The sequence below is a fragment of the Leptinotarsa decemlineata genome, unplaced genomic scaffold (assembly GCF_025532065.1).
Source record: "Leptinotarsa decemlineata unplaced genomic scaffold, Ldec_3_MD MMD2_tig00003335_RagTag_RagTag, whole genome shotgun sequence".
Lineage (NCBI taxonomy): Eukaryota > Metazoa > Arthropoda > Insecta > Coleoptera > Chrysomelidae > Leptinotarsa > Leptinotarsa decemlineata.
In genome coordinates, this window is record NW_027412587.1 from 250,791 (window position 1) to 394,969 (window position 144,179).

General features: G+C 35.0%; 1 protein-coding gene across 2 annotated transcripts; it reads left to right on the forward strand.

Annotated features, from left to right (window-relative positions):
• Positions 1-46,907: 46,907 nt before the first annotated feature.
• On the forward strand, positions 46,908-76,642 carry LOC111511762 (uncharacterized). Of its 2 annotated transcripts, none has more exons than XM_074177899.1 (2): positions 46,908-47,007; positions 75,456-76,642. In XM_074177899.1, the coding sequence occupies exons 1-2, from the start codon at positions 46,950-46,952 to the stop codon at positions 76,067-76,069; spliced, it is 672 nt and encodes a 223-aa protein (XP_074034000.1). In that variant the 5' UTR covers positions 46,908-46,949; the 3' UTR covers positions 76,070-76,642. The 2 variants fall into 2 exon arrangements, with proteins under 2 accessions (XP_074034000.1, XP_074033999.1); XM_074177898.1 differs by lacking the exon at positions 46,908-47,007 and adding an exon at positions 69,883-70,189.
• The last annotated feature ends 67,537 nt before the right edge of the window (positions 76,643-144,179 follow it).

Below are 144,179 nucleotides of genomic sequence, written 5' to 3' on the forward strand. Positions count from 1 at the left end.
AACAGTAGTGAAATAACGTTAGTTTGGATTATTGACATCTTTCATTTCCAAATATTAGTTTATTATTTTCTGTTTGTAATAAAACGGAAATAAAACTTTTTCAACGTTTCCAGTGGGTACTCACATCGGTAGAAATACAAACCTTTCGTGAATTGAACATTTTTATCAATCCAAAAATGGGCTTGTTTCTTGCTATGGAAAATGATACTGGTTTGCTTATAGACTGATCGAGATAGGGGTATATTATACTTATCAAGCCTATTCGGTCTCAAAATCTCTTGATATTTGCAGAAAAAAGATTAATTCGAAAAGCAAGAATTTAAATTTGCCGCGTGTCTGTAGAGCGAAGTTGCCAAGTGTATTGGTTTTTATTATCCAATCACAGATCTGATGATCAAATTTGACACGCCATTTTTGTTGTTATTGTTGTCGACTCGGTGTGAATACAACTGTTACAATTATCTAATTAAGGAACGTTTTTTTTGTAAAAGGTAGGTCTCGGCGGGAGCCTATTTTGCTGTATATTCTGTGTCATTAGTTTACATTCTGAAAAATATTTTTCCAGGTTATTTTTGGAATGATATGTTCTGGAGTAATTTTACATTTCACTGTACATTTTTTTTCTTCTCTTTTCAGTCTCCATACTGCTCCTTGATCGAGACAAATTAAAAATTGAATCTAAACTTTCAATTCTTCAATAAAAGACAGTCTGAAATGAATGTCATATAAACAGAAGGGACCTACTTAATATACCACCTACTGTTTCAATTTTTCATTCTTCATTTCGGTACCAAAGTATTGCAAATTTGTCAAGTAAAATTCATCGATCATTTCAAAATCGACTCTTGGTAAATTGTCGGGAGTCAGCTCCAACAAAACTAGGCTCAACATTCATTTTGAAATGATTTTAACAAAAATACGAAGTTTGTCATTGTCATTAGAAAGAGCACATTGTCGGACACACTACAAACAGAAGTCGCTGGCTGACTAGATGACAATATGGCTAATATACCAGTAACGTTGAATTTCTTATTTTTGGTGGGTGGCATGAATGCATAATTGATTTATTTTATTAGGGTTCATGAGCATTTGAAAATACAGCTCGTTTGATTCTATGCAGAATCATATTTAGATATAACTTATACTATATTAGTTATCAAGGCAAATATGGTCCATTTTCATGCTTAATTCGTGGATTCGAGCGATCTTTTTATTGTATATTTATTTGTTTGCTGTATTTGAAAAAAAATGAATGAATAATTATAGAAAATTTGATTTGATCGTTCATTTTCTCAGGAAAATGGAGTACCCATATCACAATTTATTGGTTTATTCGGCATTGAAAATGTATGTCATATCGGATCCATTCTGCTTGTTTTTGCAACATTGAGTTTCAACTTTTTCTTAGCTGACACCTCGCGTAGGAACAATTCGTTTTTTCAAGGAGTTTAGTTTGTGTATGTTCTGAAAGTGTTTTGATATATTTGAATATTAATATGGTGCATTCTTATGCTGATTTTAATTGTGCGGAAAGGCACAAGAACACAGAAAGTGCATTGGTTTATAAGTGAGTTATTTCATATGATGAGTTTAGGTTCCCAAAGGATAAAATGATGAGAAAAAAAAAACGGGTGGAAGTATTGAAAAGAAAGAACTACAATTTTTCTACTTCTCCAAGACTTTATAGAAATCATTTAAAAAGTGACTATAAATGAAAGGGGAACGAAAATATTGTATTTGATGGCACAGTTTTTTATTTCAACTTCAAGTATTCTCCACAGAAAGTATTATCTGGAGTTAATCCTGTAACTGAAAGTATGAAACAAAATTGATTAAATTTTATCATATGATTGATGGTATCATTACCTCAGAAGCTTCTGTTGGATCAGTTCGAGTACAATCAATTCTGCCTATACTTGACCTCATTCAACCTTCCTCTTTTGGAAGATTCAAAAGAATATCCAAACGAGCCTATAACGCTTAGTAGCTATATTAGAAAGAGGTATGTATGTCGGAATCGTTTATTTTTATATAATAAATTGCAGTTGTACAGATTGAGGATTGTAGAATAAATTGAATATTTGAAATGATTCATTAATTCAGTTTACTATATTTTTGATTTTCATTACGGTATATTATTAAATAATGCATAAAATCATAGTTTAGGTAACTATTTTGTTATCTATCGACTTTTTATACTGATTATACTGATTTTAGATATAGAACTTATTTCCAAACATGATTTTTCGTGTATATTTTATTCCATGTGGAGAATTTTTAATTAATTGAAATGTTAACGGGTTCATATGCACTTCCATAATTGAATTGATAATTATAGGCTTCGTAAATTTTACGATTTGGCAATGATGATTATTTCTATTGTTCCTATTGGTCAATTGAACAAGAAGCGGGCATAGGGGCGTGAGGTCACCACCCTATCACATTCGATTTTTAATAATTAATTACGGGAAAACTACGGTACTTAGAGAGAAGAAACAAAACGCACAGTTCTTCAATTTAAAATTTCTATTAAGTGAACTATATATTATTATTGGAATGATGTCAAAATAACTTCATTAAGGGTAAATATTGACTTTTTTCTTCGAATATTTATAATTTATTGTTTGTACTGATACAAAAATGGAACATCTATGAAGAGTTCTGATTTATATGCAGAAATATAGATTTTTATTGAATCAGAAAATGATATAATATGAGAAGTGGTCATCTTGGTAAATGTTTCACCAAGTATTTTACGTTATCAGTCCAGTAGGTAACTTATTACAGTACGAGTTTTTTTACATAAACGAGTACTGTAATAACACACAATGGATATGTATTTTATGTAATTTTATTTAATTCTGTCTTCATAACATTTCATGAAAGATTTAAAATACAAACTCCATTTGGCAGTTTGGGGTCTATTTCTAATATTTTTCTGATATTTTTCATTTACTGGTGAAACATATATTTCACCAGGAGGAAAATCGAAAGATTGGTGTCAAAAGATACAAGGCCAAATGAAATGAAATGGAAATTACCAATTTTACAAAAAATATAAAGAATTATAATCCAAAGTCTATTCCATAGTTTCCTTATATTTTCGACCTACTTGAGTTGGTAGAAACATATATTTCAAAAATAGAAACATCTATAGACTGATATCAATAGATATAAGTTCAAATGAAACGAAAATTACCATGCAATTTTAGTTAAGCAAAATGAATAAACAATTATTATAATTAGGGGTCTATTTCAGAGTTTTTCAATATTTTTTGTTCACTAAAGTTGGTGGAAAAATTTATATCGCGAGTAAAAGTTCCTAAGCTGCGTCAATAGATATAATTATAGATGGAATGAAAATTACCAATACCAGTTGAGATTAATAATACAAAAAACCTATTTTGGATTCGTTTTTACAGTAACAAGACTTTAATTAACTGGGGTTAGTTGAAAAGTATTTGAGAATGTGTATAACCCTGGGTGTTTGTGCCCAGTGAATATTGAAGACAGGGACGCACAGTATCTATTTTTTCTAGTTGGCTATCACTTTTATAATAATTGAATATGTTAATTATAATGATTGAATATATGAATACACATCAACCATTTATAATGAGACTGTCTGCGTTCACCACTTTTATTTGTAACTAACGTTTCTGCAGTTTCGTCCTATAAGGACATTTTCAAAGTTATACATTAAACTAATAATGATTGACTATATTAGCCCTTATGTAACAACACTTCAGGTAATATTAGACGTATTTAGCTTGATTGAGTATCTGAATTTTGTTTACTAGTGATAATGTGGATATGCTAATTTGAAAACCGGTGAGTAAACTGAAACGATTTGATCATTTAACAGGTTGCACCCGCAATGTTTATGTTTGTGAATTTCCAAGGATTCCAAATAATTGAGTTTGCAACCTTTCCTTTTATGTCCTACGTTACAGTTAGTTACAGTTAGTTACAAATAAAAGGGGTAAAAAACATAGAAAGTTTCAATTCTCTTTTGTTCATAATAATGAATTGTTTAGAAACTCCTCAAGCTATTCAATTTCTACGAACTGCTCGCAGAAATTTGTTTGTTAATGGATAATTTTTTCCACATTTTTTCCAATGGCCTACTTTCATAAATAATCTCAAAGTTTTTTCTCTACCAACTTGAGGTAAAAGTTTTGAGATTCATCCCGTCTTCATATTAGATAGCCGTTTACTGATTCATAATGAAACAAATGTAAAGCTATGTTATTATGACCGATCTGAAAAGTAACTCTGAAAATATATGAGAAAAAAAGTCTCAATCGTTTCATTACCATCAGTGATTGTTGAAAATGAAATGGGGATCAATGACAGTTGCATTTTTCGTTGCTAGAACAATTGAGTAATATTCGGTTCGAAATGAATTGAATCTGTATTTCGTTGTATAAACACTCAGAAAAAACTTCAACTGTGAAATAGCATTTTCAAGCTTCACAGTCATTACTGAGTTCATACGTGAAATGAATGCCTTGGAAATTGATTTTGACTTTTTATTTGTTCTCGCTAACCAAAATTGCATTCTCGATGAATAAATGCCTTTTACATGGTTCTATCAACGGAAGGTTTATCTATGGTAATGGCAAAACAATTAGTTCCCGATTATACATCAATTTGATATTAATACTGTAACAATGATTGGCAACTTAAGACAATTTGTAATTGTTTTGTTCCGACATGTACTTAATGGGGTTTCATACGAAGAAGATTGATTTCGTCTACCTTGAATCCTACGATATATCTGTTGGAGCAATTGAATAATCAGATCGTCTACCTGTATCATGGGAAATATCGATTATCATTTTTTTGAGATCTCATTCGTTACAAATAACTTTTTTTTCACATGTCATGCATGCAGTAACTGAACGTTGATTGAAAAACAATTTTGTTATTTATGAATATCATGTGTTGTATATCACATGTTATATCGATGAAGAAGACATTATCAACATCTTAAAATCACACCTACCCTCATCTCTACATAACTGTCAGAACCTTTTAGGTAAGAAAGATTCACATAGCATGGAGTAAACACAAAATTTCTGAATGAAATTCTCCTCCATATGTTATAACAGGCACTGAGTGATAATTTGTTAGGAATTGAAACCATAATAATATTAAAACTATTTAACAGAATTATTTTAGGAAAATTTCACTTTCAGAAATGTAGCCGGTGCAAAAGGCACACAAGACAACTTTCATTTGAAAATTTTTGCTTTTACTCCATGTTGTTAGAATTTATTCATATTTCTCATCAACAGCTTATTTCCAAAGATGATAGTAATAACTATCGAAATATTGGAAATATGGTGTTGTAAGGGTTCACGTTTTGTCGCTATTGGTCTAGCTCTCATAATAGGGTGGGCAAACACAGACACTTGTTTGGTTGCAAAAAAAGCTCAAAACGAATGGTTTCATTATCAACATCAACATTTGGGTTCGAAATGAAACAAAACTGAATGATGGATATTAGGTGAAGTGAAGAAAATTGATGGGAAAAAACTATTGAACCAACATTCAAAGGAAAGTGGATGAACTGCAAACACGTGTTCCTGGCTGACCAGCCTTCGTCAGTCCGGTATAGCCGTATGTAAAGGATAGGCAATGATGACAATCTATAAGTGTTTTTCGAAAGTTTCGTTCGTTTCAATGTCATGTGTTTTCATTACTCCATTTCTCAATGAATATTGATTATTTTGTGTCATGATATATAGTCAATAGAGAATTTTGTACTCTATAAACCGATGCTGCTCATTTTTCTCCAAGTTTCAATATTTTGCTTTTTCAAATCATTTAAAAGAACAATTCGTTCAGGCCAGTCTCAACTCCCTACACTGTAGGTTAATGGACTGACACCTATCAGAAAACAACTACTCCCCTGGCTAATACCACGAAGGGCGTTTAATTATATCCGACAGGTGTCAGTGCAGGATTCTTCACAGAAGTTATTCCTGCTATATGTCTTCAAAGTGATTTTCAGTTCCATTCCATGTTTTTTTAAATAATATTGAGCAGTTCATTCTGCACACAACTGGAAAAATGAGTTTCCCAAACATCTTTGGAAGTAACACCACGGGTAAACACATTCATTGGGTCAGGAAATACTTCTTCAGGTATATATTCCCTTTGGAAGGTAGTAGGAGATTTGAGCCGGTTCTAAGCCTCCCCCCACCACTATGACGTATTAATTGCTTTTTTATTGGTTGTTGTTTGGTGAAGTCACTGTGATGTGACCTTGAAGGGTGTGGTGTATGGATTGTTCAGAAATTTTTTCCCGGTTCTAATCCTCCCCCCACCAATATGACGTGTTATTTGCTTTTTTTTGTTGTGCAGTGAAGTCAAGGCGTTGTGACCTTGAAGTGTCTGGTGCATGGATCGTTCAGATTTTTTTTTCATATGAGATTTTGTGTGTGTATGTGTGTGTGTGTGTGTGTGTTAGAGAATGCACGGTACAGGGTTTCATCATGTGCTTGTTTGTCTATGTACAAACATACGTCTGCATACTTCGAAGATCCTCCAAGTAATGAATGCTCCATCGGTGTGAGGGCACCAAGTTAGTAGTGGAGTGACGTCACAGCAATAACCGTTCAACGGCTAGAGAGCGACATGTTCACTCCACGACGTGTGGCAGAGTAATGCGTATTCATCGGTCTGCTCTCACCTCCCTCGATGTAGTGAAGGATGTGACGTAACGCCCCAGACTCGCCATCAATGGTGACACGTAGGCGGGCGAGGACTGTGCTAACGTCTGTCCTCTCCGAGAGCGCAACGACAATTGCTTGTTCGGCTATCGCTCTCGAAGCAGTGAATGATGTGACGTAACGCATCACCCTACCCTCGCTATTGATGGTGACACGCAGGCGGGCGAGGACTGTGCAAACGTCTGCCCTCTCCGAGAGCGCAACGATCACTGCTTGCTCGTGCCGGCAACTCGCATCAAATTGGGAGATGGGCTTGGCTGTGACGTCAGGCATCTCTAGTGGATGCATCGATGTGTCCTTACCTACCCTCACTCTCTACGGTGATGCGCAGGCGACGTGGATTATGGTATTTAAGAAGCGGGCGAGTGTTGGTTATGTCAGTTTCCATCGAGTGAGTTAGTGAGAACATATCATAGAAAATGTATTCTTGTGAATGTGGTAAATCTTTTACCCGTAGTGACAACCTTCGTCGTCATCAGCTCCAGAGTTGCCAAGGAGGGCCATCAGTGAAACGAGTGAGATTAGATGACGCTGCAGCACCTATGTACACATGTAATTGTTGTAATGTGATGATTCCATTGACTCAAGTGAATTCTCACAATAGAACTCTACAACATAAGAATAATACATGTGTTCAATTCAGTGATGGTGTTCAAATTATAAAGAGCGCCTTCAAACGTCGGATTGCGACATACAGGGTGCAGAGTTCCATTGTTTCCACCGATTACATGTTATTCTTTAATGAAATCAGGCAGAAAGTTATAGAATTATTGGAATCGGCCATCAGGGTTCACAAAATCATCAAAGTGAATATGGAAGTATTTGGGAGTTATATTCTACAAACACAAGACCTGAAGGAAACCAAATCATTTAATTCACAGAATAGAACAGTTGATCAATCTACTGATTTGAATTCCTTATTTGATGGATTTCGAAATGGGATTATCGCTCAAACTACAGAATTCCAGGAACGTGATTCAGGTAAACATTTCTACCAAGTTTTAATTGGATGGATTAGTAATATTGTTCTGTATTTAAGGTTGGACTTGTGAAAAAATCATGTTTCTGGAGTTGAACATTAATAAATACAGCCCGCTCAGTGGATGTTCATATGTGAAGCTGCCTGAATGTATCGAGCGTAGGAAGGCCGTGGTTAATGTCCGTAATGAAGATCAGCATTGTTTTGCATGGGCTATCACTTCAGCACTACATCCTGCAATCGATAGAACATCAGAAGTTTCATCGTATCCACATTTCAGTACAGTCATAGATGTAACAGGTATGAATTTTCCGGTAAAGTTGAAAGATATTGTGAAATTTGAAGACAAGAATGATATTTCAGTTAATGTGTACGGTTTAGAAAGTAAATTCGAGAAGGGTAAAATAATGTATGAAATAATTGGACCATTACGTTACTCTCAGAGAAGACTTAGAAGACATGTCAATTTGTTACTTATCACAGATGATTTCGGTAATAATCATTATTGTTGGATTAAAGATCTTTCAAGATTAGTTTCAAGCCAATTATCGGCTCATGAACATAAGAAATATTTTTGTGATGGCTGTTTATTATATTTTTCTAATGAACAATTACTATTACGTCATAAGATAAATGATTGTAATCACTTGAGTACTACAACACCATCAACCAATTTCAAAGTCAATAAATATGGGAAAACGGTACCTGAAAATATACTAACTTTTGAAAACTTTGAGAAACAAATGAAGGTACCATTTGTAGTGTATGCCGATTTTGAATCAGTACTGAAGCCGATTCAAACCACTAAACCAAATCCTGAATACTCGTATTCGATCAAGACATTCAAACATGAGCCTTATTCATTTGCTTATTTGATTAAATGTTCATACAATGATGATTTATCAAAATTTGTTTCGTATAGGGGTATGGATGCAGCCCAGAAATTCGTTAGCAAAATCGAAGATGATTTGAAAAATATTTATGAAAATCATCTCAGGTTTCCTATTCCTATGGATGTACAAACTCCTGAGGAAGAGGAACAGTTTGCTTCTGCCACAAATTGTGGCATTTGTTCCAAACAATTTAATGATGGCGAAGTCAAAGTGAGGGATCATTGTCACCTCACAGGAAAAAAAAGGTCCCCTGCTGCTCATTCATCTTGTAATTTGAATTTTAAATTGCCAAATTTCATTCCTATAATTTTTCACAATCTCAGTGGATATGATTGTCATTTATTCATAAAGGAATTGTATAAAAACAAAGATAAAGTGGATGTCATCCCACAAACTAATGAGAAATATATATCTTTCACAAAACATCTCTTTACACACTCCTATACGGATAAAGATGGTAGGGTGAAGAAGAATTATTTGAAAATGAGATTCATTGATAGTTTCAGATTCATGCCTAGTTCTTTGGAGAATTTAGGTGCAAATTTAACATCTGATCAGTGTATCGAGATGCGCAAACATTTCCCACAAATTGAAAATTTCAATTTGATGAGAAAGAAAGGTGTATTTCCCTATAGTTTTGTTGATGACATCGAAAAACTGAATCATCCAAGACTTCCAACCAAAAATCAATTTTATGATAAACTCAATTGTGAACATGTATCAGATAATGATTATGGGAGAGCTCAACTTGTTTGGAATTTATTCGAATGTCAGGATTTGGGTGAATACTCTGATTTATATTTAAAGTCAGATGTGTTACTATTATGTGACATTTTTGAAAACTTTAGAAATATATCTGTTGATAAATATAAATTGGATCCGGCACAATACTTCACTGCACCCGGATTATCGTGGGATGCCATGTTGAAATATACTAATATTGAATTGGAATTACTAACTGATATTGATATGGTTCACTTCTTTCAAAAAGGTATTCGTGGTGGAATAAGTCAATGTAGTGAAAGGAAACATAAAGCAAACAATAAATTTTTACCGGATTATAATCCAAATGAACCATCTTCATTCATTTCATATTTGGATGCAACAAATCTATATGGTCATAGCATGTCGCAACCATTACCAACAGGTGAATTTTCATGGTTAGCACCTCATGAAATTCTCAATCTTGATATAATGAATGTGGATATTGATAGTCCTTATGGATATGTATTGGAAGTGGATATACATTATCCCCAAGAACTTCATGATAAACATTCCGATTTACCATTCTTAGTTGAACGTTTGATACCTCCATATGCAAAATCGAAAGTTCCCAAATTAATTCCAAATTTAAACGACAAAAGAAAATATATTGTTCACTATAGAAACTTACAGCAAGCTGTCAATCATGGTTTGATAGTGATGAACACACATAGAGTATTGAGGTTTAAGCAATCATGTTGGATGAAGCCTTATATAGATTTGAATACTGAAATGCGTAATAGGTCTAATAACAAATCTGAAAAAGATTTCTACAAACTAATGAATAATGCAGTCTATGGAAAAACAATGGAAAACGTAGACAATAGAATTGATGTTAGACTCATTACACATTGGGAAAATATAAAAAGAACTATAGGTGCTAGTTGTCTCATATCTCGACCAAATTTTAAAAAATGCTCTATTTTTACAGAAAATTTTGTTGCCATTCAATTGGCTAGAGTAAAAGTTCATTATGATAAACCACTATATTTAGGATTTTCCATTCTAGAATTATCTAAAACAGTTATGTATGATTTTTTCTATGGATGTATCAAACAACAGTTTGGAGAAGATGCGTCCTTACTCTACACTGATACCGACTCCCTTATTCTCAAAGTAAATACAGACAATTTCTATGAATTTATCAAAAATAATATAAATAAGTTCGATACATCTAATTATAAAATAGGAAACCAATTCAATATTCCAGTGACAAAGTCAGTTCTGGGTAATTTCAAAGATGAATTCCCAAATGATCCAATAATCAGCTTTTACGGTACAGGTGCTAAAGCGTATTACGTGAAATCTGTTGATGGTGAACTGAAGAAGGCCAAAGGTGTGAAACGATCTGTTATAAAGAATGAATTGACATGTGAAGACTATGAAAAAATCATTGAAGAGGGAGGTATGATATTCAGGAAGATGAACTCGTTCAGAAGCGTATTGCATGATATTTACACTGAATTGAAAAATAAAGTCGCTTTATCGTATCATGACGACAAGAGATTCATCATTCCGAATACCACTCGAACTCTTCCATGGGGTCATAGCGATATAGAATTTTATCGAAATGATCCTAATGATAACATTCGTTGGGTGTCTGAAATCGTTCATTCTTTTTCTCAAGAGAGCGCCTTAGACCAACTAATCAATTTGTTGACTGTAGAGATGAATAATTGAATTATAATTCGAAGTATTATTGCTTATTCCTTCAAACCGGAACATTCTTATTTGTGATTATTTGTGATTATTGTATTATGTATTGTATATGTATCACTTTTACCAAGTTACTCAGATGAATAAAAAATGATAAAAATATTATTTGTTTCATTTCTATTTTCCTAACCAATTACTGTAAAGTATATAACATAATGTAAATGAAAGAAATATCAGTTTGAAAAGAATCATCGTAGAGTGCACAATGTCTAAAACAATCGATAAGTTTGGTAGAAAAAGAAAATTGGGTGGTAATGTCATTCGAGGTCCTCCCGGGATTGGTTTTAAATTAACAAAAGATGGTCATTATGACATGCAAAGAAAAATATTGAAAAATATAAGCGAACCAATTGACAAGAGTGATTGTGTAACTGTATCATATCTTGAGGGGGAAATTAACGGAACAAAGGAGGTTATACTTCTAGCCCTACAAGCTGCAATACAATCCACAATAGGTAATATTGCTCGCGATGCCCGTCAAGCATTTGACGATAAAATTGCAGAGGCTCGGATAACTTTCACTCGTAAATTTGACAAACTTACAAATGATGTGGACATAAAAATGTCTGACATAACAGCGTCTACAAATAAAAAATTTGATGCTATGTCAAACATAACAGGGACTACAATGAAAAAGTATGATGTACTAGAAGAGAGAGTTGAAGTTTTGGAGAAAAGCCATAAAGTCAGGCCATCAGGTGGACTGGGATATCCAGGACTGGACATTGATCCAAATGTTAGAATAATAGAACCAAAACCAAAACCAACAGATGACGTATTAATTGAACCAACATGGTGAATTTACTCCCGCGTTAGGTTAGATTAGATTAATACATACTGTAGGTTAGGGTCATAGGTGTTAGGTTAGGTTAGGTTTCACGGCGCGCGAAGCGCGCGGGTGGGGGTGGGGGGCGGCGGGGCCGCGCTACGCGCGGCCCCGCCGCCCCCCACCCCCACCCCCACCCCCACCCCCACCCCCCACCCCCACCCCCCACCCCCACCCCCCACCCCCCACCCCCACCCCCACCCCCCACCCCCACCCCCCACTCCCACCCCCCACCCCCCCCCCCACCCCCACCCCCCACCCCCACCCCCCACCCCCACCCCCCACCCCCCACCCCCACCCCCCACCCCCACCCCCCACCCCCCACCCCATATGCATAGATATTCAATGACTATCAAATTCCAAATATCGACTTTTCAGTCAAAGTAGTAATTTATTTGTCATATAATGTATAGATATTCAAAGACTAACAAATTACTTAGACTTTTATTAGTCAAAGTATTCATTTGTCATATAATCTATGAATACTAATACAACTAACTACTGTTTGTGTGAATAATGTAGCCCTGAAAAGGGCTGTTGTTTTTTTGACCAGTAGGTCCACGGTTATTGTGCCACAGGTTGGACATTATTACATATAATACATGTAGATACTCGGGTGAAGTTTGTTAGTGGCCTCTCGCAAGCTTCACACCAATTCTGTCCCATTTCCATAATTGAGACAGTGTTGTGGGTGTTGACATGGGCATACCACCCTCCATTATTGTTTCTATGCGAATAAAACCGAAAGCAGCACCAACATAGTTTTTTGTTCTCTCCATCTATTGTGCTGATCAATACGTATGCATCCATTGCACAATACAAATCCAAGGGATCTTCCAGTGTCTCACTGACATTGAGCGTTCGCATACCGATCCTCAAAGCACCATCGCCTTCAGTTGTGTCAGCTTCTATCCCTTCATCATCTCCTTCTTCATCCATGACCCTCTCAAACTCCATCACGTCATCATCTTCGTCGCTTTGGTTGGCCTCGTTTTCAACTTCGTCTATCTCATCTTCATCGACTCCAACATCTTCTGCTTCAACTATCACTTCCTCTAGCGGAACATTGACATCCTCATCATCTGATTCGTCTATCCAATTGTTTTCATCAACAGCAGATATTCTATTTAATGCAGCATTTATTTTTGCAGAATTCATCTTGTTGTTGTTTGCTCACAGTTGTAGAGAGTGAATGAATGAACTCTAGGTTTGCAAGTCGACTTATATAGGAGGTGATGCGACTCCCACTTGACTCGTTTAGAGTGGAATAGTAGGAGAAGTTATCCCACTATACTTTCACATGATGTTGATTTGTATAAATAGAGATCGTAGGTGTAGGAGAGAGCATTCAGAGTTTCTGTAAGTCATCTCTTAATATTTCTAATCGAATTAGTAAAATGCCGTTTCCAAAAGAGTGGAATGAAAAACCAAAAGTGTGTGTCTACCCAATGATGATTGCAGGGGCTATTGTGTGCTACTTTTGTCAAATAAGTAGACCTAAGGATTCAATCAATCCATGTACTGGTATGTGTAGTGATTGCGTGTTGCGGATTCAACTATCGCCTCCTTCTCATCCACCGAAGCGAACAAAATCGGATTATCGTCAACAACAGTTACAGTGTCTGAAGTGTTCCGAACCTATAATATTTAACAATATAGGTATCTGTAGAAATATTTGCGGTACCTGTGCTGCCGTTCCAACTCCACTGCAACGTTGTTTGCGTTGTGATACATATTCCATGAATTGTTGGAATCATGTATGCAATGCATGTAGAAGTACTTGGGATCTGTGTGAGAAGGTTGGTCAACTCTACCCCAATAGGAGAATCCATTTTTTTCAATGTTGGTGTTTGACGCACGAGCAACAACTATTGAGGAATAGAGTCAAAGAACGTTCCACATCCACAGAGACATATTAACATTTTTCATTCTATATTTTTTATTATCGTTATTGTCCTCTATTATTAATAAATATATATATATATATATATATATATATATATTGAATTTATTTGTATTATTTTCTAACATTTAAAAATACATGCATGCAACACAAAGTTTTCCTCTTAAATGACAAAGATTGTTACATGCGTGAATAGTTCAGTGAGAGAGCGCATGTGCCAGTTGATGAAAGAGCGCATGCGCTAGTTTATTTTCTTCTATAAATGGTGAGGTCTCAGTAACATCATCACCTTTCCTATCCACATTCTATTGCTATCACATATCATTCCTCAGACCTTAATAATCATGAGCTCTATGCCGCTATTGATTGCTGAAGATGGTTCACCACTTGTTGATATCGATCAGACTGATTTTGAAAATATTCCAGTATTACATTTATCGAGTCAAGATTCGATAAATGATTTTGATATTAACGACTTCGTTAACTTTGCAGATGTGCCAGAACCAAATGAGCAAATTATTATTGAAAATCCGATCGTTTCGCAATTATCATCACTCAAACACTCTTCATCTACCCTTCCTCTTGGTGTTGATAAGAAATCTAGAACAATCAAGAGGAAGGTTACTAAGGCATCTTCATCGATTGTCACTGACTTTAAAGAAAAGAAAGAATCCAAAAGTGTTGTGCGACAGAAAAAACCCGCAACGAAAAGTGACAGATCGAAGAGGAAGCCAAAAGGTACTCCTAAAGAAATGAAGAGTGATTTGAAAGCTGAACCGCTATCTTCTTTCAGTCCCCTCCATCGGTTTGGGGAAATGAAAAGGAAAGCAAAATACCGTCTTGTAAAGGCACAGATGACTATTGCTGAACTTGAAAAGAGTGAGCGAGCTATTAATGCTAATAATGAAACTCTTGAAGCATTAGATGCCAAGATTGCATTAGCGAAGGTTGAATTGGCTAGAATGTCTAAAGATGCTGATGAACTCCGTTCAAAAATAGGTAAAGATAAGCAATTCCATCAACGTTCGAGAATGCAAGCTCAGGCTGAGCTTGAGGAGTCGACTAAGCTTTATGAGACGGCATTATCAGTGAGAGATAATTGGCAAAAAGAGTTGGATACTGCATTTCAAAGTGACGGCGATTAGTTTTGGGAATGATAATGTGTTTTCAATATCGTGAGTTGAAAAATATAAGCGGGAATGGAGTATACAATTAATTTGGTTTGGTATACACAGAACATTGCGAATGGCTGGGGCAATGTTTACCGCTGCAATATTTTTCAATTCACATACTTATAATTGAAATGAAAACAATAATGAACTTTAATATTACTTTATTCATAAAAGTCACTATTAGATACATTTAAACCATATTTGATTCATCAATCCAAGAATTTTGTTCGCTAGGAAGACCTAACCACTTTACATATACTTTATTTTTTCTTCTCTTCAACACCTTCTCAATCAGATATACGTCAGGATTCTCGGTTCGTAATAACTCTTCTTCGTAAAAACATCCTCTAATCGGCTGTTCATTCATATCTTCAAGATTATAAGTCGTTGGGATGGTTTTATTAATTTTAACAATCTTGAATAGCTCCGTGGTAAAATTCGCAGTGTAAGACTTTTCAAAAATATTTTTGTATTTACTTATACGTACAATATCATTCAATTGGAATTTGGGTTTACTTTGTCTTCCTCCAATTCCATTGATACCCTTGAATTTCAATTTTGTTGTTGAATCAACATTGATGGGTGCCATACCTATTGTACGATGAACTTTATTATTATATCTACTAGTTATAATTGGAAGAATATCAAGCCATTTGTGGTGACCTCTCATCGAAAATTCCTTGTAGAGCCATGCCTTTATTGTACGAATCACTCTTTCTGCTATAGCTGCCTTCTTTGTGCTGAATGTTGAATAATGATTGATATTATATTCTCGCATGAGAGATGAGAAGCTTCTATTAAAAAATTCTTTCCCTTGATCGCTTTGTATATGTTTAGGGGAAAATTTGGCTTTCTTCAGTACATATTTCATTGCATTAGTTATTGTACTACCTGTTTTATCTTTAACTGGCACAGTCCATAGATATTTTGAGTAACAATCAATTACTATAAGTATATATCGGTATCCTTCATTACTTTTTGCATAAGGTTGTAGTTCAGCTAGATCTATTTGCCATAGATCTGCAAAACCTTTGATGGTAGTTATTCTTCTACGAAAATTACGTCTTGCAGGTCTATGTAATTCATTAACAACTTGTCGTTTGATATCACTTACTTCATTAGTCATTCTATTTCAATATGATTAAAGAGAAAAAAAGTGATAATGTTACTGCATTGAATGATGATGTGACAGTGATCATTACTTGTGGATATATATTAATATATTATACCTTCTTCACGTAATTCTTCAATTATTGAAATTATTTCATTATCATGTCCGGTATGTCCAGCTGACTTTGATGCTACCAATAGTCGTAGGCGAGCAACTAACTCTTTCGGTGAATTCCAGTACACATAATTCGCAGGTTTAGAATTATATGTTTTCTCCATTTTCACTCGTTTGAGTGCTCCACCAATTTTACTTCTACTCCTAATTGGATATTGTCGTGAGTCTAATAGTGGTTTGATGACTTCACGAAATTTTTTAGAATTTGTATTTTTAAAACCATTCTTCAGATGATATTGTTTATATGGAGCATTCGTTATTTTCAATATTTTGGAATATACTTGACGAGTTTCTTCATTATCAACATCTTGTGGATTCTTCAAAAAGATCATATCATATAATTCTGGACTACCTGCGCATTCATATTTTTTCACTTTATTAGCATCCCAAAATGAAATGTTTCCATCTTTGAAATGTACCACTAGACTTCCCATTTTCAGCTTTTGTGTAATTGGATCCATACGTACGCCAAATGTTCCATCATATGCTGGATTTCTAGATTTTACATTATTCAAATGTTTCATCAAAACATCTTCACCACTTTCATTCATAACAGGTGAGATGTCAGGATCCGAGGAATCGATGTGGGACGATGATGGTGTTTCGAATAGAGTTGTTCTCATATCGTCTTGAAGTGTGCTCGTGTCACTATTCACAGATGATACACCATCAAAAGATTGTTTTCTTCTTATTGGAGTACTCATGGGATAATTTGAAGTAGATTGAACAGATCCACGATTTGGTGATAACACTGCTGATTTAGAAGTAGCGTTTGATGATAAAACATTCAATGGTTTCATTATGGGCTCATACAATCTTTCAAGTGTCGAACGATTTTCAATATTATCATTCTTGATAGAGTTGAATTTCTGTCTGACAGCTTCTGTTGTCTCTACTAGTTGACGTTTCAAATTCATTTCATTGTTTTTATGTTCAGAATCGTTTTTTGTATTCATAATGCCCTTTTTAAATTATAGCTCAATTCGTTGATGAAGTGACCTCTACAATATTCAGTGATCGAATAAGTTTCAAAAACAAGATCATGGGTATATAAAACTATCGAATCCTTTGCGATATCTACCTTCATCTATTTTTCTATCCTTATCAATTACTAGAAATCCATATTGATCCTCCCAGCATTTAACACACATCAATTGGAATTGTTTGAATGTTACATCGGGTGAAACATGATCTGAATAAATGTGATGTAAATTCGTCTCATCTTGTTTGAACATTATAATGAAATTGGTATTGTCACGCACTAACTGTTTGGGTACCCGTGAATATGTCTGTGCTAGATAAAAACAATCAACATCCTTATGACGTCCCATACAGAAATATGATCTAATAATATCTTGCTTTTCACATATCACATCATCGAAAATGAAAACAGAATTAGGCTTAGCGTCGGAGGGTTCCACTATTTCTGCATTATTGCTGAATGTATAAAAACCTAATCCTTTTATAGGTTCCAAAACACTTCGCAAGTACTGATATTTAGGTTGATTGAGTGACTTCGAATAGAGATACACATTTCTAAATCTCAATCCTTGTGGATGTGTTAATAGTGATATCATTGCATTCGTCTTTTCACAATTTGAAGGTCCTATAATGAGTCCTCGAACTGATGATGGAAGTAGTGGACCATGTCTGAATACTCTTTGTCCATTCAATCCACACCCAAATTTCTCATCTAGATTATCTACAGCAAACTTTTCTTTCTGTTTTACAATGCGCATCGTGCCGTGGTTGGAGACTATATAAATGTTATTAGCTTATTCATTTCAATGTGTACCATCAAACGATACGGACGTATTGAAAGTGATCGTAAAATTAAAAGAGGTTGTGGTTTTGTTAATGATTTAATAAACAAACTTCCTTTCGAATTACATCTACCTGGAGAATATCAATACTGTGGACCGGGTACAAAATTGAAACAACGTTTAGCTCGTAACGATCCTGGAATCAATAAATTAGATATTGAATGCAAAAAACACGATATTCAATATTCTAAGCATCCATCTGATCTTGCAGCAAGACATTTAGCCGACAAAGAACTTGAATACAGCGCTTGGGATAGGGTTAAATCAAAGGACGCGAGTATTGGGGAAAGAGCAGCTGCATTACTTGTCACCAACATTATGAAAGCGAAAAGACATATGGGCATGGGTTGTAGTACCAATAAGAAAAAATGTAAGAGGAAACAATCGAAGAAAAATAATATTAAAAAAGTTGCATTTGGTGCTGGGATAGTCCATAAAGTGCGAAATGTATTGAAGAAAGCTGGTGGGAATCAATTTGTGACGAATAATAGCAAAAAAGCTATCACTGTGGCATTGCAGGCGGCACGTAAATACCTTAAAGCTGCCGGTGGAAAGAAGAAAATCCGCACACCACGCATAATTCCTGTTCCCAAGATCGGTGGACTTTTACCATTGATACCAATTTTTGCTGGACTATCCGCACTAGGAAGTTTGGCGGGAGCCGCTGCTGGTATTACCAAGGCCGTGAATTCGGCAAAAGCCAGCAGAGCGGCTTTAATGGAAGCCAATCGTCACAATAAAACCATGGAGGCTGTAGCATTAGGCAAACGCGGAAGTGGAATATATCTCAAACCATACCGTAAAGGTTTAGGACTATATTTAAAACCATACAAAGCCACAAACAAAACAAAAAACTGATTGAACCCCTACCTCAGAGGCCTCTTACTGATCTCGATCTCAGTTATTATGCACAAAAAATGAAAATTCCACATTTTCGTGGTGTTTTTATGCGTGATAGATTACCATCTTCAGGTCCAAAACAAAACGAGACAGCTATTGTTAATTTAGATGGAATAAGTGGACCAGGAACACATTGGGTGGCATATAAAAAATGTGGGAAAGAAGTCACATATTTCGATAGTTTTGGAGATCTACCCCCACCATTGGAATTGACTCGATTCTTTCGAAAATGTTCGAATGTAAAAATCAAATATAACTATGATCGACAACAGAAATTTAATACAGTTCTCTGTGGTCACTTGTGCTTGCAGTTTCTCTCTAAATAATTTTCCAAATAAAAATGGATTCAACACCAAAACTGGATCGGGAGGCTATCAAGGGAATGGGGTTTTCACTTAGAATGTTTTCAAAATATGGTACCTTGAAAAAAATGGATAAAGTGATGCTTGCAAATATGCCTAAGGAAGTGATACTTGCATGTGTTGCACATGAGATTGCATATGTTTGGGAAAAGTTGCCTAAGCATCTGCAAGATGACATCGATATAATGAAACATAGATATTGTTATGAGCACCACCACGATCAAAATTCAGATTCGGATGTTAATGATGGTCCTATACCTCGAAAATCAATGTGTTGTATTTGTAATATAGAGGATGTGAATATTGGTATCAATAAAAATGATACTTATTACAATACAACACCTTCCAAAAAGTGTAAATTGTCTCAAATGTGCTGTTGCTGTGTACAATAATAAATTGAAATGTGTTTCAAAATATTCATCAGTCATGTCACGAAAGTTCGAGCTACAAGCTGTCGGGACAAGTGTCTTGAGTGCGGATTTTTTTCCACCAATTGAATTGGATAGGAACAGTCGTTATGGATTAGGACTTTTGGGATTCTATGGATGCAATACAATCAATAATATAACTGAAGCTAATAACTTAGTTAGTTTTAGAATCAGTAATGACAACTCATCGATATCCCAAAAGTTGACAATTGAAATTCCATGTGGTGCTTACGAAATAGAAGAGATCAATGCCGTCATACAGAAACATATCATGTTCAGATTGTTTCATGATAAAAAACCAAATGATGTCGTTGCAGATGATATTTTCTATCTACACGCCAATAATAATACATTCAAATGTGAAATGCGATCCAAATATGAAATTGATCTGACACATCCAAATTCTATAGCAGAAATGATGGGGTTCGCTCATGGAATATTTCCACCAAATCAGATACATGAATCATCATTACCAATAAACATTACAACTGTGAGACTTATCCGCTTAGATTGCAATATAATATCTGGTTCATATATAAATGGTGAAGAATCTCACATTCTTTTCTCATTCGATATTGATGTTGAACCTGGCTACAATCTTACTAAAGAACCACACAGTATTATATATATGCCTGTCAGTCCAGAAGGTCGTCAATTGATTCACAACATTACAGTGCGTATTTTGGATGAAAAAAATAACCTTATCGATTTTGGAAGTGAAGAAGAGATTTTCATTATTTTGGAATTGAAGAAAATCGAATAACTGTTGTTATGGGTTTCATTTACAATAGACAAAATCGCATTGAACAATCCCAAACGAGTTGTACTATTAAAAAGAAAGGTGTGCATAAAAAGAAAAGTGTGCATAAAAAGAAGCTCATTCCACAAGTGTATGCTAAACAGTTAGCACATAACGCTCTGTCTGTGAGTGATCTTAAATTTTTGAAATCGATTGGATTGAAAGTGAGAAAATAACAATGGTGCTCGAAACAAACAGTGAAAAGTTGAATATATTCAATGAACCAGTGCTCGATCATTCTCTCATAAGTTTACATGAGCACACATATAAGCCCTATGGATCACCGCTATTCAGGAATTCGGATGAAATCAGAATTGCAATCAATAATCAAGATGTTATACTAGATATTGCCGACAGCTTCATTTACATAGAAGGTAAATTCACCCCCAAAGATGTAGCGAAAACATGCTATCTCTCGAATAATGCAATTGCATTTCTCTTTGACGAAATTCGTTATGAAATGGGTGGTGAACAAGTGGCTGTTGTTAGAAAACCTGGGATAACATCTACAATGAAAACCATGATATCATTTGGACAATCTCATGCTAACACATTATTGACATCTGGTTGGGGACTTTCACAATTGAAGCAAGATATCTTGGATACAAGCAGTCATGTTTTTAGTGGAAAACTACCACTGAAATATTTGATGGGTTTTGCTGAAGATTACAACAAAAGTATCTTGAATGCCAAACAGGAATTGATTTTGATTATCGCTCGATCATTCAAAAACTCGTATATAGGTGAGGTTGATGCTGATTTGGAAATAAATAAAATCGAATGGAAAATAAGACATATTGTACCAGATGATAAACACAAGCTCAAACTTTTGAGTAGAATAAACAAAAGCGGTCTGAATGCCAAAATCAAATTGGCATATCGTATGTGGGACCTCTATGAACTACCATCATTACGTGGGACTTCTTCAGACATATGGGCCATCAAAACAACTAATGCATTGGAAACTCCTCGTTTTGTCATCATCGCATTCCAAAGTACTACCACATCTGAAGATAGAACACAGGATATTACAAAATTCACAACTGCTGATATCAATAGTATTCGAGTATACTTGAATTCTGAAGTTTATCCATATGAGCGTTGGAATTTGAATTTCGATAAAAAACTTGATGCTCCTGCTTATTATGCTTTTGAGAGTTTCCAGCGAAGTTATTATGATAAAGATATGAGTGAACCTCTGATGGACATTGGGCAATTTAGAGAGAATCCACTATTCGTCATCGATTGTTCCCATCAACCGAATGCAACAAAATCATCAACTATTGATATAAAGATTGAGTTTGAGACGAGGAAGACCAAGTTTCCAGACAACACTAAAGTATATGCATTAATTTTGCATGATACAGTTTTAACATACAATGCATTGGATGGTTCAGTTCATAGCAGATATTGACACTTTTTTTCACTCTATCATATACTGTTTTATGATCTTTTTTTTATTTGTAACTGACTTATATCACGTATTGTATTTTATATCATATTTATTGTTTTGTAATCATTTTCTATTGTATTTCATGAGATTTAAATAAATAAAACATGAAAATAATACAAAGTTTTTTATTTGACATCATTTATGATTTACAGGAACATACAGACTATCTAAAATAACTTCTTCCTCATAATCATCATTTTCGCGACCATCTTCAATTTCCTCTCGATTTTCATCATTCAATTCAAAGTGATGAATAATCCATTCTGGCAAGTATGGTTGGAGGCTATACAGGAATCTTCTTAGGTTCAGTTCAATCATAACCTCACAAAGTTGCCACAATTCCAATTCATTATCCAAAAATTTGTTACAAACTTCTGCACCACTCCAATAGTTCTCAGCATCACGAAGGCATAATTCGATTTGTTTTTCATCATAGCATACACTCATATCATAATTGCTTGCATGTTCGGCTCCATCACCCAACACCTTCAATTTAGACGACAAATGTTGAACCGATGATTTGAGATCTACAACATCGACCCAATCTTGACTTGCGTACTGCATCCACATCTTTAAATGGTGGAACTGAAATCGAATAAAAAAAAACAATAAGCAACCTCCAATTTTTCAGTGATATAATACTCACATTCCCATTTTACTTGTAGTTACAAAGTGGGTGTATTCAACTAAGTTAGTAATGTTTATATTTCCATATAATTATCATCTAATATATGAATATTAATGAAGCAATAAGAAATTCATTATAATTACTATTATTATTCAATCATATTGAATTTGACTAGAGTTAGCGTTTTCACACCAAAAAACTTTGTAAGCTATGACCTAAAGAAATTCGCTATAAATTATTACAATTATTATTCAATCATATTGAATTTAACTAGAGATCGCGTTTTCATGCCAGCAAAACTTTGTTGGCTCTGTCCTAAATACACCATCGTATATTTACCACCTGATGAGTTGATACAAGATATATCGTCATCACTGAATTGCAACGAAATACGTTTTGGTAGCCATGTTTTAAATAATTTATCATTGCTCACATCTTGCAAAGTTAATAAAATTGATTTACCAAATCGTGTAGAATAAGTTGACATATTTTTAATTATGTACACTTCATCAATTGGCAATGATGATAAGGCCTTTTGCTCTAGTATTTCAACCTCCTGTACAATCAAATTATTAATTTTATTCAAGTCTACTTTTGAAACGGACATGATGATAATATATATGAAAATATAAACAATTTCCAACAGACAAATACACTCACCGTCTTCCTTCTATTACGAACTGAATAACACTCTACCAATTGCTAACTGCTGCAGATATATTCGTCTACTGATTTCATAGTGTGCCAAGCATTTCTTTTATATTAAACAGTGCGAGTCACCCCCACCATGAAACCGTGAAAGGTTCACATTGCTAGTTGCTATCCACTAGAGATGCTTGACGTCACAGCCAAGCCCATCTCCCAATTTGATGCGATAACAGTTGCCGGCACGAGCAAGCAGTGATCGTTGCGCTCTCGGAGAGGGCAGACGTTTGCACAGTCCTCGCCCGCCTGCGTGTCACCATCAATAGCGAGGGTAGGGTGATGCGTTACGTCACATCATTCACTGCTTCGAGAGCGATAGCCGAACAAGCAATTGTCGTTGCGCTCTCGGAGAAGACAGACGTTAGCACAGTCCTCGCCCGCCTGCGTGTCACCATTGATGGCGAGTCTGGGGCGTTACGTCACATCCTTCACTACATCGAGGGAGGTGAGAGCAGACCGATGAATACGCATTACTCTGCCACACGTCGTGGAGTGAACATGTCGCTCTCTAGCCGTTGAACGGTTATTGCTGTGACGTCACTCCACTACTAACTTGGTGCCCTCACACCGATGGAGCATTCATTACTTGGAGGATCTTCGAAGTATGCAGACGTATGTTTGTACATAGACAAACAAGCACATGATGAAACCCTGTACCGTGCATTCTCTTACACACACACACACACACACACATACACACACAAAATCTCATATGAAAAAAAAAAAAAATCTGAACGATCCATGCACCAGACACTTCAAGGTCACAACGCCTTGACTTCACTGCACAACAAAAAAAAGCAAATAACACGTCATATTGGTGGGGGGAGGATTAGAACCGGGAAAAAATTTCTGAACAATCCATACACCACACCCTTCAAGGTCACATCACAGTGACTTCACCAAACAACAACCAATAAAAAAGCAATTAATACGTCATAGTGGTGGGGGGAGGCTTAGAACCGGCTCAAATCTCCTACTGAAGGTAATATTTTTGCTCCGTCTTGGTAGTGATAGTGGTTTGTGTAAGGTAATAGTGCCTGCACAATCATTTTTTTTACCTCCACTTTCTTCAAATTTCTCTTCTAAAGGCGGGCTTTCTCCAAAAGTTACCTAATTGTCGTCATCCCCTCTTGCAAACTCCAAATCAATATTATCCAAAAGTTCATAGAGATCTCCTGGATCAGCGGCAAGTCTATTAGTATCGCTTTCACGAGTTAATCCGAAAAAAGAAAACGCAATTTCAGCAAGATTTGTTTTACTTTCCATACTTTTATACTATATTCACTCCTGACTATCACAGACGTGATGTTCTTCAAAATATTGGTGTAAAATTCTCAATTCCAACTGAAATTGGATAATTTCATCAAACATGTCAACATGATGTACTATTTTAAACAAGTAGTCAATCATTAATTTATTCAAAAATAAATATAAGTAAGTACTTACTTCGAGATGCCACCTGCTGAAATATTGTACACGTGCAACCACTATTATCATTTGTTTCAAACTGATTTTAAGGGTATCCGCACCAATAACGCAAATGTAACAAACTCTTTTGAACATTAATTCTTTGATAATTAGAACACTCACAATTGTTAGTATACGTAGCGTAAGGGATACAAAGATGTGTAGATCATGCGAAGAAGTAACTTTCTGACATAAACTGAAAAAACCCTCTCGAAACATCCACTTTCATATAAACATTGGATTGCATAAAAAGAAAATACCTCCGATACAAATAATTTTATATAAACATTGAATTATATATAAAACACTTTTCTCTATTCAGCTTCTATCTCAAATATTCGTTATAGAATCAAATCAGATATCACTCACAGGATTGCTACACAATAAAATAGGTGGAAGAGGTGAAATTTCACTTACATGGAACACTGCCATCCTCACTAGTAGACATCCGATGTTTTACTGCTAGACACTTGCCTTATCAGCTATTCAGTACCAAAATCTGCGTAAGATTATGAGAAAAACCACTCGATTCAGTCATAAATTTACGACTTTATGCTACGGAATTAATTGAATCTACGCATGTCATCGATGACAGTACATAATGATATTCATCCGCTTATTTGACTCAATCTCAGCCATAGAAATTTTGTTCAAATTGAAAGGGGTATATTTTTAGAAGAGATTCGTCTTTGCGGCTTCCTACTCCTCCATCTGCATACAAAAAAATCTAGGAATGTTAAAAAAAAAGAAGCAATCGATTTAAAAAAATGAACTCTACAAACATGTGTAGATCATGCAATGAAGTAACTTTCAGACACAAACTATAAGAAAACCCCTTTAGAAAAAGCTACTTCCATATAAAAATTGAATTTAACGGAAAAAGAAAACTTTTGAAACAAATATTTTTACATGAACTCTGAAAAGTATTTGTAGATGGCTGGTCTATGAAACATTTGCTCTATTTCGAGCACTTTGACTTCAGTGTTGTCGTGTGTTTCACAGATTACAACACTTTTTTGCATAAAGATGGAGTAGTGAAGGGTCAAAACCTACATGTATGGATGCCATGAGAAAGATAGCAGAAAAACTCCGGCTGCAGTGTTTTCCGGAGAATTGGAAAGAATAAGCGGCTTCCAAGTGGAAAAAAAAGTTATTTTTTCTCTAAAACAACGATAAAAACAATAAAAATTAATTGGCGCTCCGGGGCGACTTCATTGATTCCAGCGCATTTGCTTTTTCAGCTGCAGGAAAACCCGAAAAAACCTGCAGTTTTCATCGTATTCTTTCTACATAACCAACTTCCGATTTTTTTAGTATCAACCACTTATTTTTGAGCAATATACTACCAGTTTACAACAATGGCGACAACAATCCATGATAGATGACACATTTATTTGCAAATTTCGAAAAATATTTTTAGATAACTGGTTTTTGAAATAGTCTATTTCAAGTACTTCGACTGCACCGTCTTCGTGTGTTTTGAAGATTTTAATTTCTATTCATATTTCAATATATGTATTTCAGGCTGTGTAATATTCAACTTAATTTTTCTTACATTTCTGTTCAAATCAAATGAATGAATAAACTAAATAAACTAAGACCCCTAGCTTGGCGACTAAAAATTGCCGTTAGCATTGTGCCTTACCTTTCATTCAGAAACAACAAAATTGAATTTCAAATTATGAAGAGTTCAGTCACACGCCCTTTCTGTTTACAGTTGATGCAAATGTATGAAATAAATTCGATATTTGAAAAATTGGGGTCCTTTGGGGAAGAAATCCAATTCAACTTCAATGAGCATATGGTTAATGCATTTGATGGTAAATTCCATATTTGCGGATTGTTCATAGACTTCTCCAGAGCTTTCGATTGCGTTAATCATGACCTGCTATTAGGGAAATTGGAAAGATATGGTGTAAGAGGAGTTGCCCTAGATTTAATGAAATCCTATCTGGAAAATAGAGGGCAACGTGTCAGTGTTGGAAACACTCTCAGTCAGTTGGCAACCATTAGGCAGGGTGTCCCACAGGGATCAATCCTTGGAACTATACTATTTTTGATATATGCAAATGACCTGATGAAATATTTTCAAGGATTGTCAACTATTCACACAGTAGCGTATGCAGATGACACAAATTTCATACAATTAGTAAGTGGCCCGAACATTTTGTTATCCATGAAAATGGGGATCTGCCAATTGAATCTTGTACTTCTACAAAAATGTTAGGCGTCACCTTGGACTACAAACTCACATGGACTCCTCATATTGAGACCCTCTGTATTAAATTGAGAAAAAACTGCTATGCTCTGAGATTCATGGCTAATTTTTGTAGTAAAGAGATTTTACTGAGCTTATACTATGCGACCATAAACTGCCACTTGAGATATGGAATTTTGAATTTGGGTACCGGATCTGCTGCTGAAAGAATATTCATTTTGCAAAAATATGCAGTAAGAATCATTGCCGGTATTGGTTGGAGAGAATCATGTAGAAATGCTTTTAAAAATTTCAAGATACTAACTGTTGCTGGTCTCTATATTTAAGAATTGTGTATATACGTTTATAGAAACAAGCATAATACACCTTTCCAGCAACATAATTATCCAACTCGTTCTAGAGGCAAACTGATGCCCAATATTCATAGAACAACTCTTTATCAGAAAAGTTTTCTTTATCTTGGACCAAAAATGTTCAATAAATTAGAAGAATCAATTAAAATATCACCAAATCTTAACATTTTCAAATCAAGACTGAAAAAGGCACTTATTGAAAAAAATTGCTACACACTTGACGAATTTTAAACTGTTTTTTTATATTTTAGTGACAAAATATCACAACTATGTGATAAAATTGACTTTCATTTATTTATAGTTATTTTTTTACATAATCTAAGCCAAACGAATAATTATATGTATATACCTATATGTATCATATTTTTAGATTATTGATTACTACAAACATTATACTCTGTAACGTGTCCTGCCCTCAGACGTTTTCCTTGTCACTGTACGTATAACATAACGCCAACACTGTACGGTGTTGGCGTTATGACGTAATCGGCATTTCGGCATTTTTTAAATACAAACAGGAATGTGGCACCTCATTCAAAATGTCCACTAATCGTCTATTCAACGATATAATTATTCCAATATTTTTTCATACATGTGAACCAGAACTATTTATTAAAATACATGAATATTTGGAAAAGATCGTTTTTGGCTTACCACTACTCCATATTGATACAGAAAAATGTGGGAGTCTTCCAAAGAAAGGAAGGAAGTAATAAATTTTAAAAGAAGTAACTTTATACATAGATGTGTAGGTTATGCAAAGAAGTAGCTTTCAGAAACAAACTGGAAAAAAAGCCTTCCTCAAACAGCTACTTCCATATAAACACGAAAGAAAAATTCTTTCGAAAAAAATACTTTCATATGAACACTGAATTATACAGAAAACAATATTATCTACTTAGCTTGTATTCCAAACATTCGTTATGGTATTTAATCAGATATAATTCAAAGGATTTCGACACAATATACTCAATGAAGGGTAAAAATTTTACTGACATGGAACACTGTCATGCTCACTGGTAGATATCGATGTTTCGCCGTAAGACACTTGCCTTAGGGCTCTTCAGTACCAATCGGGATAACATTATAAGAATAAACACACAATTTATTCATAAATTACGATATTCATGTCACGGAATAAGTTTGATCTACTTATGTAATCGATGACATAAATATCGTAATTTAGTAGAAAGCCAAAAACTTACTTTCGCAAAAATTAGTCACTTTTAAAAATATAACCCTTTCAAATTGAACAAAATCATTTTACTGAATGTTCAAATTGATAACTTTCACCAATGATGCAATGTAACAACTGGCTTTTCTAACGTTTTCGAGAACTTCGTGGGTTATTTGTGCAATCTCCGTTCTGATGCTTTCCTTCAACTCTTATAAATCATTCGGTCGTTTTCGGTTACCTTTGCTTCTCAAGTACTCACATGAAAAAAGTCTAACGGGGTCAAATCCAAAGAACTTGGTGGCCATTCGATCGGTCCTCTTCTTCCCATCCACTTACCTCGGAAAACAGGATTCAGGTAGGTTCGTATATCAACGGAGTAGTGTGGGGGAGTCCCATCCTGCTGGAACTATGAATCAATAACATTTGGAAACAGCTGATTCAGTTGTGGTATCAGATAATCCCAAAGAAAGTGTAGATACCGAGCACCAGTTATACGCTTTCCTAAAAAAGTATGGCCTCATTATTTGGTAGCTTCATCTAGAAATAATCTATTTTGTATGAAACTCCGATCTCTGTTAGAGCGTTCCATCATGATTTCGCAAATTCGACTTTTCTGTCAAAGTTATCTTTCAACAGTTCTGGGACCAGATGAACTTTATATAGATGCCAGTTTTTTTTTTCAACACTCTTAACAACAGTCGATGCGACTTGCCTCGAGCTGATAGGGGGGTTTCTATGGAACGCAAGTACCATGTCAAGTTTTTGGGCTTCTGAAATTGATTTTCTACCATTTTCAGAAAGATATTTAACTTGGCTCATTTCTCGAAACTTTCTCTGAATTTTACTAATTGTTGATTGAGAAACGGGTTCTCGGTTGGGGTATTTAAATTAAATATCACCACAGCCAATCATAATTGAAATTTCCATTCGTTCGGTTTCTGTGATTCTCATTGCCAGATTATAAGTGATTTAAATATTTTGATAGAAATAATGTCAAGCGCTTCAATGACACTTCACTTAAATGAAATCGACTAATTTCAAGCAGAGTGTAGAACTTTTATCATTCACGTTCATTGACTTTATCTGCAAAAAACTCAGTAGCCAGTGCTTTGCGATTAAGCAACTGAAGAGATCCTTGAACATGAAATCTCTACTAAATGTATACTATGCATTAGTTCAACTCTGAACTACAACATTATGTCATGGGGAAATAGCGCAGAGATGGAAAGACCTTTTGTGATACAAAAAAGGATAATTCGTGTAATATTTGATCTTTCCTATAACGAATCATGACGAGATACTTTCATACGGAACAACATTCCTACTTTAACTAGTATATATCTCATGAAAATCTTAATGTATGTCAAAACAAACATCAATTACTTTGAGAAAGTCGGAAATATTTCAAAGTATGCCACTAGAAATTCCAAAAATTTGCGACTGGGCAGGGTTAATCACGCATTCTTTAAAAAAACTGGAATCTACAGAGTATGTTCTTATTTCAACTTGCTTCCTCACAATATCAAATGTTCGTCCGTAATAATCTTCAAACAAGAACTGAGAAAGATTATGAACAAAGGTTGCTACTACAATATACAAAAATTTGAAAATTATTTAAAAACTATAAATAGTAGTACATAACCAATAAATAAACCTTGTTAGCATAATTTTGTGTGAGGTCAGTTGGTATATTGTAATGTTATCTGGACCTGTACCTAAATTGCGATTTTCAGTTATACATAACTCACATCTGTGTATACGAACACACAAATAGTGTATCGGTGTACACAGTGTATTAGTATATACATGGATTTTATCTCCAGTATACTAAGTTTGTATCTGTTGTATGCTATTTAATTGTACACAATTCATATTTTATGTAATTTCCATAAGCTTACCTTGGTTTATATCTTACTTGACGTTCACAATCCATTTCTATGGAAGATGTGTTTAGTATATATACTTTATACATTTAACATTTCATTTTATGTATTTCTGACTTACCTAATCCATATAATAGTGGCAATGAAGGAGAAAATAAATATCTATCTATCTATCTATCTATTACTCCGAATCAACAAAAACAATAGAAGACACTACGATGTTTTATTCTCAGTGGCGATACTTTTCAGTACAAAGAATGAGTATTGTAATTTCATTCTTCTAAATACATAATTTCGATTGACGCTGTATTAATATATATTGGAATAATCACACCCTTGAATATACGATTAGTAGACCTTCTGAATGGGATGGCACCCTATTTGCATTTGGGTTTCTGAAATCTAAAAGTTCTCACAGCGTTTCCCAATAGAGTTACAGCCAAAGTAGGCTGTTTTCAAAACTGCCAGGTTAGCAAATCTGCTCAGTTTCCGTAATATGAAGAGAGTTGAGTTTAATTTTTTACTCAGGTGCTCAATATGCGCTGACCATTTCAATTTGTCATCCATAACAATTCCAAGTAGTTCAACTTCTGAATTATTGGCAATCGTATTGTTGTTTGAAAAGACAATGTTTTGAGTTTTGTTTTCATTGAGTTTCAAACAATTAGGAACGAACTATATATCAGTTTTTCTCAAAAAATCATGTGCATTAAAAATATATTTGATTGGACATATGTAATGAAATATGTCATTGATATAGACAATGAATAAAAGTGGGCAAAGGATAGAACGTTAAAGTATCCCAAAATGAATGTTCTCGATTTCAGAATAGCTGTTGTTTATAAGAACAGCTTGTCTCCTACCATTCAGAACGATTCGAATAATTTCCATGTAGTACCGCGTATACCGTGAAATTGAAGTTTGACTAATAGTACTGTGTGAGAAACACAGTCGAAGGGTCTTGTTCAAGTCACACATAGACACCACTGTATGTTGACCCGCCTCAAAATCCTCGACTATATCAGCCACAAGTCTTTGTATGGCTTGGACAGTGAAACAGTTCTGTCTGAAGCCGAACTGTCCATCATGTAGCGTTTTGTAGTAAAGAACGTTATTGAACGGCTTTATAGACTAATTTCAAAAATTTTACCAAAATTTGGTATTATTGACATTGGATGGTAGTTGTCAATAGTATTTTTGACACTTTTTTTAAATATAGGTATCACTGTAGTTAGCTTGAATTCATCAGAGAATTCTCCGTTGGAAATACAATGATTAAAGAGACTAGTCAAAGGTTCTAGAAGAAAGAAACAAGTACTTTTTATTATTTTGCTCATCATTTCGTACATATCAGGGCAATATGAATTTTTCAGTTTTAGAATGACCTCAAGAACTTCACTTTCGGTTATTGAATGGAAAAAAAAGTCCCTCGGTGATTTCCGTGGGTCAAGAAAATTGATTACATTCTAATCGCAGTCAGGTAGTCCACTTATTCACTTGAAATATTGATAAGAAATCATTAAACTCGTTAACACGCCAACACCGGTGACGAAACGTCTCTCATATGTTTATCATGAGATGGGCTGTCAAAAATCAAAGTTTACGTGTTTTTGTATTTTTCCCAAAAGACGCCTGTTTTTTAAATATCGAATTTATTCCCTACATTTTCATCGTACTCTGTATATATGCCAATTGTTGGTTTAAACTTGATTAAACTGAATCACGTTTTGTAATTTCAGATCCAGGAAACCTACACTCCAAAATAAGATATTTTTTTGCAAAGTCCCAAATAATTCTGTTCGTGTAATGTATTTTTCGCTGTAGGTATATCAGATGGTGAGTAGCTACCGCGTTGTATGCGCGGTAAATGTGACATAGGAACGGTTGCCGTTTGAGAATCGAATAATCCATCACAAATTCACTTGACATTTTACATGGAAGCGTCACGTACAACGTGTATGTGTATGTATACGGACCAGAACATGCATTATTCATCAAGCTATGATGTGTGTCCTTTGCACACAGCATGAGGATGCATTTCTATTAATATATGTGTCTCCCGAATCCGTATTAAAAGCTCATGTTCGATATTATCCTAGCATTTTCCGTAAATGCGAAAGACCGTCGACTCCCATGTTCCCACTTCTTTCCTTTTGATTCGAACGTCCGAGTTCAGTTCAGCAAAAAAAATATATCTATTGTTTTACTCTCAAAAATATGTTATGGAACATCTCAATATTTTTTCACTTTCTGGAAAATTGTATTCCGAATATCCCAGATATTGTATCCATGAAATATTCTTTTTTGTAGTTGTTTGAATTTAATTCGTTATTCAATCGAATCGTTGAAGTGAGATGAATCAATTGCTAATTCTTTTATACTTCATTCTATTCTTTCAGAATGTTCTACTATACTCCATGCAGTATTGCTTATAATTTTGGAGGAGTGCAAATCGTTGAGGAAATACTATTTCATCAGTTTTTTATCCATTATTATGAGAATGGTTGCCATGAAACATCCACTCAGTTCATCAAAACTCAACTCACAGTATGTCAACGATCATAAAAAATTTAAATTATCTTCATGTAAATTTCCTCTGAAATGTGTTCATTCTCTCTTATTTAGCCATTCTTTTCTATATTGGTTCGTACATTGTAGTAGAATAAAACCAAGAATCCAATATATTGCTTTGCTGACGACAGCACACTTGGCTCGTCATTACATTTGGATTCCAAGTTCAATTCAATGCCACAAAAACCCAAGCATCGGTTTTCTCCAAAAAGATAAATGTCTCCGAACCGGATATAATAATGTCAAGTCAGAAAATGTCACTTTCTGCTTCGATAAGTTTGTTGAGGGTTAAAATGGACACATGTTATGGCACAATCATGTCGTTGGAATTGCAAAGGCTGCTTTTTAAAAGCTTGGAACACTGTTCCGAACCAGTAAACTGTACACACATCAGAAAATTTTGATGCTCTAATATAAAGCTCAGATCAGGCCTTCTTCGGAGTATTGTTCTCACGTATGCAGGTCCGCTCCCAAACATCCTTTGAAGCTGCTGGATTCCATCCAGAAAAGAGTCATCCACTTGATTGGAGACGCGAACATCACTTGCAACCTTGATAATAATAATAATAATAATTTTTTCTCCTATTATTTTACATTTTTGTACATACAAGTGACCAAGTGCAGAAGATGAGCGGGAAAGGGGAGTAAATGGGCAAACCCACAGAAGATCAAGTCGGTGCGTAGGGGATTAGACGGGGAGATTCAATTAAATCAGAAGTTGCTGATGATAAAATAACATAGTACATATAAAGAATACAAAATACAAAATATCCCAATAAACAATACCTATAGTCTATAGTTGATAAAAGTAATATATATATATATATATATATATATATATATATATATAATAATATAACATTAATTATTTGAAGAAATATAAGATAATGATAACATAACATAACGTAGTAAATACAAGGAATATAAAAATATATAATATAAACAATAAGTATATAGTTGATAAAATTATAATTTAAAATTTCAAATAAGCTCAACCATGTTATCTAAATATATTAAAAATAGTCAACGGTTAAAACGTATGAATTTATAAATAAATATAATATGGACAGATGAGCAATGAGGGTTTCTATAAATTATTTTCTACAATTCTATGGATTTCATTTCTTAGCGTGTTTTTAATAAAGTTTTTCAGTTCTCTTTTGAATGAGATCTTTGGCGATATTTGCTTCAGTTTTTGTGGAAGGGAGTTGAAACATTTCGGTCCAAGATACATGTACGCTCGCTGCATGATATTCTTTTCAGGTTTGATGAGGAAAAAATTATTTGCGTTTCTATTCCTAGTGTTGTGGTGGTGTTCTATGGCTAGGATCTCATATTTTCTAGAGTGTTGATAAATGGTAACCTTTAGGAAATACAGTTGACGTATATTTAACATTTTGGAAAAGTTTGAAATGTTCTTCTGTTGGGTATCTTTTGGGTTTTCGGTAGATGGTTTTTAATATATATTTTTGGGTAGTTTCGAGTGCTGATATATGAGTTCTCAAAGCTGCACCCCATGCTATAATACCGTAGGTTAAATGGCTATCTATTAGTGTGGAGTATATTATACGCATTTGTTCGGTGTTACAAATGGAGGTAAGAATTCTCATTTCATATAATATAGTTCTTAATTTTTTTATCACGAAGTTTATATGAAAATCCCATTTCAGGTTGTTATCAATATATACTCCAAGATATTTGATGTTTATAACCGAGGATATAGTGATTGTCTGTTCTTTTTTTTTGTTATGATCAATATATTGTAGATAGTCTGGAACATCGAAGAAAGGTTGGAGATTTGTCTCTCGTCTATAGATATTTCCACGGGAAGTATTCAAGTGACTTGGCACATTTGCGGTACATATCAGAAATATGCGATGGACTGTGGCTGCTCATCGTTTCTAGGTTCAACTCAGTACACCTCGAACTTCACTGTTTGGTAACTCTTTTATTCGGAGAACGGCGTTTATGACAACGTTTTCCCAAATGGATTTATTCTCCAGCGATTCAAATCCAATGTGAGTCATATATTTTGCACAAGCACCGCTCTGAGAGCGCCTCAACGATTTTCCTGTAGTGCTTAAGTTTTTTCCTTGAAAATGAACATTTATTTCATTCTATATTCGTCATAATATTCAATGTCCATAAATTGTCCTCTCACTTTTTCAAGTGCCTGAAATTTGCATACAACATGATTAGCAGTCTTTATCCTTTTGCTGGACTATCCGCACCTGAGTTTTTCATCAAACAGCCCTATCATTCTGAGATCTGAATGAACAGTGCACTATGAGTAATTCTGTGATTATTCTTAGCCAATACTGAGCAGTTTTTCAGATCTTTCCACAGACGGTCCTTTCATAAAACTTTTTTGTGTTTATTCTTCAGTGCGTATATTTTTCCAGTACTCCTTATGTTTCCTATTGCCTGATCTGCTCCATCATCAATGCTTCGAGTGCAATGTCTACCTGTCAAAATATAAACTGACATTTTGTTTAGGACTCTAATAATTATTTTATAGTTGTATAAACTTCCTCTGAAGAAAAGAATGTAATGAGCGGGTAGCTCAATATATTCCAGCTTCCATTATATTTTTGGTTTCCAATTCGTGTTTAAACCAGCAAGTTCTGCCAATTAGGTTTTGAGATGTCTGCGTTCATCAATCAATCTTTATGATTTATAACTTCAACCGAGAATTTTGTCCACACTTTGTTGTGATTTGGTTTTTGTTTCCAGGTGGATGATATGAGAGTTTCTCTGTTGCAGCATATGATCAGAATAAAATCAACTATTGGTATTCTTTCCACCTGCAGTAAATTACTTACTGATTGATTGATTGGCATTTCCAATAGCAGCAAGGAGTTTTTATGTGTCCATTTTTGAAACCTATCGAAATGTTCACCAATTCTAACTGAAAGAGCCTATAAAATTACACTCAATGATTTCCTTTTTTTCAAATTCCTTACCATTGATGAATCAGGATTAAGTTCCTCAATATTTGACTATCTGGATGAATTCGATTTGCTGTAATACCAGCATTTGTCGGTAAACAACCATATTCTCCTGAAAAGGACTTCAGTCAAACAAATTATCTAAAGGTCAGAGCGAAATAGCTAGAAATAAAGTACAATGAATTAAAGTATAATGTTTCATGATCTCTAACTATATTTTTGCCAATATTTTATTGACAACAAACTGATGACAAAAATAAAGTATCTTGAATTGATCTTGGTGAAGCACTCTTCAGAATAATTCTTTGTGACTCACCATTTTTTGTCAGGTGAGCTCCAAATACCATTATTATCAGTAAATTGCTAACCTTATACCACTCTAGCAGGATGTAAGTCACAATGAATAATTTTTAAAAATGTTACCGCAAATATTACGTAAAAGAGCTAACCGTTATTGTGCACCACTACTTTCCGTGAAATTTTTGTGCGTTGCTCCAGATCAGGCATTACTGAGGTGTCATAAAGGCATTTGAGGCCTCAACCAGAAATAGATACGCCTTCATGATGTTCCTGATGGGTGAGGGTAAAAAACAGTATCTTAAAGTTTCTCAGAATAGCATAACTGCCGGCCTTCCCTATGATGCCATTCGATACGAAATTGTTCGATTGGTATATCTATCTACTTTAGATATTTTGCAAATGATCGCCCCAGGTATTCATGAACATACGAGTACAATACAACCAACCGTCAACCATACCTATAATTTTTTAGTATAAATGGTTCTCAACTCTGAAAAATCCTTTCAAACAATATCTGGTTGGTGAGCCAGTCTGGAGTATGAACTGTATTTGCTTTTGAATTGAAATAGATGTAATACAAAAAATATACTCATTTTTGGAATATTTACAACCCTTGTACAAGACACCTGGCGCATTCACCAATAATAGAGTTTATCAAGTGGATAGTCAAAGAGGAGATTTTTGAGCTGACTAGTTGACCTAACTAGAATTTTTTTCAGCTTCATAATTGTGTTATGCTGTTCTTGATATATGTTTCATTAACCGTATTGGAAGTACTATTATATCTTCAAATTTTTCACAACTTCAGAAAAAGAAGTCCAATCTAAATTGGATATATTTCATGATATATGAAATGTTTATACAAAAGTGCACATGAGCTTTTAATATTGAAAAAGGATATTTTTTTTATTTCAAGATTAGCGCATCAACCACTAGATTTATTAGCGCTACGTTACATTTCACATTACATGCTTATTGCATTCAAATTAAATAATGCATATTGATATTTGTCAAGAATGACATGAGATTTTCAATATTACAAGTGTTACTGAGAGTTTCTCGTAGTTCTTTCGGTATTTCGAATTCTATTCTTACTTCCTGATACTTGGGACAAATTTGAAGAACGTGTTTCACAGCTACTGATGTAGCTGAAAAAAATTATAAAAACAGCTATATATAAAAAAGTGCCAAAAAATAGAAAGTATTATAATAAATAAAAAAAATTATATATGGCAAGTCAACTTGCCAAATAGTGTACAATAGTACCAAGTCCAAGAACAATAGGCTGAAACAGCTGTCTACCGGTGGCTCTTGAATTGAAATCAATATGGGAATGATCAGAATGGTACTTATTTATTCATCTTTTGATTTTCATGAAATTATTTACCAGCAGCTTGACTGCATCAACCTTTCTTGATTTCATAACACTTCTAGAAACATGTGGATTCGTTTTTTGATGGCATTCCAGGTTAGCTTTTCAAATTTCTGCCACCGCAGTTGTCGGTTGATTGGTCAAACCACCAACACTGCCATAAAAACTTGGCAAGTTGACTTGGGTGTCACACCAATAGGTGGTTCCACGTATGTCTCGCTTGCGTTTACGCAGTTATTTCTATTAAGTACTTTTCTTGGTTTTTCACATTTTGTCTTCAATCGGTACTGACGATGCCCAATAGGCTGAAACAGCTGTCTACCGGTGGTAGACCGGTATATATATATATATATATATATATATATATATATATATATATATATATATATATATATATATATATATATATATATATATATATTATATATATATATATATATATATATATATATATATATATATATTATATATATATATTATATATATATATATATATATATATATATATTATATATATATATTATATATATATATATATATATATATATTATAAACAAATACTTGGTACTCCAATGGGATCAACTTTATCACCTATTTTATCCCAGTATGTGATGGATGATTTATTACACGAATGTATTCCAAAATTTACATTTCAGGTTCCTTTTTTAAAAAAGTTTGTGGATGATATAATATGTGCTGTACCTTTTGACAAAATTGATGATATAAAAACCATTTTTAACAATTACCTACAATCCATCTATTCAATTTACCATAGAAAAAGAAAAAAACAAAACAGTACCTTTTTTAGATACTGTTTTAATCAGGAAAGATAATAACTCTGTTATATTAGATTATTTTACTAAACCTACTAATTCAGGCAGATATATAAACTATTAATCCTGCCATCCACAAAAAATGAAAATCAATTTAGTTCTAGGTTTAAAAAAACGAATAGAAAAAATTTCTCATCCTACATTGGTAGAAAAAAATTAAAAAATAATTATTCAATATTTTATTAACCAATTGTTATTCTCCAAAATTTTTAAATAAATTGTTATATAATACTTCATCTGATATCATCAACATCAGAGAGAACAATAAAGCTGAAAATCCAAATTTCAAATACTTTTCCATTCCTTATGTCCCTGAATTGTCCAGCAAAATCATAAACGTATTTAAACAAGAACAGAATATAAAAATTTCACAAAGGAAAGTTACATTCGAATTTGAAAGATAAAGATCCGTTATTTGAAAAGTCACATGTAGTTTACGAAATTCCTTGCAACAATTGTGATAAGACATATATAGGTCAAACAAAAAACAATTTAAAAACCCGCATAGCTCTTCATAAAAGTAATTGTAAAAATTTAAAACGAAATTCTTGTGCACAACACGTTCTAGATAATGATCATTCAGCCAATTATACTAACACCAAAATTCTCCATTTCGAATCAGATTCAAATAAAAGGCAATTCCTGGAAATGGCTGAAATCAACAACCTCAGCAAAATTTATTCATTTTTACTAACAAAAAATATAAATCTGAATACATCCTGTAATATTAACACAGTATAAATCACCATAATAAACGATAATAAAAAATTTGAAAAAGTATTTCACATTATTCAATGTCAAAAAGTTGTCATTTTGATGTTGAAGACTTCTTTCGGAATTGAAATTTCCAAATTGAATATTCTCACATAGCACAGGTATTCTGTTTTATCCGTTATTATGTTATTTGCAAATATGTATATTATAATGGACATACATAGATACTACTCAGTACCAGAATATAAACTACTAACGAATCACACATCCATGGCAAACAGTGTCATCAACCTTGACTTATAACTATCAATTTTGCTGGGTGAAAAGCCTGTCATTTGTGTTTTCATCAACATTTCAATTTTAATCTGTGGCCTTATCAGCTTTGCATAAAACCATAACATCAAATATGATATATCTATAAATTCACATAAGTAGTAAATGACATGTTCTCGAAATGACTTCATAGTCTCTTTTCGGTCGTTATGACTAGTTATCTCATATCTCATTAGCATAAATCTGTTTTATGTTCGTAGATATTTTATACTGTTTCACCTAAAACGATGAATTACTCAATCATTCGAATCCTAACATAAAATTTTTTAAACAGATTGCATCGGAAAATACGACTAATTGGTTCAGTGTGATCACATCATTATTTGACGATTTGATATTATTTTACGACGACGCGATTTACCATATAACTATTTTTTTCTCGTCATGAATTCCGACAAAGGATTATTGAGATATTTAGATTATAAATGATGAATTGCAGTTGTTCGCTTGTCTAACGGCATTTTTTGTTTCTCTGATCTTACCGCAATGTCCACATACCATGCTCCTCGACTATGTACTTGATGGTGATTTCGTCGAAATAACAAGCACAGAAAGTTTGGAAATGTCTTGTGGTTCACCTTGAAAAAAAATCACATCCATTTAATAATCGCATGGGTTGCATTAACAGCTCATGTCATATATACATACATGCAGGCCACAGAATGATAATATTTCATTTTGGGAAATGCTTAACTACCTGATGAGAAATAACTAACCATATGAAGTAGAAGAAAAAAAGACATTGTTAAAGTTATGGACGATGATGTCGAACGGATCTGGAAAAGCCGAGAACTGTAAAAATAATTTCGTATATTCTACAGCCAGTAGATAATGATGAATCATCTTAATTGTCTTGTCAGTCCAAGGTTCGCAAACGATGTTTTCAAGAAAAAAAAATAGAAGTAATAGAACTCTTTTCCCAAAACAAAGTTGCAATTGGGATAATGAGCACGCTGAATGAAATCCACTCTTGGTGAAAAAAGAGAAAAATATAGTTTCGATTCTGCCGTGACGTTCTACAATCAACTTTTGTCATGTCATGACATTCATGTTATCGTGACATGAGGAGAATTGTCCCATTGTGACATAAAATCGTAATATATATATGGCCGTTTTTTTTAGCTGATATCACTATTGCTATCTCGGAAACGGTAGGTCGTACACGGACGGTTGAATGGAACGAAAGTTACTTTTTCAAGGATGCAACACAGTGGTATTTTCAGATCCATAAAATAATCAACGGTTTATGAGATATTTGCAAAAAACTGAAAATGGCAGATTTTATTTTTTTTTTGCTCTACCGCCTCCATTTTCAATAATATCAAAAAATGATAAAACAACTTTTTGCTTCATTTCATGTGCTCCATAATCTAGGTGAACTCATTTTTCAATGCAACGTTTCTTTCATAGAATTTCATCATCAATATATGTTTTTTAAATACGGACCTATGTATTGTTTTATACATTTTCGTAGTCATTATAATTACAAATTCGTTGATATATCACAACCTATGTATTTAACGACTTTTCTTCCCAAAACGACATCATCACTATCATTTTTTATTTAGAACTCGAATTTCCGAATGTTACTGAAATCCAGAGTTCTTCTGTCGATAATGTCATTCATTGAGATTATAAATATTTGTGTTCACTGAAATACAACTGAATTTCTGTCAGAGTCGTCTTGAAAAAGAGGGACCAATGATCTTTGTATCAATACCAAGCCATTCATAATTTCCAAATGTCTTTTGAAAATTTGTAGCTACCCAAAAATTTCTGTTCAGAAAATGAGGATATCAACAAGAATCAACTAATAAAAAAACTGTATTAAAAAAGGCATAGATGACTTTTACGAAAATTTTTTGCCAAAAAAATTATCCTATCAAATTTGTTTATTTCTAGTCATGTGTGTCGAAATAACCAATGAAACCATCATTACACTGATAACTACCCATGGATAGTTTTCACGGGTAGTTATCACTTATGTCATGACATTGCTAAGCAACCAACACAATGAAGTTGTTTGACATTTCAGTAATTCAATTTATTTCGAAAATGTCACTTCCTCGCTTTGGTGTTCAAAATGATGCGGCAATTGACAAAATCATTGAAGAAAATACACCAAAAAATACTGTCAATAGTAAAAAATACACTTGGAAAATATTTATGGAGTTATATCATTATACGAATTGTTCTTTTAATAACTGTGTGTTCAATAAATAATTTTGTTCGAATTGCAAAAAATTTTCTCACCGAATATCCCTCGAACATTGATAAATAACTCATAATTTTATCACAACTTCCTCAAGCACGTTATTTTAGGTAATATCCCTCCGCCTTCGGCGTCGGGATGTTACCAAATAACGTGCTTTCGAAAACTGTGATAAAATTATTTCGTTAGTTATCAATGTCCTTGGGATATTATAGCTGAGAAACATGATGAGCGATAATTTCTTTTTTTGAAGTAAGCCATGAAATACATGAATGTGAATGTCAAGTTAATTGTCACATACAAAATAAAAGTTATTCAAATCGGTGAGCGATTTTAAGGGAGAAACATGAATTTTTCCAATGACGAAAAGGTGGATATGCTTTTTGTATATTCGAGATGTTTGAGGAATGCTATCAAATCTCTGGCAATGTATCAGGAATTGTATCCTGAACATTCAGCATGCTCATTATCCCAATTGCAACTTTGATTTTGGGAAAAGAGTGGTTTCGGGAAGAAACGTCGAGAAATACATATGGTGTGATATGTCAATGAATTTGTAATCATAATGACTATGGAAATGTATAAAATAATATACAGGTCCGTATTTGATAAACATATATTGGTGATGGAATTCAATGAAAGAAACGTTGCATTGAAAAATGAGTTCACCCAGATTATGAAGCACATGAAATGAAGCAAAAAGTTTTTTTGTCATTTTTTGATATTATTGAAAATAAAATCTGTCATTTTCAGATTTTTGCAAATATCTCAGAAACCGTTGACGATCTTATAGATCTGGAAATACCAGTATGTTACATCCCGTCTTTATAGGATCTACCGTTTCCGAGATAGCAATAGTGGTATCAGCTAAAAATATATATATATATATATATATATATATATATATATATATATATATATATATATATATATATATATATATATATATAGGTAATACCTCGTTAGTCCTTAGCTCGCACAAGTTTCGACTTCTGAGAAATGTCGTTTGTAGAGGGGCGACAGCTGGTTAAAGGTAAAACAGATTTTAACATATTTCAATGGAAGTTGATATCATTTTTGAAAAATTGATAAAAAATGACACCTAGGAGTTAGAAGAGCTTTTCCCTTTTATTCGCTGAGTATTAAAAAGTGTTTTTTTTTTCGAATTGAAGGGGTTATATTTATATTTTTTAATCGTTTTCGTTCGTACTCAATATCAAATATTATTCTAAGTTGACTTATGCATTTCATGGAATATTTCATTCAAATTAATTTGGTAGCAATGGGTTTCTTGAAAGAGTGTTCTTCGAGTTATGGTTGAATAACAAAAATAGTTAATAGAATTTCAAAGCTTTTTGCGAGTTCTTATGTGAAGCCGACGCGTCTGGCGAAGACACAACTTTGAAATTCAGATTCAGCTCTTCAAAAACATAACTTTTCAGTTTCAGTTTTTAATTTTGTTAGTCAATTCTTCTCATTCTGTTTAGTTGATTTGGTGCCTCAGTATCACAAAATAATATGTAGTTCGCCATTTTGTAGCTAAATTCTTCTCATTCTGTTTAGTCCATTTAGTGCCCCAGTATTACAAAGTAATAAGTAATTCGCCATTTTGTAACTGCAGCCATCTCGAATTTGCATCTTTTTTGAAGTGTATTACTATACTACTAGTAAAGCCCTGTCATTTGATACCCATATTATGGTAGTTGTTAAAAAATATGTAATCCTCCATTTTTTAGCTGCGGCCATCTTCAATTTACAGTGATACAGAATTCATTAAAATGTATTGTTATCAAAATTAAATTTTTGTGCCAAATTTCTGATCAATCTGTCAACAGGAGGAGGGTCAAATATCAATTACCAAATTTTACCCAAACAAACAAGCAAACAGAGAAACTAAATAAAACCATTTGATAAAAACTGAAACACTAATTTGAAAAATTCAGCCGACAACAATTAGAAAACTGATACTGAAATAAGGATAGTTTAGCCGTGCATTATTCTAAACGATTTATTGAAGCCGTTCATAATGAAAACATTTTTTTCATACTCCCATCGCTTTAGAAATTAGACCAGTTCTTGTCGAAGATCTGATGGACAAGCAACTGATTACTCTTCTTCGGCGCCACTTATGTATCTGTTATGACCCGCGACGAGAGTTCAATCAATTATTCTCCTTTACTGACATCAATGAATAAAGGAAGTGAGTAATGAGCGTTCTGTTTGGCTTGATAATCCCAACGACCTAGACATTCACTGGAGCGCATAAATATCTGGGATAAGTGAAATCACATTTGCTAATTGAAAGGAAGAGGCATTCTTCATATTCTCTTCAGCCTGCATACACACTTGTCAGTGTCGAGTCACTTATGGATGTGGGAGTGTCAAGGACGTCGATACAAAACAATTGAAGAAAGAGAGGTGAGAAATGCAGGAACGACGTACCTCATTAATGCTTCTTGTGATCAGTTCTCATTTCAGCAAACAGTCCAATTATAATTATCAGTCATCCAATTATGATGTATTTCTGCTCCTTAAATTTAATAAACATACTTATTCAATCTCAAATGAATAAACAATCGACAAACTGATAAAAAATTCCTATGAAAAAATGCAAACATTTTTGAAAAAAGGCGAATTCAATTCACATATAGTTTAGTGAGTCGACCCGGCTTCGCAAGGGTAGCAGAACATATACAATAAAAATTTTACGCGTGCCTTTCAAGACATAAGGTTTCCAGAATATGACTTAATATTCCTTGTCTTAAATCACTTCGTTGATCAGTGAAAACAGTATGAAAATATAGACGTAAAGCGACAATTTTTTTTAATTTAATATGTATAAATCCTGTTACAATCGAGTATTTTCTTTTCGATGCTAAAGCAAAATGTTTTGTTTTACCTTCTATTCCAACTGCACTTATAAGTGATATTTATTTTATGAACCTTAAAGATAGACATGTGTCATCGCGAATCATTCTGTAGATAATAATAATGATAATCATAATGATATTTCACTTGGCGGACAGACGTATACTTACCTCGGGGTGGAACAACGCCACTCACAAGAGGTAACAGCAGTGAAAAATTATCTACGCGGCAATTGTCAGCACAAACATCGACAGATCTGGTCATCGGAACTGTTGGGGAAGAACAAAGTTGCTACAACAATTATGCTTGCCCTTCCAATCTTACTCTACTCGTTTGGAGTAGTGAAGTGGACTCGGGAGAAGCTGTATCAACTCGACGTAAAGACCCAAAAAATGATGCATCTCTATAGGAGTTTGCATTCCAAATCGTCCGTCCCACGGTTGTACTTTCCCCGATAACAGAAAGGCCGTGGACTTTTGAGTTTGGAGTGTCTACATGACAGAATGGTACTGGATATAGCCTGTAAAGTCGTCAGGAGTTCGGATCCCCTTCTCTGCATGGTCCGTGACCATTAGAGAGCAGAAATTGGAGCATTTCTCTTCAGGGCAGCTTCCTGAGCAGCTGATGAACTCGGTTTAGTTTTTGACACTGAACGAGGTGACCACAAGTATGTCACCGAGTTGAAACTCGTTCAGCAAAAAGCTCATATAAAGCCGCAGAGATCACCTCACTTCTGCGGAAACACAAGGATAAGCCAATGCATGGGTCTTCAATAAATTTGGAGGCCTTGGCTTATCAAAACGCCAAAACCAAAACGCCTCAGGTCGAGTGGGCTGAAGTCGGAAACTGAGGGGTTAGATTACCGCAGTCGCGTGATGGGTATAGAGGTTCCTGATACAAGGTACAGAGCCTGCCGCGAGACCCTAATTAATAATTAACAACACCAACAAAACGAACAAACAGAAAAATAGTGAAACCTCGTAGCGAGGAGAATAAAAATTAGGATTAGCCCGACCGAAATCCCAGAATCGAATGAATCAATCCCTCGGTTCAAAAATGTTTCTCAATTCCCTTTCGAAAATAATCGCCAGGGACAATATGGTGGGGGTCATAAATATACTCACAGATTAACCACTTGGGCCGTTGTCTAATACATAAAAGTCTTACCTACTCCAAACATCCCAAGTGTCGTCTGTCATTCTAACATATCCATGTTTTTTTTGGCAATAAACTTTGGTTCAAAAGAAGATAATATTTCAATGATTTTCTATGAAAAAATACAAACATACTGAGTAAAAATAAAATGAAACGAATTCACATAAAGAAACCCAAGCAGATAGATATTTTGTCCGACTTCTCGATAATAGAGTTATGAAAAGTTAATTTCCTAACAAGAATTTATAATACAAAAAATAAAAATCAATAAGGAAATGATATGTTTCTAAAGTAAATAGTTGTAGGAAAAAACCTACAACCTGCCAATTTTTGTAAACTATGGTATAAAAATAGAATTATAAATGCGGTGGTATAGTTATTTGATCTACTGGAAGTAGAATACATTTTTGCAAGAATAAAAACTGAAATTGGAATTGTATATTTCAAATCAAATAAATTTTGCAACGATACAATTTATGAAAAGTTAAAGTTGAATCCCGAGTTTTAAATTGAAATCGAACTGCGATAAAGAAATGATGAAAGGAGATTTGATTTGTGAGTATTTGAACGTGAATTTGCAAAAAATTATTGAACTGTAATAAATGGTATTAGAAAATGAAATTGTAAAAGAAAATTTTGAATATTTCGTGGATGAGAAAAAAAGGTTTGCGAATTTTTTCATCTTGTGATATCTAATTTATATCGTCAAAAAAAATTAAAAGTAGTAAAAATAATTTTATTGAAGCCTTTCTGGTAGCGTTCGGTGAATTGAACGCGACGGCCTGAGCGTGTCCTGGGGGCAGGTGGTGATGCTGCTTCTTGTTGCGACGGAGCTCGATTATTTCCTGGAGGAACTGGAATGAAGTCGTCGTTGAGGTCAGTGGTACCCTCTGGTACAGCGATGTCCTCGGAGACGATGTAGGCTGGTTTCAAGCGGTCGATAGAAACTGGGACGTTTCTGCCTCGCATCTAGAGCGTGAAGTGTTTCTCGGTTCGGGAAACAACTTCGTAGGGACCATCGTGTGGCAGCTGGAGCGGTCCTCTGGGAGCGTCGTGCCTGACGAAGACGTGGGTTGCGGTGGCAAGGTCTTTGAAAACAAAGAGTTTTCGCTCGCCTTGTCTGGTGTCGCTGACTGGCCTGAGCGCTTGGAAATGCTGGCGCAGCTCACGGATGAAGTCAGCGGAGTCGTCTATGTCCCTGGTGGAGGTGGATATCAGGAATTCACCAGGTATGTACACATATGTTATCAATAAAACAACACAATTGTAATATTACTTTATATATATTCATTACTTGATATAAATCGTAATATACATTGTGGTATACTGAAAGACTAGAATTTGTATGCAAAATACTATTCCAAACTGTAGATGCACTTTCTCAAATCAAGTTGAATTGATTTGTATTTCATGATTGTTCCAAATATAAATAAATATATAAAAAAATTATTGATGTAATATGTTTTGATAGATGATTTTATATTAGTCTACTTCTATAGATTTGAGACTGCCTGGTCAAAGATGATGTGGTCACAGACAGGACAAGTTTTTTATCGCTACGCGTAGACCTTTCTGTATGGCTTCCAAACTTTCCTTTATGTTTGTGAAGTAAGCAGACAGTCTCTAAAATGTATATTTAAAATTTTGTTGACCTACCTAAATTTTGCGTGACCTACATGAGTCAAGCATCTTCAGTTTGAATATTATTCTCAAAGCTCTTTTCTGGATAACGCAAATACTCTGCATCAAAATCTGGCTGCCTGAGCCCCAGAAAAGAATTCCATACCGGAGGTGACTGACTCTCCGTGAGTGAATAATATGCATTTATTGCTGTTGAAAATCCGAATTCACGAGATATGACATTTATAGAAAAGTAACCAGAAGATAATTTCTTCCTCAAAGCAGTAATTTGCGTATCAAATTTCAAATTACTGTCAATGAATATACTAAGAAATTTTGTTACAGGCTTACTTTCAACCATGTGTTTACCTAGTATTACTTGTTCTAAGTCCCACTTGAATGTTATCAGATTTGTTTTAGGAACATTTAGCGATAGCATATTCGATTCACAGCATTTTTTTATTTTTTCTAAATCTGAGTGGATTGACCGAGTCAAAGTATCAGGATGTTTATAACACCAAAATACCGTAGTGTCATCCGTAAACAAGGTAAATTCTCCAGATATATCAAGTTTCGCCATATCGTTGATATATAGCAAGAATAAAATTGGGCCTAGGACTGACCCCTGAGGAACTCTGCGTACAATTTTTTTACTATCGGTGTTGAATTTCATTAGTTCCGACTTTTTTTGTCTGATATTATTTAAAAGATTTGAAATCCTTGAAAGAACCAATAAAAAAGAAGAATTGAAAATGAATAGCTGAAAATAACAATTATATGAAGCAAAAAAACCTGGAATGGAATGATAGTGAAATGAAATAGAAGTAAAAATAGAACAATTTAACAAAATATAAGTCAAAAAATGAAAATTCAAAAGTTAAGAGATTCCAAGCCAAGTTACTTCACGACGTTTCGATTGTTAGTATCCTCAATCGTCTTCAGGTGATGACTGGACTAAACCCTCATTTGAGTACTTTCACTTATCTCCGCTTTCCTTTTTTCGCTTCATCGGTTAAGAGGGGGATGTCCGTTTGGCGAGAAGTGTTGTTGTTCGATGTTATTTTTCGACTTCTACCAGTAATATAAAATCTGAACCATTCTAAGGCTGTTCCCCGGGTTCCATAATGGAAGAGTTTTTGCAGCAGAATTTCATGTTCCACGCAATCTCATGCCTTAGAAAGGTCCAGAAATACTGCCGCCGCCACTTTTTCATCATTTAGGATCCTGTAGATGTTTTCGAGGAAATGAAAGATAGCGTCATTCGTGTTTTTTGTGTCGGAAGCCAAAATAAATTGGAGCAACTAAATAGTATCAATAGTGAAAGCTGTCAAGCTAACACGATACTCTCTGTTACTAGGACAACACGTTGTGGCTTCAAAATTATCATTTTTCTTAGTTTCCAATCCACGCACCAATAACTTTGCAACTGGTTATCCAAATTAAAAAACAGTGGAGAAGGAAAGGATCATAAGACCCTCCTTTCAATGTGTGATATCACTTGTCTCTCTGCGGCAAGTGATGTCACATCATCAGCTTCTTTATCAGAAAGTACTAAAAATGATTCTATTTCATACAAATTTTGTCCGACTCCAACATCTTGCCCCGTTCAAAAGTTCAGTGGAAGACTATTTACGTCTGCACAGTATGAAAACAAGAGAAATAAAAAATTAATGAATAAATGAAAGAAAATAATTCAGAAAGCTGAAATGATAAAAATGAAAAAAAAAGAAAGTGAAAGAACAGCAACAAGTAGAAATTTCAGCCAAGTTATTTCAGGAAGTTTTGTGTATAAGTGTCGACAATCATCATCGTCATTACCCATTTCCGTTATAGTCAGAGTCTCTCATTCGATAACAAATTTTTTCATTGCCATTCTAGAGACGCATAAATCAATAGTACTCTCGAAATTTGTTGAAGATTTTGACTCTGGAACCTAAACGAATGTTTTCATTGAGGCAGTCTAAGACAATCGCGAATATCAGTCCAAATTAATTTCATATATACATTTCTAGTCTCTTGAAGATCGTTGAACTACGAAATACCCGGATCCATCTTTTCCGCGATAAGAATGCTTCTATTGCTAGTAAACGACCAACCGAGAAGGCAAAAATGAACACGATAGATAGGGAAAAAGAAACAGGTAGGTAGTATTGTTCTCCGCCTAGGACACACTTGAAATGCGGAGCACTATCAGATCCAGAAATATGCGTGATTTGTAATTCAGATGGTTGAAGTAACGAGTAGGAATTTTACTTATATGTGAGTTCGTAAACTTATCTGATCGGGGTATACATTTGTAAGTGACAGTATCAATAACGAACATTTTGTCCTCTCGCCAAAGGCAACCAAGCGCGCCCACGACGTGCCTGACGATCGACAACGTGTCTAAACCACAGGACCACTTCTCACTTTTGATTTTTTCATCTAGAATTGCGGAGGAGTGTTTTCCCGAATGCGACTATGCGACCTACTATCTAACGAAAAGTTACGTTCAAACTATTCCTTTGGCCGAATGGTATTTTTTTTTTCAAGTTTGTGCTTAATACGGCAAGTTGAGTTTACTTCCTAAAACAGCAGCCTAAAACGCTGTCATGATATTCAAATTTCGCAAAAATGTTTATTTTATACACGCCGTTTCTTTTATCATGTGCTATATTGTAAACCGCAACAGATACGAAGACGACTGAATGGGAAAAAAGGTAACTGTCACCGGGAGCAATACAATGGTCGGAGGAGGATTAGGTCATCCGTAATCACTTCATTTTGGGGTTAAGTTGACCGGCGAATGTGTGTTAGATAAAAACAGAACAAGAGATTGGTGAGTTCGGGACTTTCGAGGATAATCAGTGAGCCTAGTGACTCTCGTTGAAGAAAAGTTTCTGTGAGTTTTTTTTGTTTTTTACATAAATTTTGCGTCTGCATCGCAAGTAGTGTGTAGTGCTTGATTTAGTATGGGGACTGAACCTCCACCCACGGGTGGAGGGGAACCTCCTGACATTAACATGGACATATTTAATATAAAAAATCAACTTTCTCCCTCATCTAAATATATCCTCAACACCCTTCATCAATTATCACCCATCCACAAAACTGCCTTTGAAACATTAGAAGCCGAAGTAGCGGCATTATCAGAACTTTTCAAGGATGATGCAATTGTTCTCAAAGAGGTCGAGGATTTACAAAAGAAATTAGACTCTGCCAAACGAAGGAAACAGTCATACCATGACACCGACTTTGGGCTTTTCACAGTCATTGCTGAAGGCACCAATGCATCTAAAATCCATCCAATGGACCTAGGCAAAAAACTTTTCACCTTGGGGGTAAACAATATCACAGAGATCAAGAAAAAAGGTGCTAACCGAATTGAAGTTACTTTCTCCACTTCCAGAGATGCTAATGATTTCCTATCTAATCAAGCATTCCTTAATCTAGGTTTTAAAACTTATATCCCCCAAAGGTTCCTTACAACAAGAGGAATTGTTAAAAATGTGGCCCTTTCCATCACTCCGGACGATATTATAGAGCATGCCAAGTGCTCTTCTGAAGTCATTGATGCCAGAAGGTTAAATAGAAAAATTAGGCTGGGAAATGAAGTCTCATATGTACCATCTTACACTATGCTAATCACTTTTGAAGGCCGGTCTAGACCAGAGACCATCAACCTATTTTCCTTCACAACTCTCGTTGAAGCCTATATTGCCCCAATAAACCAATGCAAAAAATGCCTCAGATTTGGCCATTCCGCCAACTTCTGCAGGGGTCAGAAAAGATGCTCACGATGTGGAGAGATGCATGAAATTTGCAAGAACGAGTTGAAGTGTATTTTTTGTCATGGACCTCATGAAGCCACTGACTTTGCTTGCAAAGAATTTGAACAACAATGCCTCATCAATGAAGCTATGGCTTTCCATGACCTTTCTTACTATGAAGCCTTTGAAATATTTCCTCCTCTAATTCCCAAGGAACCAACTAAGCAGTTCAACAGGATTCCTCAAGGTTTTCCTCATCTACCAGGATCTTCGCAAACTCCTTCGAGGCAATTCTCTTCTCCTCCACAGAATCAGAAAAGCTATGCAAGGGTAGTTTCAAGAGCCAAAAGACAGCGACCAAACACCATAGAAAGGATTTCACCAGGCTACGATGTGACTAGAATGCCTTCCTACAACACAGCCTCATCATTACAATCTCTCATTGCCCAATCTTCCTCCCCGTACTCTCATAATCCCTCGGCTTCCCAAATACCAGCATCGTCGTCTGCAAGCCAAAATTTTTCATCCTCTCCCTCTGAAAACATTGACCATGTAATTACAAATCAATTGACACCCATTCTGAAAAATTTTTTCGACAATGTTATTAATGCTAAATCTAAAAATAATGGACATAACTCAGAAAGTCAGTAAAAACCTTTTCATGCATCCATCTAGTGTAAAAGCTTGCACTCTCACTTTTTGCCTTGCCTGTTTCTTTTATCACATAGGTTTTTTATTTATTTTCTTGATAACCTCATACACCTTTCATTCCCTTCAGCGCATATTATTTGTTCTGCCTCTTCTCTGGTTCATTTTTTGGCAGGGCCTGTTAGAGGTCTTTAACCAAATTATTATTCATATGACTTCTACACTTCTTCTACTTCCTTTTTTTACTCCCCGACTTGGACCGCTAGAGGTCTCTATCCAGTGTATTATCTTCATGTTTCCATACTTCGTACGATGTTGGCTGCACTTTTTCGGACAAACTGAAGTACTAATGTTTTATAACTCAGGGCACTACCAATTACACAGGCACCTCGCCTTTGATTTTGGTTTCCTTTTTTCAATTTCACAATGGATCTGAGGGTTCTTCATTGGAACATCAGAAGCTATTTCAGCAATCGTGATACCTTAGTGTCCCTAATCAGAGATCACAAAATCGATATTGTCGCTCTTAACGAAACCTAGCTGAAGGACATACACAATGTTTTCATTAGGGGATTTGACTGCTTAAGACTCGATAGGGAGGATGGGAAAGGTGGTGTGGCCTTCTTCATCCGCACACAGTTGCCTTACAATGTTTTGGATTTGTCCAATATCTCCTTTCCTCGAAAAATGCAAGTCCTCGGCATAGAATTTGCGAAATTTTCGATCTTCAATATTTACCTTCCACCCGATGTTGCTCTTTTTCCTAATATTCTTCTGAATACTATACAGGTATCTACAAAACCTTTTCTTCTACTGGGGGATCTGAATGGCCAACACCATGCTTGGGGATCCACGGTAAATAATCGGAATTGATGTATTTTATTTGATCTAGTTGATTCACAGGGATGGAGCATCTTGAACGATGGTAGGGGTTCGCGCTTCGCATCACCAAACAAAAATGTGAGCGCACCTGATATTGCTATATGTTCCCCTCTACTTTCTTTTGCTTTTCTTTGGGACCTTGTTTACGATGCGGATATGAGCGACCTCTATCCAGTTATTTGCTCGCTCCAGACGGAGCCTCAGGACACATGCCCTAATGGTATACGAAATTCTCCTTATAACATCCGAGTAGCGAATTGGACTAGTTACACGGATCTCTCGGACCTGACCTTACCTCCCAACGAGATCTCCTACTCTGCGCTTTACCAATCTATGATTTCTTCTGCAGATATCGCCATTCCCAAGAAACATATATATAAACAACCCAAACCACGCCATCCATGGTGGAACCATGAGTGTTCCGAAGCCATTTCCAAGCGCAAGGCTGCTTTTTCATTATATAAGGCCCACCCTTCTATGGAAAACTTTATCAACGTTAAGCGAGTTCGAGCGTACACTCGATTAATTCTCCGAAGAAATAAGACCAAAGGATTTCGTGATTTCTGCACCCAGCTATCCCCCTCTACCCCAATTTCCAAGGTATGGTCCTCCGTCCGAGCCTTCTCTAAATCCAGACATTGCATAGGACGAAGTGCCCCTCTGGGCTCCCACATTGCGATGGATTTCCTTCACGCTCTTACTCAACCAATTTTTGATTCTCAGTTCATTTCAACCGACTATTTGCGCTCTCCCAGTTCGCCTTTTAGTACTGAGGAGTACTCCATGGCTCTTCGGTCTAAACGAGATTCAGCTCCAGGAAATGATTTGATCACCTACAGCATGATCAAACATTTGCCAGATAGGGGAACCAACAGCCTCCTTCAGTTTTTCAACAATTTATTGAGCAAACAGGTTATAGTTCCGACGGAATGGAAAACCCAGGTAATACTACCCATTCCCAAATCAGGCAAAGACTTACGCACTGTCCAGGGGTGGAGGCCAATCGTCCTCACCTCATGCCCAGGAAAACTTCTCGAGACATTAATAAAAAATCGAATCGACTGGCTTTTAGAACATGAGCAACTCCTCAATCCCCTCCAAACCGGCTTCCGCAGAGCAAAGGGTATTCAAGACAACCTCGGTGCACTGTATTCGAACATCGCGGCTAGTCTCGCTCTTGACGAATTCTCGGTGGTAGTATTACTGGATATCTCATCAGCATATGACAATGTCTTAATTCCTAATTTACAACAACGTCTCTTGGAATATCGTATACCCGAGGACATCACAGACCTTATCATCTCCCTCCTTTGTGACCGACAAGTATATGTCATTGATCCTTCCACTGGAGCCAGAATAGGCCCAGGAACTGCAAATAGTGGACTCCCACAAGGTTCGCCTCTTAGCCCTTTGCTCTTCAATATATACTGCGATCCTTTGAAGCACCTCGTGGAGGATGGCATAATGCTTCTAGGATATGCTGACGATTTTGCCCTGGTCGGCAATGGACAGAATATCAATAGTATTATCGATAAACTCAACAATTCTATTGCGAACATTGCCGAGTTTCTCCAAACAAATGGCCTTCACTTGTCTGCGACTAAATGTCACGCCATTACTTTTCGGGACAGGCGCAGGTCTATCTTGTGCCGGCGGTCGGTGTATATAAATCATACACCAATTCCATGGTGCTTTCAAATTAAATACTTAGGTGTCATTTTTGACGATCGATTATCGTGGAAACCGCATGTTCAGATGATTAGTAGGAAAGCCCAACAAGGCAACAACCTATTGCGGTCTCTTTGTAGGACCTGGTGGGGTGCAGCTCCATCCACACTTCTTCAGCTATACCATGCTCTTGTGCGGCCTCACTTAGATAACGGGGGTATTCTACTCGGACGCTGTTCTCAACACGTGTCGAAACAACTTGACAAGATACAATATCAGGCATTACGGGTTGTGCTGGGCTTCATGAGGTCCACCCCTATAAATATAATCCTGTCGGAGGGAGGGGAAACCCCTTTGTGGATTAGACGACGATGGTTGGCTCTCAAATGGGTGTCTAAACTCCTCTCGTATCGCAACCCTATCATCCACCTCGTTATAGAACTTCATGATACCTACCTTCAGGACCCCCAATATTGGACGAGGAGTAACCTCCCTCCCATCCTTGAAGCATATCACACCTTTTTACCAAACATAGAAGACATTCTCCTTCTCCCAACCCTTCCCTGCTATACTGTTCCCTTGGATATCCTTACATTTCAAATCCCCTTCCATGAACTCAAGTTATCTAAACATACTAACAATAAGACGGATTTCGTTCGTTCAGCCGACCAGATGTTTCCAAATTTTACCCATGTCTACACAGACGGCTCTAGAGACCCATTTGGCAACGTTGGATTTGGAATCTATTCACCGAACACAATCGAAGTCAGCGACCGACTTCCCTCTACTTTCTCAATTTGCTCTGCCGAACTTTGGGCTATCAAGGAAGCACTGAAGATTATCCTAGGACAGAACATCACCAACGCTGTGATATTTAGTGACTCCAAGAGTGCACTGTGCAAAATATCACGCCAAGACATTTCGGCCAAGATGGACCTGTTATCACTCCAGGATAAACGCCTTATGCTTCGAGCCCATGATCAAGATTTTAATATTGCTTTAGTGTGGATACCTAGCCATTGTTGCATATCAGGCAATGACAAAGCAGACTGCCTGGCTTCCCTAGGGCGCAGCAAAGATCTCACCAACTTCCCCCAAGCGGATTTCCGAGAGTTCCACTCTGAACTTAAAGCGAATCTTTGGATTAGCTGGTCAACTGAATACTCCCGACAAGGTCAATACAAGGGCACTTCATATTATTCTTCAATTCCACATCCGCTAAAGAAGCCCTGGTTCACTACTTTCACTTCATGTTCTCGAAATATCATCACTACTATCACAAGAATGCGGAGCAACCATTGCCTACCCATGGCACATTTACATAAAATTCGGGTGAAACCTCATGACAGATGCGAGTGCGGGGAACGACAGGACCTGTGGCATATCTTCTTTTCATGCCCACACAATCAAGACAATATCCTCAGACTTCATAATTCTCTTCAGACTACCCATAATCGACCTGGTCCGATATCTCTTAATGACCTGCTATTCGATCTTTTGAACTATCATAATGTTGAGGCAATACATTCCTTCCTTTCCTCCTCCCATTTAAAGCTGTAATTATTTTGTGTTTGGTGCTTCTGTGCGGTGATCAGTCCTTTAGTTTTTTGTGCTTCGCCTGTGACCCACCGTTTTAAGTGCATGGACCATTGAATGACTCCTACACAATGTATATTACTGGGATTTTATCACTTTTTAGCTATACTCCCCAACCGAATGTGGATGGGTCCATCCCAGGCTAATATTATTGTGGCCACGTTCGGCTCTAAAGTATCAAATTTGTTACCCACTGGCCGGATAGTCCTGGTAGCTGAGGCCATTACAAGAAGAGAAGAAGAAGAAGAATGGTCGGAGGAAATTTACGGGGAGAACCAAAAATGCTGTTTTCGTTTATTTTTGTATGGAATTGTAATTTCGGAGAATATCAGAAGAATGAAAAGGAAAATGTTATTGTATTCGAGATATACTATGACGGTGTAATGATAAATATTCGATAAAATGTCTCGTGTCAACATGGCCACCATTAACTTTTTTTTAAATACGGACCTGTATTTTTTATTACAGATACCTATTGATAAAGCGATAAATTCACAATCTACGGGCATATCAAATTTGATATTTTTATAGTGTTTTATTTGAAATAACCACCATCATCAGTGACAACAATCAAACAGAAAAATAATTTATTTTATCATGAACTTCTGGGACAAATGGAATCAATACGAAAAATCAAAGCTACATGGCAATCTACATCAAATGCTCGAATTGACAACCTCTTTGTTGGATGTACATAAGTTGTCGGTCCAGACAATTTCTGTGGCAATTTTATAGCATAATAGGTGCTGTAATACTAATTTATGCATCTTTAATTTTTTGTTTCGATATCTGTACTTGGTGTTGAAATAACTTTATCCTTTATGTATCCCCAGACAGAAAATTGAGTAAGATCTGGGGATCGAGCTGACCAGTTAATTTGTCCATTGTTTCCAATCCATATTTGTGGGAATATTGCATCTACATTTTCTCTTACTTGTGCTGCATTATGTGGAAGAGCGCCATTCTGTGGGAAATATTATATTTCATGGCGAATATTCAGTGGCAATTCATCTGAAAAACCATCGTTGAATAGAAAATGAAGATACATTTCACTCTTCAAATGATCATCGTAAAAGAAAAGGGCAAGGATGTTTGTTCCTACAATTCCCAACCAAACATTAACTCCGAATTTTCTGATTGATTCGGCCGTTACTTGATGAAGGTCTATTGTAATTTCAAAAACTACATCTCACGATTTGATCTCCACGAACTTTATTTGAAAAATATATCACAACATGTTTCACTAAGACATTAGCTTTTTCAAGTGATTTATTTATAAATCACTTTATTATATTATAGATATTATTTATAAATTACTGATATATTTTTCAAATAAAGTTTGTGGAGATCAAATCGTGAGGTGTAGTTTTTGAAATTTATTCCGAACCTTTCTTGGAAATTGGTTTCCCTATGTAAATGTTCATTTGTATCATTCCACCTAATGGATATTCTTGTTGAATCAACCATTGTTGGGGATTTTTTTTCGTCCGTCCATATTAATTTTTTACAAATATTTTCAACTTCCTTATTTTTACGTCTTAACCACTTTGCAAATCGTACTTTCCTTCCATAATCCATTTCATTGAGGTGATTAACTTTGCTTATCCTGTTAAATTATCATTTGTTATTTTTTGAAATACCTAGTTCTGGTGGATTTTACAGAAATCCCCATTTCGTGGGCAATTTCTCGTAAACAACAATCTTGATTAGCATAATTGTATTGCGAATGTTCAAAATATCTCAATGAATTTCATCAACAATTGGAATGTACTACATTTTTATTATTTCATTAGTTTCGTCATTGACTCATTTCACCAGTAAATTTTCAGAAATTATATTTTATTTTTATATTTGACCATAAACTTTTTATAATGTAGACAATTAACATTTTCAAAAGCTTGATAGAGTGGAGCTCTCAACTGAGTACCTGTTATCTTCATTTTTATATAGATTAGTACAGTTTAGAATTCTATTTTACAATAATATGATATTCATTGCATTCGTTGTGATGAATATTTAGATCCAAGTCTACTTGAACTATTTCATTCTTACCACGTGGTCTAGTTATTTTTAGGCATTCCGACATTGATATCGTGACGGCTTATAAAGGCCAAAAGGTCACGAAAATCAATTTTTCGCGAATATTTCGCGACCTAGTTCTCGGAGGTCAATATAGGTCATTATAAAAATTATTTGTCATGAAATTATCTAACCGTTCACCGAGGCATAAACTTTATTGCTTCTTATTTATGTTTTGAAAACGTTTTGGGGAAAATATACTCATTATTATACCTGTCAAAGCTGAGTATCATGATGAATGTTTCCTCAGTTTTTTGTTAGTCAGTGGAAAGGGTGACGCAGGCCATCCATTGGGTGAAAATATTACCATGAAGAATGTTTTTCATTACTTAGAAAATGATGACGATTGTCGATTTACATTGACTGCCACATGCCACTATATGGGTATCTTCAATATGTTGTGTAATGTCCGTTGTAAGTAATCCCACTGTGATTTGAAAGTTCATAGAGATTATAACGACAAATTGCCACATTGTCTGCTGCATAATTGCTCATATCTAATCCTTCTAAAGAAAAGTCAATGGCAATATGTTACTAAAATACGGGAAAACTTATGGATTGATAAGGACTTTGTACATTTTCTTCTTTCCTTGCACCTCGAACACGTTGGTTTTTCATCTTCATCAAGAGTTTCCTCTCTTGTGAAGAAATCCAAGCGTTATGACAAACTCAGTTATTCTATTAACGTCTTCATGTATACCTTATGAAAGATATCGAAGAAATTCCTGGACGTCTTGATGAGCAGAACCCATGAATCGAGGGGCAAATCTTTGAATCTGACTGGTAAATTAGGGAGATGAATCTTATGAATCTTCTGATCACAATTCCTTGACAACTTCTGCGAACGCTTTGATCAAAGCACCTTTCGTATTAATAATACTAGTATTGTTATCATCCACGTATGTATCCTTTCTTGGATATTTCAGCAACCACCTCGTGTTTGATAAACATTGGATTACACTGTTCATGAAACAGGTGTTTTCAATATTTCTCAACCCATCAAACCAAAGAGTCCTGACTAAAGAATGTATCACTGATCTGATGTTGTTATCAAGAATACAATGATTCAGCCATTGATTGGATCGGTGGGATAATGAATTCGAAGCTAAACTGCCCTAAACTGAATCAGACATGGCAAACGTTTAAAATTTTGTAGAAGAAGATAATTCCAGAACTTGTATGTATGAGGAATACATCTCACATTATGACTAGGGTATGAATATGATTTGGAAACAACGGCATGCAAGAAAAATTTCAACCAGTGAATGTGATGATGGAATGGTACCCAAAACAGGAACTGAATTAACACGATGTATAGCTGAACATATTTTTTGGATCAGGAAGGTGGTAAATCTTTTCGCTCCAGTTTCTCCAGTCGTCCTTCTGCAAATTTCATTAACAAAATTCAAAGATAAGGGACCAAATACACTGAAATTAATTAATTTCATTATATAATATGACAATGCTGTTCTGGAGTTTTCATTGTTTTCATCTCTTCGGTGTTTCGGCTCCTGCTTTGGAGCCATTTTAAAAAATCACGAGGTCGCAATCTCCCTTGCCTCCAAGTCTCGTCACTAGCTCTATGCTTGCTGTGTTCAGCTCTAAGTTTGCACTGGTCACTTTGCTGTTTGGGGCCAAAATTTATATTGTTGGACAGATATAGAGAGGTAGATGTATTGTTCCAGGTGTCCGGTCTGCCAAACCAGGTACCTCCGTTATTTTCAGGTATCTTGCATGACAAAAATGGCCTTCATGATTGTGGTGGTCTCTGCGAATCATCTTGTTTGTTAAATATCCTGGCTTGAAGATTTTTCTCTGTAGCAATGGTCGTGGTGTTTTCGAAACTTATTGTGTGGCCTGTTTCCTGGTGGTATTTCCAACAGAGCTTATGAACATGAACTAGCTGTTCGCAAATCATATCCAGCATCATCTCTCTTCAAACGCCACCAGGAAATAGGACACACAATATGTTTCGAAAATACCAAGACCATTGCTACGGAGAAAAATCTTCAGGCCAGGATAACTCGTGAAGCAATCGAAATTGAAAAACGTCGCAACTGCCTTAACAAACGAGATGTTTCGCACTACCACAAGCATGGAGGTCATTGTTGTCACGCAAGATACCTGTAAATAACTCAGGTACCCGGTCCGGCAGACCGGACACCTGCCACAATACATCTACCTCGCTATACCTGTCCAACAATATAAATTTTGGCCCCGAACAACAAAGTGACCAGTGCGAACTTAGAGCATGTTTTTCGTAAATATGCATTTTTGTAAAGTTTCTGTAACTTCTTTCCCGTCAAAAATTTTTTGTTTCTATGATGGTGTGAAAAACTTATTTTTTCAAATGAGATATCAATAGTTATTGATGAAAGATTATTTATTTAATAGAACACCTTGTATATTCCTACATATTTCAATGGAGCTCAAAATTATCATTTCAAAAATGTAGCACACTTGATGTGCTATATTTGTGATGTAATTACTAGGGTCAGCTTTCAAATACATAGCTTTTAGGTTTTTTCATGTAGACTTTGAAACGCACACTTTAATCAAGTAGGCTTCGGACGACGAGGCGATAAAACAGAAAGAAATTGTTCAATAGTAGTTATCAAATGTTGCGAAAGCTTTTCACAGTAGTAATTGAAACGCGTACTTTCAATAACATCGATAACATTTTATATTATATTCACCTACTACTAATAAATGAAACTTCAACAATAATAATGATAAAGAACAAATAACGAAAAATATTTCTTCACAGAAGGTGTTCGAAATGTTCTACACACAGGCGACACCTTTCCTGAATGTTTTTTGCCGAATTAATTAGTTCAATAGGAGTGAGAGAAGCATAACTTTGCATTACTGCCGCTTCTAATTCGTATCTAGAATTGGTCATCAATTTGAAAATGAAATCTTCAAATATTTTCCAGAGGTAAAAGTCCATAGGCCTGCCCGGCCAACGGTTGGATCGTTGGTCGACTATTCAATGAATACCAACATTTGCAGTCAAATAATCGGTGACAATTGAAGTGTTGTGAGGCGAAGCTCCGTCTTTTTGAAAACATATTTTTCTGAACTCCATTAGTGGCAATTCATCAACAAGGGGTTCAATATTTTGCCTTGAAATTTCTAAATACCTCTGAGATGTGAGAGCGCAATTATAAATGAACGGGCCGATAATTCTACCCTTGAATCCCAATCTTCCTGCCCCACAATAAAATGAGGATTTTGTTGTGTCCAAGTATAAGAATTATAGCGGTTGAAAATGCCTGCACTGTTCACATAAGCTTCGTCTCAATTTAACGAAAAATCACGTATTTGCTTAGAACTTAACCAGGGCCGACTGGCAAAAAGCCATACTGAATTCAAAATCTCCTGGTCTGTATGGCTTCATTTTGTGTTTTTTCGAAATCATCCTGACTTTACTTTTTAGTGGGCCTGATGATATTTTCAAATTCTGCATTGACGTTTTCGGATCATTTTCAACAGCTCCTAGAATGACTATTTCTATTTGATTCATATAAATTTGGTATTTTCAGCAGAAACCGCAAATTGGAGAGCGTCTTTACTGCTTGAATCAAAATTTGACAGCTTCCAGTAAAGATATGCATTCTGTTTTATCGCCGCCTCATCCAAAATCAACTTGATAAAAGTTTCAAAGTCTACTTGAAATAATTTAAAAGCTATGTATTTCAAAGATGATTAGCAAATTATCAGGTGTGCTTCATTTTTGAAAAGGTTAGTTTTAGCTCTATTGAAATATGCAGGAATATACATGGTGTCTGATCAATAACTGTCATCAATAACTATTGATATCTCATTTTGAAAAATAAGTTTTTACACCACACGCCACTTTTCGATAATGTGCACGCTGTAACACAGTAACGATGATAGATATCGATAAGCGGTTTTCACCATTGACTTCGTCATAAAATTTGACCCTCAAAGACAGCTATCAGTTTTCATCTATCGAGTTTGAAAACAGGAGTTTCCCTTCAAAAGCATTCAATTTGCTGTACATAAAGGTTCAAGAAACATTATTCAAATGCAACTCGTCATGGCATGAATACTTATTTATTAAAAGTAATTGAAATTCATGGACATGCATTATTAAGGCACTCATATGTATATGTAAGATGAAGGTCAACTGTGGATCAACAATTATCAAATTAATAAAAGTCTAATCGGTACACGATTACCAAGTGTAGTAGACTTCTTGCGAATAACTTCGCTATGTCATTGTGTGTGAATTACTAAAAGCGGTGAGTTCTTGATTAAAACATGTGTGAATTATACTGGTTATCGCTTCGAAGTATATAATACGGATATAATAATCGTGGGTATACATGAATCAGATAGGAATCACCTTTTTCCCAAGCCACGGAAATATATGTAATCTTTTGTGGAACCCGCAGACGAGAATATAATTCCATTTTTAATTCATCCTTTGTTATCTTTCATGTAAACGTACTTCATTTCGGAGAATTTTCCGCTAATGAGGATGATAAGTATGAGGAAGCTTGCATTGTAGAATGAATACACTCCTTGAAATAAGTTAATACCCAAGAGTCTTGAAAATGTCTGTTAATGGATTAAGTATTTCTAGCTGAATATCTTAACTGAAGGGAATCATTAGAATCGTTGGTAATATTTGCGAGAATTGAAATCTGTTTAAAATCTGTTTTTCCGTTAATCAGCTGTCGCCCCCATACGAACGACAACTCTCAGAAGTTGAGAAACTTGTGCGAGCTAGGGACGAGGTCTTACCTTTTAACGTGTGATTCCTAACACGGTTACAGAATCATTCCAGCTTCAACCAGATAAATTCTCTCGAGAAAAATATCTGGTCGGGGCGGGAATCGAAGCCACGGTCTTCCGATCGTAAGTCGGGCGCACTACCACCGCGGCCAATTCCACAACATGTTCTTCTTTTTATGGTGCTTTCTCGAATGGTGCAACATATGTAGAGGTAATGACAATCATTACGAATTTTTTTTCAATAAACTTGGCTCCATGAAAGTGTTCTAGCATTTCAATAACGGGAAGAACAATACATTGAAGAAGGTTCATTACTAGTTTCCATAATAAAGTACGTACAATTTATTAATCGGAATGGGCTGGCGTATTAAGTGAGTTAATACGATACACAACTCTTGCATGATTTCGAATTCATATCAATGGAATATTTTTGCGAGTGAGGTATTTATAATTTTCACGTAGTTATCCGATTTTCAATAACTGTTACTTTGAACTTAACCATCGCAATAATTTCTACTGTTTTGTGTTTTCCTACTCATCAAACTTATGATGTATGCTGCAGTACCAAACGTTTCATCTGCTACTGCAGCATAGGTACATCATCAGGAGTAACTTTCGTCTGCTATTGCGGTATACATTATCAGTGGTATGAGTTCACTGACGGTGACTGGCACAGTAGCAGGCGAAATGTTTGGTAAACCAGGTTCCATTCAATCACAACATACCAGCCTGCATTTTAATCTCTTTAATCGTGACTCCGGCAGTAAAATCATATGTTCTTATATTAAACAAATCCACTTTTAAACTCTGAAAAACTAATGATATTTCAGCGAAGTATATTTTATCTTTTGATGAATATGCTGTTGAGCAAATACCAACCAATATTTTTCCTAACCAATTTTTCCGTTTGTGAGTAGTTTCTACTCTTGAATTTCAAGATTCGCATACTCGTTCGCATACTCATCTGTACATTCTATTTGGGAGTTTTTGAAGTGTTAACTTCTTATGGTAGGGTGAACCGCTTCGTTACCTATAACGCCTTACAGCACCAATCCGTCTGGCTTCACTTTATCTCACGCATACGTCAGCTGAAGGCAGACTCCTCTTCTCTCGTCGGACAGACGCTCAGTCTATAGTGCGCAATAGACAAATACTGTTGATATTATTATGAAAATATAACCAGCAAGCACGTAGTATTCGTTTATTATGTGTCGGAGGTTCCGAGACGAACAAGTGTCTTTATACTTTTGCACTTCATTCTACCGATCTCTACTCGATTTCAATCAATATACCTACTGTCACAAGTACGAGTTGTGCAATATCAGTATACTTCGTGTTAATAATGGGTATAATGGGTTACTGCGTTTGGAACAACGGGAAAAACAACTGCAACCGTTGTCACATCGCCTTCAATAATGTTTACCGCAGTGGCGAACGATACGTTAGGCAGACCACGACCGATAAAACCCGAAAAATAGCTTTCACACAATGGGTTTATGAATTTTTCTCTGCAAAGATTCCCTGCTACCCCGATAGTCAATATTTCGGATATTAGTGTTAGGAATTTCGCTAAGCCTAGGAACTTGTTTCCCTTTGATATGGAAATTATTAACGCATCATCGTAAAATTGTCAAATCATTCATCACATATTCGGAATTTTTGATACATTCCTTTCTATTTGGATTAAAAAAGGTATTTTCTCACTATTTTCTATTTTTTCATGGCTGATTTGATTATTCGTACGGTTCGCACGCAAACCCATGTTGCCTCAGTTACTTGTTCTTGAAACTTCGAAATACAGTATTGGTTATAATTTTACTTATTATAGCTACATTTTTGGGTGGAATTTTTATCCCATCAAACATTCCCGCTTGAGTGAGCTATTTCATAAGAAAACACGTGTTGCGGTTTTTGTGAAACCCTTATAGTTGGAATCTCACAATGAATTGTTGGAATATTATTAAATTAGAATAAACAAAAAAAATTACTCATGAATACACTCAGCTGAAGACGAACTATAGAGTCAATTTGTTTCCCAAACGTTCTGAAATCTAAACGGCTATTGGCGAGTCGTGATTTACTATTCAGATATAACTGTAGCACATATGTCTATAGAGAGCAGTTTTCCGTGTTAAGGAGTTGGTTTATGCTGTACTCTTCGTCTCGGGGCTTTTCAACAAGTACATCCGATGAGGGCCTGTCAAAAAATTATTCGTTTATTTTCAAAAAATGTGTTCGTCACTCAAAGTTAGAGATTCTTGCATTTGGTTACTTCAACCAAAACAATGTTACTTACTCATTTGAAGGTTCAATTGTTAACATCGATTTTTTACAGATAACATATTTTCATAAAAGTCATCACCAAGTTGACAACTTCAGGTTGTTTCTATTGTAATTAGGAACTGAATCGCAAGAAATACTTTGTTTGCTGATATTCATTCTTTGAGAAACCATCGGATCGTAACGAAGAACTTTATTCAAAATGGAGAAACTTGTTAATGATTAACAAGGCGTAAATCACCGTATGAATTGTTTCACACTGAGGAGACCTTTGGCATAATTAACAATTTCTGAAAATATCCAACAGAACTGAATTATGTCTATAGTTGAAAATCCACTCTGTAGTGTGCGGGGATTATTTATGGATCTGAATTTCGTGAAGTCTCTCAGTGCATCTTAATGAAGTTAGAATACGTCTCGTACATGAAATTATTGAAAGTAACTTCAATCGATGAACTGAATGTTGCAAGTATTCCATGCCCAGAGTTTATTCATATAAGGCAATTTTTGTACTAGCCTGTTATTCTGATGAAAATCAACATTGGATACAAGGATATCATGAATATGACTGAAAGAGCTCAGTGTGAGCTGATATTTTAAGAATTCCGTTCATTTGTCCAAATTTTTAATGAAAAATTCACAGCAGCATTGCGTATAGATTTCTTACAAGTGCAGTGATCAAATAATTCAATATTGCCAAAAGTTCATGAATAACTCTCAATCGTTTCCCACAGTGTTTTACACGATTCAAGGGTATTATTTTCTTAGGTCTATCCATTAGTTTTATGTATTTTCGGATTGTTTACTCTGGGTTATTCCTTAGTGTATTCAGTTGATTGTTTAGCCTTTACACACTATATCGCACAACATTCTCAGTATTTCTATGCAAAGAGTAAATTCTGCTTCTGAAAACAAAGAAGAATGATAAAAACAAAATATGAAGTTTGAATATTCTCTTGGGTCTCTGATGGAAATTTGGTAATACTACTCTTTTGTTGATTCCTAATTATTCTTGCATGTGCCTTTTGGTGCATCAAACTTTCAATACAATGTTGTTCTCCTGATATTATCTTCCTCAGTTTGTAAAAAATGCAATTTCCAAGACGGAAAATGAATTTGAATAAGTTTCTGAATTGAAAAAACACCATTCGATTCATTTGAAAAATAGTGTCTCTGCTAGTCCACTATGAAAGTCGACGCTTCCAATTCTTCACTTTTTGAAGTGGATGTATTTTCAGTGGATTCATACATTTTGAAATGATTTGTGAAACTTCTGAAAATCTTTTATGATAATGATATAAATTAGATTCCCAATAACAAATAATTCTGGTACTTTCCGCTAAAGAAATTAGATCAATGTTCGTGAAATTATGTTCATTACATGATTGGGTAACGAATTTTGAGTGAGGTTTGTTCTATTAAACTAGCTTTTCATTATCGTAAGAGTACTTTTTACTTTCTTACCAATTCTTTTCAAGTTAGAGTATCAGCAAATGATGATAACCTCGCGTCTATTTCGAGGAAGAGCAGATTGTCGATGTGAATTAAAAACATCAATGGTCCTAAAACTATACCTTGGGGTATACCTGTTATTACTGTTTGCGGTTCGCTCACCTCATTATCTATTTGTACATACTGTGTCTTCCACAACAGCAATACACTTTTCATGATTGACGGTATCGAAGGCCTCAGCGAGATATAAATATATTTTTCATCATCCAAAGTCGATATTATCTATAACACATATTATTGCATCTGTTGTTGAGTTTTTAGGCCTGGTCTGAATGCAAACTCTTTCGGAGAGGGTATAATATTTTTTTCTTAGCATTCCAGAATACGTTTCTTGATAGCTTGCTTGATAACTTTGCCTACCGCACTGATAAGTGATATTGATATTGATTCCGTGTTAGGAATCACACGTTAAAAGGAAAGATCCCGTTAATCCTTAGCTCGCACAAGTTTCGACTTCTGAGGGTTGTTGTTCGTAGGGGTGCGACAGCTGGTTTTCGGAAAAACAGATTTTTTAAATAGATCTAAATAGAAAACTTTTTTTTCATACTCTCTTTTGAGAGGAACCCAACATTGTGTAACTGGGGTATGCAAAAACTAAAAACCATTTGTTTTGTCGAATATAACATTATGTCTTTTTTGTTGAATGACAGGACATTGAGAATTTGAAAATAAGTAGTCATTCCAGTTTCAAAAAAACATGAGTTGTGTTATATTTTGGACAAATTTTTATACCAAAAAAGAATATTCAGTTAATAGTATATTCAAAAAAAGATATTCTCGACAATGGTTCATTGACGTACTCTTGGGGATCAATGAGTTAACGAATACGTCTTTCGAAAACATGATATGAAAACGTAGTTGAATTGTGACACCCTCTATATAACATTACAAGATGTACAGCACGCAATTACTGAACAAAACTGAGTAAAAAAACATTTTTCACAATTGAGACAGTAATATTGAATACATACACGTATTTTATCATACGCTTTATCGTAGGTTCACCTGTATGTATGTTTGTATGTTTGTTTGTTTGTCAGTTTGTTTGAACTCCAGAATTATCGACATTATTGCTTGATCTATTTGCGGGGGGGCACATGGCGCTATACGAAACTCACTTTACATGTAATGTGTAATTTTTTGCTGGTATCTTTTTGGCAACACTGTTTTTGACAGATCACGCGTGAATCGTGTCTTGTGTCATTGTCAAACTTGTTCAGTTTGATGTACAATTTATATATGAATCGATTTACGAATGAACAACGCTTGCACATTATTGAATGTTATTATCAAAATTCATGTTCGGTAAAGAAAGTGCATCGTGCTCTTCTTCCAATTTATGGACAGTTTCGTCGGCCTATCGAGGGAGTTATTCGGAAGCTTGTGACTAAATTTCGAACCCAGTTTATATTATTGGACATTAAACCACGAACACGCATACGTGAGGACCGAAGAAATATCGCGGCTGTATCCGCCAGTGTTCCTGATGACCATGAAATGTCGATTCGCCGCCGTTCGCAGCAATTGGGCCTCTGTTACTCCACTACGTGGAACATTTTGCGAAAGAATTTGGGTGTAAAATCTCATAAGATTCAGCTGGTGCAATAATTGAATTCACACGACCTCCCACAACGTCCAACATTTGGTAAATGGGCGCTGGCAAAGTTGGAGGAAGATCCACATTTTTATCGAAAATTTGTGTTTAGCGACGGGGCTCATTCCAGGTTGAATGGATACGTTAACAAGCAAAATTGCCGCATCTGAAGTGAAGATCAGCCACAAGCATTGCAAGAGCTACCGATGCATCCCGAAAAAGTCACTGTTTGGTGTGGATTATGGGTCGGTGACTTGTCGTCTTCTTCAAAGACGACAATGGCTGGAACGTTACTGTGAATGACGAGCGCTACCGTGTGATGATGGACGACTTTTTGGACATACCTGACATGTGGTTTCAATAAGACGGTGCCACATGCCACAAGGCATGCGAAACAATGGCCTAGTTAAGAGTCGCCTTCGGTGAACAGTTCATTTCACGTTTGGGGCCTGTCAATTGGCCGCCTAGATAGTGTGACTTAATGCCTTTGGATCATTTTTTGTGGGGTCATGTTAAGGATCATGTCTACAGGGATAAATCAACAAAGATTGATGCTCCGGAAGCCAATATTGAAGCATTTATACGTGACATGCCAGTCGATATGTTAGAGAGAGTGTGCCAAAATTGGACCTTGCGCATTTGTCATCTAAACCGAATCCGCTGACAATATTTGCATGAAATCATCTTCAAGCATTAAAGTATATTGATCGTTCGATCGATTCCAATTATGTTTTCATACATTTTTTCAATTTTTTTGTGTTGTTTTGAAAAGCAAATCATGTACCTCTTAAAAAAAGTTTTTTTTTATTAACACGAGTGCCTGCTGCCTCATTTGTGACCCTCTTTTACGCGCCTGCTACCTTAGGCTTGGTAGCTAATTTTCAGGCTCCCTCTCCGGAATCGAAAAATATCAATGGTCATTTTTTTAAACAACATACGGCTGATTGATCCCAAAGTTCAGATAAAATAAATATAGTTTTGAAAAACTAAAAAACACGCTTTTATAGCATACGAAAATGCTATAAAAGCATTGAAAAATATTGAAAAAATTGAAAAATAAATATAGTTTGAAATAGTAAAACACACGCTTTTAAAGAACATCGAACTGAAAAGTTGAAAATATTTTTTTAAATGAGCTTAAAAAATAACGAACGAAAAATGCTAGTATTATTGTGAAAAATGCGTGGGCGCTTTGTGCCATATTTTTTGTATATTGAGCGCCCGTCGCTTTTTTCACATTAGGTAATACTAGTATTTTTCGTTCGTTATTGTTTTAAGCTTTAAAAAAAATTAACTTTTCAGTTCGATGTTCTTTAAAAGCGTGTCTTTCAGTTGTTTAGTCTATATTTATTGGTTATATATGGTTTTTCCATTTCAGTCAAATCACCAATACAAACAAGCAACAAAACTGGTTACATACTTCAAGTTGTAGGATATTTCCGATGAATGAACCGAGACGAATTTGTCAATGCATAATTCGCTAGATCATCATTCTCAGGTCACCCAGATGAGCGATTCGTTTTATCCTACATAAACTTATTGCACGATCGACAAAAAAAACAGGCGTTCATATTTCGATAGTGGCGTGGCGTTCATCGTTTTTCGACCGGTACGGCACGATTACCGTGTGACAATCGATCGCTTCCACTACAAGGGAAGCTACAGTGCAGTTGGCATGCGCACAGTGGCCTACGTGATCAAATGCACGTTTTCATTCACGTCGATCTTTTTCATCCGATCGAACGTCCAGTTGAGCTCTGATATTATACCTTATTAAGTCATAGATCAATAGTTTCGTTGTACTATAACATTTTTGTGGCTTGTATAATTTTGTGATTATGGTTGAATCTATTGATAACGAGATCCTCATTTCCCTGATTGAATCTCATCCGATTCTTTGGGACAAGACCTTAGAAACATATAGAGACAGATCTGCCACGAGGAATGCTTGGAGAAAAGTGTGTAACGAACTGAATCCGAAATTTGAAGAGCTGAAAGACAGAGAAAAAAATAATTTTGGTGAGAATCATTACTGAGTAATAAATAGCTCTATATTATATTTACTAAAAAAATACATATATATATATATATATATATATATATATATATATATATATATATATATATATAGCCGGATTTCAGTAACTAAAGCTATTATATCATAAGTATGCCCACTGACTATGCGTGAAAGATTTCTTTCCTTATACGAGGAATTGGGCAAATTTCGGATATGCAGTTGGTTACCTCGTTCACAGGCAGATGGGGCGACGACAAACCTGTTGTTTGTTGTAGTATTCAGCTTAGTTCGAGGAATGATACTATGACGGAATTCGATTTTCAATTATCGGAAATCATCGACTTTATGTTGATGATATACACTACCTTGCACTGACGAGTGGCCAAACAGCCCGAAGCCGGTCTGCAAGTGTGTTCCAATAATTGAAAATCTATTGCGACAATTGTATCGCCAACAGCATATTTAGGAATAACTTCAGTGAAGAATCCTGCACTGACACCTGTCGGATATAATCCAACGCCCTTCGTGGTATTAGCCAGGGGAGTAGTTGTTTTCTGATAGGTGTCAGTCCATTAACCTACTGTGTAGGGTGTTGAAACTGGCCTGAACGAATTGTTCTTTCAGGTGATTTTATTATATCATAAGAGATCTTCAGCTGAAGAAATAACTAGTAGATACATTTATGTGTAATGTATGAGCATGAGTGGGGGCGATTTCATGAATATTTATATTTTTTACATGCATTGTTCATCTTTCTACTATAAAATAGCGGTTACTTTGATTTTTTGAATGGAACACCCTGTATATAATATCATATCATGATTTCTGATCACCTTGTCGACAACTTCACGTACTATTTCCCTACACCTACCTATTATCGTTTGGAAGATACAAATTAATTTCGATTTTTTTACCAAACATGTACTTTTATAGACGATCAAATTCGAAATGATGTGGGGTAATAGCATGAGGATCTTCACTTATTTGAGAGTTGTCGTTCCTAAACGGGCGACTGCTGGTTAACGGGAAAACCGATTTTGAACAGAACAGCCAGACAGAAAGTTCGAATTCCCGTGGGTTGAAGTAAACCATATTTTCAGTGAAACCCCCTCACAAAATAATCTAATGAATTGCCATCTGGTGCTCTAGGGGGATACGAAATGGTCCATTATCACCAATTCATCTATTTTCGAAGATTTCAGTTGAAATCTCTCTTACTAAACAAAAATTATGGGGTGAAGTACCATCCATTTGGTTCCATGCACGTTCTCATCATGGCAAATTATTTAAAATCACTTGAACTCTATATCTCAGTGAATCTTCATATTTTGTTGCATTCAACTCAGAATCTTAAAACTCGATATAGAAAATTAACCCATTTTTAATTCACAAAATACATTAAATTGCTATCTTCCTTGAAAACACCTTTGGCCAACGACTTGGGAATTTTCTGGCGCCCAATAATGACTGTTGTATCCATTGAAATCCCCATTTTTTGTAAACTTGACCTCATCTGTCCATTTGATATTTTCAAGGAAATGTTCATCCTCTTGAGTACCCATCAAAAGAATTCCACTCTACGAGGCAAATCAGTCTTTTTCAGATGTTGAGTACAGTAGAATTAATAGGGATGCCATTTTCACTTATTGAGAATGCGATAGATTGTCATAGGGTATACCTATCTCCCTTTCAGCCTCCTGTAGAGAAGCATTTGGAAATGCTGTTGAAAAACTAAATCGAAACGAAATATTACATAGTATAAAAGAGATGTTGAATTTCAAAAATAAGTGGTGAATACAAGGAAACCATGCCGGTTTATGTTTGAAACAGTTCATCTCGAAAACGGTTCGAAATCGAAATGGTATTATTTGAACACGTAAATCCAAAATTGGATATATAACTCAAAATTGTGGAAATATATAGGCTGTTCCATTCATGTGATCGAAGTATCTGCATTTTTTGAAGATCCTGTATGAAGCAAATTAAAATATGACTCGAACTGAAGATTCTCATGATATTACTTAACTCTATTTCGAATTCGATCGTCTTAGTAGATCATATCATGTGTACCTACTGTAGAATTTTCAGGTTGGTCTGTTTTCTGGTTGGCCAGAAACGTGAAAAGCCCTGTATAATAGTAACTCATTGAGTGTCTCATGAAGTTTTCCCAATGATCACTATCAGAAGGCTAGTAGGAAACATTCATTTCATTTAATTTTATTTCCAGATTTTTGTTTAAACGTTCATATGATATACAAACATATCATGCTTGTAGAAGAATATATTCACAATATTTTATTTTTCGTGAAATGTATATGAAAAATATTCTCAATTGCATTTTCAATTTGAAAACGCAGTAGAAAGCATGTTCGTGAATGATGCTAAAATTTAAAATAATACGCTTTACGATGTGTTTGATTATAAGTTATAGTTAAGAATTTTTTTTCCTTCGTGTAATTCAATGTTTATATGAAAGGAGGAGGACTTTCTTTCAGTTTGTGTCTGAAAGTTACTTCTTTGCATGATCTACACATCCATGTATAGAGTTATTTATTTTCAAATTGATTACTTCCTTCCTTTTTTTGAAAGATTCCCACTTTTTTGTATCTAGATGGAGTAGTAGAAAGCCAAAAACTCAAAAACTTTCTTTCCCATTTCCAATTAATCAATCCTAAAAATATAACCCCTTCAATTCAAATAAGATTCCTGTTGGCTGGGATTGAATCAAATAGGTGAATGAATGTCATTATGATGTCATCGATGACATAAGCAGATCAAGCTTATTCCGTGACATTAAAAATCGTAATTCATGAATGAATTGTGTGTATTTCCTATAATGTTATCCAATTTGGTACTGAAGAGCCTTAGGGCAAGTGTCTTACGGCGAAACATCGATGTATACCAGTGAGGATTACAGTGTTCTATGTAAGTGCAATTTGTTACCATTCATTTAAAGTAGAACTCATGTGAATGATATCTGATTTTATTTCACAACGAATGATTGAAATAGAAACTGAGTAGAGAAAAGTATCTTCTGCATAATTCAGTGTTCATATAGAAGTATTGGTTTCGAAAGAATTTTTTTTCTTTCGTGTAATTCAATGTTTATATGAAAGTAGCTGTTTCAGGAGGACTTTCTTTCAGTTTGTGTCTGAAAGTTACTTCTTTGCATGATCTACACATCCATGTATTTTACTTATTTTCAAATTGATTACTTCCTTCCTATCTTTTGAAGATTCCCTCATCTTTTTTTTTGTATCAAGATGGAGTAGTAGAAAGCCAAAAACTTTCTTTTCCAATGAGTTATATATTTGTTCAAACAAAGTTTAATTGACCACAATAAGCATTTCCAATAATAATAATGAAAATAATAATAATTTATTCTATATGAATACAACTGGTATTTGTCATGGATGTTATTCCATCTGAACATTTTTTTGCTCAGTTTAAAGACAAAAACCTAGTTCTTAAATGAAAGAGAATATACAGAAATATTCAATTTATTTCATATATTGAATTGAACAGATAATTTGAAACATGGGTTACATGAAAAAATACTAGCGATTTCAGAGGAGTATATAGATTTTGAAAAATGATACATGAAAGTTCCAAAATGAATGAATGAATTTCAATTACTGAAGGGCATGCAAATACATTTAATAACTTGGTGTACATGATTCATTGAACCTGGTGATCAATCTCAAAAAATGACTAGAAACCTAATTTTCTAAATTCGGCCGATTAGACATAGTCATATTTGCGTAATTCACAGATACACTCTCACCATGAAAATAACGTTGAAAGAAGAAAGCAGCATAGCTATCAATCCCGAATTACTCGTAACATTTGAGGTTTCATAATTTTATTTTCTTTTTGAAAGAACGCGTTTTCCTCATTGAGTCAACCATACTGATGAGATTGTCTAAGTTATCATTCACATTTTATGCAGTTTCAGTTTTCATTATCTCTCAAATCCTATCTTGAGATTTCATGAAAACCGTATTACTATTATAATACGTCATTATTGTGAGATTCAACAATGAAATTTCAACAATAAGAGTAGATATCGTAAAGTATAACTTCTGAAATACTGAATAGGTATTTCTCTTCTGTCACAATCACTTCGTTAGATTCGATATCCTTTCACAAACTGAAATTTTTGGACTAGACGTCGAATTTTTTTTTCATAAATTTCTATATGACCGTTTAGAAAAGTGTAGTTATAACCTATGACAGAAAATAAAACCACAGAACAATATTCATTGTGTATAGTATCATATTTTCCTCCAACCGATTTTCTGGAGTCTTTGAAGTCCACTAGATACTCGTTAGGACAACAAGAAAATTGTTCCGAATTCTTGGGGTTCTTGTTGAATACTCTTCGTGAGCAAAACAATAGCAAAATCAATATTCCTGACCGCTTTGGATTGAATGATTCCATACAGTCCATCTCGTCTTGTGCTTGTAAATCTTTTGCTGGAAAAATTCTCACTTGTTTACTTTGTAGTAAATGTTCAAGAGGTAGTGAAAACTCATGTGGATTTCTGGAACTTCATCTAGCTTTTCCTAACATGACTAATAACCAGTCCGTGCAAAGCTCATCGATGAATCATCTGAAAATGGAATTTTTAACAGGTGATGATCGACTGTATTGCCAAACATGTGCCAAACTAACTGTTATAAGGAAACAAGTATAGTTTAGGCACCAGTCAATTTAATAATAACACTGATGATTTTCAAACAAGACTCAACCACTGACGGAAGCAAGAAACTCCTCGGAAGGCTCAAAATAGATGAAAATTTCAATTTAGAAGACCACTATTGTAATATTCATGCAGTCATTGTTCACTGTGGTTCTGGCGTTGAATCTGGCCATTATTACGCATTGGTCGAAGACGAAACGGACTGGTTTAAGTTTGACGATGATTGTGTCACGAAGTGTTCTGGCGATGCATTGAAGTCTGTGGGGACACCCTACATTTTGTTTTATGAGAGAGAGGACATTGGTAGATCAAGATCTTTAGATGATGTGGTGCTGCAGGTTTTTCCGGGTTTTCCTGCAGCTGAAAAAGCAAATGCCACACTGGAATCGATGAAGTCGCCCCGGAGCGCCAATTAATTTTTATTGTTGTTTTATTTTTATCGTTGTTGTATTCAATATAAGGTATAATACTACAGACTGTTGTACAAATAATGCCAATATATTTTTCATTCCTCACTTCTATCGTTATTTTTTGCTCATCTCAAATTCTAATTATATTTTCACAGGTAAAGAAGTATCCAGAAGGTGGACAAATCTCCGCGATGCGTACTGCAAATCCCGGAAAAAAATTCAAAACTGTAAAAGAAGTGGTACAGGAGCGTCGACGGTGAAGAAATATATTTTCAATAATCAGATGCAGTTCTTGGAAAAATGTTATGACTCGAGAGACACAGAAGAGAGTATAGACTATTCTGTCACAACCGAAATCGACAATACAGAATCTATTCATGAGAAGCCTGACGAATATGAGAATACTGGAGAAATTATTAAGGAGGTTAACGTTCCTGCAAATAGAATGATCAGAAGACGTCGAAAACCAGACGAAGTGGATGCAGCCGTTCTGAAAGCTTCTGAACAACCTCAACAACAACCAGATACTAACATGTCTTTTTTTCATAGCCTGAAGCCGCATTTAAAACAATTTGATGACAGCCAAATCCTACAATTCCAAATAGCAGTCCTTGAAATCATTTCTGAAATTAAAGAAAAAGAAAAGATGACTCAGGCTCCGGCATTCCCTACCATCCCACAACACTGTTGTTCACATGTGCCTCTTCATCAGCAATCACCCAAGCCTCTCTCTCATCAACATCATTCCTCATTGAGATGCTGTATGTAGCAACATCACCCGTATAATTCATATCATTCATCACAAGAATGCGGAATCCAAACCAATGTGACTCCTAGTTCTACTACTGAACTGTCCCAGTACAACCAACCGATCTACCAATCTCTTAATATAACTCCAAAAGTAGTCAGTGGCAATAAACCCAGCAGTTGTACATCGGGCCAAATTCTAACGCCAACCCAAACTTCACAACCAGTCATTATTTCGGAAACAGCTTCAAATTATGAATGTTTTGATAAAACGTCGGACGATAATACTTCATTATCCATTATCAGAGTTGATAGCCCTTTTTCTGATAATTCAGAAACCTTCGACTTTGGAAACTAAGTAGTTGATTTGAAATTATAAGCATGTTTTGTTCTTGAAAATAAAAAAACTTCGAAAACTCAAAAGAATACTTTATCTTAACCCTTTTTGCATCATGTCAGTTGAGAAGGAATGAATTTAACGAATTGAAGCTTCTTAAAACTTTGTGAATCTTGATATATCTATAGATATATGAAGGAAAGTCTCATGATGTTGTTGTCTGCCGAACGGATTCTCAAACATTTATTTGAAGGTGGTTGACAATGTTTCGTGGTGTATTTTATCAGTTCGGACTTCCATCGTCTAATATAATATAAATTGATTTGAAATTCCTAAAAAAAAATTAAAAGAATTAACCGAAAATAACCAAGAACTGAAAATTACAAAGAAATAACATACAAGCAACGACCAAAAAAATGAAGAATTGAAATATCAATAAAAGCTGAAAATCAAAAATTAAGAAATATTATTAACAAAAAACGCTATATCGGGCTTTTCCCCCTTCAAGTCGCCAGGGCCTGACGGTATAAGACCAGCCCTACTTCAGTGGGGACTGGACACTCTTATGCCACACCTGGTTGGAATATTCAGAGCCTCTCTAGCTCTGAGGTATATTCCCAGTAAGTGGAAAGAAGTAATAGTAGTATTTATACCCAAACCAGGTAGGATGGACTACACCCTACCAAAAGCATTCCGACCAATAAGTCTCACATCGTTTTTCTTAAAAACCATGGAGAGGCTATGTGAGCGGTATATAAGAGATGAAGTACTTGTTAACATCCCACTTCATCAAATCAGCATGCATATACCTTGGGAAGGTCTACTGATTCGGCCCTTCACCATGTGGTTGGCAGAATCGAGAGATCATTGGTCAACAAAGGATCCACCCTGGGTATATTCATAGATATCGAGGGAGCGTTTGATAAAACAACCTTTCCAACAATTACCCAGCAACTACACTCCAGGAATGTACCCCTGGTAGTAGGAGAATGGATACTCCAGATGCTCTCTAGCAGAGCAATAAGTATTATTGTAGAAGACATCACAGTAAAAGGACTGGTCATGAGGGGATGTCCACAGGGAGGGGTCTTATTACCCCTCCTCTGGAAAATAGTTCTGGATACCCTAATTAATCACCTTAACAAATTTGTAAACACACTGTGCGATAGAGCGCAGGATGGGCTCAAATTAATAGAAACATGGTGTGAGGAACACTCACTGTCGATCAATCCCAAGAAGACTGAGATGGTCCTTTTCACCAGGAAGAGAAGTTTAACGGGCTTAAAACCTCCCGAAATCTTCAAAAGCAAACTAAACTTCTCTGAAGAGATGAAATACCTTGGTACTATCCTCGACAAGAAGCTAACATGGAACTCTCATCTACAGACTACAGCAAAAAGAGCATACGTGGCTTATGAGCAATGTCGGAGGACAGTGGGACGCGCATGGGGTCTTTCACCCCGTGTAGTCGCCTGGATCTACACTGCAATAATAAGACCTATGTTAACGTATGGAGCTACTGCATGGGGACCGAAAGTTCTACAAGCAACAGCCATCCAAAAATTATATCAAATACAGCGAATGGCTTGTTAAAACATCACAGAAGCCATGAGAACAACATCAACCGCGGCAATGGAATTAATCACGGGTCTGACCCCTCTGGATCTGTACGTTAAGGAGGTTGCGTTAATGACCATGGTACGATTGCGCACGGCTGGTGTAAACCTCGAGGTAGGAATGGGTCGATTGAGGCTGGGCCTATGGCTTACTGCGCTTACTGCGCAACCTCTGCTGCAGGCAGAGTGATGCAAGTGATGCAATTGAACCCAGGTTTGTGTTTAATAAACCCTACAAAATACAAATTAAGCAGAACACAGTGTCAGATGCTACAAATGCAATACGGATTTATACAGATGGCTCAAAAACCAAAGAAGGCTCAGGATGTGGAGTGTACTCCAGATCACTAAGCCTAAGGATTAAGTGGGGAATGGGAAGAAATATCAGCGTGGTCCAAACAGAACTGGCTGGTATCTCAATCGCCACAAAAGAAATAACCAAGAAAAGAATTTCTGGCAAAAACATAACAATCTGCACTGATAGCAGACAAGCACTATTAGCCTTGAACAGACACCGTGTTACTTCAGGGCTAGCACTAGAGTGCCACCAAGATTTAGCCAAAGCCTCGGTAGATAATAACATTACCCTGAGGTGGGTTAAAGGGCACGAAAGGAGTAAAGGTAATCGCATTGCCGACTCTTTAGCCAAGGAAGCGGCTGGACTAAGAATTTTAGGACCAAGTGGCACCCACGGCCTGATGACTTCGACAATTGCGGAACTAGTCAAATGTTACACCCATGCTCAATCTTTAAAGAGATGGGATGAAATCAAAGGATGTAATCTTGCCAGGATCACCTTGGACGACCCTGGGAAGCTGGCGCCGAAAAAATATCTGGCGATGACCAGGAAAAATCTACGCCTTACAGTAGGATTTCTGACTGGCCACTGTCAGCTAAGGAAACACCTACATAATATGGGGCTAGTGGACACACCTCTATGCAGGATGTGTGAACAGGAAGATGAGACTGTCAGGCATGTCCTGTGCGAGTGCCCGGAGTTATCGTCAATAAGAGAGTGTGTGTTCGGCGAATCTTGGGCTACACCTGCTGATATAAAGGAGATGTCTCCCAGCGTCCACCTTCCTGGAAAGGATAGGATGGACGGACCTAGGAGGACAACTCCTCGGAAGGATGTACAATGGGTCACATGTGGCCTAAGTGCGTGGGCTTATACTCCCCCTCCCTACTCTACAGATACAGATACAGATAATGAAAAACGAAAAATGAAAAATTTCAAACCAAGTTACGTCACGACGTTTCCACAATCGTGTTCGATTGATAACTGTTTTCAATTAATTTATTTTATATTAAACAATGGATTCTCAAACAGTTTTCATAAATAGACGAAATGATTCAAGCTAAAGGTTTATGTGTAATTCATCAATGTATTGTGTAAATTGATTGAAAAACGACGATATTATTTGCGACTGTTACTCGATAAGCTATCATTGAAAACATTGAAAATCTCTTTGAAAATACAACGAAACAATTCCTGCTATATTATGCTTTTTTCACGAGAAAACAAAGAAGACCATGATGTCTATTTTCAGAAGAATGCTCATCGTAACCATTTGAAATAATGCTATTCAGACATACGATATTGATCCTAATCGATCATCATGATTATCTTTTATACTATACAGATCGAATCAATGTTTTAGGACTTCTGACTGTTTTCTGAGTATGAAACCTTTCAAAATCTGAAAAATGAACAAAGCTCAATCAATAGAGATACTTTTGAAGTTTACAATAAAAGGCAAACTTAAAAGTTCACCCTGAAACGTTACTGCGTAATATGAATCACTGAAGAGCCCAACTATTGATGAATATTGCCCACATATTGAAATTTTTTTTTCGATATTTGGCTTTCTCTACAGATCATTGTTTCGGAAAACAATATTTTTCTATTATCAAAACCCACAATTCACAAAACTTTCCCCTCAAATCTGTTCAAATCTATTTAAAATCTGTTTTTCCGTTAATCAGCTGTCGCCCCCATACAAACTGTAGAAAGCTCCAATTCTCTTGACATATATCGAAAAAACGAAATGTCCAAATGTCGTATACGATAGTCTACATAAATATATATACTGAATATTTTTTGAAAATTCAGTTAAAATTCATATTTCCGTTTTCAACCTCTCGTCCTCGCAGCCACAGAGCTATTTGAAATTCACGTGTTACTTGCTAAAATAAAAGATGCGTCTTGGAGAATAAGGAACAAGATGAATTGTCAATGAAATTTTTCAGTGTTTCAAACCGTAATTTTGAGTTTTATAGGTTCGTGATGATTGTGGAATCTGTATAAGTTGTGCTTTCACTAACTTCATTATAACTTTTCCCACAAACTCCTACAAATATGCACTTTGCTCCAAAACCATTTCAATTATAGTAATTTCCTCTTTTGGATTATGAACTGGATTGCAAACTGACTTTGCTTACACACACACATCTCACTATACTATTTTAATTAAATTAGATTTATAGTGAGATACCTTAGTATAAGTTTTTTCCCATCAGCACTCGTATCAAGAGTACTTATCGATTTATTGATCATAACATCGACAAGAGGAAGTTGATAATGAACTTTTGAATTCAGTTCAGTTCTATTTTTCAGATGACCGAATTCTTTTAATTCAGTTCTTACAATTCGCAGGGTTTCATCAAATCGGAATATTGGTGAACAAACTATCATTGAAACGTTTTCCGAGCAAGACGCATATCCGGAGCAGTTTGTGGAAAGAGCTCTCATTGAAGTGGGTGAAAGCAATACACAACATATACAAATTTTATAATCATCACAAACCCAAGAACATATCCAACTACATTATATTCCCGGTTCGACTGAGAAATTGAGACTAATCGGTTAGAGATATAATGTAAGAACTATATATAACAAACTATATACCAACACATTGAGATCTCTTTTTTAACACAAACGAAACCCGAAAAGACGGTTCAAAAAACGATGGATTTCATTAACAATAAATACATATATTGTAAACAGATAGGATAGGATATTCTGAAATCATCTGGTAGCCGCGCTATAAAATGAAGTGAAACAAAAATTATCACCAAACAAACTATCGCAATATAATATCTGGACATCTTATCCTTCTGACGTATGTCAAAAAGAATTGAAGCTGTTTACAATTTGAGACGAAAGTTTCGAAGTGAATTTTAGGTTTTGATAACGGAAAAAGATTGTTTTCCGAAACGTTGAACACTAAAGAAAGCTAATTATAGAAATTAAATTTTCTTCAGTTTGTGGGCAAAATTTATGAACACGATGAGTCATTGACTAATTAGACTTTTCAGTGGCTTATATCAGGTAGTTCCTTTGCCCTTCAATGCCCCCTTTGCCAAAAAAACAATGAGAAGTATTGAATCCTTCACAAAAATGTTTTTCAAATGATGTATTTGGAGTTATCACATTGAAATCAAATTGAAACCAAAGTACTAGAAAATGAATTCAAACGGACTGGCCTTATGAATCGATTAATTCGACACGTGTGATGAAGAAAGGTTTCAATTGCGTTTTAACAAAGTGAGTCATTTGGTAGGTTGAACTCGCATTTTTTGTTTTGTATTTTTTGTAGATACGTATTTACCTATTTCGACATTAAAATTTATAGCTGTAAACAAACTTTTGTTTGAGTGAATTTCATCAAAGGTCCTATTAGTTACTAGCTGAAGCACCCAGCTTCGCTCGAAAAGTCCATTTAAGATTATGTTTTACATGAAATAAAAGAATAAATTTTGAGTTGTAAGAGTTTGACGGATCTTGCTTCATAGACCAAAAGATAGTCTCATGCATACAAAAAGAGTGCAGAAGATCGACATTGTTTCACTACATTCTATAGTATTCAAAACTGTTCCGAAATAATTAATAGTGATCTAAAATATTCTCAAGTGTTCCAGATGATTCCGTGTTAGGAATCACACGTTAAAAGGTAAGACCTCGTTAGTCCTTGGCTCGCACAAGTTTCTCAACTTCTGAGAGTTTTCGTTCATATGGGGGCGACAGCTGATTAATGGAAACAGATTCTTGGCCATTCTGTAACATTCCGGAATATTCCGGGATTCTGAATTGTTCTTGAACCTCCAATCCTCATATATTCAGATACTTCAAATACGGAACTTTTTTCACGGATGGAGGATAGAGAACCACTACACTATATAACCCCTATAATCTGAGATTTTCCGAAAAATTTTCGAACATCTCACAATATTCCAGAATGTTCTAGAATGTTGATAATTGTTTCAGAATACTATCAAATGATCTGGACTGTATCCTTTCCAAAGGTAGACTAACACTTGAGCCTTTGAAAAAGATAAAAAGTGAAGACAAAATATAGTACAATAAAACCTATTGAAAGGAAATATAACAAAATTGGAAGAAAAAATGAATTTTGGTTGATTTAAGGTTGAGAAGTGGGAGGGGGTAAGTTTTTGAAGGGTAAAAATCAGTTTACCTCGATTTCTGGCAAAACCACAAGTCCAAAAGAAAAAAAATTAAGGCAAAGTTTTGTATCTACAATTTTTTCATATAATACCAAAATTTATTTGAAAAAACCAAATAACCAAACTATTGGTTCTTTATGATTATTTTTTACAGAAGAAAAATCACGAATTGTGTTGAAAATTCACCTTCTTATGTACCAAACACATTGTGATTTTTTGGATTTGAAATATTTAGTTTTTCGACTTATTTTGATTTGATATCAAAAAGCACCCTACTTTTCAATTGAAAATCCACGTGTCAATATATCTGCTTTTTGAAAAAAAATTTTGACTTTTTGTTCGTTGAAATCTCTTCTTTCTGTTAAAGATATGATTCGAAGGGAATTTCATCTAAAGAATGTGACTGCTACAATTTTATTTTTCGGTGAAAAAGCTGGTTCATTAAATTTCAATTACATTTTTGTCATTCAAAATTTAATGATATATAAATATACCTGTGAATCGTACTATTGAATTCAGATGATTTTTACTAATTCATTATAAGGTACCAAAAAAAATTCATTACAATATTTTTTATTATATTAGTTTTTGTCTTTTTGATGGTATTCCTTTACTAGGGGAGTCCATGATGCATAATGGGGATATATACCTTTTCATAGGTGGGTAAAGCGGCTATAGATTTTTGAATATGTAAAAAAATACTGTTGCATGAACATACTCGAGCGCGTCAGATATTGATAACATCAATGTCCTACGTATTTTCAATAATGTCCGTATGTTAATCTGATCGTTTGCATGATGCGGGGTGGTTGTACGTAAGGGTTAAAAGTGAAAAAAAAATTCAATTGAGCGCCTCAGATTTTCTGAGGAGATGTTGAGTGAAACAAAAAAAAGCTCTCATTCAACAATCTGACGATTTTGATCGGACGCAAACTCGCGGTCATTATTATAATGTGCAAAATTCGCCATTTTGAAATACTCAAGCGCGTCAGATTAATATTATGAACAACTATTTTCACATGTTTTTTTGCAATGTCAATGTTTAATGGATTTGTAATTTTTTGTTTATCAATTCAACATGGAATCTCACATTATACGAGTAATTAAAGTGTTAAATTTTAATGAATAGATCATAATTATTAAAAAAAAAAATCCTAGTTTTTTCTGTTATTTGCAATCTCTGAGAACATTCATCATACTAACGTTTTTCAACACCATCAGAAAGTAGCTATTTCAATGAACTGAAAGACCATAGATTTTTTGAAAAAGCAGATATTTTGACACGTGAATTTTTTTTGAAAATTATGGTGCATTTTCGATATTAAATCAAAGTAAAGTGGAAAAATAAATATTCCAAACCTAAAAAATACAGTGTATTTGTTACATGAAAGGTGAGTTTCTACAGAATTTCCTGAAAAAAAATTCCAAAAGATGAAAATGAAAAACCAAAAACTGGAATTTGAATTTTTCACATCAACTTTGAGGTTATGTGATAAAAGGATAAAATCAAAAGTTGTAAATCTTTCATCACCTACAATTTTGTTATTTAACATTTTTTCATAGGACTTGTAGTTCTGCTGGAAATCAAAATAAACAGACTTTTACCCTTATAAACTCCCCCTCTCCCACTTTCCGACTACGAATAGAAAGTAATTCATTTTTCCTTGCATTTTTATTATATTATCTTTTTTTTCCAATTGGTTTCATCCTATTATAATTTTTTTGCTTCCAAAAATTTCTTTTTCCCCTTCTATCCTTCAATTTGGTATTTATAACAGCAGGGTGCATGAAACATTCAACTCACCACCTTCGGGAGTCCGCCATATTAGATTCATAGCATAGCATAAAAAATAACCAGTACGACAATGTGGTTTTTTCGTCATATTGGATTTAAAATGATGTTAGTTCACTTATTTCCATTACCAAGCTTTTTCGTTTGATACCAATATCATATCGATTTCTGTGGAAAAAAATATCGACATCTTGTAACGTCCGTCATATTGTATTGAAATGGCGCCATTTGAGTAAATATGCATTGTCACGAAAACCAAACGCGTGTTGTAAATTCCAACTCAATCGGACACTGGAACGTGGGTCAAAATCAACTTACAAGTTTGATTTTTGATACCGGAATAGATAGGTGGAGTGTACCTTTGCGGTTGCCTTTAGTTATTTTTACCTCAAAAAGTTCACTGAGAAAGGTGACCAATGCGATATAACCAATTCGAAAATTATTCAGGAAGGTGAGATCGATAGATTATGATTGATTTTCTTCACAGGAAAGTTGAATCATTTCGATTGTTTATGGTTATATCATAACCATGAATGGTACAGATCATATTATCAAAAAATAAGTTAATTCCTTTACGTGAATGAGCGAATCTCACCATTGAAATAAACTAGAAAAGTTTTTCTCACACGTTTGCAAATAGGCTATACAAAAATGATACACCTCTACTTGCTCCTAGGAGAACAACAACCTCCATCCATGTCATACAGTATTAACAGTACAACATATACATTATACATATACATATATCCATTGTCTGATATTATATAAACTTATTTGAAATAATAATAAAAATTTCTTTCCCAAAAAATTAATCACTCCTAAAAATATAACCCCTTCAATTAAAAAAAAATGAATAGCTGAAAAAACGATTATATCAACCAAAAAAACCTTGGTGGCCTTGCGAACTGCGATTCCAAGAATTGCATTTACCGGATACCCTGTGAGTGCGGAAAATCCTATATCGGTGAAACTAAGAGGCCATTGAATATTCGCATTGCCGAGCACAAAAAAAAACACACAGCGAGAGAAAACCAGCAAATCAGAAATAGCAGAGCATGTTCGGACCCATCAACATAACATCGAATAGTCCCGTACTGAGATCTTACACAAGGAGGAGCATTGGTTTATGAGGACATTCAAAGAAGCCACATACATATTATCCAACAATGTATTCAGCCAAGCTAGCGTAGAGATACACAGCATGTGGAAACCCATAATCAAGCGAAAAATGGTCAACTCCTGCCAAACGGTCATCTCCTACTGAACCAGTGAAGCGGAAACAGGAAAGCAGATATAAGTGAAAGTATTCAAATGACCTATAAATAGTCAGCTCACGGAGGAATCAGTCCAGTCATCATTCGAAGACAATTGTGAATAGTAACAATCGAAACGTCGTGAAGTAACTTGGCTTGGAATCTATTAACTTTTTTAATTTCAATTCAATTTTTATTTTTTGTTCAATTTGTTACATTTTTACTTGTATTTTATTTCACTATTTCACTTGTATTATTTTTCAGCTATTCATTTTTATTCTTCTCTTTTAATTTTTAATTCTTTTTTTTTAGTTCTTTCCGGGATTTCAAATAATTTTATATAATATCAGACAATGGAAGTCCGAATTAATAAAATTCATCATGAAACATTATCAGTCACCTTCGAACAAATATATACTTGTAGAATGTTCAGAATATGAGGAAACCAGGAGACAACATAACATAACTGAGGCAATGAAAAAATTTATATGTGATGATAGACGAACGTTGAGCAACCTGATGGCATTTTTGAAAGCCGTAGATATCATAGATGAAATTTGAAGTACAAATAGCAAGTACGTGGCTTATAACTTAGCAGTTGATGCCGCAAAAAAAAAAATTTAAATTATTCTATTCGTAGGTTAGGTTTGCGTTGAAAGTGAGTGGATCCATTCGACTCATTATCAACTTCAACATGTATTGGTTTCTCCAGTATCTTATTAATTTTGGCGACCTTCATTAGATTTACACATAATTGTTAAAATATGAAAAAGACTGGAAAACACTATCGCACAAAACTAAGGAAACGACTGATCTGTACAACGACACTTCTATTATTGAATAATTCCTTTCGTAATAAACTGAAACATCAGACAATGTAAAAGCAAGAATGAATCATAACCCCTGTTCATTCAGACGGCAAGGAGCGATGCCATAACATATTTAACTAAAAGCGATTCGGAAATTGCCAAAAACGTTTTATTTATTCGAGCTTCAACGCGATAGTACCAAGTTGCAGAATCATACCGAAGGATGAGTGAAGACAAATTAATATCAAATTCGTTCCATTATAATAGCGGTTTTTCCATTTCAATTTCATCTGCTATGCGGAAAATTTCAAAATGTTTCTTACTTGCATTTCATAAATGATGACAATTATTTGAAAAAGACAAAATGGTTAAAAAATACCTCATAGTTGATTGATGTAGAACCTGCCACAAACATCAATTCGAAAAATTTATGGCTTTGAAAAGATTTGTCAAGCTCAGCTACAGACTTTTTCATTCCACTCATTATTTATTTGCATCATCGTTGAATCTCCAGAGTAATAGCTGGTAATAACCAACAAAAAACTGACTATGATGAGTCGATCGAGCGTGTCTGCGTTCAGCTATTGTATTTTATTACGAGAGGGAGAGAGCATAGCAGTATATTCATTAACATCAATTTATATATTATATACATTCTTTTATGAACTTTCATTCATTGTGAGAAATTCAATTCGCCAATAGAACCATAACGTTTTGGAAATAAGTTGATCAGAAATGTCCCAGACAAACTTTCAAATGAACGAATGAATGTATTTACATAATATGAAATATTCTACGTGGCTCAAGCATCTATCATTATTTACTCTCCAATTAATTTATATGGGTCGCGAAAGTGTTTTTGTATTATTACATGTCAATGTTCAATGCTTTCATGTATAGTTCCTGAAATATACCCTGAAATGAATAGTATTATTATTACTTCTACTAGCAAAATAAATTTCCATTTCTTGAACTGAAATCGGAAATATCTACTGATAGATACGTGGCATATGAAGTGTATGCGATTCCAAACCGCAACACCCTGTTATATTGGAACCCATGAACCGATTTTGAAACTAGACACGAATTTTTCAGAAATACAAAACCACCACTTACAACGACTCACTCTGTAATAATATTCCATGCCTCAACTTGGCTCGCTTGGTAAACCCATCAGCTTCAGTCGGTTGCGCCGTAGGTTGGCTGAGCATAAAATTCGAGGTGGGAAATCTTGACCCAAATATGGCGGAGAGTGAACTTACTAGTGTTTACTTCCATACGGTGGTTATATGATGACAAATTTCCAAATCCATGATTTTTTTTACTGACCCTGTCTATGAACTTTACAGAAAAGATGAAAAAAATCTGTTAAAAATCTGTTTTTCCGTTAATCAGCTGTCGCCCCCATACGATCGACAACTCTCAGAAGTTGAGAAACTTGTGCGAGCTAAGGTCTTACCTTTTAATGTGTGATTCCTAACACGAAGTAACCATTCAATCAAATAAATTTTAGAGGAATTACCAACAAAAGATATAAATTAAAAGATAAATGAAACAGTTTTTGGTTCAAATATTGGAATTTTCAATATATTCTCTTCGAGTTCTATATATTTTTTATAACGTCGTCTCAAATTCTGACGGGTCTTCCTCAATTGGCCTGGTGTTATTTCACCACAATTTCTCTTTCCTTCAATTCGTTGAAATTTCGTGGTATATTTTTATAAATACTTTCTTTCAAATATTCCTACAGAAAATATTCAATGGGGCCAGGTCTGGTGATCGAGGGGGACAACAAATAAATGGACTGTTCATTCCAATTCATCTTTTTTGAAATTTTTTATCAGGTTATTGCCGCACAGCAATCATATTGTGACTGGAGGCACCGTCTAGCTGAAATATAAAATTTCTGCGTTCTTCAATGCCTAATTTCTTCATGAAATCCAAGAATTTCGTTATTATAAAAGCATCCACCGTTTAGTGCGTTTTCAAAAAACACTAAATCAATTATACGGATTTGAATATTCCTATCCAGACACTGATTTTTTGTGAATATTGTCTTTTTGCATTCATCATCCAGTGTGGTTGTCCAGTACCTGGAATTCTGAGTGGACATTGTACCGTTAGTGATAAATATCGACTCATCGATGAAGAGAATATTGGCCCAGAGAGTTATGATTATTCAAATATTCGCCTTGCCAGAATAAACCTAATTTCAACCTTTCTTCTTCATCGTCTCTTTCCAACGTGTGCATTAATTTTGTTTCAAACATATACGTATTTTAGATATACTAACGTGAATATCTCGTGAAATCTGTGGCAAGCTATTTTTCGGGTTTTTTTGAACATATTCTAAAATTTTTCGAAATAGATTGCAAGTTGTGCGAATTGCAGATACAATTAGCAATCAAAAACAAATAGAATGTGAAGTCCCACAAGGTACGGTACTGGGTCCTCTGCTTTTCAATTTATATCTAAATGAATTATTCAATTTCGACAGCGTTGGGAAAATAATTGGATACGCAGACGATACTGCGATATTCTTATTAGGCAGGCACTTGGCTCGATTTGAAAAAGAACGTAGAAAGAGATTTCCACTTGCTCAGAAAATGGTTTGACCAACGTCTCCTGACAGTGAATCTGGAAAAACTTATTCTCTTTGTTTTTGCTGAAATCTATCCAATGATTGTCCATTTGAAACTCTTGATGTCGGCGAATAATGAAAAACAATAAAAATAGATTCCCTGAGAGAAAAATCAAATACTTGGGCGTCTAATTGAATATAAACTCAAGGTGGGACTCTCATATAAAATATACAATAAAAAAACTGCAAAAAATGCTTCACAACTTCCGTTCCTTGAAAAATTACTTACCTCACAAAGAAATTAATCAATTATATAGTTCCCTAGTAGAGAGCCATTTGAGATATGGTATAACAGCATGGGGATCAGCTCTGCGTGTACACCTCAATCCGTTAGAGGTATTACAGAGGAGATTCATGAAGTTGATCATGTCTAGAAATTCAAGTTTCTCGTCAGATCTCCTGTATAAAGAGTGTGAAGTTATGGATATGAGACAAGTATACTGTACTATTGTACAAACGTGAAGTATCATTTAAGCAAAAATAAAGCATCATCACGAAACCACGACTATATAACACACGATATCGCGGCCAACCAACCTATCCTACTGTAAAAAAGTCAATTTCACAAAAAGCATATTCTTTCATGGCAACTAAATTATACAACACCGTACCTCACAAAATAAAATAATGCCTAATGCAAACCAATATTCGAAAAACAAATAAGAAAACACAATCTCGAAAAAAATAGACAATTTAAAAAAATCTGTGAGATAAGTTAGTCTTAGTCAAATTTATCCCAAAGCTGTATCATACTCTATTGTAAGTAGCATAATCTTACCCACATTGCCTAAGATTTTATCTATTTGTACATTAATATTTTATTCTTATAGAAAGTGTAATATTTGTCTAAGATTTTATCTATTTTTCTTACTTTTTGTATTAGTATTTATTTGGCCTATTTTACCTCATGCCGAAATATAATTTGCTCAACTATAACACCAAATTCACAAAATTCAATCAAATGTTTTGTAGTTTCTACTCCATGAACTCCATACTCACTTTTATACAAATATTTATGTACTTACATATTCTTTATAACTTCTTGCGAAACAAGAGCTCTGCTCTTATCGCCAAACCACTTTGACATATTTTGTTTTAATTGAACTCTAATCTATATACGTTGTGAATAAAGTTATTATTGTTATTAGTATTATTATTTGCCCGACTATCTCTATATTCCCTCTTTGTCTCGGTACATGTGTTTCATTTACTCTCCCGGTTCTATTTAATAACGTATTGATCCTGGATACGATGGTTTGGTGAATTGGTTCACGATCTGGATGTCTTCTGTTGAACTCTTCCGCGGCCACCTTCGTTGATCGAGCATTGTTACCAACTGAACACACAATCTCAATTCTCTCGATTGAGTTGAGATTTACCATTTTGAAAACTCGCAAAACACTTTTATAACTCTCTTCACCAAATTATACTCGTGGAAAGCGTTCGATGATATTTAACTGTCAAAATTATAAAAATTTCAAAACCTGCTATGAAAAGCAGTGTCTGGCCTAGTGATATAATCTTATGAATATGCCGTATGAAATCATGAGAATTTTGTCAAAATTTGCCGAGTTGAGACAAATGTTAAAAAAAAAGCATTTAAAGGGGTATTTTCACAATCGTTGATTGACTATTAATAATACCAAAAAATTAAAGGATATGGATAAAACATTCTCAACTAGGGACATCTATCTGTACCTGTTACGATGATAACAATTCGTATTTGATATTTCATGTGTTTCTCATTTTAATGGATACTTCACCTTTCCTTTGAAGTATACAGTTTTTCGACTCATTGAGAACGTCATAGTCTTGAAAGGCCTTGAAAATAGGAACTTAAATAGAACTCGTCGAGAACTATAAGGGAAATTTTTATTTTTCCAAATCGATTCATGGATTCCAATATAACAGGGTGTTGCGGTTTGAAATCGCACACACTGTATTTTCATTACTCTAAGTAACTTGAAGTGGTAGATAGTAATCAACTGATTAATATCACCAATAATTTTGATAGGTATTCTTCATATACCCAATATTAATGACATATAAAACTAATGACTAACCCATACAAGGTGACCGACCGAAGCGAATCATTTTAAAGGACCATTTTGAATGGTTCATTGGATACGCCAGATGTCCATAATTCGGACTCCCGTTAAATTTCACAAAAACAGAATGACTTAGATTACGAAATAAATGCCTTTATTTATGGAAGTGCCAGTTCATATAGATATTACGTTTTTGATTATAGAGACGGTGCAGTTAGTGTCCACGATATTTAATAAGCACATTTTTTACTTTGATTTATGATCGAATATCAGTCTCGAAGTGGCTATTATACCATAAACCCATGATTACTCTCGCGCAAAAAAAGCCGAAATAATAATAGAGTGCTACCGGTGAAATTAATATCCGGCATCATACATCGAGATGATTGTTATAAGTGACGAAATTAATTATTTGGTCATTTGGTAATTGAAAAAACTAATAGGCCGGCCAACTGAGAAATCGTCCATTTTTTATTTATCAAAAATGTGGGAAAAGGATATGAGTAATTTGAATTAACCCGTAATTTCTCAAACAACGGTGTCAGAATCATTACTCTTTTTACTTACTGTAACTTGGTTGTTATTTGAAATTTTTCTACAAAGGTATTTGTATAATCTCTGCTGAGGTTTCCTAATGAGCCCTCCATGTGAAAAATGAAAATACAGCATAACTGTATTAAATAAGTTGATTTAATTAATGACCAGTTACCAAAACCACAACAATTAAGTTTCGACACTCGTGAAAGTTACAAAGCATTTCTTCCAAGATAGCGAATTTTTGAACATTGGTGTTAGTCTGAGTCACAAGATCCTTTTTTTGGAACTTCTGTCTAAGTGCACCGAAAATTATGATCCAGGACTCATTTGATTCGGAACTTTTTCTTTGTCATTTTCCAAAATTTCCAAAAAAAATATTTTTGGGGATTTTCAAATTTGACACGTTTAGAGTAGCACATGACACAATGGAAGAGTCTGTTTTTTCACTCATTTTTCAAGCACAAACCAACTGCGAAGTCATATTTTCATTATATCTATTACTTAATAAAAAAAATCCATATGTCGCGAACTTTGTGTATGACATGTATATAGATACTCTCTGTAATAAACTAATAAAGAACTGTTATGCTCTCAGGTTCATGGCTAATTTCTGTAGTGAAAAATTTTGTACTACGCGACTATAAACTGCCATTTAAGATACAGAATCTTGAATTGGGATACAAACTCTTCTGCTGAAAAAGTGTTTATTCTCCAAAAAAGAGCCGTCAGAATTTTAGCTGGAATAGGGTGGAGAGACTCATGTAAAAACGTTTTCAAAAACCATGGAATACTTACAGTTGCCGATTTGTATATCTATGAGTTATGTAGTTATGTTTACATGAACAAACGTATATTTCCAACCCAGCAACATAGATATACAGGGTGTCCCTGGACTTCCTCTTTTCCTCTCGGGAATGTATAGATGGGGTCAAAATATCACCAGTACTTCATATAACTTTTTTTCCTAAAATCCTTCGTTACCAAGTAACGGGCCCTCGAAGTTACAAAATGAAAAATGTTTTTCTTTGATAACTTTTCAAGTTAATATTCAAAATCATCCAAATTTTGGTAATTGACTAAACAAATGAATTCCTTCGATGAGCTTTCATGCAGGAGTCAGTTGTTTTGCTACAAAGTCAGGAACGGACTACCCCCAATGGTCCACACCCCAAAACTTTGAAATGACAGATATTTTTCAATATTTTTCAACAAATTAAGGTTACTTGGACAATTTTATGAATAAAAGTACTTGTGTGGAAAGTCGATCGGGGCAACGAGTCTTAATAAAAATGTAGTTTCACTCGACGACATCAAACCCGCTCGTCCACCATTATTTGAAATGAATTCCCGAGAGGAAAAGAGGAAGTCCAGGGACACCCTGTATTACCCGTCATAGAGATTTTCTGATGTCCAACACTCACAAAACGACCTTATTCCAAAAAAGTTTCCTTTATCTCGGCCCGAAATTCTTGAATAAGCTGGATGACTCAGTTAAGAACTCACCTACGTTGAAAAGCTTCAAGTATAGATTGAAAAAAATTTTACTTGAGAAAAATTGCTACTCACTTGATGACTTCTAAGCATTTTCCCACAAATGTATGTAACTATGTATATGTATGTAACTATGTATATATATATATATATATATATATATATATATATATATATATATATATATATATATATATATATATGTATATATGTATGTATGTATATGTGTATATATATATATATATATATATATATATGTATGTAAGTATGTATGTATATATGTGTATATATATAGTGTAATAGTCTAAAGTGAAAACATTCTCTTCAACTAATGTGTATTGTTCAACTTTTTATATATTTATTACGTACTAGAAGGGAGTCTGCCCTTTTTTTTAAATGCGTTTTTTGACGTTTTTCTTGTTTTTTTGTAAAATGATGAAAAAAATTATTTTATTCTTTCAAACATATATAGTGTAATAGTTTAGTGTGAAAACGCTCTCTGTATTTATGACGTATTTCTCTGACGTATTTCTTGTTATTGTATGAAGATATTGTGAAAAATAATTGTATACTTCTAAACAAGAAAAATAAATACTACTACTACTACTACTACTATGAATATCACTTCATCAGAATAGGCATGACAAATACCATGAAATATTTTAGAATTGAACAATGTGAAAATACGCATCACATCTTTCCGTAGATCTTACGCAACTTATTTACCCGTACATGGATTTAAGAATGACTTGATGCAACATTTCCCCCAAATAGCAAGCCAGGACATACGACCATGCACATCAATGCACATCAATATACTGATGAATGAAAATGAATGAATATACTTTCTGAATTCAAATTCTTTTCGTTGATTATTAAACCCACCCATATGAATAAAAACTTCCATATCTAGATCAACTTTTTTCAAAGAGCTGAACATTCGATTCAGCTTCCACTAAAAAGCAACTGTTTGAAATAGAGAGCCCAAACACAATGTATTTGTGATCCAACTGTGCTGGGCTGAACCGCAAATGCATTGTTGGACTGAACTGTCCTATAAAACAAACCTGAAAAAACAAGGGCGACGATATTTTGCCGTATACGAGATATATAGGATCGATAGGATCCAACTCAATCCTCGAATATTAAAGATAAACGAGGCTCACAGGGCGTGGTCATATTCTGCCCCTCCCAATGAAAAAGCAGTCAAAAAATCTCACTTCGATCTTGATCATTCTATGAAATATAAAATTTCATAAATCAAAGCGATAATCTGAGATGAAATGTCAGAAGAGGTAAAAAATTAGAAGTCTTGTATCCAAGTAGCTTGAATTTGATGATCATGGTAGGCTATTCAATAATACCGTTTGAAGACAGTATATCCAGATATTTCTGCTTATTTTGAGCATATTTTCTTGAAACCTCATCGTATAATCATACAAACCTGATTTAACGTCATTTAGGGGTACTAGTAACTTACGTATTAATGGATAATGATTATAATCATACCCTTATAGTGATATAGAAGAACATTCAAAATAGGTACTTATTTTCCGTGTGTGCAAGAAAGTATAGGGTTGACATCTATTTTATTTGTGATATTCAATTTTTATTCAAATACATTTTTTCTCATATCATCATTTGCAAATTTGAATTGACTTCCATTAGAAGTTGATGAAAAACGATTATATGATTTCCTAGGACCACTATTTTCATTGTTTATTTTAAACGATAAAAGATTTGAACTACTTATTGTTGCAATATCATCATCACCAGAACAAAAATCATTTATGACCACAATTATATTCAAGTTACCTACATTCTTAATTTAAATGACCATATCAATTCAAATTATAATCTTCTGAATACATTACATTTGAAGCAAATTCGTCATTAGAAAATAAGTTTATCAGATCGAGATAGTATCGAATGGTATTTTAATCACCCATAATTCCAGTCATAAATATATACTGTGTGCCATAAAAATGATATAAAGTGGTACTGCTTCTAAAGAAGTTGATTCTTGCAATTCAATAGTCATTTACAATACGAGTAGCTATTATGGAAGTTTTTATAAGCCATGTACCATTCAATAAATTGAGTAGTTGTCATTTCTTCTTCAATTATTATTGCACTCTTAAATATGATTCAACTAACAGTTATTGGACATTACTGTTGTCAGTGAACCTTTTGTTAACACTGTCGCATATATTCGACCAAATAATTAAAAGTGAAAGGTATCATATTATATTTGAAATACTAAACGCTATACTGATATTATTTGACATATTCCAAAAATAATGAATTTCAATTCATTTGTATGAAGTCATACACTATATTGACTTCAACCTTTCGCGAACCTGAACTTGATACATATTTATGCGGCAGCTTTTTGGTGTAGACTCAACGGTATGCCATTCCTATATTTGTATACTGCATCCGATAACGTTCAATATAAACCAGTCATAGTCATTTTCATTTTCATCAGGTTGGAAATTTTTTCCCTTAGGCTTTCAACTGAGATTCGTCAGGAGGACGAATGGTTCATAACGTAAATTGTTTTGGTGGCGACATAAAGGTCAATGACCTCTATGCCGCTCTGGCCTTGTGTAACCCTTCCTGACTGGGGTATTTGATGAACAAACTGTTCATTTAAACAGACGTCGTGGGGCCTTCACTCAACCGAGCGACGGGGCCTTCTGAATCGAATGTGGTCTTCTATAGTGTAATCTACAGCTTCCCTAAGTAATGAGTTATTATGAGTTTCCGCTGACTCGAAAACTATCTGATTCCTCGACTGAATGGACTGCCGTATAGTTAACAGCTTCAAATCTCTGCGGATGGCTTCATCCCGCACGAACCATGGAGCATTCACCAGCATCCTGAGAAGTTTATTTTGCAACCTTTTCAAAATGGAGAGGTTTCACGGGGCGCTTTGTCCCCATGCACCTGAAGCATACATGATGACAGGCTTGAAGATCGTGTTGTATCTCATTCTTAAGATTGAGTTTTGAATTTCTATTGACCAGAGTATAGAGTTTAGCTATCCTCATCTGCACTTTGCTCTTGATATAATCAATGTGATTTGCCCAGGTGAGTCGGCGGTCTACCCAAAGAACTAGGTACTTGACTCGCGTTTGCCATTCGATCTCCCTACCTGAAATCGTGACCCTTGTGTCTGGATAAACTTTACGTCCCCAAGTATATCGCCTGAGTTTTTTCTAGATTTACTCAAATCTTCCAGTCAAGGTACCAGCGTTCTAGGTCGTCCAATGCGCGTTGCATGTAGACGACCGTCAACGCCCGACCCATGTAAGAAGCGAGGAGAGCCGTATCATCGGCGTGAAGGGAAACCTTCACGTGATCGAACCTCGGAAGGTCGTTCACAAAGGCTGTACAGTATTGGAGACAGCACAGCTCCCTTAGGCACTCCAGCTTCAGGAGACAGGTTTCCTTCAAGTCGGGCCTGAAATGTTCTGCCTTTCAGAAAGTACCTAATCCACCGGACCAGACCCCGAGGCAGATCGGAATTGTATCTGTATCTGAGAGTGATTGAGCTGTTGATAATTTCCTGCAGGTATCTGATGAAGTTGTCCAGGAGCTGCTTCAACAACCTGTTGTTGATTGAATCAATTCTTGGAGCCTTTTTGGGTTTGGAGGCCCTAATGGGGTACATTAGTTCTTCCTCTGAAGCTGGACGGATCACGTCCAGCTTCAGAGGAAGTCAATATAAACCAGTGCTGAAGCCTTCAAAGAAGGTGGAAAGTGAAATGAAATTGTTTAATGAAACCGATTGAAAATGAAAGATGATATAACAAACATAAGAAGAAAACTCAATTGCGCTGGATTGGAGGTCGGGAAGTGGAAGGGGGTGAGTTTTTGTTGGAAAAATTGGTTTATCTCGATTTCTGGCAAAACAACAAGTCCCATGGAAAATAGTTTGACAACAAAGTTGAAGGTAATGAAACCATCTGTAACTTTTGTGTTCACACATTTCTCACATAACCTCAAAATTTATGTGAATATTCAAATAACCACGGTGTTGGTTTTCTATTTTTATATTTTATTAAAAAAAACATTTCACGAACTCACCTTTTGATATACCGAATACACTTCAATTTTTTGGATTCGCAATATTTATTTTTTCACCTCATTTTGATTCAATATGGAAAAAGCACCCTAATTTTCAATTAAAAATTCACGTGTAAAATATATGCTTTTCAAAAAAGTCATTGGACTTTTCGTTCGTTGAAATTTCTAGTTTCTGTGTGTGATAAAGATATAAGTTCATTATGGTAATTGTATAATAAAACTACGTTTCTGTGTAAGAACAAAAGAACAACTAAACTTTTGTTATAGAAAAAATACATAGACATTAGTTCAAACATTGGATACGAGATGTCGCTAGTAGTGTGTAAATATTTATATTGTGCAATTTATAATACTCCCACTCAAAATATAGACAAAAAAAATTACACTTCAACAATTCCTAAATCATTTAAATGTTTATAATGTTTTACAGCAACTGAACTTTTGGTAAACAAATCTGCAGGCATATTCAATGTACATATATAATCAACACTTACAATGTTTTCATTAAATAATTCTCTACAATAGTGATATTTGACATCGATATGCTTGGTTTTATTATGGAATACAGGGTTTAACAATATTTTTTGTGCACTCATACTACCATTATACAAAGTAATCTTAAAAATTTTATCAGTTATTTCAAATATGGATACATATTCAGATTCTGTACTTGAAAGTGCAATACAATACATTCAAGCTCCCGATTTTCATTACTACAATTATTTTCCTTCTTACATTTTAAATTAACCTCCATTGGAGTATTCACAATCAAGCATGTTGAACTTAGCTAACAATTCATTAATATATTTCTCTTGGCTCAAAGTTACAGTAAAATTTTGTTTATCAAAAACAACTGACATGCCAAGACATTCCTTTATAATTCCCAAGTCTTTTAACACAAAATTCTCATTAAGCAATCTTTAAGATTATAAGTTTCATTTCTGTCATTTGAGAATACCAAGAAATCTTCAACATATAATGTTACGATGGTTTTACTGCTGCCAGCACATTTTATATATGAACATGTCTCTATTTTAGACTTAATATAACCATTAGCTAGCATGCAACCATCCACTTTTTTATGCCAAGCACGAGATGCCTGCTTAAGACCATATATAGCTTTGTTCAATTTCAAAATTTTATCATTTGTACAGACATAACCGAAAGGCTTTTGCAAATATATTGTCTCAGACAGATCTCCATCTGAGAAAGCAGTTTTCACATCAAGATGAGTTACTTCTAGGTTCAACTGCACTGATGATGCGAATAATAACCTAAATGTTGTAAACCGCACTACTGGAAAGAACGTTTCTCCGTAGTCTACACCATGTTTTTGACTACATACTTTAGCCACAAGCCTGGCTCGATAACAGACATGGTTCTCATTATCACAATTCTTTTTGTGAACCCTCTTGCACTCAACTATATTGTCACTTGCAGAAACATCAACAACTTCCCACGCATTGTTGTCTTCAAAGCTTTTCAGCTCTTCTTTGACTGCCTGTTCCCATTGTTCTTTCTCTGGTCCTTGTAGTGCTTCTTCTAACGTCAGTTCTTCGCTAAAGTATTTATTACACTTTTCTGTGCACATAAATCCATACCTTTCTGGTTTTTGTCTCTGCCGTGGTGGTAATGTTTTTAATATGATGTCTGATTGCTGTTCTTCCTCATATGTCATGGTCTCCTTATCTAGTACATAGGTTTCATCCATGTCATTGGTCGAAATAAATGAATCCTCTCTGTCTAGGTCTGAGAGCTCTCCCACTGAAGATGCATGTGGACTATTATCTGCTGGTTTGTCATTTATCACTTCCACTTCAATCATATTTTCCTGATGAGATAATTTTTCATTTATAATGACAACATCTCGACTGCTTATAATATCCTTTGTTGAAGGATTGTATAACCTATATCCTTTGATATCCTCAGGGTAACCAATCAGTATGCATTGTTCTGATTTCTTATCCCATTTACATCTTTTCTTCTTGGGTATATGTCTCATGATAGTACTACCAAAAATTCCTTAATGACTGAGGTTAAGTTTGCCTCCTATCCATAACTCAAACGGTGTACAGTTGTTCAAATCACTTTTTACAATTCTATTTTGTAAATGAACTGCAGTGTTCATGGTTTCAGCCCAAAACTCCTTACCTAGTTTTGCATCAAATAAGAGACATCTTGCTTTCTCTGTCAGGGTCCTATTCATGCGCTCACAAAGCCCATTTTTCTCAGGAGAGTAGGGATTTGTTTTTTGATGAATTATACTCATTTGCTTCAAATAACTATCAAAATCTCTGTTACAGAACTCTTTGCCATTATCAGTTCTCAGAATTTTTATTTTATCCGACGTTGAATTCTCAACTCTTGCTTTATATTCTTCAAAATATTTCAAAGTTCCATTTTTACCTTTCAAAAAATAAACATAAGTCATGCGGCTGTGATCATCAACAAAAATGAGGAAGTATCTGGATCCTCCTAAGGATACATTCTTCATTGGGCCACATATAGCACTATTTCCAATAGCTCAGTACTCCTGTTCCCTTTATTATCGAAGGGCAACCGACTTCGCTTTCCCTCACAGCACACTATACAGCTGGATTTGTTGATGTTGGCCTTTTCAGTTAATTTTACTCCCCCCATTGCATCCTGCATTTTATTCATATTATAACTGTTGACATGTCCCAATCTACGATGCCAAACTTCTGGAGACTCTGCTACTGCTGCCACCAAACAAAATTAAATGTTTAGTTTATAAACTCCATTCACAAGTGATGCCGTGGCTACTAGAGTGTCCTGTTTATTAAATATCTCGCATCCTTCGTTTGTAAAATTCACCTTGTTGCCCTGCCTCATTAATTGGCTTACTGACAACAAGTTGGTAGATAACTTGGGCACAGATAACACCTTTTCAAGTTATGTGAAAATTACACTCTTCAGTTGACGTTGTTATGTTTACATTTCCACAACAACACAGCACTGGAATTTTATTCTGGTTAGCAACCACGATTTCTTTGGTAAACCCAGAATAACATTCGTCAACCATCTAGTCTTTATTGCTTGTCAAATGTGAACTTGCGCCGGAGTCGACACACCAGTCACTCTTGTCAAATATTCTATTCGAAAACACGTCACTAAGAAGCATTACTTGTTTTTGACGACATTTTTCCTGAATTCTTGTAGAGTTTATATTTATTATTGCACTGATTATGGTAGTGACCATGTTGCTCAGAATTATAACAATTGACATTCAGTTTTCCTTTGACAGATGTTGATACTTGTGCATTCCCAGCATCTCTTTTGGGCATAGACTGTGTATTCTTTTTATTCGAATTTTGATTCTTGCGGAAACAAACAAACGCATTGGTTCCATGTCCATCAATTTTCCTTTGATGGCGTCGGTTGTGATTATCATGCCAGAATGCTCGATTGCCATTGTCATGGGCATATATTTTTCAGATAAAACTGCTAACAAGATAGATCCAATCCACTCATCATTTATTCCAAATCCCGTACCTTGTAATTTCTGACCAGCTTCAACAATTTGTGTTACATATGACGTCATCGAAGTGCAATTTTCTAATCGAATAGATATTAAATTCCTCAGAAGTCTTATTTTTCTTGTAAATTACGAGTCATCGAATAACATCTTCAATTTATTCCACAATTCTTTCGATGTTGCGACATTCTTTATGTGAACATAACGAGCCGGATCAATTGTTAGAATCAACTTAGCTTGTGTCATTGCATCTTATGCATCTGTTGGAGCACCTGGGGAACCATCAGGTTCAGATTTGATGCATCTAACCATTCCATCTAATATATGGAAATTTTCTGCTGCGAAACACCATTCGCTGTAATTTTCGCGTCCTTTCAATTTTGCTACACTAATGAGATAGTTTGAACTGGACGCCATTACTGATGCCAATGCCACACGACACACGAAAAAAAGAGACTGCACAACTCTAGTCACTTAGTCCTATTCTGCCACGGAATTATATTATCCGTAAGTTCCTGATAATTATTAATTTGTACTATAACGAGAACTAAGTGATTTTATGAGCCTGGAATGGTCTGGGCCCATAACCTATAATAAAACAACGTTTCTGTGCAAGAAAAAAAGAACAGCTAAACTTTTATCATAGAAAACATACGTAGTTTACACGTTGGATACGAGATGTCGCTAGTAGTGTGTAAATATCAAAATTTTGCAATTTATAATTGTTCTCAGAAAATGCCAAAAACAAAAAACATCATATCCATTTTTTTGATAATTATGTTCAACTTTGAAATTAACATTTCAATTCCTCGTATAACGTGAAATTCCATATTACATTGATGAAAAAAAAATTACAAATCTATAAAAAGTTAGGATTGCAAAAACATGCGAACATAGTTGTTCCAAACATTAGAGATACGATATGAAGAGAAATTCATCTAAAAAAGTGACTGCTACAATTTTTTTCAGTCAAAAAGCTGGTTTATTGAATTCTGATTACATTTTTGTCATAGAAAATCTCCTAATATATAAATATATCTGTGACTCGTACTCTTGAATTTGGATACTTTCTACTGATTATGTTATCCATTCATTATATTATTTTTAATAGATTAGTTTTTGTCTCTTTGATGGCATCCCTTCGTCGTTAGACTCGACGAAACTTTCCGATTCTAGTAGATCTTCGAAATCTTCAAGACCATCAGAATCTTCATTTCCGATATTATTTCTAGTCTGCATTGCTTCTTTATCCACAATTTCATCTGAATCATTAACTTCCTCGTAGGCTTTTTTCCACATTCCACATGAATTTGTGCGTTTCAAACCATGGTTTTGGCAGCCACATTTTAAACAGTTAGATCCAGTTTCACAGCTGCAGCAAATAGTTTTGACCAATATTTCCGCAATTAATTCCTTTTCTGTGAATGTGGGCATAATGCCACGTTGATATTGCTTCCAGCCTCAATCTGTTGCTATCACTCCTTTACCCAGCCAAGTTTGAAGCTGATAATATATCTTGTAACAATGTTGTTTTGCTGCACCTTCTGTGGATGGGAGATTTGCCCATATGAAAGATGATTTGGATTTTGCCAATTGATATTTTGGAAATCGTAGTTGATTAAGTGTCATATAATCATTTTTATACTTATAAATATGTTTGAATAATTGTAATCCATTTCTCCGATATCGTCTTTGGTTGCTTCTTTTTCATTAAAAACGTTGACCAAATTTGATAAATTTTCAGGTGTTGAAAATAATGGCTTGATGTTGGGATTAAACTCCAGTAAAACCCTATGAAACTTTTCTTTTCTTTTCCGGAAAATCCAGATGTATCGCAACCTGAAAAACAATGAAGAAATGCAACTATGTGGCTTAAGAAAATTAATGTCGTGATTATTTGCATTTAATTGGTTCAAAAGGACCAAAAGATCAATATCTGGTTCCACATCAATGACAGTTTTATTTGTATCTCTGGCAATTTCTATCGAAATCTTAATTAAATCAGCTTCATCAGCATCAGCATCTTCTTCTGCTTGTTTCAGGAAAATCCTTGTGACTATAATGTTTACATTAACGTTTTCATCATTTTGTACTTAGTTTTCTCGCTAGATAAAACTTTTTTCTGCAAAAATGTATTTTCGTATTGTTTTGATAATAATTAAACTCTGGAATATTTTCTGAGGTTTTTCTACAACTCCGTTCCTCACTATTAATTGAACTGGCTAATGGTACTGTTGTCAAAGTAAGTGATTTTTCAATTTCGGGTCACCCATCAAAAAGGATATAGCTCCCTACTGTGTAATGTTTTTCTAAATAGCGCAAATATATATTCATGATCTCTTCCACCGTTTCATTTTTCTGCTGAATCACTTTGTGCAGTAAAATTCCACTGTCCATGATATGCCCAATGCCGTCTGAAGGCGTTGGTCCATTCGAATTCACGAATAATTCGTAGAGCTGAGATTTTTGGTTCTTGATTATAGTAGTAGATTTCGATTTATAATTTTTTTTGTCATCAATGTAACAGGGAATCTTACGTCATACGAGCACCTAATTAAAGTGTTGATTTTATCTAACGGCTCAAATTTGAACATAATGATTAAAAAAAAATTGGAATCAAGTTTTTTCTTTGCATTTTCTTAGAAAATTCACCATTTTTCACACACAAGGCAGATATTTTAACACGTAAATTTTTTAGTGAAAATTAGGGTGCTTATTCAATATTCTATCTGTACAAAATAAGGTGAAAAAATTAATATTTCAAATCCAAAAATTTACAGTGTCTTTGGTATATAAAAAGGTGAATTTTCATCGAATTTCGTGAAAAAAAATGTATGACAGATAGAAATAAAAAATCAAAAACTTGTTTATTTGAATTTTTCACATAAATTTTGAGATTATGTTCCAGAATCTGTTTTTGCCGTTATACAGCTGTAGGCCCCCTACAAACGACAACCCGCAAGAGTTGAAACTTGTGCGAACTGAAGATCATCAAGGTCTCACCTTTCAACGTGCGATTCCTAGCACGTGTATCCGTAGATTCCATAAACCAATATATTCAGAGGATGGGCAATACTTCATATTGAAGTCATATCTGTAGTTCGTATTTTCAATGATAATAATTATTCAGCGATGAATATTCTCGAAATACTTCAAAATAATAGGAAAATCATACATGATATTCCATATTCTTTTTATTTAATGTGATATCACACATCTCTATGAATCTAATCTCTTCATTCCATATCATAAACATACAGACTAATTTACTACAGAAGATACGAATTGTTCTTCAAGATGATTTGTACTACAGAAGATGTTGAGAATAGCATCTTCTCAATATAAAAAATTCATGTCGCAAATACATCTGCATCCTTCTTCGAATGAATGTATTTGATGAATATCCTGTCAGCGTCTCTATCACAATGTAAAATTGCAGAGATGTCGAAAGCGAAGTTTTGTAATCCGGGTAGATATCTACTTTTTGTTACTCGACAGCCTTCTGATTTATCCGTCTCTTGAAAGTCTCTGAAGAACCGTGCGTTTTTTTTTTCGATTTTCAAGTCCCCCGTTTCAACTGTTTCAACTGTGAGAAAAGGTCGTATCCGCACCACGGGTGAGAAGTACGGCATTCTCGCCCGCGATTTTGTCACCTTTGCCTTCAGCTCCTTCTGACACCAACTGTGAACATCGTCCATCGTGCTTCGGAGAATATTACAAGCTACCTTTGCCGAAGTGGTCCTTGCCAAGATGACAAGGTCATCTGCATATGCTTGCAGATTTACCTATCTTCTGTCGAGAGCATCATGCAGACTATCCATCAGGAGCGACCACAGAAGGGGAGGGCAGCTTCTGGTGACTCTGAACCTATGGCCTCGCCTAGCCAGATATGGTCGATTCTATACCTTTCCTAGCCAGAGATGATCCTATAGATCAAGGTAGTGCATTGTCAAATGCTCCTTCAATATCGAGAAATACAGCAACCGCAAACGCCTTGTTGTCAAGGATTGGGAAATTTTCTCTACAAGATTGTTCATTGCTGAATCTGATTATTTGATAGGCATACTGGTAGTTATTCAGGGGTGATGCATATAATACCACCCTCCTGATGTGTCCGTCCAGTATTCTCCCAAGTCCTTTCAACAGGAAGAATGTAAGGCTGATTGGTCGTACCGATTTAGGGTGTGGGTCTTTTCAACCCACTTAAGGAATATATACCACCGTTGCTGTCAACCAACTGGGTGGTATATAGTTCCACGGCAGACTAGCTCTCTATGATTTTATGAGATTAGGTTAAATTCTTTGAGGTTTGGTAAAAAGGGATTAAGTCAAAAATCTTGTTTGTTCAGAAATCGAGATTGAACATTCAAGGTTATATCATAAATCGCGTTATTGAACCACGAAAATCAAATTTTTCTAATATCTTGTATTCGAATGGTTGAACAAAATGCAATAAGGAATATTGTATTAGTGCAATCTCTCACCTGGAATATGAATGACTTAAGGCCTTGAGCACATTTGGTCGAGAAAAAAAAGGTTCACAAGGGCATAAGACTTCAATTATTGTTAGGCCATTAACGCCAAAGTGTACAAAAACAAAGAACTTCATTATTACTGGAATGTTAATTTAGGTATAACAATTGAATAATTGAATTAATGTGACATTTCTGTTCCACTAACCATCTAACAGAACTTCTTCAAGGTCTGGATCTTGATCAATAGCGTTTTCTGAGGTTGGCAAGTTCAAATAAAATTCATGAAAAACTGGTGGAACCAAACGTAATAAAGCAACCGAATCGTTCTTCTTTTCAGCTGAAATGGGAACCATGGCTTTATACTTCTGTTCCAATGGAATCTGCTTCAAGTTAGCTTTTCTTCCACGTCGTAGAAATGAATGGATCATTCAAATTCAATGAAGTTTTGTAATTAAGAATTCCTATCTGATCTCTTCTGTATTGGAGCCATTGTACAGAATGCCACTTGAATAGCTCCCCAGACATATTCTTTTTTCTAGCAACAAGTGGATTTGTGAGAAGATTTGCCAAATCAAAAATCTCCTCTTGTTTCATTTCGTGAACTAAGAAGGTTTTTATATTCCAGTTGACCTCACCAGTTGGTACCAGTCATGTGGATGAAAGATCTGAAAGTCAATTTTTCTCTTTCGTTTTTCTATCATGCAGTGATCAATATCGCACTCCATGTGCGTATGACCTGGTATCAGAAACTTGTGGTTGATGCAGTTCAAGTGCGGGAAATCACAAATTGCTTTTAGGAACATTGTAGCAACGTGACTATTTTTATTCTGGCCACCACATGTGTCAGAATAAAATGTAACCTCTTTTATCTCATCGGAAAGTTTGCCTAAATGATAATATAGACAGGAAGCTATTTCATTTGCTCCTCTTCCTGCCGTTGCCTCGTGCCACATGTAGTTGGTTGGCTCTCCAGTAGCATTGTCGTGTATGGTTAGGTTATAGGTCCATAACTGCCGCTTGTAGAAAACCACCGAAGAGCCAAGAAACGGGGTTGGCGGGCATTGCTGGAGATCGGAAGAAAAACAGTCTTGCTGATGTCACAATTCAATGCTAGGTAACATTTCTTTCGACATTGTCTCAAAGGTCTTAATTTTCTCCCTTCCACTTTCTTTCCGCTAACATTTGTATAACTCTGCCCTGTGTGAAGCAATTTCGTTCTTCCATTTCGAATAGATCTTGACCATTTCTTTTTAGCCCTAGCTCTTTCTGCGACATCACGATTATTTATCTCCTCAGCATGTTCTTGTTCTTCCATATTTCCTTCGACATCATGATCATTTTCTCCCCCAGCATTTTTGTGCTCTTCCATATTTTCTTCGTTGATGCGTGATTGTGGAATAACATCATTTATTATTGGGTCTTTAGATTTTCGAGATGAATTCGTATGTTTAATTTGAGTGTGTGACATCTCCATTGTGGAAAATGTAGAAACACCTCCTGTTGAAGCTACATTTTTTCCCTTTTTACATCCCCGCTTTTTCTTGCTGGAATCGCAATAATGACTGCTGTCGGAATAATCCGAAACTGGAGGAGGCTGATAAGTTTCGTCAATAGCACTGAAGTCAGAATTGAAAAGAAAAATCTGAACACCAGGTGGCAAACTTCGTGGTGATGAAGAAGAACTTGAAGTAATTGGGGAGGAAGGCACTGTGCAGGACGAAATTAGTTTCATAGGTTATGTCACAAATATTTTTACTAACGTTCTTACCTGGTAAACAATCGACATGATTTAATGCTAATTGTAGTAGCTTTTTACCTCGGTTACTCAATTTATTGAACAGCACACAAATTGAAACGGTTTTCTTGATTATTATAACATGTTCACTCCACAGCACGGTATAAATAATACAGAGGCACGATGATAATTTTTGTACATTAGGTTGGTATGACGGGCTCAATATGACAAAAGCCTGTGAGACCAGAGGCTTGCTTCTCATTCTTTGTTTGGTACAATGGGCGCATGTTGACTAAAGTCCATAATATCAAACATCGTTCTACGTTTCTGACTCAATTACCAGAGCAAATTGTGTGGCGCAAAAACTGTCTAGACTTAAGCCGTTTATATCAATCGGTGTAATATTGACTCAAGCTTTTTTTACCAAACTTCAAAGAATTATTTCCAGTCCGTTTTGAGCTGTTTTGAGCTGGAAATATATCATCCTCTCCAGGATATTTGAAGGGCTGAAACGACTCAACAGCCCATTCAACTCTTTTTTAGACGTTCAGCGCCCTATAAGATGGAGAGGTCTGTTGTTATCAAGAGTCAGATTTCCAGGAAAGTGGTTTTCTATCATAAGCTCTTACGTTTCTTCACTAGAGGTCGTGAATGTTCCACCGGGTCGTTTAAGCGACCCAATTTTAGCAGTCGGCTCTCTAGAGAGAATCTTGTGAATTCTTGTATTTCAGAGATACTCTCGCAGAACTTCGTCCAAAACTCCCGTTTTTTTCTTTCTAATTTCCTTATTGTATGTCGTTAGAGAAGTTCTACAACTTAGCAATCTGATTCTGAAGTCGATAATATAATATAATAATATATCATATTTCTCATTCAAGTTTGTACCTCAACAGTTAGTAAGCTAACTCGCCACGCTGCTTAACCAGAAAAATTACCCTCCTCCTTTGCATGGATAACGGCAATGAAAACGTTTTTGAATGAATGCATGCATACTCCGTACTTATCTTCTGAGATTTTGGAAAGATTGGCTATACGAAATAACATCTTCATTGTGTAACAGAACGTAATTATAACCTATTCCCAGATTAGTACCGTCTTCTTCCCACGATGTTATTCAAACTGAATTTTTTTGTGAACGCTTGCACATCTTTGTATGAATTATATGCTCACTGGATAATGAGTACTAAAAATTACAGACACGAAAACTGTTTATTCATCAGTTTTATTTGAGCTTAAATCTCACGGATTCTTTAATATAACTGTTTTCTGACGAGACCGAACTACGAATAAAAAAGTGACGTTCCAGCTGATAACACAAAGGACGAGCACTTAACAGTATTCTGTCAAAAGTAGGTGAAATGTAACCACATGATTGAGGAAATTATTCGACTTACAGATATTTGATTTGGTTCGCGCGAAATGATAGTCTTGGGTCAAATATTTTGAATTCGAGCAATGTGAAAAGCAGTTTGAACATTTAAATTTTAATATTTGGATTTATGTACAAACAAGTTTCCATGAAAATGTTCAAATCGAATTTTTGTGAAAATCGAAGAAATATTTTCGAGAAAAAATCATTTCCACTTCCTACATCTCCATATTTATATATAAAGTGGAAAACTTTCAAAGAAAAGAAGCAGAAATGAATCGATGAATGAAAATGTGCATGATATCTTGAATGGTGCAAAAATAAAACTCCAAATGTAAATAATATTTCAATTAGAATATTGAAACTTCATAGCCCATTTTCAGATAAAAACATAATAAAACTTATAAATCACTGTTATTTTGAACGTTCATATTTCCCAGACTTGTGGGGAGTTGTTGTTGGGAAACCCATTTCCAAGAAAAATGATTTAGAGAACTCCCGGGCATAAGTAAAATTCCTGAAAGGGTTATTCATTAACAAATAATGAATATTTCAATACTGGTATCACCATCGTATCGTGGTTTTAGGCAGGATTATGGTACAGGTACAGCTCTTGCCACTGCTGCATAATATATTATGAAAGGACTTGATGTGGAAATGATACGTACTCTGGTTTCACTAGATTCCACGACAATATTTGATACCGTGAATCGTGAGCTGATTTGAATGAAAATAAAAATAGCTGGGTTTCGATAGTGCTGCCTTATTTTTCATTTGGTCATACTTACTGAAAAAAACTCAAAAAATGTTCATTGATGGTCAGTACTCCTCATTTCTTGATATCCTGTGTGGAGTACCACAGGGTTTCATTTAGGAACCTTCATTGTTTATCATTCATACTACTGATATTAACACGTTTATCCAGAACTGTAAAATACAGGCTTATGCTGATGACACACATTTTAAAATAGAAGAGTTTGCTGAGGCACAGAATTTGATCAATACTGATGTAGATCAATCGTCAATCAAGTGAACATGAACAATACAGCTGAAAATTTGGGAGTGATGCTTGACACTGACCATTCTTTCAAGGACAAAATACAAGCAATACAAAAATTTTTTAGGCCGCTCTCAGAGCGGTGCCTGTTCGAAAGTAGCAAATCACATTGAATTTGAATCGCTGAAGATTAAATCCATTTGGAAAAACGTTCTCAGAAAGTTCATTCCACACAAACTCCAGTTGGAGGAGTTCTAAAACAGTGAAAATCGAGGTGTACTGAGTTGAACCTCAAAACGATGAGCAGCCACAGTCCGTCGCGTATTTCTGATAGGTATGTGGTGGAATCAAATATGTCAAGTCACGTGAACACCTCCCGTGAAAGTATTTACACAAGAGAAACACATTTCCAATCTTCGTTTGATGTTCCAGGCTATCAAGATTGCACTTGATGTTCGCGTCTGCACGAACGAATTGTACAGTACAATTGCCTTGATCCAAGGCAATTGTACTATCTAAAAACTGGTTTGAAATATCATACTTCGCGGAATCAGGCACAGCTACCTACTCACCATTAAGAAACTCGCCAGAAAAATCAACATATTATAGTACCTCACATGGCTAAATCGTTTGGTCCAAACGTCATACAGATACATTGCGCCTAAAGTATATAATTCTATTCCCAAATCAATAACCGACATCAAAAACATTTTTACTTTCAAGAAAGAATTGAAAAAATACATTCTGAAAATGCCTAGAATAGTAGTCACTGAAATAATCGAAGGAAAATGAAAATTGAAAACCTTTTAAATACCGATGTATCACTGTTAGCAAACAGGTGTATAGATTATTGATATATTGTATTGTACTGAACTGTTTAAAAGTTTGATATTCGCTAAATTGAAAATTGTGTTACTGTATTATACCATTTGTTTTCATATTTTTATTTCAAAGAAAATGAAAATTAAACACCATTTTAAATACATATGTCTTGCTCTTATCAAGCAGGAATACGAACGATTGATATATTATATTAAACAGAACTGGTTGAAAGATAAATAATCTTGAACTGTGTCTTTATATTGTATTTATAGTGTTTGATTTTTCATTTTATTTTAAGTATAAAACAAATTATAATAGCTATGTATGTTTGATTACATTTACGATTGAATATGTTCGTAGTCGAATACCTCTATATATTATTCATTCTATATTTTTGTTTAACTATTTCAATGTATGTATGTATATGCCCACTCACACTAATCTCGAAACAAGTATTCACTTACTTATCGAGCATCTCGTTATTTATTTGAACTTTCAGTTTGTACTTCTCAGTTGTATTTGTATTTGGATCTTGAATAAATAACATACTATTATTATCATTATCATTATACAACCCTAAAGGAAATTGTCAGAATGAAAAATGTTTTTCGAATATTGATTTGACTGCATTATATCAGAGCTTCAACATGAAAGTGATTTTTCATTCACCTTTCTGCAGGAGTATGTACCGACAAGGTGTTCATCTTTGTTGGAAAATGGTATGCATTGGCCAGACTATATTTTCCGGTTACTAAGGAATGTTTCGAAGTTTTGTAATTGTCTAATATTTTATATGATTGTCAGGAGATTTTTGGAAATCATACATTCGAACAGTTTATTTCATATCAATTCGTATATTTCAACAACCTTTCAGTCACTCAAGAAGTCTTGATACATATCAATTCACGGGTAGGTGTACTTGTGTGTTACATTTTTTGGCGACCGTGATAGTAGTATGGAAAAAAATCTGAAGGCTGTTACTTTTCACCGAGTCCAAGATATGCCATAAGTGATCTACATGGCAACCTGAGAGTTCTGGAGTTGAAATTGGAAACCATGATGGAACTGTATAGAATTCTTCCACTTGATGTTGCATGATGATGATACACCCGTTGACGATGTTGATGCCGACATTTCTCGAGATGATGAATATTTAGGGAAGTACAATAGACTTGAGGCTAGAGTAGGAAGCTTGAATAGGGATTCTCGCTCTGAAATATCTAGTATCAGTACAAGTATTAAACTAATATGAAATTGCCATTGATAGAACTCAAAAGACTCAGTGGTGAAATTGAAAATTGGTTATCTTTCTAGGGCCAATTTAAAAGAATAAAACGAGGACGATTCTATTGAAAATGAAGTTAAGTTTCAATGCTCTATTCAAGCAACTTCTTTGAAATCTCGGGCCAGACAACTGGTAGAAAGTTATTCTCCCTCTGATAAAAGCTACCCAATGCTTATTGAAAGTTTTAAATCTCGTTTCGGTAGGGACAAGTCGTTGAGTTCTATGTACGACAGCTTTCTAAATTGATTGTGTCAAATTCAAATTCTGAATTGAAACTTACTACACTTTATGACCAAATAGAATCTCAGCTCAGATCATTGGGAACCTTAGGAGTTACTCCCATTAAATGTGCGGTAATGCTATATCCTCTAGTAGAATCTTGTTTGCCAGAGAAAACTTTACGAGTATGGCAGCGCAGTTCCAATTATGATTCAGATTCCGCTCCTAAAATTATAAGTAGAAAATAAAAAATGAATTTTATTGGCTATGTCAGGTTTCGACATAAACAAGGAAAAAAAAGAATGTAATTTAAAGTATTTTTTTCCTATCTCCTGCTTGTGGTTCATTCAATAAAAAATCATCAAAATGTGTTTCATCGAATGTAATGAAGATGGCATGAGAAAGTTGACATTTGATGAAAAGCGGAAAATTTTAATAGGAAAGTTTATCGAATATAACCTAGCACGATGAAACGTTTCTACAGACTCTTGTCGCGGTCCCTCGAAATCTCGACCTGTTAGACACATAATTGATACAGGGTCTCTAAAATTTAAACGAAAGATACATTTGTAATTTTGATGCTCAAGATCAACCATTCATTTGTAATAACGTTATTTCAATTCGATATGGTCCTTAGAGAAATATGCTAAGCGAAATAGGTATTTCAATTACTTATACCAAAGATTGTCTAATAGGGATTTTAATTGGAGCCGACTTTGCTGGAAAACTATTCACTGATATTCGACATTCCTTGCAATGTGTGTTAGTTACCATGAAAACTCGTTTAGATTGGATACTGATGGGTAAAATTTCCAAGTCCCATTCAGGACATTGAGGGGTTTCTTCGACATTTGTTCTCTTTTTTGCAAAAATAATATCTCATCTTTGTGGGGACTTGAAATATCAAGTATTTCCGGTCCAGAAAAGCAAAAGGCAAAAAAAAGCTGAAGGAGATTTCATTGAAAAGTTTTTGAGTTCAATTCGTATGAATGATGAAGGAAGGTACGAAGTTAGTTTGACATGGGCTGATGGACACCCGTCACTCTTGAATGATTTTGACTTATTCAAAACACGATTATATAATATGTAGCCAAATGAAATGAATTCATTATTTAGGTTACAAAACATATTTTAACAAAATCCCGAAACACGTCTAATTTAAATTATAATTTGACATACTTCAATGGGAAAATGCTACCCACACCTTCAACCTCCGTCGAATGACAGGTAAAACCTCTAATTTTTCAATAGGATTTATTGGCTTGTGATATATCCTTTGAGACGTCTCTTCATTCTCTATTCAAAAATGTTATCGCTTTCGAGTTCACAGCAACAATTAGGATGAAATGAATTAAAATCATGTAGTTACCGAAATTCGATAAAATACATGCAAAACTCATTGCAGTATACTATAAACTTCTTTCATGTTGAGGTATTGATAATAAGAAGGTGAGTAAAAACCATAGCAATGTTTTTTTCAGAAGGTATTCTTCAAAAATAAATGATTTTCATGGCAATGTCAGCTTGTCAACTTGTTTTGTATGGTACCACATTAGTTGTCAGTATTTTGATCTGAGTTTAAAGTTCGTTAACTTCAAGTGACAAATGGTTAGATTAACGGTAATGCATAAAATAACAGTTTTGATAATGATTGGTTACGGAGATAAAACCCGAACACATCAGAAACTAGGTCGCCTATTTTATGAAAAATTTTCTGAATTACCGCCCATATCTCAAGAAACAATAAGCAAAATAGAGAAGCAGTTCCGCGAGCTTGGTTGTTTAGGGCAGGTAAAAACAGCAGCTGCCAATGCCATGAGTGATGAACTCAAATTGAAGGTGATGCTTAAGTTTGAGGAAAACCTTCATACATCGAGTAGATAGGCATCCACTACATTCAATGTTAGCCATACATCAATTGTAAACATATTGAAAGAAAATAAAATGCATCCCTATGAAATGATACCTACTTGGAGCTCATGAAAGACGATTTTGATAGAAGAACTTATTTTTGTGTGCAAATGATGGATATGTAGGATAACAATATCATTGAATTAGGAGATGTTATGTTTTCTGAAGAGTGTACTTTGTCTCTCAACGGTTATGCTAATCGGAAAAATTTCCGTTACTGGTCAACGGAAAATCCTCACTGGATGAGAGAAGAACACACGCATTACCGTCAAAAGGTTAATGTTGGGGCAGGGAAACCATATCACTGATCCCTTTTTTATTGAGGACAACTTGAATAGCGATGAATATTTGGCAACACTTCGAAATGAGGTCATTCCAAGTTTAGCAAATTTATATCCTGATTCAGGAAACCCCTCAAGTTTCAGTGAATATGAACTACCACATTACCAAGTTGATGTCCGGCAACGCCTCGATACAATATTTCCCAATCGGTGGGATAGGGAGGCGAGAATCGATTGAATGGCCAACGCGATCTTTCATTATTAGATTTCTTTTTATAGGAATATGTGAGAAGCAATGTGTAGAAAACTAAATCTTCAGATTTGAATGACTTGAAACAACGAATAACGCTTTCGATTAGGTTGGTCAGAAGGTTGGCTAGAAGACAGTTTTATTTGAGATTAGGATGTTGCCAAGACGTTCGCGGTGAACATTTTTGAACATCTACTTCCTTAACAACCATAGTTCTTTTTCGTATTCCACATTTCACTACGTTTTGCATTACATTTTAGTTTTTGAGTGTAATTTATGGAATTTCGGTAACCATATGATTTTATTCGATTTTATCTTGATTGTTGAAGGGAAAATGAAAGGACCTCTTAAACGATGTATCACAAAGCTATACTTCCCATTAAAAAAATTGGGGGTTGTAGCTGTCATTCGAAGGGGGTTAAAGGTAGTGGTGGCATTTTTACATTCAAAAATGTCAAATTATTTGTTTGAAGGTGATTGACAATGTTTCATGATGAATTTCACAGAACCTGCTTTAGATTCGGTAACACTATCCGTAGCAGCCTCACGAAAACCAGGCCACCAAACGCGGACTGCGATTTCAAGAATTGCATTTACTGGATACCCTGTGAGTGCGGCATATCCTATATTGGTGAAACTAAGAGGTCATTGAATATTCGCATTGCCGAGCGCAAGAAACACACACAGCGAGGGGAAACCAGCAAATCAGGAATAGCAGACCATGTTTGGACCCATCAACACAACATCGAGTGGTCCCAAGCTGAGATCATACACAGAGAGGAACATTGGTTTGGGAGAATATTCAAAGAAGTCGCATATATGCTGTCCAATACTGTATCCAGCCAAGATAGCGTAGAGATACGCAACATATGAAAACCCATCATCAAGCGAAAAATGGCCAACTCTCGCCGAACAGTCATCTCCCACTGAACCAGTGAAGCGGAAAAAAAAATTAAAAGCAGGGATTAGTGGAAGTACTCGAACGACCCATAAATAGTCATCTCTCGGAGGAATCAATACAGTCATCACCCGAAGATGATTGTAGATACTAACAATCGAAACGTCGTGGGCATACGTGGCTTGAAATCTCTCAACTTTTTATTTTTATTTCTTTATTTTTTGTTCAATCATCCTATTTTTACTTGTATTTTATTTCACTATTATTTCATTTCAGGTTATTTTTGCCTAATATAATTGTTATTTTCAGCTATTCATTTTCAATTCTTTTTTTTCAGTTGTTTCAGGGATTTCGAATCATTTTATATATTTGACAATGGAAGTCCGAACTAGTGAAATGTCAAATTATGATTTACATTTGACATTAGACAACAATTAAAAACTAGCGGTTTTAACACCATCTTAGTTCATGTACGAAATTCAGCAATCTGAAATACCCTGTTTAGATGAAGTGAGACGCTATCTGAGGCACATTCAGAAGATACCATTGAACCTCTGAGAGAGGTTTCGAGATGAATACCTGAGTAAATTAATTTTACATATGACAAAGCATAACTACAGAGAAATTAAGGAAGAAAAGATCGTCATTATCGGGAATGATTATTTGAAAACACTTGATTAGCCTTTGGGTAGAGTGCAATAAATTATTTCCGGTAAAGATGGGAAAGTTCGTGTGCTCAAAGTCCCTTTCAGAGATTATACTCCCTTGAAATCGAAACGAACGGAGATTTGAACTCCAAATCTGATATAATTAGAGCTCTGAAGGAGAAATCGAAATTGAAAGAGCTAGTTATTCAGAAAGAAAATCGAAAGAGTCTTATGCTTATGGAGCCAGAAAACGCAAAACAGAAAGAAGACGATTGTGACACGATGTGGAAGAGAGGTGGAGTCCAATTAGTTGTGCCACGTACCCAATCAAAAAAAGAAAGATGTTGACAAATGGTATGCATTTACCAGAATATATTTTATGGACACTGAGGAATGTTGTTATCTTTCTAAGTTTTGTAATTTTCTAATAATTTCATACGATTGTCAGATAATTTTAAGAAATGATACATTTGAACGGTTTGTTTCATATCAATTCATACATTTCAACAACCTTTGACTCACTCAAGAATCCTCGATACATATAAATACACCGCGTAAGTGTACTTGTGTGTTACAATTTTCAATCAGGAATCAGAGTGGGCCGAGGAATGAAAATACTATGAAGATTTTTTTCCAATGTACGCCGTTGAACCACTTGACTATGACTTTCTTCTTGTGCACTTGAAATCTCATATCCAAAATTTTCAAAGATATGGGAGTTTGTTAACCTTGCTTTGATCATGTATAACTCATTTAAATATATTCCATAAGAATTGACATATACTATGTAATAAAGCCAGTGAGTGAAAATGCTCAAGTGCCATACTTCTAGGTATGGTTTCAAAACCTGAAATTCACTGTAAAACTTTCACCTCAAATTGTGATAGCTTTTATTCTTTTAATGTATGTCACAAGAATGAAATGTCCAGATGTCATATGTAACAGTCTACATGGATACATTAACTGGATGTTTTTTGAGAATTCAGTTATGGTTCATATTTCCGTTCTCAACCTCTCTCCTTAGTGAGGGCAACCATGTACGATCCATGGTTACAACCGTGAATGTTTTTGAGAAACTGAAAAAATCCAAAGAAATCGGTGGAACAGAAGATATATAGAACTTTAGCCAAACACAAAAACAAAACGTACTCGACTCATTTCTCGCTATAGTAAACCTCCACACTTTTATGGTTTACCAAAAATACAAAAAAAAAATTGACCTCTGAGATAAAATGTCAGTTCAATCGAATATCTTCTTCACACTTTGAAACAGTTGTTTGGAAATAGGAACAGTATCATAAGGAATATTTCTGATTTCAGTGAAATTACATATTAGAAACGGAGATATCTTGGTGAGTTTCCATATCGTGAGTTTCTTCACCAATGTTACGTTCGATAAAACCCTAGCAATTGCATGAACTGAATTTGAAAACGATAGTTATCCAAAGAATAGAACGAAACTGAATGTAGAAGTTATTTTGGAACTTTATAAATCATGTACCGATAAAACTTTTCTCTAGTTCAACTAGGATGTTCATCAACAATGATTTGGAATGGTAATGGGCTTCGTCACCGATTCTGAGTGATATTTTCATGGGGCAATTTGAGGAAACATACTTCGAAACTTACCAGAAGTGTCCATAGATATCGTGGGGATATGTTGAAGATGTATCCGCTATCTGGGACCATAACCCAGATGATATCAACGTTTTCTTGGATTATTTGAAATCAAGAGAATCCACGATGAAATTTACATTAGAAAAGAAAGTTCGTTGTCAGATTCATTTTCTCGATGTTATGATAAAAAAAATCGATGAACGCTCTTGATACGTGTGTATATAAAAAAAACTCTCACTAATAGAATCAGACGTTTCTATGATATGACAAAGATAGTTAGCAATTCAGTTATTAATGATGAGGAGAAAATACTATCATTAAAACAGTTTTGGAGCAAAAAAAAAACAACAAACGAACATCAAATCCAACAACAATATACATTACTCACAACTTTTGTTCCCGGTTTTTCTGAGAAATTGAGACTCGCATCGGTTATAACTAATAATGTTATTCTTTCAGCAGGTAACAAGTGTATTCCTATTAGCTGTGGATCGTACCTGGTTGACATTACTAAGAAAAGAGATTGGAAACGTAAATATGAACCTTAACTGAATTTCTATCACATATGACATCTGAACAACTCATTCAACTGACTATGTCAAAAAAATAGAGCTAGTATCACAATTTGAGTTGAAAGTTTTACAGTGAATTTCAGGTTTTGAAGACAAAGAAAATATTGTTCGAAACGTCGATCACTTAAGAAAGCTACGTATACAATTATTTTTTCAATTGATTTTTTTCAGTCAAAATTTATGAAAACGACAAACTACTGATTGACTGCACTCTTCAATGGTTTACATTACGTAGTGACTTTTCAGGGTGAACTTTTCAGTTTGCCCTTTATTACATTTCAGCAGATTCTGTATTAATATAGTTTTGTTTATTTTTCAGCCCGATTTCAAACTTTTTTCAAGAAATGGAAGGTTCAAGATACCTTTAGTGACTTACATATTTTAGATAACACCCAAAACCATTCTGTATGCAAGCTTGGTCATTTCTTATACATTGTTTCTTCGTTTATTTAGATATCGCAGTTTGTTTCAGATTCATGAATCATTGTGTTCTCTATGCATGATATTTTTTGTCCAGAATAATTTTGGGAAAATCATAATATAAGTTGCGAAAGTTTGAAAGAAGAAACAACAAACCAATTTTTCAATATCGAGTTTTGCCTCCTCTAGCGTGGCCAGCAGCTTCTTTAGGTGGTTTTCTGCAGACATATCCAACAGGATTTGTATGCGCATCAATTAAACGTCTCTATCTCAATTTCAATTCTGTAAAACACCTGGTGGAACATGGTTCCGCATTGTCCTGCATAAGAATATGACACAACGTGGTTGGCTGAAATTTTATCAATTAATCTTCCTGCTGCCAATGCCCCATCTTCAGGAAAATAACTCAATATGACTATCCATTGATATTACGGTCTATAGTATCAGCAATCCTCATTGATGACTGAGATGAAAGCTGAAAGCACGCTCCATAAATTCCATAAATCTTCCACCCGTTCTCGTTCAAACGCGCTTTCTAACATTTATAATGCACTCGAAATCGTGATTCATGCCTCGAAATAACGTTTCGCCACTGAGCATCATTCCAAAAGAGATGTTGATGGCAACTGCTAATTTTGACACCCAGTTGCAACCAGGTTCAAAGAAATGCCACAAAAAAACAGGCATCGGTTTTCTCCAAGAAGATAAATGTCTCCGAACCGGATATAATAATGTCGGGTCACACAATTCCGCTTTATGCTTCGATAAGTTTTTTAGGGTTAAAATGGACACCAATATGTTTTGACACAATCATGTCGCTGAGATTACGAAGGCTGCTATTCAAAAGTTCAGAACACTGTTCCGAACCAGAAAACTGTACACACCTCAGCAACTTTTGATGATTCATAAAGCTCAGATCAGATATTCTTTGGAGTATTGTTCTCATGTATGGAGTTCTGCCCCCAAACATACACGGGAGGTATTAAAGTGACTTGGCACATTTGATTCCACCATATCAGAAATATGCGACGGACTGTAACTGCTCATCGTTTTGAGGTTCAACTCAGTACACCTCGAACTTCACTGTCTGAGAACTCTTTCAACAGAAAGAACTGCGTTTATGTGGAATAATCTTCCTGAGAACGTTTCTTCAAATGGATTTAATTTCCAGCAATTCAAAACCAATATGAATCGCACAAGCACCGCTCTAAGAGCGCCTTAATGATTTTCCCCGTAGTGCTTGCGTTTTGTTCTTTGAAGAAAAGTAGTACTTGAGCAACTAACTAGACTCCAAGCATTATTGTCTATATCTCAAGGCAGTTGGAACAATATCAGCGTTGAAACTCCTGAATTTAGGACCACTTTCCGGCCTGTGGTAAGTTCTGCCTATTTTTCTGAATCTCGATTTGATTATCCGTATAGTAGAACAGCTGACATTTGATTTTTCAGTAATATATAGATAACAGGGTTGAGTTGAAAAACAGCTTTAGCTAACACATCGTAGTGTGCGCTGGTCAGGCCCTATTCCCAAAAGCTGCGATACATTCGGGAGGGCGCGCCAGCATTATCAACCAATGACCACTCCCCACAGCGTGGGGTAAGTGATCATTGGGTCCGAGAATCATGTGCCCTGAGCAAGCACAGTGAGCCAAGAATGACAGCCTTCTGCATCTGTGCGGCTAATATTTCTTCCTTGGTGCGGCAAGCCGTTATGATTTTAAGATTCGAGAGTAGAGAGAACATCATTACACCAAAGACTCCAATAATTAGAACAACCATCATGACAGAGTGATCTGGCTAGAGTCTGCGATGTTCGAAGAGAAAATCTCGATACTTTATCAGGTTTTCCTCCTCTTTTCTGACGATATTCATCTCGCCAGGAGCTGAAAACTCAACGACAAATATCGTTGTGCTCTGGTAGTCTACGACCTCCCTGTTGTCGGGGAAATACAACCGTGGAACGGACGATTTGGGATGCAAACTCCTATAGAGATGCATGCATCATTTCTTGGGTCTTTACGTTGAGTTGATACAGCTCCTCCCAAGTCCACTCCATTGCTCGAAACGAGTAGATAAAGATTGGAACGGCAAGCATATTTGTTGCACCAACTTTGTTCTTCCCCGACAGTTCCCCGAAAGTCCAGTCATCATCCGAAGGCGTTTGTGGATACTAACAATTGAAAAGTCGTCAAGTAATTTGGCTTTAAATCTTTTAATTTTCATTTCGTGTTGATGGTTCAATTTTCATTTGTTGCTAGTATTTTATTGCATGGTAATTTCAGTGTTTTGCTCAATGTAATTGTTATTTTTTTAGCTAATCTTTTTATTTTTATTGATTCTCTTAGGGATTTCAAATCATTTTATATCATTTCAAACAATGTATGTCCAAACTGATGAAATACTTTATTCAATAATTTATGAATTAAAAAAAGCATACAGGATACATCTAGAAGATGTATGTTTTAAACTTACCTGATAGGAACATAACTTTGTTTTGCCTCGTATAATCTGTCCTCGGAAATTTTCAGGACATATGTTTGCTGTGAATCATTCTGAGATAAATTTCCTCCCATTCATCAGGAAAATCATCAGAATCGGGTCGAATATAAAAAAGTTATTCAAGATCGAAATTAGACAACATTCTAAGGTGGCCATTTTTATGCAACTGAGCGTATTACCATACATACACCGGTGGTGACCGGTTGATTTGGGATACAATTTACAGTATTGGTTGATAATGAATGTGCATTTCATTAAATATATCTGACCAACTTCGTCTAACAAGTAATGAGGTAAATCATGCTGAAGAAACGAATAAAGAAGACAAACCGCCTTTTGATTTCAAAGGAAATGGATTTCTCATCGACCATCATTATGTAGTATCATCATCTAGTAAAGACAACTATTTTTGTCGTACTCCACGAATGCAGCTTCGCTTCTATAATATTTTATGATTGTTGAATTACAGTCATTAGAGATTGTTTAACATAATTTGTCGGATAATAAAAGTCAATGAAATGAATCAATTGTAAGTGGCGTATGTATTCATATACTCTTCATAACTACACTTCTATTTACTTATACTTATAATAAAACCACTCACAACGAGGCAGTAGAAATCTACATATTATTGAATGATTGGTTTTGAACAACTTTTGAGTGATATTGCGGTGATATTTAGAAATTTTTATACTAAATACATCTGGAAGTATTACATACACTGCGATTTTTTTATTTGAAGAGCTGGACTCCTGATTAATATATAATAATATAATATAATATAATATATTTATTCATCATCTGTACATGTTGCATAAAAAATAGGGCTTACATCTTAAAATTAGCGACGAATAAATTTAAAATCCACTGAGGGTTTAAAACCCTGTGTGTGGTTGAAAAATAAAATACAAGTGAAATATAATGACATACATACATATAACGCAATCAAATGCAAATTTTAAGGAATAGGTTATATAAAAAGACGAATATTAATATTAAAGAATAATATATAAAAACAATTTGGTATAAGTGAATATATTAAATACAATTACTAGGAGGTATGTGATAAAGGACCACTCTTCTGTACCGTAGACACATATACAGGAATATGCCACGTTTCTGTTAAGACAATACAGTCCATCGAGGTGTTTAGTTCTTCAATAGAAATCATAAGCTCGTCGTAGTTTTTTTCTATACTACAAATATTATTGTGCATTATTTTGAAGTTTCTGGAGTTTTGATTTATTTCTATGATTTCTTTAACTTCTTCTGATTTGTTCAATGCATAAATCTGCAATTTTTCGATATGAAAATTTTCAATATAGGGATCCATATGTATCGTTACGAACTAAGATGTATTTACATGAATAGTATATGATCAAACACTATAGTATGATTGAAAATAATTTCATTAAGGTTCTTACATTTGATAGTTTCAGTTCTAGGTCACCACTTACATTATTGGGTTCTTTTTGATCGTGTTATAACCGTGTCCTTTGGCGTTTCCGAATTCTGCGACTGTTTTCTTGGCTTTTGTTTGAGGTTTTGGTTCAGCTGTTTTTTTTTCCTGGGCTAAAGTTGTCGTTTGTTTTTTCTCATCTTCTATTTTTTCTTCTGGGTCCTCTTCTGTCCGCTCTCTTCCTTGAAGAATGTCAGATGTATCATAAGAAACTCCTTCAATAAGGAGCTTATTTCCTCTGATAGTTGCTCGCCTATTACTCTTCTTAGCTTCTTTCAAATGCACCACTAATATTCTTCTCTCTGCAAGATCCTCTTTAGTAAAGTCTTCAGTAATTGCTATATCAGTTCCTTTCAACTTGAAACAATTTTTTATAATTTCTTTTTTTTTCAGCTTTGATAGCAGAGTTACCAGAATTGGTCTTCTTTCTGAATCACTTTTTCCCAGTTTAAATATATCTGTAAGGTCTCTGTATTTGAATTCAAGGTTTAGTGTTTTTCTGAATATTTCAATGACAGTTGTGACTAAACTGGATGATGTTTCCCCTTCTTCTTCTTCTATACCATAGATAATAATGTTGTTCGCTCTCACTTTCTTCTCAGTTTGTTCAAGGCGTTTCCTCAACTTCTTATTTTAACTTTCTAGAGAAACTATACTTTTTTACACACTAGCATACTTGAATTCTATTTGTATTGACAATGATTTCAATTCTTTATCAATGTTTTCAAATTTTTTCGTGAAATTCCTGTTCATCGTTTGGAGTAATTTATAAATATCTTCACTCACATTTTTCTTGCCTGTTTTCGCCGCATCCAAACTTTGATTCATTTTATCAATATTCAATTACAGGTCGTATTATTGATGTTCTATATCCTGTCCTGGTTGGGGATCTTCACTTCGAACAGTATTATTACACATATTTTATTTCGATGAAAATTTTTTGCCAAAAAAATTTTCCTATCAAATTTGTCTATTTCTAGTCATGTGTGTCGAAATAACCAATGAAACCATCATTACACTGAAAATTTTTTGCCAAAAAAATTATCCTATCAAATTTGTCTATTTCTAGTCATGTGTGTCGAAATAACCAATGAAACCATCATTACACTGATAACTACCCATGGATAGTTTTCACGGGTAGTTATCACTTATGTCATGACATTGCTAAGCAACCAACACAATAAAGTTGTTTGACATTTCAGTAATTCAATTTATTTCGAAAATGTCACTTCCTCGCTTTGGTGTTCAAAATGATGCGGCAATTGACAAAATCATTGAAGAAAATACACCAGAAAATACTGTCAATAGTAAAAAATACACTTGGAAAATATTTATGGAGTTTTGTGACGCCAGAAAATATGAATTGGATGGAAATCGTACTCTCGAAGAGCTTGCATTAATACTCAAGGATTGGGCAATATGAGAAAAAAGGATAGCACAGAGTTCAAGGAGGCTACTGTTAAAACCGTATGGAATATAACAAGCAAATTATTACAAGAAAAGTATTACAAGGAGTATAATATCATGCTGGACCCCTTTAGAAGTGTTGCATTCAAACAAGCGCGGAATGCACGCGACGCAGCACGAAGAAATTTACAAACAGATCCCACTAAACGCAAAACAAGCTCAGTACCATTAACTTCAAATGAAATGAGTAAAATTATAAACTTCTGGGATGAAAATACCCCTATAGGACTCCTACGCAAATTTTATCACATAGCAGCGGTGGAATTGGTATGGAGAGGTGGTGAAGGTGCTGCTTGCTTAGTTGATTATTTTCATATCGAAAAGGACAACAATGGATCTCCAACTAATAGGATAGAATATAATCCAATTTTCAGTAAAACCTGCCAAGGGGGTTCAAAGAACTGCGCCTCTAGCAAATGGTTAGTTCAAAATAGTGATAACAATGCTTGTCCTGTCAGATTATTCATTAAATTATTATCAAAACGAGGCACAAATATCAAGACAAATAGACTATTTTTAAGGCCAAATCGTCACTGGAAGACAGGAAGCGATAACTGGTATGACAATATGCCTCTGGGTAGAAATATAATCAACGGATGGACGAAATCTTCCGCTGAAGCAATTGGCTTGGATACGAAACAGAGGAAAATAACCAATCACTCTAATAGAGCAACTGCAGTCAGTCAACTAGCTAAGAAAGGAGTTCAAGAACAGCAATTGTTGAAAATTACTGGGCACAATGATGGAAATTACATAAAACCTTATTTGAATATTGATCAGGAACATCATAACCAAATAATCAATAGTATGCGTGGAAACACCTATGCAGTAACCGAGGCAAATACAGCAAGATCAACGGAATATCATTATACGAATTGTTCTTTTAATAACTGTGTGTTCAATAAATAATTTTGTTCGAATTGCAAAAAATTTTCTCACCGAATATCCCTCGAACATTGATAAATAACTCATAATTTTATCACAACTTCCTCAAGCACGTTATTTTAGGTAACATCCCTCCGCCTTCGGCGTCGGCATGTTACCAAATAACGTGCTTTCGAAAACTGTGATGAAATTATTTCGTTAGTTATCAATGTCCTTGGGATATTATAGCTGATAACGGCAAAAACATTTCAAACTCAATGTATTGTCTGTATAAAATTCAATGAAATGAAAGTGTGTCTCAAATTCTCAAACCTACATAACACAAATCAAATCCGAAAAATTCTTTCATTTCAATCAAAAGATCAATTTTTTTGGAATCCGTCCGGGAAGTATTCACTTTCCGATTCAATCCCGGAAAGTACCCACGTCGTGGATGAATTATCTTCAAGAAAGTAGCATTTTTGGCCTAAACCGAGTAGTAATTACTCACCGGACTAGGCCGAAAAGATATTTGACATGAAATTAGTTGACATTTTGAGTTTTGGAAGTTTTCATGGTTTTTGTTTGCAATTGTAGCGATAAACTACAGATTATTTTTATTCACATCACAAAAAAGTTAACGTTACAAACATAATTGCATGAAAGCATAAAAGAAATAGGAAATTAGGTTTACCAACAAACATCTAAGTCACATATATATATTCAATTGCATCCTTAATCGCTGTCCGAAAGTCACAGGAATCACTGGGTAGGCCCTCAGTGGACAGTCTTCAACGATGTGGCTGATTGTTTGCATATCATTTCCACAGTCGCACCGGGGGATAATCTTTTTACTCTATTTACAAAGTGAGTCAGCACATCTATTGCATTTGGTTCTAATTCTATTAAGGGTTGACCATGTGTTGTGGGATACGTCGAATCCGTGTGGTTTGCTGGAAATGCAAGGCATGTGGTATGCTAGTGGACTATTGACCTCCCATTCTCCTCGTCAGCGGGTAGTCAAAACCGGAATCATGCAGAGACTTTCCAGTTCTGAGAGGGGGATGCCTGGAGCGGAGGCGGTTTCTTTCGAGGCGAAGAGTATCGGAGTGGATCGGTAGTTGAGGCTCATTAATGATCTTGTATTTCCTGAAAAAAGAGTGCTCTCTACGGAGGTGGGAAGAGCCTATGTGGCTAAGGGTAGAGAGCCAGAAGTAGGTATTGGTTTGATCGTACCCAACGTTCTGTCTAGTGTAATTCCTAGGTATTTAGGTTGTTTATTGTGTTTGAGTAGGTGAAAACTAGTAGGTGAAAACTAGAGACCTCTGTCTTAGCAGCAAAAAATGTGAATTTAAATTTTGTCAAAAATTTCAGAGGACACAAACATTACTGGACAAATGTGACCAAGAAAAATGTATTACCCATTATATGTTATGAATTTATTCCTTTTTCGAAAATATAATTTCAAAATATGATTCATACGTTATGAAATATGAGATATAAATGCTGGATATATTTTTGGGATAATTTCACTTTGTTTCTACTGCATTACCTCTGTTTACTTGTTTATAATTCAATATTATTGTTTAATGACAACAAATCTGGAACTTGGAATCATATTCTCGATATTCACAATAGAAAATATTCAATAATGATATTTCTTCCACAATATCAAAGCTCGTATCATTTTTAGGAAAATGACCTGTAACGTAACCACGAACACGGATGGTGGGGATGCATGACCGTTACAATCCGAATCATTATTATCCGTTTTTAGCCGTCGCGTCGGAACAAAATGTATATATTTCTAAAGTAACATCTAGGTATCATTTTAACAGTTTACTTTCGAAAAATGACTGTTTTCAAAGTTGAATATTTGAAAGGGGGAACGTACGTTACCTCAAAATTAGGTTTCACTTGTGACTGGTTACTCGTAACTACTAACTTGTAATTGACTATATTTTATCAAACAGGATGAGTATGAAGAGATAATACCATAAAAATGTATCTAGGTACTTATTGGACACTTGCATCCTCCTAGAATTGCGTAGGTACCGGAAGTCGACTCAGCTTAATCCTGAGCAGGTCACCTTGGAAATGGATGGTTGGGGACATCCATGGGAAGAGACTATAAATGAGTATACAAGAGGGAATACAATTCATTGATATTCAAATATATTTTCAAAATCTTGAGTACAATATTGTTCAAGTAAGAAAGGATAAAAATGATATCCGCAAGTAGAACGTTTCCACATATCCTCCCGATAGGATATTGGAGACGCTCAGCTGATGTTATTACCTGTTGGGCAGAGAGCTGCCTCTCTGCCCAACAAAGCCTTATTACGTCTCGTGTTAACGGGGCTGATTATGGTAACTTCTAAGTGCCGTGACATCCCTCGTCAGCGGGTTTTTCGATAGGAAGAACTTGAAGAATTCATGAGACAGCCCTCTGATATGGTCAGTGGCCGTCTCAACATCTGCCAGATATCTAATAGATCATCCAATGGAATGTATCTGTCACGATTCATACAAATACGGAGCACGTTATTCTGCATCACCTCGAGTCTCCGCAGAGGAGTTCTCTTGAGGTTGCAAAATACAGAACAAACGTACAACATAGCTGGTCTAATTACTTACTTACTAAGACCGAATATTATTGCGCCGTACCCGCTCGTTAGATCGCTAGCTCAAATGTTCCTGAAAATTCAGGCACTTATCCAGGGTAACTCCCAGATATCGCACGCTTCTCTGTTTGTCAACGCTGTCACCCTTGACTCGCAACTTCCCGAAGATCATCACATTCGTAAATTTATTCGTGAAGTTAACGAGTTCCGTCCTTCTTGTGTTGAAACCAGAATTTTATTCTTTTCGAAATACGACACGATCAACCTGTCCAGGTAGATCTGAGGCTGTTTTCGCGACCTCGCTCCATATTGTTAGTTGATATTTCGAAAAATGTACATGATAGACATAAAGTATTTCCGATGAACTTTTATCAGAATTGGTAAAACATCAACACTTGAAAACAAAAATGAAATAGAATAGTTGTAAGAAATTGTAGAAGATAATTGTCAAGAAGTGATTCAGATCATATATATATTTCGATATTAGTAAGGTTGGATAATCAAATTTTTTTTCAAATTTGGGATATTCAATGAATTTAATCATTTTGGAAAACATTTTGTAGGAGAATTTTTCACATGAAATTAAGAGAAGTTTCTCGATTCCTCCTCATTTTTTACATAGAACTATTTCCAAAATCCGTTACATATGAACACCGCTACATACGAAACGCCAATCCTGAATTAACAAAACTCATTCGACAAATTACGGTACCAATGAAATGTCGTCTAATAATCCCCAAAATTCAATTTTCAATTCAATTGTGGTTTGCCACATGACTTCAGAGTTATATATTTAATCTAGTGGAAAAAATTACTTAACTGATGTGAAGAATGCTGTTACTCTTTGATTTCCATAGCGAGTGTTAACCACAAGATGTCTGCCAATGATGTGATAATCAAAGTTTATGGCTCTAATTTCATTCTGGTGGTAAATCCATTAACTTGGTATATGGTGTCTTTGGGTTTGCACGCACTGCTTGTGCCTATCTATGGTGGTGCATTCATATACCATGAAATAATAGAGAACGAGTTTGTCAAAATTATTCGTGAGAAATCAAGAGAGCTTCTTATTTTATTCAACTAATTTCAACGAGCAGTATACTATCAATATTTGCATCTTCATTGGGATCAATCAAGGCAATTTAATATACAGGTTGTTTCAAATTCCATCCTCACCATTGGTATCTCAAAAACTATAAGAGATACGAAAATGGTTGAATCGGAGCAAAGTTGCGCATTTATCTGACTAACAACATACCGTTGAGAAAGTTCTGAAATTCCGAGTATATCCGGAGATATCCGGAAAAAACAGAAATTTCGGTAAATGGTTTTCATTTTTTGCTGGTTTTATTTTTTGAAGGTCGGTAGCCAGGCGGTTCGACGTGATTGCTTTGTTCACTCACTTGAATTGACTGCCGTGTTGGTCGGTGGTTCAAGCCCCAGTCTGAACGATCGATTTTCACTTGATATCGTCCAACCCGTGTTAGAAATCACACATTGAAAGGTAAGACCTGGTTAATCCTTAGCTCGCACAAGTTTCGACTTCTGAGGGTTGTCGTTCGTAGGGATGCGACCGCTGGATAACGGAAAACAGATTTAAAATAGATTTTTGAACAGATTCGAAAATAAATTGCACTTCTACATTGCCACTTTTTCCCTGCTACATAATGATGTTTTCAGATTTGCTTTCCGATGTTTCGTCTTCTGGCCACCATCATCAACTTTATTTTTTCTCATGAGCGCTACATTGGATTCTTTCTGTTTTGAATAGAACCAGATTTTACCTTTTCAATAATCATAAATTATCATTCTTTTTCGAAAAACTAGTTATTGAAAAAAATTGATTTTTATCATAATAGGCTTTAACTTTGACTTTCAATTTGTTACACTCAATGACATTTTGTTAGGTATTGTACAAGTCATTGAATTTTTGGCGAGAAATGGTTTTCACGAATGAAGAAAATAGAGGTATGATACAAATGTATTACAAATACGATAGAAACAGTGTTAAAACATCGAGAATTTATTGAAACTTGTATCACGAAAGACGACAACCACATGGAACCATGTTCAAGTTATTGGATCAAAATCTTTGATGGCAGAATGGACCAGGAAACTAAAGAAAATTTGATAAATGAGGTATGTATGAGATAAGTTTGACATTGTGGGATATTCAACCGGAATAACGAACACATCTGGAGCATAAACAACAGGCAGTTCCGAGAAATTCGACTTCAAGTGTGGGCAGGAATTTACAAAAATTGAATTTTGGGCCCTCTTTTATTTGACGGAATTCTTAATGGAGAAACCAATCACCAATTTTTAATATTGATTTTCGAAGACTATTTGGATGATCTACCTTTGGCTAACTATAACAAAATCTGGTTTCAACACGATGGTGCTCCACCGCACACTACCAGACGAGTATCTGATTACCTAATCGAAAGGTTTGGTGATAAATGGATAGGGAATAATGGGCCGGTGAGGTGGCCAGCAAGGTATCAAGTATGGATACATTCGCATAGGGTACACTGAAAAATAGAGTTTATGGTCGGACGGAATATCAAAATCAACACAGCATTGTTAGAGAATTCGGAAGGTTGAGAAGGAAGGAAATTAATAGTGCATTGAATAATATTCAAAGAAAGGCACACTTGTGTTATCATGAACAAGGCCAGCATTTTGAGCATTTGCTGTGATTTACTTTTGTCTGTACATTTTAGTTAATTATTGTTATTTGTTAAAAGTTCTATTTTCATTGAAAAGGGTACAATGTGTAAATTATCTCATTCACCCCATTTATCATATTTTTATTGTTGTTTCTATCTCCGTATTTTTTCATTGGCTTTTCAAACGAACCAAACTCTGTGAGATTTTGATCCAATAACTTGAACATAGTTCGATATGGTTGTCGTCCTTCGGGATACAAGTTTAAATACATTTCCGATGCCCTAACACTGTTTCTATCGTATTTGTAATACATTTGTATCATATCTCTTTTTTATTCATTCGTAAAAGCCATTTTTCGTCAAAAATTCAATGACTTGTACAATAACAAAATGTCATTGAGTGTAAGAAATTGAAAGTCAAAGCCTATTATGCTAAGAATTGATTTTTTTCAATATCTCCAATTTTTCGGAAAAAAATGATAACTTATGATACATCATTGTAAAGGTATGATATGGTTCTATCCAAAACTGAAAAAATCCAATGTAGTGCTCATAAGAAAAAATTAAGTTGATGATGGTGGCCGGAAGACGAAACGTCGGATAGCAAATATGAGAACACCGTTATATAGCAGGGAAAAAGTGGCAATGTGGAAGTGCGATTTATTTTTGAATCCTTCAAAAAATAAAGCCAGAAAAAAGTAAAAACGATTTTCCGAAATTTCTGTTTTTTCCGGATATCTCCGGATATACTAGGAATTTTATAACTTTCTCAACGGCATATTGTTAGTCAGGTGAAAGCGCAACTTTGCCCCAATTTAACCATCTTCGTATCTACCATAGTTTCCGAGATCTCAATGGGGAGAATCGAATTTGAAATCCTGTATATGAAATGTTTCACTTGAGTTTGATTCTAGCTCGGACGATATTCAAAATTATCGGATCAATTATATTGTTGGAAAAGGTGTGGAATATGGCAAAGTATCTGAATTTGATGAAAATGCTCTAAACAGAAGTAAACAATGAAACATTATGCGGGGAAACAGAACAAATTCAAGGAAATACATTTCAGGGATTGAAAACAGACCTCAATGAAAGTGTAGACATTTATTTTTCAACCGAATGAAATCAGTTTTTTTTCCAAATAGTTAGTCATTAGAACCAATTATCATCTCATTCAGAATTTCGCAACAAAAATTAACTTCTTTCTCAATAATGACATCTACAGTTGAACACCCAGTTAGGATTTCCAGTGGCCTGATGGCTATTACTATTGTGTGTGGTTATCGCTCCAGTCCCAATAAATGTTTGGTTTATTTTATAAACCTTGCTGTTATTTATGGCTGAACGATCTGGGTGTCTTTCGCTGAATATTTTTGTAACTTCCACTCCGGTGATTATCTCCAATAATAGTGATGATTTCGACTTGCCAAATTGACAATAAATGAGTCAACAATCACTATTGGAGAGCAAACTGAGTTCGCAGATAATCATACAAAAACAGACAATAATAATACGAATAGATGAGCGTACTTCTTGAATTCATCAACAACATTCTGAGTTCAACAACTTGTTGTTGCTTCATTTCTGTGATACAGGGCATTGAAGTTTAAAAAAACGGTGTTGAACGGGCATGAACACTCAATATTCTCAACAAACATATCACTTTTGTTTGAAGTTGGTTGACAATGTTTCGTGGTGTATTTCATCAGTTCGGACATTTATTGTCTAATATAATATAAATTGGTTTGAAATCCCTGGAAAAAAATTAACTGAAATTACAAAGGAATAACATACAAGCAACAACCATAAAAAATTGAAATGATAATAAAAGCTGCAAATTAAAAAATATTGTTAACAAAAATTGAAAAATAAAAATTAAGAGAATCCAAACCAAGTTACGTCACGACGTTTCGATTGTTAGTATCCACAATCGTCTTCGAGTGGGATTTCAAATCAATTTATATTATATTAGACAATGAAAGTCCGAATTGATGAAATACACCACGAAACATTGTCAACCACCTTCAAACAAACTCTCTTTATCGTATTTATAATAAATTTGTATCGTATCTCTTTTTTTTTTCATTCGTGAAAGCCATTTTTCGCCAAAAGTTCAATGACCCACCCGAAGACGATTGTGGATACTAACAATCGAAACGTCGTGACGTAATTTGGTTTGGAATCTTTTAATTTTTATTTTAATTATTTGTTAATAATATTTTTTTAATTTTCTGCTTTTAATAATATTTAATTTTTTTTGGTTGTTGCTTGTATGTGATTTCTTTGTAATTTCAGTTTTTTGTTTAATGAAATTATTATTTTCGGTTAATCTTTTTAATTTTTTTTAAGGGATTTCAAATCAATTTATATTATATTAGACAATGAAAGTCCGAACTGATGAAAAACATATCACATTTAGTAATTATAATACATGATTATTTCGGTAACAATAAATAAAAACAGCGTGAAGTATTCGTGGATACTTGAAATATTTGCCCTATGTCGATTCATTCCAAAAATATCCACTTATACAGATCTAGAGCATGTGACTTAAGAAGTTCCTCAGTATATGCGCCCAATATAGGTAAGAAACGATAAACTATGATGAAGTTCTGATAATCGTAAGTTGGACAGATAACACAGTTGAGGTGTGATGATCCCTCGCCGGATACTCTCGAACTTTAATGAATTGTAACTATAATTACGGTATAGTGTAGAAACTGAATTTCATACATATGATTTGAAAAACTTCAAGAGGATATTTCCCCAGTGACGGACGATCACTGGGAAACGGTTCTGACATACAGCCAAACAAATGTAAAAATTAGCTGTGGATGCAAAAGCAAAGCAGTATAGAGTCAAGCGGATGCGAATGAAATTTATTGCATATTTTTTTGCAAATACAATCTCAGATTTCTGTTCCTGATAACTCCTCACATAATGGAAATCCTCTATATACAGGATGTTAAAATAAATAATAGGTACAATAAGGGCTTCGGTCTATAGCCAGCTGCTTAGCGTTAGTATAGATTAGGTATCCTACTTATGCTGTCCACTGCTATTTAGAGGTAGTTCGATTTGAAATGTGGAATTTTCGATTTTCAGTACGTATGATGTAGCTCATGCTAGGAATTTTGCAAATTTTGACCTCTGATAGTTCGTAAGAAGGCGACAACTGGTTAACAGGAAATACATATTTCATCACATTCCACCGTGACAACCATTTCAAATATATTTCATGAAGTGCACAAACAAATTGTGAAACATATCTTGTGTGTGTATTTCCTCAACATATACTGAGAAAATGAAAGATCGCAAAAAACCTAATTTACTATCTCACTCGCATCCTCTTGGATCTATATTTTCACGCGCTCGCATCTACAGTATCCTTCGAGTTTATCTGGCCAGATTTTTTTACTACTTGGCAGACGTCTGATCTCTCCATTTCTCCAATAAATTCAGCAGCCTCATGGGCGTCTCCCATCTTTCTCATGATACCCATTCCAACAATTGTATTTCCTGTCCCAGTTTGTATAGGTCCCTTATTGACTGTATACCATACACTTCTGGACAAAATTTGGGTTGTCCATGAGTTGTTTGCTTGTGATTCAGGGCATCAAAGTACCAAAACCTTCTGAATGGAGTATATAATTTGTTCAATTATCCCGACGTGTTTTGACATAAATCGTTTCAGAACCACTTAAATTAAGTCAAATTCGGTATTCTAATAAGATTTCTCGAATTACTTCGCAAGGAAAAAAAGCCAATCGGTTGAAAAATATATGTTGCATAAGGGTGCTTTCATTTTAAATGAGTCACACTGTATATACCACCGATGACGACAGTACAAAACTCAAATATCTACCAAAAATACATTGTTTCATTTGAATTCAGTATCTAAGCTTAGGAATATCAGCAATCCAATCCAAACCGTCAGTGAACAACGCATATCCGATACTCAGTCATTCAGTCATGAGAGAGTAATCTCACGGATGGAGCGCCATCCTTTATTACCTAACTCACCTTTCCCTGTAACGTTTGGTGCCCATTCTCGTCTACACATCGAATGTGCACTTTATTCTTGGGTTCATTACCAAGGCCGTATGAAGATCGTCGAGGTTGGTGAACTTGCAGCCTCGTTAGCACCCACCATTTCGTCGAATAAGCTGATCAACAAAATTGTTGGCACTCACGAGTATGTCACGGGTGATTTGTAAATGGTTGAGGAATTTGATTCATTTAGAGATTAATGTTCGAATGTAGCTGACAATGTGAATTTTCAAATGATCAATCATCTTGATTGTTCATTAAAACTTGACAGTTTTACAACAGTCTGAGTTTGCCTAATAGAACTAGTCCAACCGATGTACAGAATGTAATCACAATATGTCATGATTTTTCACAAAGTCGCAGTACAACACATATTAAATGAGGACGATGACATCTCCATTTATGGGATCAACAGAGAACGAGACTCCATAAAGCGATTTGTTGAGGAGCCAAGCTTCGACTTTCTCTGTCTTCAACTCGACTGCCGTGAAGATTCTTCCTCTGTCTTCAACTGCAGCTTTCACTGCAAGGCAACTAGTAGAACACCTGAGCGTAAACATTCATTCATTATGTCAGTGTTGGTGGTTTGACCAATCAACCGACAACTGTGGTGGCAGAAATTTGGGAAGCTAACCTGAAATGTCATCGAAAAACGAATCCACATGTTTCTAGAAATGATATGAACGTGGCAAGTTGACTTGGGTATCACACCAATAGGTGGTTCCACTTATGTCTCGTTTGCGTTTACGCAGTTATTGCTATTAAGTATTTTTCTTGGTCTTTCACATTTTGTCTTCAATAGAGGACCGCCTGCCCGGTACTGACGATGCCCAATATGCTGAAACAGCTGTCTACCGGTGGCTCTTAAATTGAAATCAATATGGGAATGATCAGAATGGTACTTATATATTTATCTTTTGATTTTCATGAAATGATTATGGAATTATATATATATATATATATATATATATATATATATATATATATATATATATATGTATATTAAATTCTACAAAAAGGATTTGAAGCTTTATATCTTCTATCAATTATCTGCGAGCGCTTTCGACAGTTGGTAGTATTGTCATCATCTGGCACTCCTCAAACTGAACTGGCCATCCTGTTGTCTGTCTCTTTATACGGTCAGAGCGTCTTGACTCAGGTATTTCAGGTACTTTAGGTAAATTTGCCTGTATTTGTTCTGCATCAGGTACTCTTCTTCGTGTTAAATCTTCTCTAGGATAGAATAGAATAGAATAGAATAGAATAGAATAGAATAGAATAGAATAGAAAAGAATAGAATAGAATAGAATAGAATAGAATAGAAGGGAATGGAATGGAGTGGAATGGAATGGAATGGAATGGAATGGAATGGAATGGAATGGAATGGAAAGGAACGGAACGGAACGGAACGGAACGGAACGGAACGGAACGGAACGGAACGGAACGGAACGGAACGGAACGGAACGGAACGGAACGGAACGGAACGGAACGGAACGGAGCGGAACGGAACGGAACGGAACGGAACGGAACGGAACGGAACGGAACGGAACGGAACGGAACGGAACGGAACGGAACGGAACGGAACGGAACGGAACGGAACAGAACAGAATAGAATAGAATAGAATAGAAATAATAGAAATTGGACGATAATTGCACACGTTGAAATTCCGGTCTGATTCATAAACACATCGGAAAAGTCTATGGATTTTTTTATAACATACTAAATATCATAAAAATCAATGCATGAGGTCGTTTAATTTCGATTAAATTGGTACACTCGACCACCCTCTATAGATTTCTATGGGTTGAACAAAGCCTGCAAAAACGGTAACTAATCTTTTATCAAGTTTTTTACAAACTGTAGGTTTTCGGCCAAAATGAATAATCTGAAAATGTCGAGTTTGTACATTATATGCAGTTCTTGCTCAGCAATTAAACTGGAAATATTGTGCTTTAACATGGAACGCCATCACTTACCATTGGCTGAGATGAATAGAGCTGTAGGGCTTCTTCAAGGTGGCATGCGACAAAATGATGTAGCTCTTCGTTTGGGGGTCTCCCAAAGTGTTATCAGTCGATTGTGGCGGCGTTTTCGTGAAACTGGCAGTCCAGCCGAACAACATCCAGGGCGAGGACGCGCTACAACTGCAGTTCAAGACCGATTTTTGGCAACCGCAAGAAGACAACCGACAATCACAGCACCTGAGTTGGTTAACGTGTTGCAGCAGACGCACCAGGTAACCATTGGTCGTGATACTGTCAGAAATCGACTGCATGAAGCAGATCTCCACAACAGAAGGCCACTTAGATGTCCACCTTTGTCGAGAGGCAATCGCGGTAGAAGATTAGAGTGGTGTCAAGAACATCAAAACTGGGATGCAAATGATTGGGCCACACTTTTGTTTACAGACTAATCCAGATTTGGATTTCATCTAGATTCTCGTCGAGTAAGACTGTGGAGACGACCTGGAAATAATTAACGTTTGAGACACGTCCAGGAAGTCCACACATACAGAGGTGGTACAGTAATGCTATGGGGCGAAATCATGATCGGCGGCAGAACCGATCTCGTTTTTCCAAATCGCTCCCTCACAGCTCGACAGCATTCTTCTACCTATCTTCTGTCCGTTTGCTGGTGCTATTGGTGAAAACTTCCACCTAATGCACGATAATGCTCGTCCACATGTCGCGCGTCTAGTGACTGACTGGCTCACCAACGAAGGAGTTGATGTATTGCCATGGCCAGCACAATTACCGGACCTGAATCCCATCGAGTATGTGTGGGACATGCTTCAACGGAGAATTACTCCGCATATGGGAAACATTCACACAACGTTTCAATTGAGAGAGCTTTTAATCGCTGAATGGGCAAATGTACCTCAACAAGACATTGACAATCTCATTTTGTCGATGCACGATAGATGTAGGGCCGTAATAAATCAGCGTGGAGGCCATACTTTGTACTGATTCCAATTTTTTTTGTATTATGATTTTTTTTCGGGGTGCCAAAGAAGAGCAATATTTTTTTTAGTTTTGCTTATATGCGCACTCAGTATTTTTGACCATTTAATAAATTTTGTTGTAAGTTACATTCATTTAATAATCACTCGTCAACTTTTTTTTCTCTAAAGCGATCTAAAAAAAATTATTGCCATTTTTAAAAATATCCCTAGACTTTTCCGATGTGTGTATATTGGGGTGGCATATGAGGTTTTCCAATAACCCGGGAATTTGCCAGATGATAGGGAATAATTAAATATATAGAAAATTTGGAGGAATTCTATCAGAACCGGGGCCTTTGTTGATATTAAGTTCGGACAGTTTTTCGTGAATTTTAGAGATTTCAATATGATAATTAGACACATTAACCATGGATGTAATATTGGCATCATACGGATGTGAAAATTGATTTGTATTGACGAAAGAAAATTGATTAGCAAAACGGTTGGGAATATACATCCCATTGGCAGTAGTACGACTACCAAAAGTCATTGTATTAGGTATAGTGTTATTTTCCCTTTTGCTGCTTACAAATTTCCAAAAGGATTCAACAATATTATGTTCAGTGCATTGAATATAATCTGTTCAATATGTATATCATTGTCTAGCTAAGGATTTACATCTAGCTTTCAAATTGCAAAATGCTGCGTAGCTTCCTGGACATATTGCACTCTTGTATATCATGTGAGCTGATTTATTCTCTTAAAGTAGTTTCTTCAGCTCAGGGTAGTGCCAGCATGGAAATCTCTTTTCACAGCAATGAAGCGATCAATGATAGAATGAAAAATGTCGTAAAATGTTGAAATCATATCAGAAAGCTCCTTTCCATGTAATGCACCATCCCAATCGATCGTTTCAAGGGACAAGTTCATCGATGCATTGTCAGCGAGAAAAAAGTCATAGTAATATTATTCACCAGATGAATATTCGTTAGAGATTTTGAGTGGCAAATTACATTCAAACGGAGGATGATGTGTGTCTTCAGGAAAAAATATGTCGACAGCCTTCAGTATTGTAAGATCTACTGATGATAAGATGAGATCAAGAGTAACTCCTCTATTGTTGAATATTTCGTTGAACTGAAAAAGATTGAGAAAAGCACACATATTAGATATCGTTTCAGAAGAATCTATCTCAGATTGAGTAGATAGAGGCAGAGGAGAAGCAACAGAGCAATAATCCTCTACATCTCATAATGCTGATGGAAGATTAAAATCGCCAATTAAAAAAATGTTTAGATTTCTATATAACTTGTTCAAGGTAATTGGCTGATCAAAGTAAAATTGATATGAAGTTGGTGGTGAATATACCATACCAATGATAGAATTGTTATTGAAGAGAACAAACAATTGTTCAATCGAAGGATCAGACTGAGTCTAGTTGCTTTTTATGATAGAGAGTTTGATCAGGCTGGAAAGATATTTTGTTAGAATGGCCTAATTTGAATTTGTTCCTTAGGATTTCATGAACCTCGCGAGCAAAAGACATAAAAACTCTGATTGCCATAAAATTTGTGAATAATTTTGGAACTTCATAAAGTCATTTTCTACTCCATCTGAACAATTAGGTGACCAGTCATGGTCATTTCATGAATAATATCAAATATGGCTGTCAACAAAATTCCTGTGAATTATTGATGGAATTGGAATTTTCAGAGAAAAATAATAATGACAACCTTCAAATAATAAGTTCTATTTCAGGATATCTAAGCATGAAAAAAAAGTACTGCCTCTCCTGAGTTATGAAAATGAAATCCGTAACTTTTATATACACTTCAATGTGATTTTCACGATAAAACGATACTCTATCACCTACAATTCAATCAGCAAATTATTTGTGGTCTAGATTTGAGTAGGAGAGATCGGGTATGGTTATCTTATGGGTTGGTTGTCACAGCGGTCATATTGGAAAATTGAACGAACGAAAAAGTTTATCGAACAAAATCGAAGGATAACGGAAGCAATACCTCTAATACCTCCATCTTCTCACGGAGATACGTACATTTGTTTTTATGAGCAATTATGTTGGTCTAATATACATAAGTATACTAGAATTTTCCGTAGATATATATATATATATATATATATATATATATATATATATATATATATATATATATATATATATATATATCTATATACGAATATGAAAGTTATTGAGTGTTTTGATATAGAAACAGAAGTTAATATCGGACATAGCACTCAAGAAAGTGGCAAACCATAGACACGTGTTTCGGGCTTTTGGCCCATCATCAGTATGGTGCAGCCAAGTGTAAGGATGAGCTCCGTGCATTTGTATTTCTATCTTTTGGTAACCAAGTGTTGCTTTGTGTGTGTGTGTGTGTGTGTGTGTGTTATATTCGCTTAGGTAATCAACTATAGCTTTGAATTAACTATCTGATTGAACCCGTTTGAGGTTTTGTAAACTTTTCCTAGTGAAAGTCGAAGTTAACGGTAATGATAAGGTCGAATATTACTTTTCATATGGTGTCGGCCAATTTTATTTGATAATATCCAAGAAAATAACAACTTTATCAACGAGAATAAACGATGCATAAAGATATTCTGTTAGTACTATATTATCAATCAAATCACACAAAGAAAAAGATAGACTACAAAAGTGCAAAATAGCTGCGCATTACTGATTTATGGTATCAGAAAATATGAACATATTTCACATAAAATTGTTGAATGCAACTGGCTCAATATGTACAATAGAAGGCAGCTCCTGCTTTCAAATGATCCTAACCCTCCAGCATTGATCAATAAATTCATTCTTCGGTTCAAAATTCATCCACAATATATCAGACACAAATCTACCCTGACCATGCCTCAGCACAAAACTGCATTTTTTCAACCCCATAATTTACACACCTATTGGTGTGACACTTGGCAAGTTGACTTGGGTGTCACACCAATAGTTGGTTCCACTTATGTTTCGCTTGCGTTTATGCTGCTATTTTTATCAAGTACTTTCTTGGTTTTTTCTCATTTTGTCTTCAATCGAGGACCGCCTGCCCGGTACTGACAATGCCCAATAGGCTGAAACAGCTGTCTACCGGTGGCTCTTGAATTGAAATCAATATGGGAATGATGAAAAAGTACTTATCTATTCATTTTTTGATTTTCATGGAATTATTTTCCAGCAGCTTGACTGCATTAACCTTTCTAGATTTCATATCATTTCTAGAAACATGTGGATTCGTTTTTCGATGGCATTTCAGGTTAGCTTCCCAAATTTCTGCTACCGCAGTTGTCGGTTGATTGGTCCAACCACCAACACTGACATAAAAAATTGGCAAGTTGACTTGGGTGTCACACCAATAGGTGGTTCCACTTATGAATATTACTGGAGTTTTTTCCCAACACCAAATCGTTATTTTTAACACCTCGACACGTGTTCCGATCACCAAGTGATCATCTTCAAGGAGGAAGATTAAAACTAGAAACTGATGCGAGCTAACCCTATTTATGCTATAAAGGTAACCCATACAGGTAAACCATCCAGGCGTACCAACCATACAGGTATACCAACCTGAATGAATTTTACAATTTTGCCTTATCTATTATTTCACAATATATGTTTATATAAAACAATTTTCAGCTATATAAAAATTAATTTCACAATAAGTTAAATTCACAATAAATTAGGATAGGCAATATATGCACTAAAAATGCAAAAGACTTTCAACCCCGGTCTCCCCTACCTGAAAAAGGCAGATAATCCTCAATTCTCCACTGATGGTACGTAAAATTGAATGAAAACAAGAAAAAAAATTAATATTACATATTAATTATTGTAGAGAGATAAAGTATGATTATCTGGTAAGAACATATTCAGCAACGGAGAGTTATTCAAATCAATTGTATCTTTACTTAGATCTTGAAAATTGTTCAAATCATCGACTTCCATACTTCTTATACTGAAAATTCCATAATAGTATACACTAAATCTACACTAACTACAATATTGAATAGAATCAGCAAAAAAAATCTATAGGATTAGAATGAAATACATTGGTTATCCTTTTAATCGTATTCCTACTAATATTATAAATGCATTAAATTTGTGAGGATGGATGAATGTAATGTATGTATTTACGTTTTTTACTTTTTCACGCCTAACCAGCTCAGCGGATTCAAATGTAAGTTGGTATGTAGATAGATCTTGACCAGGTTTAGCACATAGGGTAGGTTCCCACGGTAGCGCGGGTAAAACAGCGGGGAACAGCTAGTATTGTATAAGTGGGTACGTATTGATTGACTGACACTGTTATATTAAGGTACAGCCGAAGCTACTGAAATATGCAGGTAGATTCTTTATATAGCGTAAATAAGCATGAAGGAAGGGAATCAGCAATTTCCACCCCCAAGGCTGAAAAATTGGGGTTCAAAGATTGAATTGAATTTCGTTTGATTTGAAGTTGGAAATCTGAAGTTTCAGGTTAATAAAAAAATATTGTAACTATTTGTTAAAAATGGTCTGTTACGAAACTCTCAGGAATTTTTACCCTCCAGGAAAAAAAATAGAGCTTCAAAGATTGTACTGAATTTCGTTGAGAGGTGGAATCCTGAAGTTTTGTGTTAATAAAAAAAATATTGTAACTATTTGTTTAGAATAGTCTGTCAAGAGACTCAATGTAATAAACCAAATTCTACGCGGGCGAAACCGCAGGCAACAGCTAGTTATTTGTATTTTTTCTTTGAAAATACAGTACCTAAAATATATGCCAACTGCACTAAGTAATGAATAACTTTGAGAATCGAATTATGTTACTTATAAATGAATTTACTTGTGATGCACTGTTTGGAACCTTTGTTGTAGTAATGCATATTACTGGAATTTTATTCCAATACCAAACCGTTATTTATTTCAACACCTCGAAACGTGATCATCTTCAAGAGGAATATTAAACTGTTCAGTCTTCCTCTTGAAGATCAAAACACGTGCCGAAGTGTGAAATAGAGGTTTCGTGTTGAGATAAAAGTCTTTATAGTTTCGTTAGTTGCGCAAAACTAACGCAACCGTCAATGAAGTCTGCCCTCACACGTCTGCCGGCGTTGGCGTCGCGTTCTCGGCGATGGCGCTTCACTGCTCAGACCGCTCCTCTCCATATTACTTAAAACGACAATTGTATCAATTTTTGACAGATATTCTAAAATGTGCATTGTACAAAAATTATCCAATCCAATTATATTTATGGCTCAGTATTTTGCATTTGGTGGCTACCACATGAGAGGTAGATATATGTTATCGCAGACTTTCATTTAGAACTATCTTCATGTAACTCTAACTGTATATGCAGCACACGTCAAGATAGCTCTCAGAGAGCAAGAACTTTTCCGACTTACTCAATAATTATCGTAATATTATGAATAAAATTACACAAAACCGTTGTAAATTGCAGCCTATATGTTATTCTGTTGCATATGGTCTATTTATGTGAAGTTTCATCTAAATTCGTTCAGTCTGTTTAGGCGTGAAAGAGCCACAAACATACATACATCTATCCATCCTCACTAACTTTCACTTTTATAATATTAGTAACATTAACTAGTGAATTTTGGATTATATTCGCTTAGGTAATCAACTATAGCTTTGAATTTACTATCTGATTGAACCCGTTTGAGGTTTTGTAAACTTTTCCTAGTGAAAGTCGAAGTTAACGGTAATGATAAGGTCGAATATTACTTTTCATATGGTGTCGGCCAATTTTATTTGATAATATCCAAGAAAATAACAACTTTGTCAACGAGAATAAACGATGCATAAAGATATTCTGTTAGTACTATATTATCAATCAAATCACACAAAGAACAAGATAGACTACAAAAAGTGCAAAATAGCTGCGCATTACTGATTTATGGTATCAGAAAATATGAACATATTTAACATAAAATTGTTGAATGCAACTGGCTCAATATGTACAATAGAAGGCAGCTCCTGCTTTCAAATGATCCTAACCCTCCAGCATTGATCAATAAATTCATTCTTCGGTTCAAAATTCATCCACAATATATCAGACACAAATCTACCCTGGTCATGCCTCAGCACAAAACTGCATTTTTTCAACCCCATAATTTACAATTTATAATGTATGTTTTTTTTCATTTCACGTTTTTCTATCAATTCAAAGTTTGCCAGTCAATTTGTTGGATATATGTATATATATATATATATATATATATATATATATATATATATATATATATATATATATATATATATATATATATATATATATATATATATATATATATATATATATATATATATACATTTATGTGAAGGTATTTATGTGAAGGTATCTATTAAGTGAAACCACAAATGTGCGGCTGGCTCCTGCTGGTGGCTCCGTGCATTTGTATTTATTTCTTCTGGTAACCAAGTGTTGCCCATCCTTACACTTGGCTGCACCATACTGATGATGGGCCAAAAGCCCGAAACACGTGTCTATGGTTTGCCACTCTTCCTTGAGTGCTATGCCCGATCAAAAAACTCCTTTATCTATATCAAGACACTCGATAACCTTCGTATTTATATATATATATATATATATATATATATATATATATATATATATATATATATATATATATATATATATATATATGGTTTGCCAATAATTTTTCTTGAGTGCTGTTCCGACTAATCCTTTCCTTTTTGAGTTAAATCATAGACACTCGATAACTCGATATATATATATATATATATATATATATATATATATATATATATATATATATATATATATATATATAAAGGTTAATGCAGTCAAGCTGCTGGACACTTGGCAAGTTGACTTGGGTGTCACACCAAAAGTTGGTTCCACTTATGTTTCGCTTGCGTTTACGCAGCTATTTTTATCAAGTACTTTCTTGGTTTTTTCTCATTTTGTCTTCAATCGAGGACCGCCTGCCCGGTACTGATGATGCCCAATAGGCTGAAACAGCTGTCTACCGGTGGCTCTTAAATTGAAATCAATATGGGCATGATCAGAGAGTACTTATCTATATATATATATATATATATATATATATATATATATATATATATATATATATATATATATATATATATATAATATATATTTTATTTATTTTTTTCCTCTTGGGCTCTGTCCCTCAAGTGAAATAGCTTTGAGCTAGACTTCGCTAAGAGTCTATGAATGAATCATTCATGTAGGTACTATCTCAAATAACAATGACAGGCGTTTCTTATTATTATTATTAAATGAAACATTAAACATTCTGTTTAAAAAAAATCTGTTCAAAATCTGTTTTTCCGTTAACCAGCTGTCGCACCCCTACGAACGACAACCCTCAGAAGTCGAAACTTGTGCGAGCTAAGGATTAACGAGGTCTTACCTTTTAACGTGTGATTCCTAACACGGGTTGGACGATAGCAAGTGAAGATCGATCGTTCA

Coding starts and splice junctions, on each gene's coding strand:
- LOC111511762 (XM_074177898.1), top strand. CDS start 70,009: ATGGTTGAATCTATTGATAACGAGATCCTCATTTCCCTGATTGAATCT. Junction 70,190..75,455: donor CAGAGAAAAAAATAATTTTG/GTGAGAATCATT, acceptor ATATTTTCACAG/GTAAAGAAGTATCCAGAAGG.